This window comes from Nerophis lumbriciformis, linkage group LG25 (genome assembly GCF_033978685.3).
Source record: "Nerophis lumbriciformis linkage group LG25, RoL_Nlum_v2.1, whole genome shotgun sequence".
Lineage (NCBI taxonomy): Eukaryota > Metazoa > Chordata > Actinopteri > Syngnathiformes > Syngnathidae > Nerophis > Nerophis lumbriciformis.
The window spans coordinates 37,256,359-37,400,537 of record NC_084572.2 but is presented as its reverse complement, the minus strand read 5'-3'; the positions used below and the strand labels follow the sequence as shown (position 1 = coordinate 37,400,537).

The following is a 144,179-nucleotide window of genomic DNA, read 5'->3' as shown; positions in this document are numbered from 1 at the left end:
GGATATAAATGTTTAATAAACAATGTATTATATCGCCTTTAAAAAACAACTCAAAAGTATTTACAAAGCAGGAAAAAAAAGAGGAATCCTGATACATTTTGAACCTTATTAAAATGTTATACTCTTATTTGTCTCATTATGTGAATTATTGAACTATTTATGAAAACTATTGTATTTGTAAGTCATTGATTTAAAATGTGTTGCAAATTAAAAACAGGAAGTGAACAAACAGGCTATGATGTGGGATTCAAAAAAAGCTCTGCTTTTTCCTACTCCTTTTCAACCGTGGAGTAAGAAAGAGGAAGCATGTTCAACAAACCTCCATGAGGGTCTCTCGCAGGTTGGGCCTCTTCTCCACCAGCTGGCCGTGTTCTTTGAGGAAGGTGCACAGGAACAGGCTGAGGTTCTGGATGAAGTTCTGCTCGTCGTCCTTCCCGTTGGCGTAGGCCACTCTGACGTTTGTGTTCAGCGGCAACATCTGAGTGTTGGCGTTAGGATGAGTGCGGGTGCTGTCGTGTGTTGCCACTGTGGACTCACCTGTTTGAGCTGGCACATGGTCAGAGTGAAGAGGTTGCCGAACTGCTCCTCGTACTGGTTCACGCTCACGCCGGCGATTTCCGTCAAACACTTCAGCGTCACGTTGCGGAACATGGGCACATTCAGGAACTGCAACAACATGCCATCGTTGAACAGCGAGCAAACATCTGCTTTGTTGGCGCACCTCGACAAGTTAGCACTTTACCACGCCAACCATTGTCAGGCTGAAGTGGCGCTGTTGATATGTATCACATGGTACCAGACACTTCTCTAACCTGTCACACTCCATGCCCTGGGGACTAACCTGGCCTGCCACTTTCTTTTAATGCGGTCTGCCAGGTCCTACATCATTTTAATGCAGCTCAACCACCTTGACTGGTGTTACACCATTCACACCATCATTTTAATATGGCCCGCCAGTTCTTACATCATTTTAATGTTGCCCGACACGTCATTTTAATGCGGTCTGCCAGGTCTTACATCATTTTAACTCATTCCGCCCAGTGTTACACCATTTTATTGTTGCCCGCTAGGTCTTACACCATTTTAATGTGGCCTGCCACATCATTTTAATGTGGTCTGCCAGGTCTTACATCATTTTAACTCAGCCCGCCCGGTGTTACACCATTTTAATGTGGCCCGCCAGGTCTAACACTAATTTTAATGTGGCCCGCCAAATCATTTTAAAATGGCCCGCCACGTCTTATATCAGTTTAAGGTGGCCTGCCAAGTCGTTTTAGTGTAACCTGCCAGGTCTAACACCATTTTAATTTGGCCTGCCAAGTCGTTCTAATGTAACCTGCCAGTCTTACATCACTTTAATGTGGCCCGCCCCGTGTCACACCATTTAATCGTGGTCCGCCAGGTCTTACATCATTTTAATGTGGCCTGCCACTTCATTTTAACGCGGTCTGCCAGGTCTTACATCATTTTAACTCAGCCCCCCCCCCGGTGTTACACCATTTTATTGTGGCCCGCCAGGTCTAAAACCATTTTAATGTGGCCCGCCACGTCATTTTAAATTGGCCCGCCAGGTCTTATAATCAGTTTAATGTGGCCTGCCAAGTCATTTTAATGTAACCCGCCAGGTCTTACATCATTTTAACGTGACCCGCCACATAATTTTAAAATAGCCCGCCAGGTCTTTTATCAGTTTAAGGTGGCCTGCCAAGTCATTTTAATGTAACCTGCCAGGTCTTACATCATTTTAATGTGGTCCACCACATCATTTTAAATTGGCCCGCCAGGTCTTACATCATTTTAACTCAGCCCGCCCGGTGTTACACCATTTTAATGTGGCCCGCCAGCTCTAACACTAATTTTAACGTGGCCCGCCAAATCATTTTAAAATGGCCCGCCAGGTCTTATATCAGTGGCCCGCCAAATCATTTTAAAATGGCCCACCAGGTCTTATACCATTTTAATGTGGCCTGCCAAGTCGTTTTAGTGCAACCTGCAAGGTCTAACACCATTTTAATTTGGCCTGCCAAGTCGTTTTAATGTAACCTGCCAGTCTTACATCACTTTAATGTGGCCCGCCCCGTGTTGCACCATTTTATCGTGGTCCGCCAGGTCTTACACCAATTTAAATGGCCTGCCACATCATTTTAACGCGGTCTGCCAGGTCTTACATCATTTTTAACTCAGCCCCCCCCCCCCCCCCCCCGGTGTTACACCATTTTATTGTGGCCCGCCAGGTCTAAAACCATTTTAATGTGGCCCGCCACGTCATTTTAAATTGGCCCGCCAGGTCTTATAATCAGTTTAATGTGGCCTGCCAAGTCATTTTAATGTAACCCGCCAGGTCTTACATCATTTTAACGTGACCCGCCACATAATTTTAAAATAGCCCGCCAGGTCTTTTATCAGTTTAAGGTGGCCTGCCAAGTCATTTTAATGTAACCTGCCAGGTCTTACATCATTTTAATGTGGTCCACCACGTCATTTTAATGCGGTCTGCCAGGTCTTACATCATTTTAACTCAGCCCACCCGGTGTTACACCATTTTAATGTGGCCCGCCAAGTCTAACACTAATTTTAACGTGGCCCGCCAAATCATTTTAAAATGGCCCGCCAGGTCTTATATCAGTGGCCCGCCAAATCATTTTAAAATGACCCGCCAGGTCTTATACCATTTTAATGTGACCCGCCAAGTCGTTTTAGTGTAACCTGCCAGGTCTAACACCATTTTAATTTGGCCTGCCAAGTCGTTTTAGTGTAACCTGCCAGGTCTAAAACCTTTTAATGTGGCCCGCCAGGTCTAACACTAATTTTAACGTGGCCCGCCAAATCATTTTAAAATGGCCCACCACGTCTTATATCAGTTTAAGGTGGCCTGCCAAGTCGTTTTAGTGTAACCTGCCAGGTCTAACACCATTTTAATTTGGCCTGCCAAGTCGTTCTAATGTAACCTGCCAGTCTTACATCACTTTAATGTAGCCCGCCCCGTGTCACACCATTTAATCGTGGTCCGCCAGGTCTTACATCATTTTAATGTGGCCTGCCACATCATTTTAACGCGGTCTGCCAGGTCTTACATCATTTTAACTCAGCCCCCCCCCCCGGTGTTACACCATTTTATTGTGGCCCGCCAGGTCTAAAACCATTTTAATGTGGCCCGCCACGTCATTTTAAATTGGCCCGCCAGGTCTTATAATCAGTTTAATGTGGCCTGCCAAGTCATTTTAATGTAACCCGCCAGGTCTTACATCATTTTAACGTGACCCGCCACATACCGTATTTTCCGCACTATAAGGCGCACCTAAAAACCACAATTTTTCTCAAAAGCTGACAGTGCGCCTAATAACCCGGTGCGCTTTATTACGATTCATTTTCATAAAGTTTCGGTCTCGCAACTTCGGTAAACAGCCGCCATCTTTTTTCCCGGTAGAACAGGAAGCGCTTCTTCTTCTACGCAAGCAACCGCCAAGGAAAGCACCCGCCCCCATAGAACAGGAAGCGCTTCACCCGCCCCCGGAAGAAGAAGAAAAAACGCGCGGATATCACCGTACGTTTCATTTCCTGTTTACATCTGTAAAGACCACAAAATGGCTCCTACTAAACGATCCGGCTCATAAAAAGACGCAATCTCTCCATCCGCACACGGATTACTACCGTATTTCACAGCAACTGAACCGCACTGTGGAACGGGAGCACGTACGGTGAATATTCGCTCCACAGGGAATGAGAAGTCATCCTTCACTGTGGTTCTAGCTTGCCATGCTAACTTCCACTCATGGTGATATTCAAAAGGAAGACCTTGCCAAAAGAGACCTTTCCAGCCGGCGTCATCATAAAAGCTAACTCGAAGGGATGGATGGATGAAGAAAAGATGAGCGAGTGGTTAAGGGAAGTTTACGCGAAGAGGCCGGGTGGCTTTTTTCACACAGCTCCGAAGGCGAACACACCTTCACTAAGACGGACAGACAGCCTCGGACGACATACGCCAACATCTGCCAGTGGATCGTAAATGCTTGGGCAGATATTTCGGTCACAACTGTGGTCCGAGCTTTCCGGAAGGCAGGATTCACAGAACTGCTGGACAACAGTGACACTGACTCCGGTGACTTCGACGAGACGGAACCGGCCATTTTGGATCCCGTATTCGCCCAACTTTTCAATTCGGACACCGAAGACGAAGAATTCGAAGGATTTACGAATGAAGAATAACTTCAGAAGGTGAGCGCTATGTTTATTTTGTGTGTTGTGACATTAACGTTCGAGCAACATTATGTTGCTATTGTTCTACACCATTTTGAATTTTACTATGTTTGTGATTGCACATTTGCGTACATTTTGGGACAGAGTTGTTAGAACGCTGGTTTTCAATATATTATTAAAGTTTGACTGAACTATCTGACTGTTTTTTTGACATTCACTTTAGCGCAGCGTTTTTTTGACATTCACTTTAGCGCAGCGTAGGCGCGGCTTTTAGTCCGGGGCGGCTTATTGGTGGACAAAATTATGAAATATGTAATTCATAGAAGGTGCGGCTAATAATCCGGTGCGCCTTATAGTGCGGAAAATACGGTAATTTTAAAATAGCCCGCCAGGTCTTTTATCAGTTTAAGGTGGCCTGCCAAGTCATTTTAATGTAACCTGCCAGGTCTTACATCATTTTAATGTGGTCCACCACATCATTTTAAATTGGCCCGCCAGGTCTTACATCATTTTAACTCAGCCCGCCCGGTGTTACACCATTTTAATGTGGCCCGCCAGCTCTAACACTAATTTTAACGTGGCCCGCCAAATCATTTTAAAATGGCCCGCCAGGTCTTATATCAGTGGCCCGCCAAATCATTTTAAAATGGCCCACCAGGTCTTATACCATTTTAATGTGGCCTGCCAAGTCGTTTTAGTGCAACCTGCAAGGTCTAACACCATTTTAATTTGGCCTGCCAAGTCGTTTTAATGTAACCTGCCAGTCTTACATCACTTTAATGTGGCCCGCCCCGTGTTGCACCATTTTATCGTGGTCCGCCAGGTCTTACACCAATTTAAATGGCCTGCCACATCATTTTAACGCGGTCTGCCAGGTCTTACATCATTTTTAACTCAGCCCCCCCCCCCCCCCCCCCCCCGTGTTACACCATTTTATTGTGGCCCGCCAGGTCTAAAACCATTTTAATGTGGCCCGCCACGTCATTTTAAATTGGCCCGCCAGGTCTTATAATCAGTTTAATGTGGCCTGCCAAGTCATTTTAATGTAACCCGCCAGGTCTTACATCATTTTAACGTGACCCGCCACATAATTTTAAAATAGCCCGCCAGGTCTTTTATCAGTTTAAGGTGGCCTGCCAAGTCATTTTAATGTAACCTGCCAGGTCTTACATCATTTTAATGTGGTCCACCACGTCATTTTAATGCGGTCTGCCAGGTCTTACATCATTTTAACTCAGCCCACCCGGTGTTACACCATTTTAATGTGGCCCGCCAAGTCTAACACTAATTTTAACGTGGCCCGCCAAATCATTTTAAAATGGCCCGCCAGGTCTTATATCAGTGGCCCGCCAAATCATTTTAAAATGACCCGCCAGGTCTTATACCATTTTAATGTGACCCGCCAAGTCGTTTTAGTGTAACCTGCCAGGTCTAACACCATTTTAATTTGGCCTGCCAAGTCGTTTTAGTGTAACCTGCCAGGTCTAAAACCATTTTAATGTGGCCCGCCACATCATTTTAAATTGGCCCGCCAGGTCTTATATCAGTTTAATGTGGCCTGCCAAGTCATTTTAATGTAACCCGCCAGGTCTTACATCCTTTTAATGTGGCCCGCTACTTCATTTAACGTGGGCCCGCCACATAATTTTAAAATAGCCCACCACATCTTTTATCAGTTTAAAGTGGCCTGCCAAGTCGTTTTAGTGTAACCTGCCAGGTCTAACACCATTTTAATTTGGCCTGCCAAGTCGTTCTAATGTAACCTGTCAGTCTTACATCACTTTAACGTGGCCCGCCCCGTGTTACACCATTTTATCGTGGTCCGCCAGGTCTTACACCATATTTAAATGGCCTGCCACATCATTTTAACGCGGTCTGCCAGGTCTTACATCATTTTAACTCAGCACCCCCACCCCCGGTGTTACACCATTTTATCGTGGCCCGCCAGGTCTAAAAACATTTTACTGTGGCCCGCCACGGCATTTTAAATTGAACCGCCAGGTCTTATATCAGTTTAAGGTGGCCTGCCAAGTCATTTTAATGTAACCCGCCAGGTCTTACATCATTTTAATGTGGCCCGCTACTTCATTTAACGTGGGCCCGCCACATAATTTTAAAATAGCCCGCCACATCTTTTATCAGTTTAAGGTGGCCTGCCAAGTCGTTTTAGTGTAACCTGCCAGGTCTAACACCATTTTAATTTGGCCTGCCAAGTCGTTCTAATGTAACCTGTCAGTCTTACATCACTTTAACGTGGCCCGCCCCGTGTTACACCATTTTATCGTGGTCCGCCAGGTCTTACACCATATTTAAATGGCCTGCCACATCATTTTAATGCGGTCTGCCAGGTCTTACATCATTTTAACTCATCCCGCCCGGTGTTACACCATTTTATTGTTGCCCGCTAGGTCTTACACCATTTAATGTGGCCTGTGGCATCATTTTAATGTGGTCTGCCAGGTCTTACATCATTTTAACTCAGCCCGCACGGTGTTACACCATTTAATGTGGCCCGCCAGGTCTAACACTAATTTTAAAGTGGCCCGCCAAATCATTTTAAAATGGCCCGCCAGGTCTTATATCAGTTTAATGTGGCCTGCCAAGTCGTTTTAGTGTAACCTGCCAGGTCTAACACCATTTTAATTTGGCCTGCCAAGTCGTTCTAATGTAACCTGTCAGTCTTACATCACTTTAACGTGGCCCGCCCCGTGTTACACCATTTTATCGTGGTCTGCCAGGTCTTACACCATATTTAAATGGCCTGCCACGTCATTTTAATGCGGTCTGCCAGGTCTTACATCATTTTAACTCATTCCGCCCGGTGTTACACCATTTTATTGTTGCCCGCTAGGTCTTACACCATTTTAATGTGGCCTGTGGCATCATTTTAATGTGGTCTGCCAGGTCTTACATCATTTTAACTCAGCCCGCACGGTGTTACACCATTTTAATGTGGCCCGCCAGCTCTAACACTAATTTTAAAGTGGCCCGCCAAATCATTTTAAAATGGCCCGCCAGGTCTTATATCAGTTTAATGTGGCCTGCCAAGTCGTTTTAGTGTAACCTGCCAGGTCTAACACCATTTTAATTTGGCCTGCCAAGTCGTTCTAATGTAACCTGCCAGTCTTACATCACTTTAACGTGGCCCGCCCCGTGTTACACCATTTTATCGTGGTCCGCCAGGTCTTACACCAATTTAAATGGCCTGCCACTTCATTTTAAAGCGGTCTGCCAGGTCTTACATCATTTTAACTCTGCACCCCCGGTGTTACACCATTTTATTGTGGCCCGCCAGGTCTAAAAACATTTTAATGTGGCCCGCCACATCATTTTAAATTGGCCCGCCAGGTTTTATATCAGTTTAACGTGGCCAGCCGAGTCATTTTAATGTAACCTGCCAGGTCTTACATCATTTTAACGTGGCCCGCTACTTCATTCAACGTGGGCCCGCCACATAATTTTAAAATAGCCCGCCAGGACTTTTATCAGTTTAATGTGGCCTGCCAAGTCATTTTAATGTAACCCGCCAGGTCTTACATCATTTTAATGTGGTCCACTACATAATTTTAACGAGGTCTGCCAAGTCTTAAATAATATTAACACAGTCCCACCACCTCGTTTCAACTTGGCCCGAAAACATTGTTTAGCCAATGAAAAAAGCCAGTTATGAAAATGATATTGTGACATTGTTCACTGGGCCTAAAAGTATGACAGCCAAGAACAGCAAGGCTGACCTTGTAGACCAACGTGCTGATGAGTTTGGTCTCAAAGATGTAGCCCAGGGGAATCCAGTTGAGGAAGCGCAGGAGAGTCTCCAGGGTGGCGTGCACCAGCGGTGCATTCTGGGAGTTTTCCTGGAGAGAAGCAGGAAGGTCAGGGGCCAGCGAGGACATCGACAGACAAAACGCGGCGAGGAGCTCTTACCATCACAAACTGGCACAGCTGGAAGATTTGTGAAAACTCGTTGCACATGCTGCAAGACCAAGGAGGAGGAGAGTTGAGTGTCAAGTTAGGACAACAATGACGGCCAGCGCTTTCAGAATCAGATGCAGGGGTGTCCACACGCGGGCCAATAAGCAATTTAGCTGGGGGTGTTTTTATAATTATATACAAATATTTATATGACCCAATCCACACAACCTTCCCTAGTCATGGTGCAGACAAAAAAATATCACCCAGCACCCAAATTCAACAAACATACATGTCCTCACAGAAGCCAATGCAGAAGGTCTTGGTCTACATACATTATATATATATATATATATATATATATATACACACATTATATATATATATATATATATATATATGTATGTGTGGGGAAAAAATCACAAGACTATTTCATCTCTACAGGCCTGTTTCATGAGGGGGGTACCCTCAATCATCAGGAGATTTTAATGGGAGCATTCGCATACCATGGTTTATATAGGGCACAGAGTGGGTGGGTACAGGCTGGCCTAGGGGCGTGGTGATTGGCTCATGTGTTACCTAGGAGGTGTTTCCGTCTATGGCGGCATGTTGTTGCAATTTCGCTGCGCTTGTTGAGGGATGACAGGTCTGGACGGTAAATAATAAACAGTTTCTCTTTCAAGCATAGGTTGCATCTTTTATTACCACTATTGTAAGGTGTGCTGGATGCAAGAATTTGCCATGTTATTGAATATTCAACATTATTGTCTTTGAGGTCCCAAATGTGTTTGCTGAGTTCTGTGGTATTTCGCAGGTTTTTGTTCCTGAAAGAGGCCTTGTGATTGTTCCATCTGGTTTTGAATTCTCCCTCGGTTAATCCTACATATGTGTCGGATGTGTTAATGTCCTTGCGTATTACCTTAGATTGGTAGACAACTGATGTTTGTAAGCACCCCCCGTTGAGAGGGCAATCAGGTTTCTTTCGACAGTTACATCCTTTGTTGGTTTTGGAGTCGCTCTGTCTGGGGGTCGACGGCTCATTTGCAATTGTTTTGTTGTGGTTTGAGATGATTTGTCGTATATTGTTCATGCAGCTGTAGCTCAATTTAATGTTGTTCTTGTTGAATACTTTTCTTAGGGTGTTGTCTTTGGGAAAGTGTTTGTCAATCAGATTGAGGAATTTGTGTCCAATGTTCGTTGAGACGTTCTTGCTGTATGGGGGGTTGTACCAGATGATGTCGTTTCGTTTTCTGTTCTTTTTTGGCTGGTTTCCTGGCGTGGGTTCATAGGTGAGGGTGAAATTGTATATATATATATATATATATATATATCCTCACAGAAGCCAATGCAGAAAGTCTTGGTCTACATATACAGGACTGTCTCAGAAAATTAGAATATTGTGATAAAGTTCTTTATTTTCTGTAATGCAATTAAAAAAACAAAAATGTCATACATTCTGGATTCATAACACATCAACTGAAATATTGCAAGCCTTTTATTTTAATATTGCTGATTATGGCATACAGCTTAAGAAAACTCAAAAATCCCCTCTCAAAAAATTAGAATATTTCCTCAGACCAAGTAAAAAAAAAGATTTATAACAGCAAAACAAAATCAAACATTTGAAAATGTCAATTAATGCCATACTTGCCAACCTTGAGACCTCCAATTTCGGGAGGGGGGGGGGGGGGGGGGGGGGGGGGGTGCGGGGGGCGTGGTTGGGGCGGGGGCGTGGTTAAGAGGGGAGAAGTATATTTACAGCTAGAATTCACCAAGTCAAGTATTTCATATATATATATATATATATATATCCCCGCTACCCCGAAGGGAATAAGCGGTAGATAAATGGATGGATATATATATATATATATATATATATATATATATATCCCCGCTACCCCGAAGGGAATAAGCGGTAGATTATTGGATATATATATATATAAGAAATAGTTGACTTTCAGTGAATTCTAGCTATATATATATACATATATATATATATATATATATATACATATATATATATATATATATATATATATATATATATACATATACCGTATATAAAATAAATACTTACACTCATCTACTCATTGTTGAGTTAAGGGTTGAATTGTCCATCCTTGTTCTATTCTGTCACTATCTTTCTAACCATGCTGAACACCCTCTCTGATGATGCATTGCTGTGTGGCACGCACAAAAGTGCTTTCATCAAATGCACTAGATGGCAGTATTGTCCTGTTTAAGAGTGTCACAACATTGCTGTTTACGGCAGACGGACTGCTTTACTGTAGACGTTCTTTATATTGTGGGAAAGCGGACTCAGGTCCGCATGGAGCTGGAGGGGGCGTGGCCTCCAGCTCCGCCTGAATTTCGGGAGTTTTTCGGGAGAGGCGCTGAATTTCGGGAGTCTCCCGGAAAATCCGGGAGGGTTGGCAAGTATGATTAATGCACTCAGTACTTGGTTGGGAATCCTTTTGCACGGATTACTGCATCAATGCGGCGTGGCATAGAGGCAATCAGCCTGTGGCATTGCTGAGGTGTTATGGATGCCCAGGATGCTTCAATAGCGGCCTTTAGCTCATTTGCATTATTGGGTCTGGTGTCTTTCAGCTTCTTCTTCACAATACCCCACAAATTCTCCATGGGGTTCAGGTCAGGGGAGTTGGCAGGCCAATCGAGGACAGTAATGCCATGGTCAGTACACCAGTTACTGGTGGTTTTGGCACTGTGGGCAGGTGCCAGATCATGCTGGAAAATGAAATCATAATCTCCATAGAGCTTTTCAACAGATGGAAGCATGTAGTGGTCTAAAATCTCTAGAAGCGTCTGACTTGGGCTATAGAAAAGAAGCACTGGACAGTTGCAGAGTGGTCCAGAGTCCTGTTTTCAGACGAAAGCAAGTTTTGTATTTCATTTGGAAGTCAAGGTGCTAGAGTCTGGAGGAAGGCTGGAGAGGAGCAAAATCCAAGTTGCTTGAAATCCAGTGTGAAGTTCCCACAGTCAGCAATGGTTTGAGGAGCCATGTCAGCTGGTCCACTGTGTTTCATCAAGTCCAGAGTCAATGCAGCTGTGTACCAAGAGATTTTAGAGCACTACATACTTCAATCTGTTGAAAAGCTCTATGGAGATTATGATTTCATTTTCCAGGATGATCTGGCACCTGCCCACAGTGCCAAAACCACCAGTAACTGGTGTACTGACCATGGCATTACTGTCCTCGATTGGCCTGCCAACTCCCCTGACCTGAACCCCATAGAGAATTTGTGGGGTATTGTGAAGAAGAAGCTGAAAGACACCAGACCCAATAATGCAAATGAGCAAAAGGCCGCTATTGAAGCATCCTGGGCATCCATAACACCTCAGCAATGCCACAGGCTGATTGCCTCCATGCCACGCCGCATTGATGCAGTAATCCGTGCAAAAGGATTCCCAACCAAGTACTGAGTGCATTAATTGACATTTTCAAATGATTGATTTTGTTTTGCTGTTATAAATCTTTTTTTTTTTTTACTTGGTCTGAGGAAATATTCTAATTTTTTGAGATACGATTTTTGAGTTTTCTTAAGCTGTATGCCATAATCAGCAATATTAAAATAATAAAAGGCTTGCAATATTTCAGTTGATGTGTAATGAATCCAGAATGTATGACATTTTCGTTTTTAAAAAAAAAATTGCATTACAGAAAATAAAGAACTTTATCACAATATTCTAATTTTCTGAGACAGTCCTGTATATATGTCCTCAGAAGCCAGTGCAGAAGGTCTTGGTCTACACGTACATGTCCTCACAGAAGCCAATGCAGAAGGTCTTGGTCTACACATACCGTATTTTCCGCACTATAAGCCGCACCTAAAAACCACAAATTTTCACAAAAGCTGACAGTGCGGCTTATAACCCGGTGCGCCTTATATATGGATTAATATAAATATTTATTTTCATAAAGTTTCGGTCTCGCAACTACGGTAAACAGCCGCCATCTTTTTTCCCCGTAGAAGAGGAAGCGCTTCTTCTTCTATGGTAAGCAACTGCAAAGGTAAGCACCCGCCCCCGTAGAAGAGGAAGCGCTTCTTCTTCTACGGTAAGCAACCACCCGCCCCCATAGAAGAAGAAGAAGCGCGCGGGTATTACGTTTCATTTCCTTTGTGTGTTCCATGTTGATATACGACTCCATGCGCGCCCACATCACAGATGGTGTCAAAAAACAAGTGAAGCACACAAATACAACACTCGCCGTCATTCCGGGTGGATTAACCAAAGAACTCCAACCGCTCGATATTGGTGTCAACAGGGCATTTAAAGCACGACTGCGAACGGCGTGGGAACAATGGATGACCGAAGGCAAACACACCTTCACTAAGACAGGGGGACAGCGCCGGACGACATACGCCAACATCTGCCAGTGGATCGTAAATGCCTGGGCGGATATTTCGGTCACAACTGTGGTCCGAGCTTTCCGGAAGGCAGGATTCACAGAACTGCTGGACAACAACAGCGACACTGACTCCGATGACTTCGACGAGACGGAGCCGGCCATTTTGGATCCCGTATTCGCCCAACTTTTTATTTCGAACACCGAAGGAGAAGAATTCGAGGGATTTATGAATGAAGAATAACTTCAGAAAGTGAGCGTTATGTTTATTTTGTGTGTTGTGACATTAACGTTCGAGCAACATTAAGTTATTGATGTTATTGCTCTGCACTATTTTGAATTTTACTATGTTTGTGATTGCACATTTGCACATTACCGTACATTTTGGGAGTGAACAGAGTTGTTAGAACGCTGGTTTTTATTATATTATTAAAGTTTGACTGACCTATCTGACTGTTTTTTTGACATTCCCTTTAGCGCAGTTAGATGCGGCTTATAACACGGGGCGGCTTATAGGTGGACAAAGTTTTGAAATATGCCGTTCATTGAAGGCGCGGCTTATAACCCAGGGCGGCTTATGGTGCGGAAAATACGGTACATGTCCTCACAGAAGCCAATGCAGAAGGTCTTGGTCTACACATACATGTCCTCACAGAAGCCAATGCAGAAGGTCTTGGTCTACACATACATGTCCTCACAGAAGCCAATGCAGAAGGTCTTGGTCTACACATACATGTCCTCACAGAAGCCAATTCAGAAGGTCTTGGTCTACACATACATGTCCTCACAGAAGCCAATGCAGAAGGTCTTGGTCTACACATACATGTCCTCACAGAATCCAATGTATGACGCCATGGTGTCGGCGAGTTGGTCGTCATTTTTTGATGCAACTTCAAAGTTCAATTAAAGCAGGCCTGAAACTGCTGCTTTGATTCCTTTGACTATTTATTCGGTCTATGTTACCGGCTTAGCCTTTTTTTAAGTGTTGCCTGTAGGTCGGGATGAGGGGAATCAAACAGTTATCAGAGTCTTAAAGCTGCACGGGGAACAGAGCGCTATTCATTCATACAGCCATTTCCTACCGCTTGTCTATCCCAGCTGCACCTGGGCGGCTGGGATAGGCTGAGTCGCCACCTCAGAATAGTCCTTTATTACTTTGTAGCAGTGGTCCAGTGTGTGAAAGGCATAAGATACTGTCTGCATTTAGGGAGTCGGTGGGTTATATTTGCTGTTAAATGTTGTGACATTGGGCACGTTGCGAGTCACCAAACTAAACCAGCTGTGCCCAGAGGCGTCTATAGAGAGTATAGACAACTCAGTTTCAGAGTTGGTCCCAAACATGGCTCCCTGGAGCTTTTGACCATTCATTTAAAAAGGTTATCTGGCTACACTCTCTCGGTTTGGTCAAAAGTCCCTCCCGTGACTATTAGGGATGTCCCGATCCAGGTTTTTGCACTTCCGATCCGATACCGATATTGTTTTTGCATTTCCGATCCGATACCGATACTGGCCTATCCGAGCATGTATTAAAGTTTAAAGTTATTTAGCCTACTTAGTTGTCAGAATCATGTTGAAAAGGGTTTTAGTACTCTTGATAACAACTAGCCAGCTGAATTAGGTGAGTTTGAATAATACACAATGGTTGGTAACAAGAAACTGACCTGTTTATTCAAGGATAAACACAAAATAGACAAAATTATACATGACAAACAGAAATGGCATCATTGAAACAAGGGCTGGGCGATATGGCCTTTTTTTAATATAGCGATATTTTAAGGCCATATTGCGATACACGATATATATCTCGATATTTTGCCTTAGCCTTGAATGAACACTTGATGCATATAATCACAGCAGTATGATGATTCTATGTGTTTTGATTGATTGATTGAGACTTTTATTAGTAGGTTGCACAGTGAAGTACATATTCCGTACAATTGACCACTAAATGGTAACACCCCAATAAGTTTTTCAACTTGTTTAAGTCGGGGTCCACTTAAATTGATTCATGATACAGATATATACTATCAGATATATACTATCATCATAATACAGTCATCACACAAGATCATCACATTGAATTATTTACATTATTTATAATCCAGGGTGTGGAGGGGGGCGCCGGATGTAAGTGTCAAAAAGACAGCCAAAAGAGTTTGATATGAGAATAAATCGAAAGTTAAAATATAGGGTAGAAATGCACCCATTTGCAGGAAATGTAGTCTTGATTTTCAACATTTTCTTTCAAGGCTTGCATGTCTACATTAAAACATTCTTCTTCATACTGCATTAATATATGCTACTTTTAAACTTTCATGCAGAGAAGGAAATCACAACTAAAAAAAAATCAGTAATTTTTTCATACGGTGTTGATCTGGAAATTTTTGCCTCAGCATTTTGATGGTGTGGACGTGTGGCCCCGAATGGAGATAAGCGTCTTGACAGACGTCACAATATTTGACCAATGCTGACGAAAACTGTTTTCTCTGTCGTGTCCGTGTGTCGAAAATTGTTATGCGCTTATTTTTTTATTTGATTTTGTGCGTGGCATAGATTTGCTATGCGCAGAGGACGCTTAAACAGTGCGCAATTGCACAGGCGAGCACCTTAGAGGGAGCGTTGCTCGCACGGCTGCACTAGCATCACAGCTAACGTTAGCCATGCTGCTACCTCTCTGCTCGGGGAGGACGTATATGTATGTGACGTATGACGTGACAGTATGTGACGTGTGTAAGAAGGTGCGCTTGCTGTCTGTGAGAGGGAGACACAGGAAAGAGTGAGAAGAGCCTGTCGTGTAATGCCAGCAGCTAAAAGCAACTGCGTGAGAATTCACAGGCCTGTGGATGTGTTGAAGGTGTGCTGGAAAATGCGGAACGGAAATTACGGAGCAGCAGAAAAGTGGAATGTATTATTTAAATCGGTGCGTTGGAAAACACGGACCGGAGTTTTTTTTTTAAAACTGGATCTGGATCGGCATTTTCCCATGCCTTGCCGATACGCAAATTTTGGCAAATATCGGCAGCCGATCCGATCCAAATATCGGATCGGGACATCCCTAGTGACTATAGGCTGCCATGTTTGGGACCAACTCTGAAACCAACTTGCCCATACTCTCTGTACACGGCTCTGGCTGGGCCTGAAATAAGGGTGCCACCTATTGGCTGCTGTCAAGTAGCGGCATCTATTGCCCTTGCTGCGATTATCATTTTGCTGCTGTGCAACAATTTTTTGGGAGAATTTTAGAGATGAATGGGAGGTGCGACACCAGCCAGTAGTTAAGCGGGGGGTCAGAATCGAAGTTAGGTCTTTTAAGCAGAGGGTGAATAAATGAAAACATTTAAACATGGTGAAACCTGAGAAGAACTATTTCCTGCATGTTTTGTGGCAGGAAGTTACGGCTGTGCTATAAAGGGTGAGCGCAGCTATGGTGGTGTGGTATTAGTGGTCTTGGTGGGGATGAGCGCCTTGCATCATTTACAGACCACACTGGTCTGACTACGGTCCCCTTTTCCTCTTATCCCCATTTTGACTTTCTCTTCTCGCTCCATGCAAAGAATCAACCGCCACACAACCAAACTGTAGGGTGTTGGAGCCTATCCCAGCTGCACTCGGGCGGAAAACGGGATACACCGTCGCCACCTCGTAATAGTCCTTTATAACTGTGTAGCAGTGGTCCAGTGTGTGGAAGGCATACGATACCGTTTGCATTAAATCTTGTGACATTGGGCACGATGCGAGTCACCAAACTAAACCAGCTGTGCCCAGAGGTGTCTATAGAGAGAATGGACAACTGCGTTTCAGATTTGGTCCCAAATATGGCACCCAGGAGTCACACGAGGGGCTTTTGACCAAACATTTAAGACACAAGTGTCAAACTCAAGGCCTGAAAGGGTGGAAATAATGTGAGTTAATAAAGTAACTTATCTTTTCTCAATAAATGTATTACAAAAATAAATGCACTGTGTGCCATTACATATATTTACACTTTAATCATCTCTAATAATACAACAAAGCATATCATCATTTCCACACAATGTTTTTGTTCAATTAAAGATAAATACTTAAATATCTGCTTGACTTATGATTTCAATCCAACAAATTGTTCAAGCAAAAATGTTACAGTAACATTTTTACAGTAAAATCCACTTTTAATACAGAGTAATAATACACTATAAAAACAAGAACCGTGGATTTTACAGTATAAAAAACTAGCATGAATATTTCCATAAAAAAAGTTGTACTCTTTTTCCATTCCATTTAATTTAATTCCATTTACTTTTATATGCTGTAAAAAAAAACAACTGCAAATATTACGGTAAAATTGTGGCGACTGAGCTGCCAGTTTTTTTTCAAATACTAGGGGTGTAACGGTACACAAAAATTTCAGTTCAGTACGTACCTCGGTTTAGAGGTCACGGTTCGGTTCATTTTCGGTACAGTAAGAAAACAACAAAATATACATTTTTGGGATATTTATTTACCAAATTTGCAAAATCTTCCACCAAAAATATTTTTTTTGTGGAATATTTGATGTGAAGTAATGGGAACCTTGGATAGGTCAATAATTCATAATAACATTGATTTTGATTCAATATTATGTTTAGAGCAATGACAGTTTGAAAGAAAAAAAAAAACCCAGCTTTGTTTTATTAGTCAACATTGCAACTTTTTCTAAATTACATTAAACCTTTAAACTTTTTTATTTCACTTTTGTTATGTTTTTGTTTATTTTAATAGTATTTTTAGAATGTGCCGTGGGCCTTTAAAACATTAGCTGTGGGCCACAAATGGCCTCCGGGGCACACTTTTGACACCCCTGCTATAGATAATAAAAAATTAAATGTGATAAATCTATGGATTAAAAAGCAGAGCCTGGCGACGCATGCGCGTTTATCATAACTCTCTCTCTCTCTCTCTCTGTCTCTGCCCCTCCCTCACCAATGCTGCTGCGCGCATAATTTGTTTTGTTTTTAACCCCTTCTTAACCCTGAACGTACATTGAAAATACACGCAACCCTAACTCAAAATGCCGGACATTTGAGGCATTTAAGAAACAGCCCGTTAGCTGCTAGCATGCCGTGTGTTGTGCCTCGGTGTGCATTGTTTACACAACCCGCGTTACGCTACTTAATATGTCCGTGTGGAAACTCGTTCGGTACACCTCCGAACCGAACCGAACCGGAACCCCCGTACCGAAACGGTTCAATACAAATAAACGTACCGTTACACCCCTAGTGTTAATAAAGTACCTTATATTTTCTTAATAAATGTATTACAAAAATAAATGCACTGTGTGCCATTACATATATTTACACTTTAATCATCTCTAATAATACAACAAAATATATTACACAATGTTTTTGTTCAATTAAAGATAAATACTTAAATATCTGCTTGACTTATGATTTCAATCCAACAAATTGTTCAAGCAAAAATGTTACAGTAACATTTTTAAAGTAAAATCCACTTTTACAGAGTAATAATACACTATAAAAACAAGAACCGTGGATTTTACAGAATAAAAAACTAGCATGAATATTTCCATAAAAAAAGTTGTACTCTTTTTTTCCATTTCATTTAATTTAATTCCATTTACTTTTATATGCTGTAAAAAAACCCTGCAAATATTACGGTAAAATTGTGGCGACTGAGCTGCCAGTTTTTAACAGTACAATCTAACGATTCTGTCTTGTACAGCGTACGTAAAAAAAAAAGACAAAATAATCAAATACTAGGGGTGTAACGGTACACAAAAATTTCGGTTCACTACGTACCTCGGTTTAGAGGTCACGGTTCGGTTCATTTTCGGTACAGTAAGAAAACAACAAAATATACATTTTTGGGATATTTATTTACCAAATTTGCAAAATCTTCCACCAAAAATATTTTTTTTGTGGAATATTTGATGTGAAGTAATGGGAACCTTGGATAGGTCAATAATTCATAATAACATTGATTTTGATTCAATATTATGTTTAGAGCAATGACAGTTTGAAAGAAAAAAAAAAAACCAGCTTTGTTTTATTAGTCAACATTGCAACTTTTTCTAAATGACATTTAACCTTTAAACTTTTTTATTTCACTTTTGTTATGTTTTTGTTTATTTTAATAGTATTTTTAGAATGTGCCGTGGGCCTTTAAAACATTAGCTGTGGGCCGCAAATGGCCTCCGGGGCACACTTTTGACACCCCTGCTATAGATAATAAAAAATTAAATGTGATAAATCTATGGATAAAAGGCAGAGCCTGGCGACGCATGCGCGTTTATCATAACTCTCTCTCTCTCTCTCTGTCTCTGCCCCTTCCTCACCAATGCTGCTGTTTGTTTTGTTTTTAACCCCTTCTTAACCCTGAACGTACATTGAAAATACACGCAACCCTAACTCAAAATGCCGGACATTTGAGGCATTTAAGAAACTCCGCCCTGACAGCTCCGCAAAAGAGGACATGTCCGGTGAAAAGAGGACGTATGGTCAGTCTATCCTAGCCCGTTAGCTGCTAGCATGCCGTGTGTTGTGCCTCGGTGTGCATTGTTTACACAACGTGCGTTACGCTACTTAATATGTCCGTGTGGAAACTCGTTCGGTACACCTCCGAACCGAACCGAACCGGAACCCCCGTACCGAAACGGTTCAATACAAATAAACGTACCGTTACACCCCTAGTGTTAATAAAGTACCTTATATTTTCTTAATAAATGTATTACAAAATAAATGTACTGTGTGCCATTACATATATTTACACTTTAATCATCTCTAATAATACAACAAAATATATTACACAATGTTTTTGTTCAAATAAAGATAAATACTTAAATATCTGCTTGACTTATGATTTCAATCCAACAAATTGTTCAAGCAAAAATGTTACAGTAACATTTTTAAAGTAAAATCCACTTTTACAGAGTAATAATACACTATAAAAACAAGAACCGTGGATTGTACAGAATAAAAAACTAGCATGAATATTTCCATAAAAAAAGTTGTACTCTTTTTTTCCATTTCATTTAATTTAATTCCATTTACTTTTATATGCTGTAAAAAAAACCTGCAAATATTACGGTAAAATTGTGGCGACTGAGCTGCCAGTTTTTAACAGTACAATCTAACGATTCTGTCTTGTACAGCGTACGTAAAAAAAAAAAAGACAAAATAATCAAATACTAGGGGTGTAACGGTACACAAAAATTTCGGTTCACTACGTACCTCGGTTTAGAGGTCACGGTTCGGTTCATTTTCGGTACAGTAAGAAAACAACAAAATATACATTTTTGGGATATTTATTTACCAAATTTGCAAAATCTTCCACCAAAAATATTTTTTTTGTGGAATATTTGATGTGAAGTAATGGGAACCTTGGATAGGTCAATAATTCATAATAACATTGATTTTGATTCAATATTATGTTTAGAGCAATGACAGTTTGAAAGAAAAAAAAAACCCAGCTTTGTTTTATTAGTCAACATTGCAACTTTTTCTAAATGACATTTAACCTTTAAACTTTTTTATTTCACTTTTGTTATGTTTTTGTTTATTTTAATAGTATTTTTAGAATGTGCCGTGGGCCTTTAAAACATTAGCTGTGGGCCGCAAATGGCCTCCGGGGCACACTTTTGACACCCCTGCTATAGATAATAAAAAATTAAATGTGATAAATCTATGGATAAAAAGCAGAGCCTGGCGACGCATGCGCGTTTATCATAACTCTCTCTCTCTCTCTCTGTCTCTGCCCCTTCCTCACCAATGCTGCTGTTTGTTTTGTTTTTAACCCCTTCTTAACCCTGAACGTACATTGAAAATACACGCAACCCTAACTCAAAATGCCGGACATTTGAGGCATTTAAGAAACTCCGCCCTGACAGCTCCGCAAAAGAGGACATGTCCGGTGAAAAGAGGACGTATGGTCAGTCTATCCTAGCCCGTTAGCTGCTAGCATGCCGTGTGTTGTGCCTCGGTGTGCATTGTTTACACAACGTGCGTTACGCTACTTAATATGTCCGTGTGGAAACTCGTTCGGTACACCTCCGAACCGAACCGAACCGGAACCCCCGTACCGAAACGGTTCAATACAAATAAACGTACCGTTACACCCCTAGTGTTAATAAAGTACCTTATATTTTCTTAATAAATGTATTACAAAAATAAATGTACTGTGTGCCATTACATATATTTACACTTTAATCATCTCTAATAATACAACAAAATATATTACACAATGTTTTTGTTCAATTAAAGATAAATACTTAAATATCTGCTTGACTTATGATTTCAATCCAACAAATTGTTCAAGCAAAAATGTTACAGTAACATTTTTAAAGTAAAATCCACTTTTACAGAGTAATAATACACTATAAAAACAAGAACCGTGGATTTTACAGAATAAAAAACTAGCATGAATATTTCCATAAAAAAAGTTGTACTCTTTTTTTCCATTTCATTTAATTTAATTCCATTTACTTTTATATACTGTAAAAAAACCTGCAAATATTACGGTAAAATTGTGGCGACTGAGCTGCCAGTTTTTAACAGTTCAATCTAACGATTCTGTCTTGTACAGCGTACGTAAAAAAAAAAAAGACAAAATAATCAAATACTAGGGGTGTAACGGTACACAAAAATTTCGGTTCACTACGTACCTCGGTTTAGAGGTCACGGTTCGGTTCATTTTCGGTACAGTAAGAAAACAACAAAATATACATTTTTGGGATATTTATTTACCAAATTTGCAAAATCTTCCACCAAAAATATTTTTTTTGTGGAATATTTGATGTGAAGTAATGGGAACCTTGGATAGGTCAATAATTCATAATAACATTGATTTTGATTCAATATTATGTTTAGAGCAATGACAGTTTGAAAGAAAAAAAAAAAACCAGCTTTGTTTTATTAGTCAACATTGCAACTTTTTCTAAATGACATTTAACCTTTAAACTTTTTTATTTCACTTTTGTTATGTTTTTGTTTATTTTAATAGTATTTTTAGAATGTGCCGTGGGCCTTTAAAACATTAGCTGTGGGCCGCAAATGGCCTCCGGGGCACACTTTTGACACCCCTGCTATAGATAATAAAAAATTAAATGTGATAAATCTATGGATAAAAGGCAGAGCCTGGCGACGCATGCGCGTTTATCATAACTCTCTCTCTCTCTCTCTGTCTCTGCCCCTTCCTCACCAATGCTGCTGTTTGTTTTGTTTTTAACCCCTTCTTAACCCTGAACGTACATTGAAAATACACGCAACCCTAACTCAAAATGCCGGACATTTGAGGCATTTAAGAAACTCCGCCCTGACAGCTCCGCAAAAGAGGACATGTCCGGTGAAAAGAGGACGTATGGTCAGTCTATCCTAGCCCGTTAGCTGCTAGCATGCCGTGTGTTGTGCCTCGGTGTGCATTGTTTACACAACGTGCGTTACGCTACTTAATATGTCCGTGTGGAAACTCGTTCGGTACACCTCCGAACCGAACCGAACCGGAACCCCCGTACCGAAACGGTTCAATACAAATAAACGTACCGTTACACCCCTAGTGTTAATAAAGTACCTTATATTTTCTTAATAAATGTATTACAAAAATAAATGTACTGTGTGCCATTACATATATTTACACTTTAATCATCTCTAATAATACAACAAAATATATTACACAATGTTTTTGTTCAATTAAAGATAAATACTTAAATATCTGCTTGACTTATGATTTCAATCCAACAAATTGTTCAAGCAAAAATGTTACAGTAACATTTTTAAAGTAAAATCCACTTTTACAGAGTAATAATACACTATAAAAACAAGAACCGTGGATTTTACAGAATAAAAAACTAGCATGAATATTTCCATAAAAAAAGTTGTACTCTTTTTTTCCATTTCATTTAATTTAATTCCATTTACTTTTATATACTGTAAAAAAACCTGCAAATATTACGGTAAAATTGTGGCGACTGAGCTGCCAGTTTTTAACAGTTCAATCTAACGATTCTGTCTTGTACAGCGTACGTAAAAAAAAAAAAGACAAAATAATCAAATACTAGGGGTGTAACGGTACACAAAAATTTCGGTTCACTACGTACCTCGGTTTAGAGGTCACGGTTCGGTTCATTTTCGGTACAGTAAGAAAACAACAAAATATACATTTTTGGGATATTTATTTACCAAATTTGCAAAATCTTCCACCAAAAATATTTTTTTTGTGGAATATTTGATGTGAAGTAATGGGAACCTTGGATAGGTCAATAATTCATAATAACATTGATTTTGATTCAATATTATGTTTAGAGCAATGACAGTTTGAAAGAAAAAAAAAACCCAGCTTTGTTTTATTAGTCAACATTGCAACTTTTTCTAAATGACATTTAACCTTTAAACTTTTTTATTTCACTTTTGTTATGTTTTTGTTTATTTTAATAGTATTTTTAGAATGTGCCGTGGGCCTTTAAAACATTAGCTGTGGGCCGCAAATGGCCTCCGGGGCACACTTTTGACACCCCTGCTATAGATAATAAAAAATTAAATGTGATAAATCTATGGATAAAAAGCAGAGCCTGGCGACGCATGCGCGTTTATCATAACTCTCTCTCTCTCTCTCTGTCTCTGCCCCTTCCTCACCAATGCTGCTGTTTGTTTTGTTTTTAACCCCTTCTTAACCCTGAACGTACATTGAAAATACACGCAACCCTAACTCAAAATGCCGGACATTTGAGGCATTTAAGAAACTCCGCCCTGACAGCTCCGCAAAAGAGGACATGTCCGGTGAAAAGAGGACGTATGGTCAGTCTATCCTAGCCCGTTAGCTGCTAGCATGCCGTGTGTTGTGCCTCGGTGTGCATTGTTTACACAACGTGCGTTACGCTACTTAATATGTCCGTGTGGAAACTCGTTCGGTACACCTCCGAACCGAACCGAACCGGAACCCCCGTACCGAAACGGTTCAATACAAATAAACGTACCGTTACACCCCTAGTGTTAATAAAGTACCTTATATTTTCTTAATAAATGTATTACAAAAATAAATGTACTGTGTGCCATTACATATATTTACACTTTAATCATCTCTAATAATACAACAAAATATATTACACAATGTTTTTGTTCAATTAAAGATAAATACTTAAATATCTGCTTGACTTATGATTTCAATCCAACAAATTGTTCAAGCAAAAATGTTACAGTAACATTTTTAAAGTAAAATCCACTTTTACAGAGTAATAATACACTATAAAAACAAGAACCGTGGATTTTACAGAATAAAAAACTAGCATGAATATTTCCATTAAAAAAGTTGTACTCTTTTTTTCCATTTCATTTAATTTAATTCCATTTACTTTTATATGCTGTAAAAAAACCTGCAAATATTACGGTAAAATTGTGGCGACTGAGCTGCCAGTTTTTAACAGTACAATCTAACGATTCTGTCTTGTACAGCGTACGTAAAAAAAAAAAGACAAAATAATCAAATACTAGGGGTGTAACGGTACACAAAAATTTCGGTTCACTACGTACCTCGGTTTAGAGGTCACGGTTCGGTTCATTTTCGGTACAGTAAGAAAACAACAAAATATACATTTTTGGGTTATTTATTTACCAAATTTGCAAAACCTTCCGCCAAAAATATTTTTCTTAGTGGAATATTTGATGTGAAGTAATGGGAACCTTGGATAGGTCAATAATTCATAATAACATTGATTTTGATTCAATATTATGTTTTGAGCAATGACAGTTTGAAAGAAAAAAAAACCCAGCTTTGTTTTATTAGTCAACATTGCAACTTTTTCTAAATTACATTAAACCTTTAAACTTTTTTATTTCACTTTTGTTATGTTTTTGTTTATTTTAATAGTATTTTTAGAATGTGCCGTGGGCCTTTAAAACATTAGCTGTGGGCCACAAATGGCCTCCGGGGCACACTTTTGACACCCCTGCTATAGATAATAAAAAATTAAATGTGATAAATCTATGGATAAAAAGCAGAGCCTGGCGACGCATGCGCGTTTATCATAACTCTCTCTCTCTCTCTCTCTCTGTCTCTGCCCCTCCCTCACCAATGCTGCTGCGCGCATAATTTGTTTTGTTTTTAACCCCTTCTTAACCCTGAACGTACATTGAAAATACACGCAACCCTAACTCAAAATGCCGGACATTTGAGGCATTTAAGAAACAGCCCGTTAGCTGCTAGCATGCCGTGTGTTGTGCCTCGGTGTGCATTGTTTACACAACGAGCGTTACGCTACTTAATTTGTCCGTGTGGAAACTCGTACGGTACACCTCCGAACCGAACCGGAACCCCCGTACCGAAACGGTTCAATACAAATAAACGTACCGTTACACCCCTAGTGTTAATAAAGTACCTTATATTTTCTTAATAAATGTATTACAAAAATAAATGTACTGTGTGCCATTACATATATTTACACTTTAATCATCTCTAATAATACAACAAAATATATTACACAATGTTTTTGTTCAATTAAAGATAAATACTTAAATATCTGCTTGACTTATGATTTCAATCCAACAAATTGTTCAAGCAAAAATGTTACAGTAAAATCCACTTTCAATACAGAGTAATAATACACTATAAAAACACAACAACCGTGGATTTTACAGTATAAAAAACTAGCATGAATATTTCCGTTAAAAAAAAATAGTTGTACTGTTTTTCCATTCCATTTAATTCCATTTACATTTATATGCTGGAAAAAAAAAAAAAACTGCAAAAATTGTGGCGACTTAGCTGCCAGTTTTTAACAGTACAATCTAAAGAGTCTGTCTTGTACAGCGTACGTAAAAAAAGACAAAATAAATACATAAGACAATTCCATAAGACAATGTTTTATATATATACACATTTATATTCATACTGTATATTATTCACTTTTAAAAACGGCCCTCTGAAGGCAACCATAACTGCGATGTGGCCCTAAATCAGGGATCGGCAACCCGCGGCTCCGGAGCCGCATGCGGCTCTTTGATCACTCTGATGCGGCTCAGCTGCATACTTGCCGACCCCCCCGATTTTCCCGGGAGACTTCCGGATTTCAGTGCCTCTGGCAGAAAACTCCCGGGATTAATATTCTCCGATTTTCACCCTTACAGTAATAATAAGGGTGTGCCATGATGGTACAGCATTTAGCGCCCTCTACAATCTGTAAAAATAGCGTGCCAGCTCAGCCTCTTGATATATGCATCTTCTGCTTGCACACATAAGTGACAGCAAAGCATACTTGGTCAACAGCCACACAGGTTACACTGACGGTGGCCATATAAAACAACTTTAACACTCTTACTAATAATGCGCCACACTTTGAACCAAAACCAAACAAGAATGACAAACACATTTCGGGAGAACATCTGCACCTTAACACAACATAAACACAACAGAACAAATACCCAGAATCCCATGCAGCCCTGACCCTTCCGGGCTACATTATATGTAGCCGAGCTAAATTTTATTCTATTTTATTTTAATTTTGGTCATTTATTCACATAATTTTTTGTGGTGAACTTCCCCAAAAGTGTTTCTCATTGTAAATAGGTTCCACTCTATTATTTTCCATTACATACCTTTTTGTTTCCCTGGGGGGTGATTTGGCGTTGCACCTTTGTGACCAGCTTCAGTGAGCACTGACGCTCTGAGCTGGTAAGTCACGTTTATGTCTCTCTCCCTTTTTTTTTTTTTTATAAACTTTTTGGTTGTCGTTCTTAAAAGTGTTTTGTGGGAATGCGCACTGTCTTGTGACTTGTTGGTGGGCATGCGTGTTGAATTCCTGAATGTTGGTTGTTGAATTAGTGACAAAAAAATGACTTTTGTATGCTAAATGATGTGTGGATTAGCTTATTGCTAGCGGCAGTTGTTGCGGGGTTTCCTGGTCTCGTAAGTTTACGCACGGGTCAGGGGTTCTGCTGTGTGTCTGTGTGGACATCTTGTGTGCCGCTCTAGCATTAATATGAGTGTGTATTATTTTCTTCTTTATTTTTTAGTGGAGAGAGATCCTTTTTGCCGTGGACTGTGTGTGACGCCCCGTTGTTTTTGTTTCTATTCAAAAAAGGTATGTATGTTATGAGGTATTTTTGACATAGTCTATTGTATAAAAAATATAAAAAGAGTCGATGTGGGTGGGAAAGATGAGGTGTATTACTGCACATTTTAAGGATCATTTTTCTTAATATATATTGTTATTTGCTGAAGTATATATTTTATATACTGTGTTTTATTTAATTAATTTAATTGAGACTATTTTATGCTTTATTTACCTTTTCATTATTATTATTATTATTACTATTTTAGTTATTATTATTTTTATCATTTCCACATTAAGAATACATAATTGAATTGAGTGAGCACTGACGCTCGGAGCTGTGGAGAGAGATCCTTTTTGTCGTGGACTGTGTGTGACGCCCTGTTGTTTTTGTTTCTATTCAAAAAAGAAGATACACAACGCAGATCAGCGACTGTTACATATACACCCCTGCTACCACCAAACTCCGCCCCCACTCCAACCCGGCTCCCTCACACATCAACAACCCCCCCACCCCCCTCTGTGCGTCGGTTGAGGTGGGCGGGGTTTGGTAGCGGGGGTGTATAATGTAGCCCGGAAGAGTTAGGGCTGCATGGGATTCTGGGTATTTGTTTTGTTGTGTTTATGTTGTGTTACGGTGCAGATGTTCTCCCGAAATGTGTTTGTCATTCTTGTTTAGTGTGGGTTCACAGTGTGGCGCATTATTAGTAAGAGTGTTAAAGTTTTTTATACCACCACCGTCAGTGTAACCTGTGTGGTTGTTGAGCAAGTATGCTTTGCTGTCACTTCCGTGAGCAAGCAGAAGCCCCATACAATGTGTGGCTGGGTCGGCACGCTGGATGTAGTGGGCGCTAAATGCTTTACCATCACGGCACGTTCGAGAGAACAGTTGCCTTGAAATTCATAGTCTGCCGGAAAAATCGGGAGGGTTGACAAGTATGATGCTGTCAAGCGCCATTCATATAAAACCTGCGGGCCGCACTAACATTCAATTATCATATTAAGGTGTGGGCCGCGTGTCTGAGACCCTTGCTTTATACATAGCGCAAAGCAAGAAAAAAAACTTTGTATGCAGTGTTATTACATTTTAAATTTCAAAAGATTTTGTGGCTCCCATTGTTTTCTTTAATTTGTGAAACTGGTCAAAATGGCTCTTTGACTGGTAAAGGTTGCCGACCCGTGCCCTAAATGAAAACCAGATTGCCACGCCTGATTTAAGAGGTTCTCTGGCCGCACTCATACCTGCCAACTTTTGAAATCAGAAAAACCTAGTAGCCAGGATCCAGGGGGCGCAGGCCCCGGTAGGTCCAGGGCAAAGTCCTGGTGGGGGGTTCAGGCCCCCGGACGCAAAATGATTGATTGCATTCAGACAGGTTAAAATGTTGCTAAAACCATCACTTTTCTATCAGTCACAGTGACTTTTCAAAACAAAAATATTACAGCAAAAATCATATGGGTTGATTGACATGTTTATTCTGTAAGCTAACTTCAATAGTTTGAAATTATTTTGACAGTTAATGCCAGTTATCCTGTCAGCCTTTCACAAGACTTCAATTTGTTAATTGAAAGTATAAACAGTATAAACACTTTTTACAGTAAACAAATGGTAAAACAGTACTAAACAATTCCATTAAAAAAAAAATTGGTGTCATTATTAACTTTCTGTCCAAGCTTGTATAATCTACTGCCTTGTTCAATTGTAAAAAATATTCTGTGCCTAAAATTCACATTTCTATCACAATTATCATACTGTAAACATGGTAAGCTAACTTCATTAAAATTAATAGTCCTGTTAATAGCATGGAATTACAATTCAAATGTAGTTTTTTTGTAAGCCTTTCAAAAGAATTCAAAATATGAAAAATGAATGAAAATGAATTTAAGCCATCAGACACTTGAAAAGTGGCACATCACATCTCTAATGTAATCATTTTAACTTTTTAGCACTGCAAAAATATTAAGGACATACTTCTGTATTTTGGTAGTTATGCTGTCAACATTTAACAAGATTTATTCAACTTGGACTTGAAAGCATAAATAGTATAAACACTTTTAACAGTACTAAACAATTCCAATAGATAACATTGGTGTCATTACCTTTTTGTGGCTAAAATCCAAATTTAGCAACGGCATTAGACTTGTGTTTTTTTGTCCCAACGTGGTCTTTTACATCGCTAATTCCTCCGTGTCCGACCGAAAAATCTTGTCTGCACAAGGTGCAATTCGCGTAGTTTTCACCCTTTTTGGAACGGATAATTATCCCCGGATAGGCTTTTGAATATTCTTCACGGAATGACTGCAGTTTTCTTTTCGGTTTAAGACTCGTTTGCGATTTTTCTCCGGCTGATTCCATGATCGTTCGCTCGTTTGGAAACAATGGCCTCGTGCTTGGCAGCGGTGCTATAAATAGCCTCGCGCATGGCATTCGGAATGGCTCGATAGGAAGTTACGGGAAGCAGTGTCGATTGTCATTGTTGTTACGCGATTTCGTGAATAAAACTTTAAAAAAAAAAAAAAAAATTTAATTAATGAAAAACCGTATTTTTTATCACTGCAACCGTAACCCGGAATAGGTTGATGAAAACCGTACTAATTACGGGAAAACCGGAGTAGTTGGCAGGTATGCGCACTCTCTCTGATTGGTCAAAAATCCCTCCCGTGACTATAGGCTGCCATGTTTGGGACCAACTCTGAAACCGAGTTGCTCATACTCTCTATACACGACTCTGGCTGGGACTGAAATAAGGGCGCCCCCTGTTGGCTGCTGTCAAGTAGCGGCATCTATTATCCTTGCTGTTCAGACTCACCTGTCCTTGAGGTGCTTGGCCTTCACCTGAGTCATCTGTCCACTGGAGAAGTCAAAGACTTCCTCGCTGAGCAGCTTGAGGATGATCATGTTGTTCTGACACAAGCTCTCGCTGGTGCGACTGGCGCCCACGATGTCGCTGATGAAGGTGGGCCAGTGTTTGGGCCACTCCTGCTTCAGGATCTAGAAGAAAAAGCGCTTTAGAGGAGATCACCGGCGTGTTGGACGGTCAGCGTGTACCTGCACCAGGATCATGTTGAGCTTGGAGATGTACACGCCCTCTTTCTACAGAGACACACACACACACACACAGACACAGTCAAGATTTGAACAACGCATGCGCTGCACATGTCACATGACCTCCATGTTTGCTGGGTCCGAGGACGTCTTGATGATGAGTCCCACCACGTACTTCTTGATGCCTGGAAAACATGCAGGGTGCCTTTAAAAGCTGACACCAGCCTTTTCCTCACTTGTACTTTTTTTTTTTATTGACTACTTTATTGAAAAGTGTTTGAAAGTGTCGAGTATTTAAGATCTGTGAGCAACAGAATGTTGTAGAAAAGTTCTACAATCACGTATAGCAAAACAACACTCTGCTTTTAACTGTAATCATAAATAACAGCAGTCAACAATTGTATTCAATAATGTTTTTTAGTATTATTTCAATATGGTGGTAGTGTGACGTGTAATTTGTAATGAAATGTAAATATTTTTATTTGAAATGTAACTTCATCTGATTATAATCCCTTAGCAATTTTAGAGATAAAAGGGTAGGTGCTAGAGATGCGTTTGCGGATACAACCGCGGATAAACCGCGGGTCGGGCGGGTAAAAATGGATTTTAAATAGATGCGGGCGGGTTGCGGTTGAACCAATTCGGAAATATATATACATAGTTAAATGTTGTTACCCACATACGAAAAACGAGCAGCACTCTTTGAAACAGTCAATTTTTCATCAGGCACCGCGTCCCAGCAACAAGTGGCGCAAGTGAGCGCTCCTTCAGCGCAGCAGGGCGCATTTTAGAGGCCAGGCGCTCTCGCATGAATCCTGGCTGTAGATGCCATTTTATTCCTGCATAGTGCTAACAAAAAAAAAAAGTAAGTAGACATACGGTTGGATATGTTAAACGAATTAGTCTACGTTACCTATAGGCTATACCAAATAAGACCATGTCTAACCTATATTGAGTTCGGTCAGCTAAATAATTTTGATGGTTACGTGTTGTTTGGGTGCAAAGGAATTAAGGAAATTGCGTTGTTTATTGTGTTTTTTTTCTATTCGAGATATACCGTATTTTCCGCACTATAAGGCGCACCTAAAAACCACAAATTTTCTCAAAAGCTGACAGTGCGCCTTATAACCCGGTGCGCTTTATATATGGATAAATATTAAGATTCATTTTCATAAAGTTTAGGTCTCGCAACTACGGTAAACAGCCGCCATCTTTTTTCCCCGTAGAAGAAGCGCGCGGTGCATGCTGGGATATGTGACGTTTCATTTCCATTTGTGTGTTTATGTAAAGACCCCAAAATGGCTCCTATTAAGTGTGTTGTCTGTCTAATTATAAATAATGCAGACGAGGCGTGTTAACTGAGTTCTCAACGTTTACTCACAGCGTGCTAACTGCCAGCATACAACGCTTCTCAGGGCTACCGCGCATGCTCGTAACTATCGTTGCATGCTGGGTAGTGTAGTTGTTATATTTGCTAGCTCATAACAGCACATTGAGAGACACGCTTACGCGCTTAATTCAATACTCGCCGTCATTCCGGGTGGATTGACAAAAGACCTCCAGCCGCTAGATATTGGTGTCAACAGGGCATTCGAAGCTAGACTGCTAACTGCGTGGGAACAATGGATGACAGAAGGCGAACACACCTTCACTAAGATGAGGAGGCAGCGCCAGACGACGCCAACATCTGCCAGTGGATCGTAAATTTGCCCAACTTTTCACTTCGGACACCGAAGACAAAGGATTTACGAATGAAGAATAACTTCAGAAAGTGAGCGCTATGTTTATTTTGTGTGTTGTGACATTAACGTTCGAGCAACATTATGTTGCTATTGCTCTGCACTATTTTGAATTTTACTATGTTTGTGATTGCACATTTGCGTACATTTTGGGAGTGAACAGAGTTGTTAGAACGCTGGTTTTTAATATATTATTAAAGTTTGACTGACCTATCTGACTGTTTTTTTGACATTCCCTTTAGCGCAGCGTAGGCGCGGCTTATAGTCCGGGGCGGCTTATTGGTGGACAAAGTTATGAAATATGCCATTCATTGAAGGTGCGGCTAATAATCCGGTGCGCCTTATAGTGCGGAAAATACGGTACTATGTGTGAATAATTATTTGGCCTCGCTTTCAAGTGAAGCGCATCTCCGATTGGCGACAATGTAAGGCTATTTAGCCTGCTTTGTTTGTCGCGACCGTCTATTTTCATTATAATTCAAGTTTGATGATAAAGTGCAGTCTGATGGGTTTGATTTCCCCCCCTTCAGCTATTTGCCTTGGCCAATAAGTTGCAGGTAATTTATTATTATTATTTATTTAATTTATTTTTGTTTATATAGAGATGACATACATATGTTATTGTATAATTTAAGTTTGTGCGCGTGATTGACAGCCTAAGGCTTATGAGGCACATTTTTTATTAATTTTTTTATTTCAACTTAAAAACGTATGAGCCTATGCCTAGAACATAGGCTATGTGTTTATCTTTATTTTCCTGCCTGTCGTTGACAATGGAGATTGTCTGATATTTTGTCATGGCTGCAGATCAATCAATAAAGGTTCATCTTTGTCGCGAAATTGTTCACTGCTTCACTGTGCACCCCGCCCTCGTCCCTATTTGAGCATTATAACGTTAACAAGTTAATATTCATTGAAATAAATTCAGAAAATGTTTTTTACCTAACGAAAATATAGGCCTAGTCTTTCTAAAACATTTTTTTAACTTCTTAAAAGCCTCGTTCGGCTTGCTGCAACTGCGCACACAAAGTGTGAGGAACGCACTCCTGATTTGAGGGCATTGGCAACAATAGTCAACACTTTCTTAATGGAAATGACAATATTATTATAATAATGATAAATAATATTATCACGCATTAATATCTCATAGCCACTAATGCGTGGCACGCATTGAATGTCTCTGCTGCATTGGATCAGTCTCCTTTCTTTAACAGGCAAAAGCTTTATAACCTCACTAATGCCTTGCATCGTCTATATTAGATATATAACAACGGGCGGGTGTGGTTTTGATAAAATGTTGGTTCGGGTGGATGGCGGATGGTTGACGACTTTTGTGATGCGGTTGCGGATGAAATAATTGCCTATCCGCGCATCTCTAGTAGGTGCGACACCAGCCAGTGTGAAAATGAAAGCCGACTGAAAGGGTTTACAGAGTGTCAGACGTCAAGTATTCGTTTTGCTGCTGTGCAACAATTTCTTTGATAATTTGAGAGATAAAGGACACTAGCCGGTAGTACAGCGGGAGGTAAATATAGGTAACTTCCTCTGATTATAATCCTTCATCTATCAAGGCAGAAATGTGATGTCAACACAAGCATGGAAAACTCAAATAAAGACGCTAATTTGGGTTTTTATTGCAAAAGCTTTTTCGGACACTGATATTAGTTGTTTAAATTTTTACACACTGAATTCTAAAACTGTATTTTAACAAAATCAATTTTTAAAAACATACATTTTGCTCACAAATTTTATTCAGTGAAATTGTCAGCATAATTTGATGTAAACACATTTCAGTCCAAAAAAAGCTTTTGTATTAAAGTCCCAAATTAACTGCTATAGATGTGAGTCGAGTTTTCAAGCAACAAACGTTTTCTTTTTACACTGATTTTGGAAAACACAAACTTTGCTCACAAATTCTATTCGATGATATTTTGTCCGCATAATTTGTTGTAAAAAAAAAATTCAGTTCACAAAATTCAAACCAAAAAAATCACTTACATGAATTCAGAATTCAGGAAAAAGCTTTCATAATAAAAAGACAAATTAACCTCCATACTCAATGTAAACAAAATAGTAAAATTACACTGAACAGTTAACAATAACCTCTTGGAAATAAGGAATGCTTAATAAAGTGTAAGAAAATAGTGCAAAGTGTGAAAATTAAAGCCAACTGAAAGGGTTTACAGCAGGGGTGTCAAACTCAAATACAGAGTGGGCCAAAATGTAAAACTGAACAAAGCCACGGGCCAAGGTTGAACAAATTAACCTTTTAATAGGGACCCAAACAAGTTTTGCATTGAATATTGAACAAGCAAGGCTTATATAACTTTATAGTGACATGCAAAATCAAGTTTCAAATAATAATAATAATAATAATAAAAAAAATATCAATGGCATATCAAATAAAATTTAAATAAAAATTGAATGCCTCTTTTCTATTTGCAGCCTTCTGAGGTAAATATCAAAATAAACGTTTTCCACAGGCTAATACATTCTAAAATAAAATAACAATGAATAAATCAGCCATCAGGCCTTTTTACTGCCCAGTTTGCAACACACTGATCTAATCTGAGGTGCCCAAGCCAGATACCTGACATCTTTTCTTGGATGCTAGTTCATTAATGTAGGGGCTCAAGTGGGCAGGGTTGGGGGGGGCGGCAGGGTTTGGTGGTAGCGGGGGTGTATATTGTAGCGTCTCGAAAGAGTTAGTGCTGCAAGGGATTCTGGGTATTTGTTCTGTTGTGTTTATGTTGTGTTACGGATGTTCTCCCGAAATGTGTATGTCATTCTTGTTTGCTGTGGATTCACAGTGTGGCGCGTATTTGTAACAGTGTTAAAGTTGTTTATGCGGCCACCCTCAGTGTGACCTGTATGACTGTTGATCAAGTATGCTTGGCATTCACTTATGTGTGTGTAGAAGCCGCAGATATCATGTGACTGGGCCGGCACGCTGTTTGTATGGAGGTAAAGCGGACGTGACGACAGGTTGTAGAGGACGCTAAAGGCAGTGCCTTTAAGGCACGCCCCCAATATTGTTGTCCGGATGGAAATCGGGAGAAAGGTTGCCCCGGGAGATTTTTGAAAGGGGCACTGAAATTCGTGAGTCTCCCTGGAAAATCGTGAGGGTTGGCATGTATGAGTATCAGAGGTGAATGCGGTGTTACAGCGGCACCGCCGTTGTATAATACCGGCGGGCCAGATCTAATGTTAATTTGATATTGCCTCAAGGGCCAAATGAAATTACACGGCGGGCCAAATTTGGCCCGCGGACCAGAGTTTGACACCCATGGTTTACAGAGTTGGACGTCAAATATTCATTTTGCTGCTGTGCTGTGCAACAATTTCTTTGAGGATTTTAGAGATAAAGGGGAGGTGTGACACCAGCCGGTAGTTAAGTGGGAGGTAAATAGAGGTCTTTTAAGCAGAGGGTGAATAAATGAGAACATGTAAACATAGTGAAACCTGAGAAGAACTAGAATGGAAAACACTCAATGTAAACAAAATGGTAAAATCACATTGAACCCTTATTAATAAGCTCTTAAAATGAAGGTGCAAAAATAAGAAATATGTAAGAAATGCTTAATAAAGTGTAAGAAAAGTGTGAAAATTAAACCCGACTGAAAGAGTTTACAACGATTGTTACATGTTAAGTATTCATTTAGCTGCTGTGCAACTATTTTTTTTGGAGGATTTTAGAGATAAAGGGGAGGTGCGACACCGGCCGGTAGTTCTACAATCGAGGTTAGGTCTTTTAAGCACAGGGTGAATAAATGAATAAAGGTAAACAGAGAAACCTGATAACTATTTCCTGCATGTTTAGTGGCAGCTGTGCTCTAAATGGGTGAGCGCGGCTAAGGTGGTGTGGTATTAGCGTTCTTGATGGGGACGAGCGCCTTGCATCATTTACACACCACACTGGTCTGACTACGGTCCTCTTTTAACCACAATTTCTTCATTTTGACTTTCTCTTCTCGCTCCATGCAAAGAATCAACCGCCAGACAACCAAACTGTTACGTGAGTGGCTGTTAGCGTGTCACTCCCACTCACTTCCTGCGTTGCTCTGTTACCAGAGAGCGAGTGCCTTTGTTTGTGCAACCAACCTTGCTTCCATACCTCCGCTTTCTTATAATTGTAAACGATCGAACGTTCTATCAAACGCAGTTTTTAATTGCTATGGATTACGTGTCTTTAGCGATACATGACATCGACTTATCTAAGGCTGAAACGACGCGTCGACATAGTCGACGTCATCGGTTACGTAAATACTAGTGATGGGTCCGGCAACACCGATGCATCGGCGCATGCGTCGAGCTCATAGAGCGAAACCCTGTGTCGGTGCGCGTACCGCTTTTAGAAAGTCACGTGACCGATCATGAGCTGTTTTGGTCACGTGACCGATACGCGAACTGTGTCACACTGACGCCTCCTCTGTGCCCTGTGAGCGTGTCTTTTCTACAGCCGGAGAAATAACTAAGAAGAGAAATCGTCTAAAATGTAATACGTCGGAAAAACTTTTTTTTTTTTTATAAAAATGTGTAAAAAAATAATATTAAAAAAATTCCCAGTCCACAATCATCCACAACACGTTCTCTTAGATTTCCACATTTTTCACATTATTTATTGACTGTATCTAAAAAAGATACAAATATATTTTTATTTAAATGAAGATATTAAATAATCCTAAATGAAATACAATGACTTGGTTTATATTATTGTATATACTAGGGCAGGGGTCACCAACGCGGTGCCCGCGGTCACCAGGTAGCCCGTAAGGACCAGATCAGTCGCCCGCTGGCCTGTTCTAAAAATAGCTCAAAGAGCAGCACTTACCAGTGAGCTGCCTCTATTTTTTAAATTGTATTTATTTACTAGCAAGCTGGTCTCGCTTTGCTCGACATTTTTAATTCTAAAAGAGACACAATTCAAATAGAATTTGAAAATCCAAGAAAATATTTTAAAGACTTGGTCTTCACTTGGAATAAGCGGTAGAAAATGGATGGATGGATGGGTCTTCACTTGTTTAAATAAATTCATTTATTTTTTAATTTGCTTCTTATTACTTTTAGAAATACAATTTAAGAGAAAAAATACAACCTTAAAAATGATTTTAGGATTTTTAAACAAATATACCTTTTTACCTTTTAAATGTCTTCCTCTTCTTTCCTGACAATTTAAATCAATGTTCAAGTAAATTTATTTATTTTTTATTGTAATGAATAATAAATATTTTAGCTTCTGTTTTTTCGACGAAGAATATTTGTGAAATATTTCTTCAAACTTACTATGATTAAAATTCAAAAAAATTATTCTGGCAAATCTAGAAAATCTGTAGAATCAAATTTAAATCTTATTTCAAAGTATTTTGAATTTCTTTTAAAATTTTTGTTCTGGAAAATCTAGAAGAAATACTGATTTGTCTTTGTTAGAAATATAGCTTGGTCCAATTTGTTAAATATTCTAACAAAGTGCAGATTGGATTTTAACCAATTTAAAAACATGTCATCAAAATTCTAAAATGTATCTTAATCAGGAAAAATTACTAATCATGTTCCATAAATTCTTTTTTTTATTTTTTCAAAAAGATTCAAATAAGCTAGTTTTTCTCTTCTTTTTGTCGGTTGAATTTTGAATTATAAAGAGTCGAAATTGAAGATAAACTATGTTTCAAAATTTTATTTAAATTTTTTTCTTGTTTTCTCCTCTTTTAAACCGTTCAATTACCGTATTTTCCGCACTATTAGCCGCACCTAAAAACCACAAATTTACTCAAAAGCTGACAGTGCGGCTTTTAACCCGGTGCGCTTTATATATGGATAAATATTAAGATTCATTTTCATAAAGTTTCGATCTCGCAACTTAGGTAAACAGCCGCCATCTTTTTTCCCGGTAGAACAGGAAGCGCTTCTTCTTCTACGCAAGCAACCGCCAAGGTAAGCACCCGCCCCCATAGAACAGGAAGCGCTTCTTCTTCTACTGTAAGCAACCACCCGCCCCCGGAAGAAGAAGAAAAAACGCGCGGATATCACCGTACGTTTCATTTCCTGTTTACATCTGTAAAGACCACAAAATGGCTCCTACTAAGCGACAAGGATCTGGTTCATGAAAAGACGCAATCTCTCCATCCGCACACGGATTACTATTTCACAGCAACTGATATTCCTGTGAACCGCACTGTGGATACAACGGGAGCACGTACGGTGAATATTCGCACCACAGGGAATGAGAAGTCATCCTTCACTGTGGTTCTAGCTTGCCATGCTAATGGCCAGAAACTTCCACCCATGGTGATATTCAAAAGGAAGACCTTGCCAAAAGAGACCTTTCCAGCCGGCGTCATCATAAAAGCTAACTCGAAGGGATGGATGAAGAAAAGATGAGCGAGTGGTTAAGGTAAGTTTAAGTTTACGCGAAGAGGCCGGGTGGCTTTTTTCACGCAGCTCTGTCCATGTTGATATACGTATGTTTGTGATTGCACATTTGCGTACATTTTGGGAGTGAACAGAGTTGTTAGAACGCTGGTTTTTAATATATTATTAAAGTTTGACTGACCTATCTGACTGTTTTTTTGACATTCCTTTAGCGCAGTTAGATGCGGCTTACAACACGGGGCGGCTTATTGGTGGACAAAGTTTTGAAATATGCCGTTCATTGAAGGCGCGGCTTTTAACCCAGGGCGCCTTATGGTGCGGAAAATACGGTAAGTGTTTTTTTCATCATTAATTCTCTACAAAAAACCTTCCGTAAAAGGAAAAAAAAAAATGTACGACGGAATGACAGACAGAAATACCCATTTTTTTATATATATACATTTATTTATTTAGCTATTCTTGTTTAAATCACACTTACGTGTAACTTACAAATGACAATATATTTATTTATTTAAGTGTGTATTAAACTGGTAGCCCTTCACATTAATCAGTACCCAAGAAGTAGTTTTTGGTTTCAAAAAGGTTGGTGACCCCTGTACTAGGGCATCAAATCAGTGTCAGTTGAGTCGGTCCATAGGTTGCCTGTAGGGATTTTTAATGTCCAGCAGATGTCAGTATTTAGTGACACAGTATCGACACAGTATCAATACAGTTTTGCAATGTGTCGAATCATTGGCTGCTGGTGAGGGCATAGAAAAAGGGGCATTTTTCTACCAGTAGACAGCGTTTAAGAGTGAGTGTTTCACTGCTAATTTAATAATATATTTATATTGAATATGGATTTTAAATATGTATCTAAATAGGTGGTTAATTGGTTAGGTATTTATGTATTTGCATATTGGGTTTTCTGCTGCATTTATCTATTGTGTTTCTGGGTTTAAATGTATTTTATATGTATCTTGGTGCATTTATGTTGAGACAATTTATTTAAAATCTGTTTTAACTTAAAGGGAAAAGATGTGTCCATTTTCTTGCACTTGTTTAATGGTTAAGAGTTTGATAGCCTAATTAATAATTGTAAATTATGGGATTGATAATTGATTGATTTTTTACAGCATGTTAATCTTGTGGTGTTTTGTCCTTAAAGGTTTTTCACCTACTAAAGAAGCTAAAGGCTACTAAAGAAGCTAAAGGCTACTAAAGGCTACTAAAGACAGCTAAAGAAACTAAAGTCTACTAACACTGCTAAAAAGACTAAAGAAGAAAAAAGAAGCTGTTTCTTCGTTGGAAAAACTGTTGCAAACTAAAGGAAAATAAAAGGAAAAAGTAACTACGGTCTGGTCTTTTGAGTGAAATCCAGAAGCCACATTCAGCATTGGTACATCCCTTCAAGTGTGGGATAAGCACAAAACACTTGACAGTTGTTGTATGCACACTGTGTCGAGCGGAAATGGCCTATCATAGCAGCACAACGGCTATGAAGGAACATTTGAAAAGAAAACACCCGACAGCGTTCTTGCCATCACCATCAACTAGTCAATCGTCTGCGTGAGTATACGTTGTCATCATTACACAAAAACACGAATGTGTCATTTGTATCTGCGTTGTAAATTCATAAACTAAAACACCGTTTCGGTCTGAGAGGCGCGTTTGGCGTGCCTGTTCAGTGTTTACAAAGACGCTAACGTTAATTAGTTGTGCAAATACCTTTCACAACATTAACAGTTACATATACTATGTACAAACGAACAATTAACTTTCACTTTAATCATACTATCATTGTTGTGTTATTAAGCAAAATAAGCAATACTTTTACTTTTGTTGAAATGTTTACACTGTTACAGAATATTTCGTTTTGCAGTTTTTTGTATTGGATGTTTATCTTTATTTTTGCACATTTTAAAGCAAAATAAGCAATACTTTTACTTTTGAAATGCTTATACTATTGCAGAATATTAAGATTTGCACTGGATGTTTGCTTTTATATTTGCACATTAAAAAGCAAATAAGCTACTTTTAATTTTGTTAAATGTTAAAAGTTTTAAATGTTTACATTGTTACAGAATATTTTGTCATGTTGTTGTCAATGTTGACTGAGTGGCCATACTTTCTTTTTTTTGTAAATAAGTCATGCCTTTTGAAAAAACTGGCCTAAATTTATTTTTTCATCTTCATTTTAAATTAAAAAAAATAAAACGGTAAAAGGAAAAATAATCTATAGATTAATCGAAAAAATAATCTATAGATTAACCGATTAATCGAAAAAAATAATCTATAGATTAATCGATAGAAAAATAATCGTTAGCTGCAGCCTGAGACTTATCGCCTTGCCCTAGTATCAAGTGTGGATACTGTGTGTAGTGTTTTACTTCTTGTCTTGCGCTCTTATTTTGGTGGGTTTTTCTCTTTTTTTTGGTATTTTCCTGTAGCAGTTTCATGTCTTCCTTTGAGTGATATTTCCGGCATCTACTTTTGTTTTAGCAATCAAGAATATTTCAGTTGTTTTTAATCCTCCTTTGTGGGGACATTGTCAATTGTCATGTCATGCCTTTGCTCCGCAGTAAGTCTTTGCTGTCGTCCAGCATTCTGTTTTTGTTTACTTTGTAGCCAGTTAATTTTTAGTTTTGCTTTGCATAGCCTTCCCTAAGCTTCAATGCCTTTTCTTAGGGGCACTCACCTTTTGTTTATTTTTGGTTTAAGCATTAGACACCTTCTTTTTTTTTTTTTTTTTTTACCTGCACACTGCCTCCCGCTGTTTCCGACATCTACAAAGCAATTAGCTACCGGCTGCCACCTACTGATATGGAAGAGTATTACACGGTTACTCTGCCGAGCTCTAGACAGCACCGACACTCAACAACAACACATCATTTGCAGACTATAATTACTGGTTTGCAAAAGATATTTTAACCCAAATAGGTGAAATTAGATCATCTCCCACGGCACACCAGACTGAAAAACACTGGACTAACTAACACGTTACAAACCGTCACAGCGCCGCTCTGTGGACAAACGCGTCCACTACAACGGGACAAGTTTGGGCCGGAGTCGTCACGTTTGACAGCAATTATAACAAGTTCTACCGATCGTTTCCAACGCAGGTCACTCCGGATTAGTCGTGCGAACGCTTAGCCGGCGTCGTGTTAGCTTGTGCACTCCGACGCTAACGTGTAGCTTAAACCAGTGTTTGTCAACCTTTTTTGAGCCAAGGCACATTTTTTTTATTGCAAAAACCCGGAGGCACACCACCAGCAGAATGGATGTTTATCTTTATTTTTGCACATTTTAAAGCAAAATAAGCAATACTTTTACTTTTGAAATGCTTATACTATTGCAGAATATTAAGATTTGCACTGGATGTTTGCTTTTATATTTGCACATTAAAAAGCAAATAAGCTACTTTTAATTTTGTTAAATGTTAAAAGTTTTAAATGTTTACATTGTTACAGAATATTTTGTCATGTTGTTGTCAAGGTTTTTCACCTACTAAAGAAGCTAAAGGCTACTAAAGAAGCTAAAGGCTACTAAAGGCTACTAAAGACAGCTAATGACAGCTAAAGAAACTAAAGTCTACTAACACTGCTAAAAAGACTAAAGAAGAAAAAAGAAGCTGTTTCTTCGTTGGAAAAACTGTTGCAAACTAAAGGAAAATAAAAGGAAAAAGTAACTACGGTCTGGTCTTTTGAGTGAAATCCAGAAGCCACATTCAGCATTGGTACATCCCTTCAAGTGTGGGATAAGCACAAAACACTTGACAGTTGTTGTATGCACACTGTGTCGAGCGGAAATGGCCTATCATAGCAGCACAACGGCTATGAAGGAACATTTGAAAAGAAAACACCCGACAGCGTTCTTGCCATCACCATCAACTAGTCAATCGTCCGCGTGAGTATACGTTGTCATCATTACACAAAAACACGAATGTGTCATTTGTATCTGCGTTGTAAATTCATAAACTAAAACACCGTTTCGCTCTGAGAGGCGCGTTTGGCGTCCCTGTTCAGTGTTTACAAAGACGCTAACGTTAATTAGTTGTGCAAATACCTTTTACAACATTAACAGTTACATATACTATGTACAAACGAACAATTAACTTTCACTTTAATCATACTATCATTGTTGTGTTATTAAGCAAAATAAGCAATACTTTTACTTTTGTTGAAATGTTTACACTGTTACAGAATATTTCGTTTTGCACTTTTTTGTATTGGATGTTTATCTTTATTTTTGCACATTTTAAAGCAAAATAAGCAATACTTTTACTTTTGAAATGCTTATACTATTGCAGAATATTAAGATTTGCACTGGATGTTTGCTTTTATATTTGCACATTAAAAAGCAAATAAGCTACTTTTAATTTTGTTAAATGTTAAAATTTTAAATGTTTACATTGTTACAGAATATTTTGTCATGTTGTTGTCAATGTTGACTGAGTGGCCATACTTTCTTTTTTTTGTAAATAAGTCATGCCTTTTGAAAAAACTGGCCTAAATTTATTTTTTCATCTTCATTTTAAATTAAAAAAAATAAAACGGTAAAAGGAAAAATAATCTATAGATTAATCGAAAAAAATAATCTATAGATTAACCGAAAAAATAATCTATAGATTAATCGATAGAAAAATAATCGTTAGCTGCAGCCTTAGACTTATCGCCCCGCCCTAGTATCAAGTGTGGATACTTCTGACAAGCCGAGCTCACACACTGGATGAGACAAAGCGAGAAACCAACCTTCACACTGGTTTCTGGGAAGAATCTTCCAGCGGGTTTTGATGACAGTCTCCAGAATCTGCAGCGCATAATACTGAAGAGCAGAAGAAGAATAAGCACAGGTGTTTCACGACTTCGGCTTCTGAAGCAACGCTACCTTGGTTTTCATGTTCTGGGAGAACTCCAGGATGGTGTCCACTCTGGTCCACGCGTCCGGGTGGTCCTTCAGGTTGGTGAGCACTTCCTGGGCCACCCGTTGCTGCATGGGTGTTGTTGACACGGGCGGCGTATTAACGGACTGTGCGACACCCGCCTACAGACGGCGTCCAGCTCACCTGAGAACCGATGTCGTGGTACATGGAGTTGACCACGTTGTCCAGCAGGTTGATGTCCAGCTTCTGGCTGAAGTCCAGCAGCTGTCTGGCTGGGTGGTCGGCCAACATGGTCATTTCTGCTGGCATAGAGAGTCTGAAAGGAAGGTCAAATGTCAACTTGGGGCTTCATGACCTGAATTATTCTCCAACGATCAAAGTAATACTAAGAGTCGCAGCTAAGAAGAAAACGTAATCATGTCAGAGGTATTTATTAACAAGTGAGACAGTAAATCAATATATAAACAAGCTGCATGCTTCTAACAGTGTTTTCAACCAAATATAGTCTGGTGTGCCGTAGGAGATTATGTCATTTCACCTATTTGGGTTAAAAATATATTTTGCAAACCAGTAATTACAGTCTGCAAATGATGTGTTGTTGTTGAGTGTCGGTGCTGTCTAGAGCTCGGCAGAGTAACCATGTAATACTCTTCCATATCAGTAGGTGACAGCAGGTAGCTAACTGCTTTGTCGATGTTTGTCGTGATCACAATATGCAGACGACGGCGGGAGGCAGCGTGTAGGTAAAAAGGTATCTAACACTTAAACCAAAAAACAAACAAAAGGTGACCGCTAAGAAAAGCCATTGAAGCTTAGGGATGGCTAAGCAAAATTTAACTAAAACTGAACTGGCTGCAAAGCAAACAAAAACAGAATGCTGGACGACAGCAAAGACTTACTGTGGAGTAGAGATGCGCGGTTTGCGGACACAACCGCGGAGTCCGCGGATTATCCGCGGTTCGGGCGGTTGAAATAAAAAAAAAATTAGATTTTATCCGCGGGTCGGGTCGGGCGGTTGAAATAAAAAAAATTAGATTTTAAATAGATTCAGGCGGGTAGCAGTTAAACCACATAATCACGTATAGCAAAACAACGCTCTGCTTTTAAATGTAATCATAAATAACAGCAGTCAACAATTGTATTCAATAATGTTTTTTAGTATTATTTCAATATGGTGGTAGTGTGACGTGTAATTTGTAATGAAATGTAAATATTTTTATTTGAAATGTAACTTCATCTGATTATAATCCTTTAGCAATTTTAGAGATAAAAGGGTAGGTGCTAGAGATGCGTTTGCGGACACAACCGCGGATAAACCGCGGGTCGGGCGGGTAAAAATAGATTTTAAATAGATGCGGGCGGGTTGCGGTTGAACCAATTCGGAAATATATATACATAGTTAAATGTTGTTACCCACATACGAAAAACGAGCAGGCACCTGCAGCATATGCCACAACAGAAGAAAAAAAAAAAAAAGAGATGGACACTTTTACGGAGCGGAGAAGGGACGCCTCGCCGGGGTCCGGGACCGAGGCCCCTTCCCCCGAGAGGGCCCCACCGGGAGCCGTAGCTGAGGTGATCCGCGAGAATGGCCCGACGCACGTCCAGGGTCACCACCGCGCGACACCCCGCCTCGTCCGCCTTCGCCGCGGCCGGCGTCACGCGCAGCAGGTAAGCAGCTTACCTGCCCGCCACCCCCGTGGCCGGGGGCTCGTAACAGGGGTCACTCCGCGCGCTCCGCCCGCGCAGCTTACCTGCCCGCCACCCCCGTTGCCGGGGGCGCGTAACAGGGGTCACTCCGCGCGCAGTGCGCTCACGAAAGGGGTGGGGCAAGCAGAACTGGCGCTGCGGGATGAACCGAACGCCGGGTTAAGGCGCCCGATGCTGACGCTCATCAGACCCCAGAAAAGGTGTTGGTTGATATAGAGAGCAGGACGGTGGCCATGGAAGTCGGAACCCGCTAAGGAGTGTGTAACAACCCACCTGCCAAATCAACTAGCCCTGAAAATGGATGGCGCTGGAGCGTCGGGCCCATACCCGGCCGTCGCCGGCAGCGAGAGCTAGGCCGCGACGAGTAGGATGGCCGCCGCGGTGCGCGCTGAAGCCTCGGGCGCGAGCCCGGGTGGAGCCGCCGCGGGTGAGAGGGACATCGCACCTCCACGCGCTTGGAGGTGCGCTCAGCGCGGCTCCCATATGATTGCTGCATTGGATCAGTCTCCTTTCTTTAACAGGCAAAAGCTTTATAACCTCACTAATGCCTTGCATCGTCTATATTAGATATATAACAACGGGCGGGTGCGGTGTTGATTAAATGTTAATTCGGGTGGATGGCGGATGGTTGACGACTTTTGTCATGCGGTTGCGGATGAAATAATTGCCTATCCGCGCATCTCTACCGTGGAGCAAAGACGGCGTCCACAAAGTACATCCGCACACGACATGACAATCAACAATGTCCCCATAAAGAAGGATAGCGTCCGCACAACTTAAATAGTCTTGACAGCAAAAACAAAGCAGGTGCGGGGAATAGCGTTCAAGGAAGACATGAAACTGCCACCAAAATGGGAGCGCAAGACAAGAACTAAAACACTACAAAATAAGTCAGGGTGTGATGTGACAGGTGGTGACAGTACACCTACTTTGAGACAAGAGCTACAGTATAGTGATGCACGCTTGGTTATGGTTTGAATTCATATCCAATAATTGCGAGAACAATTTTTTATTGTCAATATCGGCTGCAGAGTTTACTTTTTTTTATGTTTTCTGCTGGTGGTGTGCCTCGGGATTTTTTCAATGAAAACATCACACCCTGACTTATTTGGACTTTTTTGCTGTTTTCCTGTGCGTAGTGTTTTAGTTCCTGTCTTGCGCTCCTATTTTAATGGCTTTTTCTCTTTTTTTTGGTATTTTCCTGTAGCAGTTTCATGTCTTCCTTTGAGCGAGATTTCCTGCATCTACTTTTGTTTTAGCAATCAAGAATATATCAGTTGTTTTTAATCCTCCTTTGTGGGGACATTGTCGATTGTCATGTCATATTTGGCTGTAGTCCGCAGTAAGTCTTTGCTGTCGTCCAGCATTCTGTTTTTGTTTACTTTGTAGCCAGTTAATTTTTAGTTTTGCTTTGCATAGCCTTCCCTAAGCTTCAATGCCTTTTCTTAGGGGCTCTCACCTTTTGTTTATTTTTGGTTTAAGCCTTAGACACCTTTTTTTTTTTTACCTGCACACTGCCTCCCGCTGTTTCCGACATCTACAAAGCAATTAGCTACCTGCTGCCACCTACTAGAGTTTTTAGCTGTTAACTAGTAGACTTTTTAGCTGTTTTCCTGTGTGTAGTGTTTTAGTTCTTGTCTTGCGCTCCTATTTTGGTGGCTTTTTCTCTTTTTTTGGTATTTTCCTGTAGCAGTTTCATGTCTTCCTATGAACGATATTTCCCGCATCTACCGTATTTTTCAGACTATAAGCCGCAGATTTTTTCATAGTTTGCGACTTATACTCAGGAGCGACGTATGTGTGAAATTATTAACACATTAGCGTAAAACATCAAATAATATTAATGATGTCATTCACGTAAGAGACTAGACGTATAAGATTTCATGGGATTTAGCGATTAGGAGTGTCAGATTGTTTGGTAAACGTATAGCATGTTCTATATGTTATAGTTATTTGAATGACTCTTACCATAATATGTTACGTTAACATACCAGTTGGTTATTTATGCCTCATATAACGTACACTTATTCAGCCTGTTGTTCACTATTCTTGATTTATTTTAAATTGCCTTTCAAATGTCTATTCTTGGTGTTGGCTTTTATCAGATATATTTCCCCAAAAAATGCCACTTATACTCCAGTGCGACTTATGAATGTTTTTTCCTTCTTTATTATGCATTTTCGGCCGGTGCGACTTATACTCCGAAGTATACGGTACTTTGTTTTAGCAGTCAAGAATATGTCAGTTGTTTTTATCCTCCTTTGTGGGGACATTGTCTATTGTCATGTCATGTTCGGATGTACGTCGTCTTTGCTCGGCAGTAAGTCTTTGCTGTCGTCCAGCATTCTGTTTTTGTTTACTTTGTAGCCAGTTCATTTTTAGTTTTGCTCTGCATAGCCTTCCTAAGCTTCAATGCCTTTTCTTAGGGGCACTCACCTTTTGTTTATTTTTGGTTTAAGCATTAGACACCTTTTTTTTTTACCTGCACACTGCCTCCCGCTGTTTCCGACATCTACAAAGCAATTAGCTACCAGCTGCCACCTACTGATATGGAAGATTATTACACGGTTACTCTGCCGAGCTCTAGACAGGAAAAGGAAACTCAGCAGTCGATATTGACAGTAAAAAGTCGTTTTCGCAATTGTTGGATATGACTTTAAAACATAACCAAGCATGCATCACTATAGCTCTTGTCTCAAAGTAGCTGTACTGTCACCACCTGTCACATCACACCCTGACTTATTTTAAGTATTTTGCTGTTTTCCTGTGTGTATTGTTTTACTTCCTGTCTTGCGCTCTTATTTTGGTGGCTTTTTCCTCTTTTTTTTGGTATTTTCCTGTAGCAGTTTCATGTCTTCCTTTGAGCGATATTTCCCGCATCTACTTTTGTTTTAGCAATCAGTTGCTTTTAATCCTCATTTGTGGGGACATTGTCGATTGTCACGTCATGTTCGGCTGTACGTCGTCTTTGCTCCGCAGTAAGTCTTTGCTGTCGTCCAGCATTCTGTTTTTGTTTACTTTGCAACCAGTTCCTTTTTAGCCCTCCCTAAGCTTCAATGCCTTTTCTTAGGGGCACTCACCTTTTGTTTATTTTTGGTTTAAGCATTAGACACCATTTTACCTGCACACTGCCTCCCGCTGTTTCCGACATCTACAAAGCAATTAGCTACCTGCTGCCACCTACTGATATGGAAGAGTATTACACGGTTACTCTGCCGAGCTCTAGACAGGAAAAGGAAACTCAGCAGTCGATATTGACAGTAAAAAGTCGTTTTCGCAATTGTTGGATATGACTTTAAAACATAACCAAGCATGCATCACTATAGCTCTTGTCTCAAAGTAGCTGTACTGTCACCACCTGTCACATCACACCCTGACTTATTTTAAGTATTTTGCTGTTTTCCTGTGTGTATTGTTTTACTTCCTGTCTTGCGCTCTTATTTTGGTGGCTTTTTCTCTTTTTTTGGTATTTTCCTGTAGCAGTTTCATGTCTTCCTTTGAGCGATATTTCCCGCATCTACTTTTGTTTTAGCAATCAGTTGCTTTTAATCCTCATTTGTGGGGACATTGTCGATTGTCATGTCATGTTCGGCTGTACGTCGTCTTTGCTCCGCAGTAAGTCTTTGCTGTCGTCCAGCATTCTGTTTTTGTTTACTTTGCAACCAGTTCCTTTTTAGCCCTCCCTAAGCTTCAATGCCTTTTCTTAGGGGCACTCACCTTTTGTTTATTTTTGGTTTAAGCATTAGACACCTTTTTTTTTTACCTGCACACTGCCTCCCGCTGTTTCCGACATCTACAAAGCAATTAGCTACCAGCTGCCACCTACTGATATGGAAGAGTATTACACGGTTACTCTGCCGAGCTCTAGACAGGAAAAGGAAACTCAGCAGTCGATATTGACAGCAAAAAGTCGTTTTCGCAATTGTTGGATATGACTTTAAAACATAACCAAGCATGCATCACTATAGCTCTTGTCTCAAAGTAGCTGTACTGTCACCACCTGTCACATCACACCCTGACTTATTTGAAGTATTTTGCTGTTTTCCTGTGTGTATTGTTTTACTTCCTGTCTTGCGCTCTTATTTTGGTGGCTTTTTCCTCTTTTTTTGGTATTTTCCTGTAGCAGTTTCATGTCTTCCTTTGAGCGATATTTCCCGCATCTACTTTTGTTTTAGCAATCAGTTGCTTTTAATCCTCATTTGTGGGGACATTGTCGATTGTCACGTCATGTTCGGCTGTACGTCGTCTTTGCTCCGCAGTAAGTCTTTGCTGTCGTCCAGCATTCTGTTTTTGTTTACTTTGCAACCAGTTCCTTTTTAGCCCTCCCTAAGCTTCAATGCCTTTTCTTAGGGGCACTCACCTTTTGTTTATTTTTGGTTTAAGCATTAGACACCATTTTACCTGCACACTGCCTCCCGCTGTTTCCGACATCTACAAAGCAATTAGCTACCGGCTGCCACCTACTGATATGGAAGAGTATTACACGGTTACTCTGCCGAGCTCTAGACAGGAAAAGGAAACTCAGCAGTCGATATTGACAGTAAAAAGTCGTTTTCGCAATTGTTGGATATGACTTTAAAACATAACCAAGCATGCATCACTATAGCTCTTGTCTCAAAGTAGCTGTACTGTCACCACCTGTCACATCACACCCTGACTTATTTTAAGTATTTTGCTGTTTTCCTGTGTGTATTGTTTTACTTCCTGTCTTGCGCTCTTATTTTGGTGGCTTTTTCTCTTTTTTTTGGTATTTTCCTGTAGCAGTTTCATGTCTTCCTTTGAGCGATATTTCCCGCATCTACTTTTGTTTTAGCAATCAGTTGCTTTTAATCCTCATTTGTGGGGACATTGTCGATTGTCATGTCATGTTCGGCTGTACGTCGTCTTTGCTCCGCAGTAAGTCTTTGCTGTCGTCCAGCATTCTGTTTTTGTTTACTTTGCAACCAGTTCCTTTTTAGCCCTCCCTAAGCTTCAATGCCTTTTCTTAGGGGCACTCACCTTTTGTTTATTTTTGGTTTAAGCATTAGACACCATTTTACCTGCACACTGCCTCCCGCTGTTTCCGACATCTACAAAGCAATTAGCTACCTGCTGCCACCTACTGATATGGAAGAGTATTACACGGTTACTCTGCCGAGCTCTAGACAGGAAAAGGAAACTCAGCAGTCGATATTGACAGTAAAAAGTCGTTTTCGCAATTGTTGGATATGACTTTAAAACATAACCAAGCATGCATCACTATAGCTCTTGTCTCAAAGTAGCTGTACTGTCACCACCTGTCACATCACACCCTGACTTATTTTAAGTATTTTGCTGTTTTCCTGTGTGTATTGTTTTACTTCCTGTCTTGCGCTCTTATTTTGGTGGCTTTTTCTCTCTTTTTGGTATTTTCCTGTAGCAGTTTCATGTCTTCCTTTGAGCGATATTTCCCGCATCTACTTTTGTTTTAGCAATCAGTTGCTTTTAATCCTCATTTGTGGGGACATTGTCGATTGTCACGTCATGTTCGGCTGTACGTCGTCTTTGCTCCGCAGTAAGTCTTTGCTGTCGTCCAGCATTCTGTTTTTGTTTACTTTGCAACCAGTTCCTTTTTAGCCCTCCCTAAGCTTCAATGCCTTTTCTTAGGGGCACTCACCTTTTGTTTATTTTTGGTTTAAGCATTAGACACCATTTTACCTGCACACTGCCTCCCGCTGTTTCCGACATCTACAAAGCAATTAGCTACCAGCTGCCACCTACTGATATGGAAGAGTATTACACGGTTACTCTGCCGAGCTCTAGACAGGAAAAGGAAACTCAGCAGTCGATATTGACAGCAAAAAGTCGTTTTCGCAATTGTTGGATATGACTTTAAAACATAACCAAGCATGCATCACTATAGCTCTTGTCTCAAAGTAGCTGTACTGTCACCACCTGTCACATCACACCCTGACTTATTTTAAGTATTTTGCTGTTTTCCTGTGTGTATTGTTTTACTTCCTGTCTTGCGCTCTTATTTTGGTGGCTTTTTCCTCTTTTTTTGGTATTTTCCTGTAGCAGTTTCATGTCTTCCTTTGAGCGATATTTCCCGCATCTACTTTTGTTTTAGCAATCAGTTGCTTTTAATCCTCATTTGTGGGGACATTGTCGATTGTCATGTCATGTTCGGCTGTACGTCGTCTTTGCTCCGCAGTAAGTCTTTGCTGTCGTCCAGCATTCTGTTTTTGTTTACTTTGCAACCAGTTCCTTTTTAGCCCTCCCTAAGCTTCAATGCCTTTTCTTAGGGGCACTCACCTTTTGTTTATTTTTGGTTTAAGCATTAGACACCATTTTACCTGCACACTGCCTCCCGCTGTTTCCGACATCTACAAAGCAATTAGCTACCAGCTGCCACCTACTGATATGGAAGAGTATTACACGGTTACTCTGCCGAGCTCTAGACAGGAAAAGGAAACTCAGCAGTCGATATTGACAGTAAAAAGTCGTTTTCGCAATTGTTGGATATGACTTTAAAACATAACCAAGCATGCATCACTATAGCTCTTGTCTCAAAGTAGCTGTACTGTCACCACCTGTCACATCACACCCTGACTTATTTTAAGTATTTTGCTGTTTTCCTGTGTGTATTGTTTTACTTCCTGTCTTGCGCTCTTATTTTGGTGGCTTTTTCCTCTTTTTTTGGTATTTTCCTGTAGCAGTTTCATGTCTTCCTTTGAGCGATATTTCCCGCATCTACTTTTGTTTTAGCAATCAGTTGCTTTTAATCCTCATTTGTGGGGACATTGTCGATTGTCACGTCATGTTCGGCTGTACGTCGTCTTTGCTCCGCGGTAAGTCTTTGCTGTCGTCCAGCATTCTGTTTTTGTTTACTTTGCAACCAGTTCCTTTTTAGCCCTCCCTAAGCTTCAATGCCTTTTCTTAGGGGCACTCACCTTTTGTTTATTTTTGGTTTAAGCATTAGACACCATTTTACCTGCACACTGCCTCCCGCTGTTTCCGACATCTACAAAGCAATTAGCTACCTGCTGCCACCTACTGATATGGAAGAGTATTACACGGTTACTCTGCCGAGCTCTAGACAGGAAAAGGAAACTCAGCAGTCGATATTGACAGTAAAAAGTCGTTTTCGCAATTGTTGGATATGACTTTAAAACATAACCAAGCATGCATCACTATAGCTCTTGTCTCAAAGTAGCTGTACTGTCACCACCTGTCACATCACACCCTGACTTATTTTAAGTATTTTGCTGTTTTCCTGTGTGTATTGTTTTACTTCCTGTCTTGCGCTCTTATTTTGGTGGCTTTTTCTCTTTTTTTTGGTATTTTCCTGTAGCAGTTTCATGTCTTCCTTTGAGCGATATTTCCCGCATCTACTTTTGTTTTAGCAATCAGTTGCTTTTAATCCTCATTTGTGGGGACATTGTCGATTGTCATGTCATGTTCGGCTGTACGTCGTCTTTGCTCCGCGGTAAGTCTTTGCTGTCGTCCAGCATTCTGTTTTTGTTTACTTTGCAACCAGTTCCTTTTTAGCCCTCCCTAAGCTTCAATGCCTTTTCTTAGGGGCACTCACCTTTTGTTTATTTTTGGTTTAAGCATTAGACACCATTTTACCTGCACACTGCCTCCCGCTGTTTCCGACATCTACAAAGCAATTAGCTACCTGCTGCCACCTACTGATATGGAAGAGTATTACACGGTTACTCTGCCGAGCTCTAGACAGGAAAAGGAAACTCAGCAGTCGATATTGACAGTAAAAAGTCGTTTTCGCAATTGTTGGATATGACTTTAAAACATAACCAAGCGTGCATCACTATAGCTCTTGTCTCAAAGTAGCTGTACTGTCACCACCTGTCACATCACACCCTGACTTATTTTAAGTATTTTGCTGTTTTCCTGTGTGTATTGTTTTACTTCCTGTCTTGCGCTCTTATTTTGGTGGCTTTTTCTCTTTTTTTGGTATTTTCCTGTAGCAGTTTCATGTCTTCCTTTGAGCGATATTTCCCGCATCTACTTTTGTTTTAGCAATCAGTTGCTTTTAATCCTCATTTGTGGGGACATTGTCGATTGTCATGTCATGTTCGGCTGTACGTCGTCTTTGCTCCGCAGTAAGTCTTTGCTGTCGTCCAGCATTCTGTTTTTGTTTACTTTGCAACCAGTTCCTTTTTAGCCCTCCCTAAGCTTCAATGCCTTTTCTTAGGGGCACTCACCTTTTGTTTATTTTTGGTTTAAGCATTAGACACCATTTTACCTGCACACTGCCTCCCGCTGTTTCCGACATCTACAAAGCAATTAGCTACCTGCTGCCACCTACTGATATGGAAGAGTATTACACGGTTACTCTGCCGAGCTCTAGACAGGAAAAGGAAACTCAGCAGTCGATATTGACAGCAAAAAGTCGTTTTCGCAATTGTTGGATATGACTTTAAAACATAACCAAGCATGCATCACTATAGCTCTTGTCTCAAAGTAGCTGTACTGTCACCACCTGTCACATCACACCCTGACTTATTTTAAGTATTTTGCGGTTTTCCTGTGTGTATTGTTTTACTTCCTGTCTTGCGCTCTTATTTTGGTGGCTTTTTCCTCTTTTTTTGGTATTTTCCTGTAGCAGTTTCATGTCTTCCTTTGAGCGATATTTCCCGCATCTACTTTTGTTTTAGCAATCAGTTGCTTTTAATCCTCATTTGTGGGGACATTGTCGATTGTCATGTCATGTTCGGCTGTACGTCGTCTTTGCTCCGCAGTAAGTCTTTGCTGTCGTCCAGCATTCTGTTTTTGTTTACTTTGCAACCAGTTCCTTTTTAGCCCTCCCTAAGCTTCAATGCCTTTTCTTAGGGGCACTCGCCTTTTGTTTATTTTTGGTTTAAGCATTAGACACCATTTTACCTGCACACTGCCTCCCGCTGTTTCCGACATCTACAAAGCAATTAGCTACCTGCTGCCACCTACTGATATGGAAGAGTATTACACGGTTACTCTGCCGAGCTCTAGACAGGAAAAGGAAACTCAGCAGTCGATATTGACAGTAAAAAGTCGTTTTCGCAATTGTTGGATATGACTTTAAAACATAACCAAGCATGCATCACTATAGCTCTTGTCTCAAAGTAGCTGTACTGTCACCACCTGTCACATCACACCCTGACTTATTTTAAGTATTTTGCTGTTTTCCTGTGTGTATTGTTTTACTTCCTGTCTTGCGCTCTTATTTTGGTGGCTTTTTCCTCTTTTTTTGGTATTTTCCTGTAGCAGTTTCATGTCTTCCTTTGAGCGATATTTCCCGCATCTACTTTTGTTTTAGCAATCAGTTGCTTTTAATCCTCATTTGTGGGGACACTGTCGATTGTCATGTCATGTCCGGCTGTACGTCGTCTTTGCTCCGCAGTAAGTCTTTGCTGTCGTCCAGCATTCTGTTTTTGTTTACTTTGCAACCAGTTCCTTTTTAGCCCTCCCTAAGCTTCAATGCCTTTTCTTAGGGGCACTCACCTTTTGTTTATTTTTGGTTTAAGCATTAGACACCATTTTACCTGCACACTGCCTCCCGCTGTTTCCGACATCTACAAAGCAATTAGCTACCGGCTGCCACCTACTGATATGGAAGAGTATTACACGGTTACTCTGCCGCGCTCTAGACAGGAAAAGGAAACTCAGCAGTCGATATTGACAGTAAAAAGTCGTTTTCGCAATTGTTGGATATGACTTTAAAACATAACCAAGCATGCATCACTATAGCTCTTGTCTCAAAGTAGCTGTACTGTCACCACCTGTCACATCACACCCTGACTTATTTGAAGTATTTTGCTGTTTTCCTGTGTGTATTGTTTTACTTCCTGTCTTGCGCTCTTATTTTGGTGGCTTTTTCCTCTTTTTTTGGTATTTTCCTGTAGCAGTTTCATGTCTTCCTTTGAGCGATATTTCCAGCATCTACTTTTGTTTTAACAATCAGTTGCTTTTAATCCTCATTTGTGGGGACATTGTCGATTGTCATGTCATGTTCGGCTGTACGTCGTCTTTGCTCCGCAGTAAGTCTTTGCTGTCGTCCAGCATTCTGTTTTTGTTTACTTTGCAACCAGTTCCTTTTTAGCCCTCCCTAAGCTTCAATGCCTTTTCTTAGGGGCACTCACCTTTTGTTTATTTTTGGTTTAAGCATTAGACACCATTTTACCTGCACACTGCCTCCCGCTGTTTCCGACATCTACAAAGCAATTAGCTACCTGCTGCCACCTACTGATATGGAAGAGTATTACACGGTTACTCTGCCGAGCTCTAGACAGGAAAAGGAAACTCAGCAGTCGATATTGACAGCAAAAAGTCGTTTTCGCAATTGTTGGATATGACTTTAAAACATAACCAAGCATGCATCACTATAGCTCTTGTCTCAAAGTAGCTGTACTGTCACCACCTGTCACATCACACCCTGACTTATTTGAAGTATTTTGCTGTTTTCCTGTGTGTATTGTTTTACTTCCTGTCTTGCGCTCTTATTTTGGTGGCTTTTTCCTCTTTTTTTGGTATTTTCCTGTAGCAGTTTCATGTCTTCCTTTGAGCGATATTTCCCGCATCTACTTTTGTTTTAGCAATCAGTTGCTTTTAATCCTCATTTGTGGGGACATTGTCGATTGTCATGTCATGTTCGGCTGTACGTCGTCTTTGCTCCGCAGTAAGTCTTTGCTGTCGTCCAGCATTCTGTTTTTGTTTACTTTGCAACCAGTTCCTTTTTAGCCCTCCCTAAGCTTCAATGCCTTTTCTTAGGGGCACTCACCTTTTGTTTATTTTTGGTTTAAGCATTAGACACCATTTTACCTGCACACTGCCTCCCGCTGTTTCCGACATCTACAAAGCAATTAGCTACCAGCTGCCACCTACTGATATGGAAGAGTATTACACGGTTACTCTGCCGAGCTCTAGACAGCACCGACACTCAACAACAACAACACATCATCTGCAGACTAGAATTATTGCTTTGCAAAATATATTTTTAACCCAAATAGGTGAAATGAGATCATCTCGTGTTAGCTTCGACGCTAACGTGTATCTTAGATGCTAACGTCTACGCCCACGTTGGGCAAAGTCGCCCCCCGGGTCCAGCTTTCAACTCACCTGGTTTTGTCCTCCGTCCTCTCGGGTCGAAAGCAGGAGTTTAGACGGACTCGGCGAAAGTGCGCTGGCAACAAAATGCACGTTTAGCCACGGATAGCCAGGAGCTAACGCTAGCTCGACAGTTAGCAATATCTTATATAGGTAAAAAAAAAAACCAAAAAAAAAAACGACCTTACGTCAGGTATGGGTCGATTGTCGCCGTGGTATTAAACGTACATCCACGTCAGAAATGTATGTTTCTTTGATTAGCGGTAATGGCAGCCATGCTAACGACTAGCATGCTAATGGGGGGGGAAAAAAGTCAGTGGTATTCGGCGTTAGTTGCTAATTTGTCACTATGCCGGGTCATAGTAACCAAAGTTGCCTTTTATTTCAGCGCGGCGCACACTTAGAAGCGAGGAGATGTAAAAAAAAAAAAAAAGCGTCCTCTAAGCCTCATGCTTCCATCCACGGACCGGCTCAAACCGGTTAAGACCGGGATATTCATTCTCCGTGCCTCGGCCCGCCGAGCGCCGCGTAAAATTTGGACTGTGCGCCCGCCCTTGCGCGCCCTGATTGGCTAGAAGAACGCCGACGTCATAGGATGTCATAGGAGGGGTGTGGCTGTCCGTGTGACCACGCCCCCTTTGCCCCGGCACGACAACTAGAATCACTTTAAATTGTTTTATTGATCCACAAACATGAATACTATATGAATTATGGCTTTAAATTTCATTTATCAACTAATTATTTCTATTGATCAACACTGACACAAGCATTTCTAATATACAAGTTATAACTTTAAATCATTTTTAACGGTCACAAACATTAGTAATATACAAGTTATAAGTTACAATTATTTTTTTTAACTGTCACAAAAATTACACGTTGTTAACTTTAAATTATTTCCCCAACTGACACAAACATTACTAATATCATACTTGCCAACCTTGAGACCTCCGATTTCGGGAGGTGGGGGGGGGGGCGTGGTCGGGGTGGGACGGGGGCGTGGTTGGGGGCGTGGCTAAAAGGGGAGGAGTATATTTACAGCTAGAATTCACCAAGTCAAGTATTTCATATATATATATATATAAGAAATACTTGACGTTCAGTGAATTCTAGCTAATAATACAATCCATGGTATGTGAATGCTCCCATTAAAATCTCCTGATGATTGAGGGAACCCCTCATGAAACAGGCCTGTAGAGATGAAGTAGTCTTGTGAATTTTTTCCCACACATACATATATATATATATATATATATATATATATATATATATATATATATATATATATATATATATATATATATATATATATATATATAATAAAATATATATATATAATAAAATATATATATATATATATATATATATATATATATGTGTGTATATATATATATATATTTTATTATATATATATATATATATATATGTATATATATATATATTTTATTATATATATATATATATATATATATATATATATATATATATATATATATATATATATATATATATATATATATATATATATGTGAATGCTCCCATTAAAATCTCCTGATGATTGAGGGAACCCCTCATGAAACAGGCCTGTAGAGATGAAGTAGTCTTGTGATTTTTTTCCCACACATACATATATATATATATATATATATATATATATATATAATAAAATATATATATATATATATATATATATAATAAAATATATATATATAATAATATATATATATATATATATATATATATATATATATATATATATATATATGTATATATATGTGTATATATATATATATATATATATTTATATTTTGTTATATATATATATATATATATATATATATATGTATGTGTGGGAAAAAAATCACAAGACTACTTCATCTCTACAGGCCTGTTTCATGAGGGGTTCCCTCAATCTATATATATATATATATATATATATATATATATATATATATATATATATATATAACAAAATATAAATATATATATATATATATATACACATATATATATATATATATATATATTATTATATATATATATATTTTATTATATATATATATATATATATATATTTTATTATATATATATATTTTATTATATATATATATATATATATATATATATATATATATATATATATATATATATATATATATATATATATATATATATATATATATATATATATATATATATATATATATATATATATATGTGTGGGAAAAAAATCACAAGACTACTTCATCTCTACAGGCCTGTTTCATGAGGGGTTCCCTCAATCATCAGGAGATTTTAATGGGAGCATTCACATACCATGGATTATATAGGGCACAGAGTGGGTGGGTACAGGCTGGCGTAGGGGCGTGGTGATTGGCTCATGTGTTACCTAGGAGGTGTTTCCGTCTGTGGCGGCATGCTGATACAATTTCGCTGCGCTTGTTGAGGGATGACAGGTCTGGACGGTAAATAATAAACAGTTTCTCTTTCAAGCATAGGTTGCATCTTTTATTACCACTATTGTAAGGTGTGCTGGATGCAAGAATTTGCCATGTTATTGAATATTCAACATTATTGTCTTTGAGGTCCCAAATGTGTTTGCTGAGTTCTGTGGTATTCCGCAGGTTTTGGTTCCTGAAAGAAGCCTTGTGATTGTTCCATCTGGTTTTAAACTCTCCCTCGGTTAATCCTACAAATGTGTCGGATGTGTTAATGTCCTTGCGTGTTACCTTAGATTGGTAAACAACTGATGTTTGTAAGCACCCCCCGTTGAGAGGGCAATCAGGTTTCTTGCGGCAGTTGCAGCCTTTGTTGGTTTTGGGGTCGCTCTGTCCGGGGGTCGACGGCTCATTTGCAATTGTTTTGTTGTGGTTTGAGATAATTTGTCGTATATTGTTCATGCAGCTGTAGCTCAATTTAATGTTGTTCTTGTTGAATACTTTTCTTAGGGTGTTGCCTTTGGGAAAGTGTTTGTCAATCAGAGTGAGGAATTTGTGTCCAATGTTAGTTGAGACGTTTTTGCTGTATGGGGGGTTGTACCAGATGATGTTGTTTCGTTTTCTGTTCTTTTTTGGTTGGTTTCCTGGCGTGGGTTCATAGGTGAGGGTGAAATTGTATCCGCTTTCATCAAGGGCTTTTTGGTACGGGGGGGTTGCTTGGTCAAATTCAGCTTTGCTAGATGACAGCATCGATAGCCTTTTATTAATTCCGGTAGGTATTCTTTTCGTGGTGGTGGGTGGGTGGTTGCTGTCATGGTGCACGTATTGGAGTGTTGTGTTGGGTTTCGTGAATGGTTGGTAGCTGTTATTTCTCAGGTTGAAAGTGACGTCGAGGAAGTTGACGGTTTGCTTGTTGGCTTCAATCGTGATCCGTAGGCCGTTCTCTTTGAAAATTTGGCATATGCGCTTCTTGGTATTCTCGCTGCTCCTTGGCGAGGCGCGACACACTGCCAGTCCGTCATCACGGTAAATACCAAGGTTCAGATTGAGGCTAGCGAGCTGGGAGAGGAGGAAACTCCCAACGAGTTCACACGTTTCTGCTCCGTCAAAACTTCCCATAGTGACGTCAAATGTTGCATTGTTCTTTTTTTGCCATGGTGTACTGTTGTGGATGAGAATGGAGTTTTTTGCGTGGATGATGATGTTTCTTTCGTTGCCTGTGATTGAGTCGTAGTCTGAGGCGAAGTCTAGTGCTTGAGTCAGTAGGTCTTGCGTGATGGAAGGGTAAAATTCTTCGATATCGAAGGAGATAAAGTTGTGCTGTTGTTTGTCTTGGATGTTGTTGAACCATTTGATTACTGCTGCTGTATTTCTCCATTGGTTGAGTGGTGTTTTGTCCTTGATTTTTGTGTTGACTCTGTCCAGGATTATTTTGCTGATTTTTCCTATTTCAGATTTAGTTGGGTTTATTAGTCGGCATGTTGGGTTATTTGCAAAGTTGGGTTTGTGGTCCTTCAATGTGATGAAGGCTTCCTTGTTGGCTGTGGCGTCCACCCTGTCCTCAATGTCCAGTTCAGCCGCGATCCTTTTATTTTCCAGGTGGATGTTCTGTAAGGTGTTGGGTTGCGCTTTTTTGTATGATTTGGTGATGCTTCTGTCCAGTAAGGTGTGGTGTTCCGGTATGTCCATTCTGTAGAAGTTTGTGGTTTTATCGGCAGCTATGAAGAGGTTGTTTACTTTCTTGATGCGCTCCTTGTCATTTTTCAGCTTGGTGAGGAGTGGGTTGCGGACTGGCTTGAATTTGACTGATTGTATCATTTTGAGCATGTCGTTCTCAAAATCCTTTAGTTCCTCAACTGTGGGTGGGTTCTTGGTAGATTTGAATCCGTAAGTTTTCTTTTGCGTTCCTTTTGTTTCAGGGTGGAGGAAAAAATGTGCTTTCCACCGCATCCTCCTTAGGAAGTGTTCCGTCTTTTCTATGAGCCTTAGCTTGTAGTCATTCTGCGCGGGTATGGGGATGTTCTTCGTGGAGTAGTCGATGTTGAATTTTTTCCATTTCTGATCGTCGTACAGTTGAATATTCAATAACATGGCAAATTCTTGCATCCAGCACACCTTACAATAGTGGTAATAAAAGATGCAACCTATGCTTGAAAGAGAAACTGTTTATTATTTACCGTCCAGACCTGTCATCCCTCAACAAGCGCAGCGAAATTGTAACAACATGCCGCCATAGACGGAAACACCTCCTAGGTAACACATGAGCCAATCACCACGCCCCTACGCCAGCCTGTACCCACCCACTCTGTGCCCTATATAAACCATGGTATGCGAATGCTCCCATTAAAATCTCCTGATGATTGAGGGTACCCCCCCTCATGAAACAGGCCTGTAGAGATGAAATAGTCTTGTGATTTTTTCCCCACACATACATATATTGCGCTCTACTACGGTATCGAGCACTATTTTTTTGGATAACCTTATTAAGACATATATATATATATGTCTTAATAAGGTTATCCCAAAAATTGTCAGGAGATTCTGATGATTGAGGGAACCCCTCATGAAACAGGCCTGTAGAGATGAAATAGTCTTAAGATATATATATATATATATATATATATGTCTTAATAAGGTTATCCAAAAAATAGTGCTTGATACCGTATCATCAGAATCTCCTGATGATTGAGGGAACCCCTCATGAAACAGGCCTGTAGAGATGAAGTAGTCTTGTGATTTTTTTTCCCACACATACATATATATATATATATATATATATATATATATATATATATATATATATATAAAAGAAATACTTGACTTGGTCAAGTGTTTCATATATATATATATATATAAGAAATACTTGACGTTCAGTGAATTCTAGCTATATATATGTGTGTATATATATATATACATATATATATTTTATTATATATATATATATATATATATATATATATATATATATATATATATATATATATATATATATATATATATATATATATTTATATATATATATATATATATATATATATATCCATCCATCCATTTTCTACCGCTTATTCCCTTTGGGGTCGCGGGGGGCGCTGGAGCCTATCTCAGCTACAATCGGGCGGAAGGCGGGGTACACCCTGGACAAGTCGCATATATAAAATAAATACTTGAATTTCAGTGTTCATTTATTTACATATATACATTACACATATGCACTAGATGGCAGTATTGTCCTGTTTAAGAGTGTCACAACATTGCTGTTTACGGCAGACAAACTGCTTTACGGTATACAAAAAAGTGACTGCTGTTGTTGTGTGTTGTTGCCACGCTGGGAGGACGTTAATGAAACTGCCTAACAATAAACCCACATAAGAAACCAAGAACTCGCGCCTCCATCATTCTATAGTTACAACGTGATTGGGCAGGTATGCTTTTTTTATATTGTGGAGGACCTGAGTCCGCCTGAATTTCGGGAGAAAATTTGTCCCGGGAGGTTTTCGGGAGAGGCGCTGAATTTCGGGAGTCTCCCGGAAAATCCGGGAGGGTTGGCAAGTATGACTAATATACAAGTTATAACTTTAAATTATTTTTTATTAACTGTCACAAAAATTACTAATATAAAAGTTCCATCCATCCATCCATCTATTTTCTACCGCTTGTCCCTTTCAAGGTCGCGGGGTGTGCTGGAGCCTATCTCCAGCACACCCTGCGACCCTGGACAAGTCGCCACCTCATCACAGTAACATTAAGTTAAAAAGTACCAATGATTGTCACAACACACACTAGGTGTGGCAAAATTATTCTCTGCATTTGACCCCATCACCCTTGATCACCCCCTGGGAGGTGAGGGGAGTAGTGAGCAGCAGCGGTGGCCGCGCCCGGTAATCATTTTTGGTGATTTAACCCCCAATTCCAACCCTTTGATGCTGAGTGCCAAGCAAGGTGGTAATGGCTCCCATTTTTATAGTCTTTGGTATGACTTATAACTTATACAGGTAAAAGCCAGTAAATTAGAATATTTTGAAAAACTTGATTTATTTCAGTAATTGCATTCAAAAGGTGTAACTTGTACATTATATTTATTCATTGCACACAGACTGATGCATTCAAATGTTTATTTCATTTAATTTTGATGATTTGAAGTGGCAACAAATGAAAATCCAAAATTCCGTGTGTCACAAAATTAGAATATTACTTAAGGCTAATACAAAAAAGGGATTTTTAGAAATGTTGGCCAACTGAAAAGTATGAAAATGAAAAATATGAGCATGTACAATACTCAATACTTGCTTGGAGCTCCTTTTGCCTCAATTACTGCGTTAATGCGGCGTGGCATGGAGTCGATGAGTTTCTGGCACTGCTCAGGTGTTATGAGAGCCCAGGTTGCTCTGATAGTGGCCTTCAACTCTTCTGCGTTTTTGGGTCTGGCATTCTGCATCTTCCTTTTCACAATACCCCACAGATTTTCTATGGGGCTAAGGTCAGGGGAGTTGGCGGGCCAATTTAGAACAGAAATACCATGGTCCGTAAACCAGGCACGGGTAGATTTTGCGCTGTGTGCAGGCGCCAAGTCCTGTTGGAACTTGAAATCTCCATCTCCATAGAGCAGGTCAGCAGCAGAAAGCATGAAGTGCTCTAAAACTTGCTGGTAGATGGCTGCGTTGACCCTGGATCTCAGGAAACAGAGTGGACCGACACCAGCAGATGACATGGCACCCCAAACCATCACCCAACTATGCAAATTTTGCATTTCCTTTGGAAATCGAGGTCCCAGAGTCTGGAGGAAGACAGGAGAGGCACAGGATCCACGTTGCCTGAAGTCTAGTGTAAAGTTTCCACCATCAGTGATGGTTTGGGGTGCCATGTCATCTGCTGGTGTCGGTCCACTCTGTTTCCTGAGATCCAGGGTCAACGCAGCCGTCCACCAGCAAGTTTTAGAGCACTTCATGCTTCCTGCTGCTGACCTGCTCTATGGAGATGGAGATTTCAAGTTCCAACAGGACTTGGCGCCTGCACACAGCGCAAAATCTACCCGTGCCTGGTTTACGGACCATGGTATTTCTGTTCTAAATTGGCCCGCCAACTCCCCTGACCTTAGCCCCATAGAAAATCTGTGGGGTATTGTGAAAAGGAAGATGCAGAATGCCAGACCCAAAAACGCAGAAGAGTTGAAGGCCACTATCAGAGCAACCTGGGCTCTCATAACACCTGAGCAGTGCCAGAAACTCATCGACTCCATGCCACGCCGCATTAACGCAGTAATTGAGGCAAAAGGAGCTCCAACCAAGTATTGAGTATTGTACATGCTCATATTTTTCATTTTCATACTTTTTAGTTGGCCAACATTTCTAAAAATCCCTTTTTTGTATTAGCCTTAAGTAATATTCTAATTTTGTGACACACGGAATTTTGGATTTTCATTTGTTGCCACTTCAAATCATCAAAATTAAATGAAATAAACATTTGAATGCATCAGTCTGTGTGCAATGAATAAATATAATGTACAAGTTACACCTTTTGAATGCAATTACTGAAATAAATCAAGTTTTTAAAAATATTCTAATTTACTGGCTTTTACCTGTATACAAGTTAAAATTATTTTATTAACTGTCACAAACATTGCACGTTATAACTTTAAATTATTTCATTAACTGACACAAACATGACTTATATACAATATATTATAACTTTAAATTATTTTTATTGATCAACAACTGACACAAACATGAATAATATACAAGTTATTATAACTTATATATTAGTCATGTTTGTGACAATTAATACAATCATTTCAAGTTATTATAACTGAATTATTTTATTAACCGTCACAAACATAACTAATATATAAGTTATAACTTTAAATTACTTTATTAACTGACACAAACATGACTAAAATACAAGTCATAACTGAGTTATTTTCTTAACTGACAAAAACATTACTAATATACAAGTTATTATAACTTAAAATTATTTTATTTATCAAGTGACAAACACTCCATCCATCCATCCATCTTCTTCCGCTTATCCGAGGTCGGGTCGCGGGGGCAGCAGCCTAAGCAGGGAAGCCCAAGACTTCCCTCTCCCCAGCCACTTCGTCCAGCTCCTCCCGGGGGATCCCGAGGCGTTCCCAGGCCAGCCGGGAGACATAGTCTTCCCAACGTGTCCTGGGTCTTCCTCGTGGCCTCCTACCGGTCGGACATGCACCTTAGGGAGGCGCTCGGGTGGCATCCTGACCAGATGCCCGAACCACCTCATCTGGCTCCTCTCCATGTGGAGGAGCAGCGGCTTTACTTTGAGCTCCCCCCGGATGACAGAGCTTCTCACCCTATCTCTAAGGGAGAGCCCCGCCACCCGGCGGAGGAAACTCATTTCGGCCGCTTGTACCCGTGATCTTGTCCTTTCGGTCATAACCCAAAGCTCATGACCATAGGTGAGGATGGGAACGTAGATCGACCGGTAAATTGAGAGCTTTGCCTTCCGGCTCAGCTCCTTCTTCACCACAACGGATCGATACAGCGTCCGCATTACTGAAGACGCCGCACCGATCCGCCTGTCGATCTCACGATCCACTCTTCCCTCACTCGTGAACAAGACTCCGAGGTACTTGAACTCCTCCACTTGGGGCAAGATCTCCTCCCCAACCCGGAGATGGCACTCCACCCTTTTCCGGGCGAGAACCATGGACTCGGACTTGGAGGTGCTGATTCTCATCCCAGTCGCTTCACACTCGGCTGCGAACCGATCCAGTGAGAGCTGAAGATCCTGGCCAGATGAAGCCATCAGGACCAAATCATCTGTAAAAAGCAGAGACCTAATCCTGCAGCCACCAAACCAGATCCCCTCAACGCCTTGACTGCGCCTAGAAATTCTGTCCATAAAAGTTATGAACAGAATCGGTGACAAAGGGCAGCCTTGGCGGAGTCCAACCCTCACTGGAAACGTGTCCGACTTACTGCCGGCAATGCGGACCAAGCTCTGACACTGATCATACAGGGAGCGGACCGCCACAATCAGACAGTCCGAAACCCCGTACTCTCTGAGCACTCCCCACAGGACTTCCCGAGGGACACGGTCGAATGCCTTCTCCAAGTCAACAAAGCACATGTAGACTGGTTGGGCAAACTCCCATGCACCCTCAAGGACCCTGCCGAGAGTATAGAGCTGGTCCACAGTTCCACGACCAGGACGAAAACCACACTGTTCCTCCTGAATCCGAGGTTGGACTATCCGGCGTAGCCTCCTCTCCAGTACACCTGAATAGACCTTACCGGGAAGGCTGAGGAGTGTGATCCCACGATAGTTAGAACACACCCTCCGGTTCCCCTTTTTAAAGAGAGGAACCACCATCCCGGTCTGCCAATCCAGAGGTACCGCCCCCGATGTCCACGCGATGCTGTGACAAACACTACTATTATAAAAGTTATAACTTAAAATGATTTTATTGATTGTCATGTAAAGTCTGTCGCCTGTGCATCGGCTGGGAACATCTCTACGCTGCTGACCCGTCTCCGCTCGGGATGGTGTCCTGCTGGCCCCACTATGGACTGGACTCTTACTATTATGTTGGATCCACTATGGACTGGACTCTCACAATATTATGTCAGACCCACTCGACATCCATTGCTTTCGGTCTCCCCTAGAGGGGGGGGGGGGGGGGTTACCCACATATGCGGTCCTCTCCAAGGTTTCTCATAGTCATTCACATCGACGTCCCACTGGGGTGAGTTTTTCCTTGCCCGTATGTGGGCTTTGTACCGAGGATGTCGTTGTGGCTTGTGCAGCCCTTTGAGACACTTGTGATTTAGGGCTATATAAATAAAGATTGATTGATTGATTGAAAGTCAACATCACTAATAAGATCAACATGATTATCACTTTAGATACTATTGTATTTGTTTATAAATGATAGAAATGTATATATTTAACCCTAGTGGCACTGACGAGTCGTGGAACTGCCATCTTGAAAGGGGCAACATCTCCATCAGGCGTAATGCAGTGTCAGCACATTTAATCCATCATGGCTGATTTTCATATTAGTTTACAACACAATTTGGCAGGTGTGCACAAATACAGTACCATCATCTTCCATTCTCAAAAAACAACCCGTAGTAGAGTTCACTTTTGAGGTGTGAAAAGGTTTTCCACACATTTGAGCAAGAACATGCAGAACAATCCCTGTTGATGTTTCTGCTGCTGAAAGACCAGTAGATGCCCCTTTCAAGATGGCTGCCAAATGTCCTGCGCCCCAGCAGCCAATGTGGAGTCTATGTCATAATAATAATAATAATAATAATTAAAGCTGCAAGCAGCGTTGGCCGGGCCCGCGTATTTGGCAGGTGCTAGTCCTAAGTGTCCCAATACTTTTGTCTACTTTTAGTCTGAAGTGTCCCAAGACTTTTGTCTAGTGTACCTACCTTGTCTGCATTGTGTGGGCACGTTGGTGCTTCCTGCTTTTAAGCAGCCATCTTACAAAAACAGCAGTGCAGCAGCATCAGCGCAGTGGTTCTTTGAAGGCTCATAAAATCAAAACCGGAGCAGGTATCACAACTCTTTCGCCAACTTTTAATCAGAAGGGGTCAATCTCTCTCCTGTGTTAGTTTGAAGCCGAAACAACAAACGCGCTCAGAGGAGATAATTTTTGAAGAAAGGTGACCGGTTTTTACAAAAAAGTTGTGTTGAAGGGGGAATAGCAAACTTCGTGTTGATTTTTGCTGGGGGTAGTCAATTTATGAAATGTAGGTGTAAGTGAGACCTACGGAGAGGTTTTTGTTTCATGTCTCTCCGACCTTCCCAGTGGTAGTTACAGGCAGTTTTGTAATTTTTTTCTTCCGAGGAGCAGTTTTTTCTCCGTTTTATTAAAAAAATTCTGTAGAGCGCAATTTTTGAATTTGGGGTTAGTTTTTTTTATTAGATAACAGTTTTTGCCAGTCCTGATGTGTGCGTTCAGTTTGGTGAGTTTTGAAGCATGTTAAGGGGGTCAAATTACAGCTGAAAGAGGCAAAAGTGACTGATTTTACTAAAATTTAGTGTTGAAGGGGGAATAGTAAACTTCCTGTAGATTTTTGCCCGAGAAAATAAATTAATAAAATTTAAGTCTAAGTGAGACCTACATAGAGGTTTTTGTTTCATGTCTCTACGACATTCGTACGGGGAGTTAGAACAAGTTTACTTGGTAGGGGGCGCTAGAGCGCAATTTTGAGTTTTGGGGTTTGGTATTTTTACCAAAGAGTTTTGTTCGAGTTTTTTTATGTGTGCGTCAAATTTGGTGAGTTTTGAAGCATGTTAAGGGGGTGAAAGTAGTGCGCAAAGCTGCGGAACAATAAGAAAGAATAATAATAATTAAAGCTGCAAGCAGCGTTGTTCGGGCCCGCGTATTTGGCAGGTGCTAGTCCTAAGTGTCCCAATACTTTTGTCTACTTTTAGTCTGAAGTGTCCCAAGACTTTTGTCTAGTGTACCTACCTTGTCTGCATTGTGTGGGCACGCTGGTGCTTCCTGCTTTTGAGCAGCCATCTTACAAAAACAGCACCGCAGGAGCATCAGTGCAGCGGGTCTTTGAAGGGTCATAAAATCAAAACCGGAGCAGGTATCACAACTCTTTCACCAACTTTTAATCAGAAGGGTTCAATCTCTCTCCTGTGTTAGTTTGAAGCCGAAACGACAAACGCGCTCAGAGGGGATAGATTTTGAAGGAAGGTGACCGGTTTTTCCAAAAAAATTGTTTTGAAGGGGGAATAGCAAACTTCCTGTTGATTTTTGCTGGGGGTTGTCAATTTATGAAATGTAGGTTTAAGTGAGACCTACATAGAGGTTTTTGTTTCATGTCTCTCCGACCTTCCCAGGGAGAGTTACAGGCAGTTGTGTAAGATTTTTCATCCGAGGAGCAGTTTTTTGTGCGTTTTATAAAAAAATTGCTGTAGAGCACAATGTTTAGATTTGGGGTTAGTTTATTTCATTAGATCACAGTTTTAGCCAGTCCTGATGTGTGTGTTCAGTTTGGTGAGTTTTGAAGCATGTTAAAGGGGTCAAATTACAGCTCAAAGAGGCAAAAGTGACTGTTTTTAGTACTTTTTTGTATTGAAGGGGGAATTGCCAACTTCCTGTAAATTTTAGCCCGAGAATGTACCATTATGAAAGTTAGGTCTGAGTCAGACCTACATAGAGGTTTTTGTTTCATGTCTTTCCGACCTTCCTAGTGGGAGTTACAGGCAGTCTAGTTTTTGTTTTCCCTAGGGGGCGCTAGAGCGCAATTTTGTTTTTTGCGGTTCAGTTTTTTTACTAAAAGACAATTTTCGCAGGTCCTGATGGGTGGGTCAAATATGGTGAGTTTGAAGCATGTTAAGTGGGTCAAATTAGTGCTCAAAGAGGCGGCGGAAGAATAATAAAGAATTAAAGCTGCAAGCAGCGTTGGACGGGCCCGCGTATTTGGCAGGTGCTAGTCCTAAGTGTCCCAATACTTTTGTCTACTTTTAGTCTGAAGTGTCCCAAGACTTTTGTGTAGTGTACCTACCTTGTCTGCATTGTGTGGGCACGTTGGTGCTTCCTGCTTTTGAGCAGCCATCTTACAAAAACAGCAGTGCAGCAGCATCAGCGCAGCGGTTCTTTGAAGGCTCATAAAATCAAAACCGGAGCAGTTATAAAAAAACTGTTCTGTTAATTTATACACAAGGGTTTAATCTCTCTCCTGTGTTAGTTTGAAGCCGAAACGACAAACGCGCTCAGAGGAGATAGATTTTGAAGGAAGGTGACCGGTTTTTCCAAAAAAATTGTTTTGAAGGGGGAATAGCAAACTTCCTGTTGATTTTTGCTGGGGGTTGTCAATTTATGAAATGTAGGTTTAAGTGAGACCTACATAGAGGTTTTTGTTTCATGTCTCTCCGACCTTCCCAGGGAGAGTTACAGGCAGTTTTGTCCGTTTTTTCATCCGAGGAGCAGGTTTTTCTCCGTTTTATTCAAAAACTGCTGTAGAGCGCAATTTTTAAATTTGGGGTTAGGTTTCTTTATTAGATCGCAATTTTTGCCAGTCCTGATGTGTGCGTTCAGTTCGGTGAGTTTTGAAGCATGTTAAGGGGGTCAAATTACAGCGTAAAGAGGCAAAAGTTACTGTTTTTAGTACTTTTTTGTCTTGAAGGGGGAATTGCCAACTTCCTGTTGATTTTTGCCCGAGGATATACAGTTATGAAAACTAGGTCTAAGTCAAACCTACATACAGGTTTTTGTTTCATGTCTCTCCGATCTTCCTAGTGGGAGATATAGGCAGTCTAGTTTTTTTTTCTCCTAGGGGGCGCTAGAGCGCAATTTTGAGTTTTGGGGTTCGGTTTTTTTTTAAAAAGGTAATTTTCGCAGGTCCTGATGTGTGGGTCAAATATGGTGAGTTTTGAAGCATGTTAAGTGGGTCAAATTACAGTTTGTTGTGGCGGCGGAAGAATAAAGAATAATAAAACCTTACAAATTCAATAGGTCCTTATGTCCCATTGCATAAGGACTCCCTTTGGGAGTCCTTATACAATGGGCCATGCGGGCCCTAATAATTAAAGCTGCAAGCAGCGTTGGACGGGCCCGCGTATTTGGCAGGTGCTAGTCCTAAGTGTCCCAATACTTTTGTCTACTTTTAGTCTGAAGTGTCCCAAGACTTTTGTCTAGTGTACCTACCTTGTCTGCATTGTGTGGGCACGTTGGTGCTTCCTGCTTTTAAGCAGCCATCTTACAAAAAAAGCAGTGCAGCAGCATCAGCGCAGCGGTTCTTTGAAGGCTCATAAAATCAAAACCGGAGCAGTTATAAAAAAACTGTTCTGTTAATTTATACACAAGGGTTTAATCTCTCTCCTGTGTTAGTTTGAAGCCGAAACGACAAACGCGCTCAAAGGAGATAGAATTTGAAGGAAGGTGACCGGTTTTTCCAAAAAAATTGTTTTGAAGGGGGAATAGCAAACTTCCTGTTGATTTTTGCTGGGGGTTGTCAATTTATGAAATGTAGGTTTTTGTTTCATGTCTCTCCGACCTTCCCAGGGAGAGTTACAGGCAGTTGTGTAAGATTTTTCATCCGAGGAGCAGTTTTTTGTGCGTTTTATAAAAAAATTGCTGTAGAGCACAATTTTTAGATTTGGGGTTAGTTTATTTCATTAGATCACAGTTTTAGCCAGTCCTGATGTGTGTGTTCAGTTTGGTGAGTTTTGAAGCATGTTAAAGGGGTCAAATTACAGCTCAAAGAGGCAAAAGTGACTGTTTTTAGTACTTTTTTGTATTGAAGGGGGAATTGCCAACTTCCTGTAGATTTTAGCCCGAGAATGTACCATTATGAAAGTTAGGTCTGAGTCAGACCTACATAGAGGTTTTTGTTTCATGTCTTTCCGACCTTCCTAGTGGGAGTTACAGGCAGTCTAGTTTTTTTTTTTCCTAGGGGGCGCTAGAGCGCAGTTTTGTTTTTTGCGGTTCAGTTTTTTTACTAAAAGACAATTTTCGCAGGTCCTGATGTGTGGGTCAAATATGGTGAGTTTTGAAGCATGTTAAGTGGGTCAAATTAGTGCTCAAAGAGGCGGCGGAAGAATAATAAAGAATTAAAGCTGCAAGCAGCGTTGGACGGGCCCGCGTATTTGGCAGGTGCTAGTCCTAAGTGTCCCAATACTTTTGTCTACTTTTAGTCTGAAGTGTCCCAAGACTTTTGTCTAGTGTACCTACCTTGTCTGCATTGTGTGGGCACGTTGGTGCTTCCTGCTTTTAAGCAGCCATCTTGAGAAAACAGCAGCGCAGCAGGTCTTTGAAGGGTCATAAAATCAAAACCGGAGCAGGTATCACAAAACAGTTCTGTTAATTTATGCACAAGGGTTTAATCTCTGACCTGTGTTATTTTGAAGCCGAAACGACAAACGCGCTCAGAGGAGATAGTTTTTGAAGGAAGGTGACCGGTTTTTACAAAAAAATTGTTTTGAAGGGGGAATAGCAAACATCCTGTTGATTTTTGCTGGGGGTTGTCAATTAATGAAATGCAGGTCCAAGTGAGACCTACATAGAGGTTTTTGTTTCATGTCTCTCCGACCTTCCCAGTGGGAGTTACAAGCATTTTTGTCATATTTGTCATCCGAGGAGCAGTTTTTTGTGCGTTTTATTAAAAAATTGCTGTAGAGCACAATTTTTAGATTTGGGGTTAGGTTTTTTCATTATGAAGGGGGAATAGCCAACTTCCTGTTGATTTTAGCCCGAGAATGTACCATTATGAAAGTTAGGTCTGAGTCAGACCTACATAGAGGTTTTTGTTTCATGTCTTTCCGACCTTCCTAGTGGGAGTTACAGGCAGTCTAGTTTTTTTTCCCCCTAGGGGGCGCTAGAGCGCAATTTTGTTTTTTGCGGTTCAGTTTTTTTACTAAAAGACAATTTTCGCAGGTCCTGATGGGTGGGTCAAATATGGTGAGTTTTGAAGCATGTTAAGTGGGTCAAATTAGTGCTCAAAGAGGCGGCGGAAGAATAATAAAGAATTAAAGCTGCAAGCAGCGTTGTTCGGGCCCGCGTATTTGGCAGGTGCTAGTCCTAAGTGTCCCAATACTTTTGTGTACTTTTAGTCTGAAGTGTCCCAAGACTTTTGTGTAGTGTACCTACCTTGTCTGCATTGTGTGGGCACGTTGGTGCTTCCTGCTTTTGAGCAGCCATCTTACAAAAACAGCAGTGCAGCAGCATCAGCGCAGCGGTTCTTTGAAGGCTCATAAAATCAAAACCGGAGCAGTTATAAAAAAACTGTTCTGTTAATTTATACACAAGGGTTTAATCTCTCTCCTGTGTTAGTTTGAAGCCGAAACGACAAACGCGCTCAGAGGAGATAGATTTTGAAGGAAGGTGACCGGTTTTTCCAAAAAAATTGTTTTGAAGGGGGAATAGCAAACTTCCTGTTGATTTTTGCTGGGGGTTGTCAATTTATGAAATGTAGGTTTAAGTGAGACCTACATAGAGGTTTTTGTTTCATGTCTCTCCGACCTTCCCAGGGAGAGTTACAGGCAGTTGTGTAAGATTTTCCATCCGAGGAGCAGTTTTTTGTGCGTTTTATAAAAAAATTGCTGTAGAGCACAATTTTTAGATTTGGGGTTAGTTTATTTCATTAGATCACAGTTTTAGCCAGTCCTGATGTGTGTGTTCAGTTTGGTGAGTTTTGAAGCATGTTAAAGGGGTCAAATTACAGCTCAAAGAGGCAAAAGTGACTGTTTTTAGTACTTTTTTGTATTGAAGGGGGAATTGCCAACTTCCTGTAGATTTTAGCCCGAGAATGTACCATTATGAAAGTTAGGTCTGAGTCAGACCTACATAGAGGTTTTTGTTTCATGTCTTTCCGACCTTCCTAGTGGGAGTTACAGGCAGTCTAGTTTTTTTTTCCCTAGGGGGCGCTAGAGCGCAATTTTGTTTTTTGCGGTTCAGTTTTTTTACTAAAAGACAATTTTCGCAGGTCCTGATGGGTGGGTCAAATATGGTGAGTTTTGAAGCATGTTAAGTGGGTCAAATTAGTGCTCAAAGAGGCGGCGGAAGAATAATAAAGAATTAAAGCTGCAAGCAGCGTTGGACGGGCCCGCGTATTTGGCAGGTGCTAGTCCTAAGTGTCCCAATACTTTTGTCTACTTTTAGTCTGAAGTGTCCCAAGACTTTTGTCTAGTGTACCTACCTTGTCTGCATTGTGTGGGCACGTTGGTGCTTCCTGCTTTTAAGCAGCCATCTTGAGAAAACAGCAGCGCAGCAGCATCAGCGCAGCGGGTCTTTGAAGGGTCATAAAATCAAAACCGGAGCAGGTATCACAAAACAGTTCTGTTAATTTATGCACAAGGGTTTAATCGCTGACCTGTGTTATTTTGAAGCCGAAACGACAAACGCGCTCAGAGGAGATAGTTTTTGAAGGAAGGTGACCGGTTTTTACAAAAAAATTGTTTTGAAGGGGGAATAGCAAACATCCTGTTGATTTTTGCTGGGGGTTGTCAATTAATGAAATGCAGGTCCAAGTGAGACCTACATAGAGGTTTTTGTTTCATGTCTCTCCGACCTTCCCAGTGGGAGTTACAAGCATTTTTGTCATATTTGTCATCCGAGGAGCAGTTTTTTGTGCGTTTTATTAAAAAATTGCTGTAGAGCACAATTTTTAGATTTGGGGTTAGGTTTTTTCATTATGAAGGGGGAATAGCCAACTTCCTGTAGATTTTAGCCCGAGAATGTACCATTATGAAAGTTAGGTCTGAGTCAGACCTACATAGAGTTTTTTGTTTCATGTCTTTCCGACCTTCCTAGTGGGAGTTACAGGCAGTCTAGTTTTTTTTTTTTCCTAGGGGGCGCTAGAGCGCAATTTTGTTTTTTGCGGTTCAGTTTTTTTACTAAAAGACAATTTTCGCAGGTCCTGATGGGTGGGTCAAATATGGTGAGTTTTGAAGCATGTTAAGTGGGTCAAATTAGTGCTCAAAGAGGCGGCGCAAGAATAATAAAGAATTAAAGCTGCAAGCAGCATTGGTCGGGCCCGCGTATTTGGCAGGTGCTAGTCCTAAGTGTCCCAATACTTTTGTGTACTTTTAGTCTGAAGTGTCCCAATACTTTTGTGTAGTGTACCTACCTTGTCTGCATTGTGTGGGCATGTTGGTTATTCCTGCTTTTGAGCAGCCATCTTAAAAAAACAGCACCGCAGCAGCATCAGCGCAGCGGGTCTTTGAAGGGTCATAAAATCAAAACTGGAGCAGGTATTAAAAATCCCATCTATACTTTTAATCACAAGGGTTTTATCTCTCACCTGTGTTAGTTTGAAGGCAAAACGACAAACGCGCTCAGAGGAGATAGATTTTGAAGAAAGGTGACCGGTTTTTACAAAAATGTTGTTTTGAAGGGGGAATAGCAAACTTCCTGTTGATTTTTGCTGGGGGTTGTCAGTTTATGAAATGTAGGTCCAAGTGAGACCTACATAGAGGTTTTTGTTTCATGTCTCTCCGACCTTCCCATGGGGAGTTACAGGCAGTTTTGTATTTTTTTTCTTCCGAGGAGCAGTTTATCCGTTTTATTCAAAAATTGCTCTAGAGCGCAATTTTTGAATTTGGGGTTAGGTTTTTTCATTAGATCACAGTTTTTGCCAGTCCTGATGTGTGCGTTCAGTTTGGTGAGTTTTGAAGCATGTTAAGGGGGTCAAATTGCAGCTGAAAGAGGCAAAAGTGACTGTTTTTAGTACTTTTTTGTCTTGAAGGGGGAATTGCCAACTTTCTGTTGATTTTAGCCCGAGGATATACAATTGTGAAATGTAGATCTAAGTCAGACCTACATAAAGGTTTTTGTTTCATGTTTCTCCGACCTTCCTAGTGGGAGTTACAGGCAGCGTAGTTTTTTCTTCTTCCTAGGGGGCGCTAGAGCGCAATTTTGAGTTTTGGGGTTAGGTTTTTTTATTAAAAGGCAATTTTCGCAGGTCCTGATATGTGGGTCAAATATGGTGAGTTTTGAAGCATGTTAAGTGGGTCAAATTAGTGCTCAAAGAGGCGGCGGAAGAAGAAAGAAAGAATAATAAAACCTTAGAATAACAATAGGTCCTTATGTCCCATTGCATAAGGACTCCCTTCGGGAGTCCTTTTGCAATGGGCCATTGCGGGCCCTAATAAAGAATAAAACGAACGAATAACAATAGGTCCTTATGTCCCATTGCATAAGGACTCCCTGTGGGAGTCCTTTTGCAATGGGCCATTGCGGGCCCTAATAATGCAGAAGATGTTCATCATGCATCATGTTCTCCTGTCGTGCTGGCATGTTCCTCCCCGTCCTCACAGTAGTCGTCAGAGTAGTGACAACTTCCACGGGAACCATGCTCGTCTTCGTCCTCGCTGTCGTGACGTGAAGCTCCCTCCTCCTCCTCCTCCGCTCCCACAGCCTGGTCTTCATGGTCCAGGACCACCGTCTCCAAAGGGACGCCGTCCGACTGCGTCTGCTCGCTGGGCGACACGAGAGAAGAATGAGCGGACGTCCGCCGCGTCTTCATGGCCGTTGATGGCGGACCAACATTTACCCAGCGTCATCGTCGTCAACCTGGCGGCGACGCCATGACGCCGCCTTCCTGCCGAGGAAGTCCTCGCTCAGATGACATCCAAGCAGCGTGTTGGCGAAGCGCTTCTCTGCCGCCTGCTTGGCGTTCTTCTGTTGGTGGGACAAAGATGAGGAAGTACACCAGACCATCTACACCAAAACACTGGAAGTACATGAATTATATATATATATATATATATATATATATATATATTATACCTACTCAGTGGCATAGTGGTTAGAGTGTCCGCCCTGAGATGGGTAGGTTGTGAGTTCAAACCCCGGCCGAGTCATACCAAAGACTATAAAAATGGGAGCTATTACCTCCCTGATTGGCACTCGGCATCAAGGGTGGAAATTGGGGGTTAAATCACCAAAAATTATTCCAGGGCGCGGCACCGCTGTTGCTCACTGCTCACCTCACCAGTAGTATTAGTGTGTACGTCGTGTAGTATTGGTGTGTACGTCGTGTAGTATTAGGGTGTACGTCGTGTAGTATTAGGGTGTACGTCGTGTAGTATGGGTGTGTACGTCGGTAGTATGGGTTTGTACGTCGTGTAGTATGGGTGTGTACGTCGTGTAGTATGGGTGTGTACGTCGTGTAGTATGGGTGTGTACGTCGTGTAGTATGGGTGTGTACATTGTGTAGTATTAGTGTGTACGTCGTGTAGTATGGGTGTGTACGTCGGTAGTATGGGTTTGTACGTCGTGTAGTATGGGTGTGTACGTCGTGTAGTATGGGTGTGTACATTGGGTAGGATTAGTGTGTATGTCGTGTAGTATGGGTGTGTACGTCGTGTAGTATGGGTGTGTACATTGGGTAGGATTAGTGTGTATGTCGTGTAGTATGGGTGTGTACGTCGTGTAGTATGGGTGTGTACGTCGTGTAGTATGGGTGTGTACGTCGTGTAGTATGGGTTTGTACGTCGTGTAGTATGGGTTTGTACGTCGTGTAGTATGGGTTTGTACGTCGTGTAGTATGGGTGTGTACGTTGTGTAGTATTGGCGTGTACGTCACGTAGTATTAGCGTGTACGTCGTATAGAATTAGGGTGTACGTCGTGTAGTATTAGTGTGTATGTCGTGTAGTATTGGTGTGTACGTCGTGTAGTATTGGTGTGTACGTCGTGTAGTATTGGTGTGTACGTCGTGTCGTATAGTAATGGTGAGTACGTCGTGTAGTAATGGTGTGTACGTCGTGTAGTAATGGTGTGTACGTCGTGTAGTAATGGTGTGTACGTCGTGTAGTATGGGTGTGTACGTCGTGTAGTATGGGTGTGTACGTTGTGTAGTATGGGTTTGTACGTCGTGTAGTATGGGTTTGTACGTCGTGTAGTATGGGTGTGTACGTTGTGTAGTATTGGCATGTACGTCACGTAGTATTAGCGTGTACGTCGTATACTATTATGGTGTACGTCGTGTAGTATTAGTGTGTATGTCGTGTAGTATTGGTGTGTACGTCGTGTAGTATTGGTGTGTACGTCGTGTAGTATTGGTGTGTACGTCGTGTCGTATAGTAATGGTGAGTACGTCGTGTACTAATGGTGTGTACGTCGTGTAGTAATGGTGTGTACGTCGTGTAGTAATGGTGTGTACGTCGTGTAGTATTGGCGTGTACGTCACGTATTATTAGCGTGTACGTCGCGTAGTATTGGCATGTACGTCACGTAGTATTAGCGTGTACGTCGTATACTATTATGGTGTACGTCGTGTAGTATTAGAGTGTATGTCGTGTAGTATTGGTGTGTACGTCGTGTAGTATTGGTGTGTACGTCGTGTAGTATTGGTGTGTACGTCGTGTCGTATAGTAATGGTGAGTACGTCGTGTAGTAATGGTGTGTACGTCGTGTAGTAATGGTGTGTACGTCGTGTAGTAATGGTGTGTACGTCGTGTAGTATTGGCGTGTACGTCACGTATTATTAGCGTGTACGTCGCGTAGTATTGACATGTACGTCACGTAGTATTAGCGTGTACGTCGTATACTATTATGGTGTACGTCGTGTAGTATTAGTGTGTATGTCGTGTAGTATTGGTGTGTACGTCAAATAGTAATGGTGTGTACGTTGTGTAGTATGGGTGTGTACGTCGTGTCGTATGGGTGTGTGTGTGTACGTCGTATAGTAATGGTGTGTACGTCGTGTATGGGTATGTACGTTGTGTAGTATTGGCGTGTACGTCACGTAGTATTAGCGTGTACGTCGTCTAGTATTAGCGTGTACGTTGTGTAGCATTGGTGTGTACGTCGTGTAGTATTAGTGTGTAAATTGTGTAGTATTAGTGTGCACATAGTGTGTACATTGTGTGGTATTAGTGTGTACATTGTGTAGTATTAGTGTGCACATCATGTAGTATTAGTGTGTACATCGTGTAGTATTAGTGTGTACATTGTGTAGTATTAGTGTGTACATCGTGTAGTATTAGCGTGTACATCGTGTAGTATTAGTGTGTACATTGTGTAGTATTACTGTGTACATTGTGTAGTATTAGTGTGTACATTGTGTAGTATTAGTGTGTACATTGTGTAGTATTAGTGTGTACATTGTGTAGTATTAGTGTGTACATTGTGTAGTATTAGTGTGTACATAGTGTAGTATTAGTGTGTACATAGTGTAGTATTAGTGTGTAGATCGTGTAGTATTAGTGTGTAGATCGTGTAGTATTAGTGTGTAGATAGTGTAGTATTAGTGTGTACATAGTGTAGTATTAGTGTGTAGATTGTGTAGTATTAGTGTGTAATACTACACCTGAGCCACCTGCTCCAGGAGGAGGGGCCTCCCCTTGACTCGCTCCTTGATCTCCCTGATCTCCTGCCGGTACTCCTTCCTGCGCTGGCGGTCTTGCTTCCTGGACAGGGAGGGAGATTGTGGGCGTGGCCTGTGCAGCAGGTGCAGTCCTCCTCACCTGAATTCTGTAAGTTTGCCAGCGTGGGTCTGCGAGAGTGCCAGGTGGGGGTCGTGGGCGTGGGCGCGCGTCTGCACCAGCTTCTGGATCTTCTTCTGGCGCTCCTTCTGTGTCTCCTGGCGGCGCTCCTCCTCCTGCTCCGCCCTCCTCCTGCGCTCCAGCACCTGTCTGCTCACACAGGGACGGGTGAGGGGCGGGGACAGGTGTGGGGGTGGAGGGGCGGAGGGACACTGCGAGGGTGGGGGGGGGGGGCTCGGACTCAGACGCTGTGGAGGTGGCTAAGGTCTAGGCTGGCGGGGGGGAGGAGCCTGCTGAGGTACCTCACGGCTTCGTGGCGTTTCTTGGTGGCGTCGGTGATCCTGGCGGGAAGCAGCTCCATGCTGCCGGAGAGCGAAGAACACAGGCTGGAGTTCCTGGGGGAGTCCAAGTACGGCCATCGCAGCGAGCGCTCCTTCTCGCCGCCCGCCGTGACGCGTTGGCGGTGAGAGGACATCTGAGAGGTCCTCAAGGTGAAGGGCTCGCAGGTGGTGGTGGTCTTCACTTCTCTCCTCCTCTCCATGTTCTTCTGGAAGCGCTGGAAACTGGCCTCAAAGTCTGGAACCTCCTTGTTGATGTGGGGCTTGTGGGAGAAGGCCGCCAGGCCGCCATCTCGGCTCCTCCCTCCCGTCTGCTCGTGCGGCCGCTCCTCCTGCTGCCACTCGCCGGACGCGGCGGCGTACACCGACCGCGGCACCGGCTTGGCCTTGAAGGGCTTGAGGCGGTCCTGCTGGGCGGGCGGGGGCGGCTGGCGCTGCTCCTTCTTCAGCCGTTCCCTCTCCAGGAAGCTGAAGGGCTTGGAGAGCGTCCGCAGGTGGCGCTGCTCTCGCTCCCGCGCGCTCCTGCGGCGCTCCTCCTCGCGTTCCTTCAGCTCCTCGTAAAGCGGCAGGTGGACGTGGGCCGGCACCGGGCTGGCCCGGAACTTGTTCTGGCACTCGGTCAGCTCCTCCAGCTGCCGCCGCAGCTCCGCGTTCTCCAGTTCTACCTCGGAACGCGTCTTCATGCCGCGCCTGCGCCGCTCGGCCTCGCGCAGAGTCATGCGAAAAGGCTTGGGCACGGTGGGCACGGTGGGCCGGCGGCTCCGCCTCTTCTCTCTCTGCGGCCGCAGGTCCCTGTGGTCGCCCGGCAACGAGGAAGACAGGTGGCGGATGCGAGGCGAGAGCTGGAAGTCCTTCCACATGTTCTTAATGTAGTCTTTGGGCGAGAACAGCCGGCCTTTCTCCACGCCGTCCTCGTCAGAGTCCGAGGAGTCCGACGGCCCCGAACTTCTCCCCAGCTCCGCGGCCGAGTGCGACTTCCTCAGGCGGCGTGACGCCGGCACGCTACAAAGACATCACAGTTTGCTCACTCGGGACTCTTGATGGTCAATTCATTAGGTACACCATCGAATGCAAACATTCTTTTTTCACAGTTTTTACCAGATTCTACGGAGCCCCTAAAAGGGACAAAGGGGGAAATGTTTTTTTCATTATTTTTATTTATTTAATTATTTTTTTTAGACATGTCCAGCGCCCCCCCGCGACCCCGAAGGGAATAAGTGGTAGAAAATGGATGGATGGATGGATGTATCTCGTGCACACGAGAAACAATTAAAAAAAAAAAAAAATTCATAAAAAGTTTCTCGTGCGCACAAGAAACTTTTTATAAAATTATAAATAAATAAAAATATATATATAATTTTTATTTTTATTTATTTTTTAAACATGCCCCCCGCCACCCCGAAGGGAATAAGTGGTAGAAAATGGATGGATGGATGGATGTATCTCGTGCACACGAGAAACAATTTAAAAAAAAAAAACATTCATAAAAAGTTTATTTTTTTAATTTTTAGACATGTATCTCGTGCGCAGAAAAACTATCTCGTGCGCATGAGATACATGTCTAAAAATACATGTCTAAAAATGTTTTGTTTTTTTCGTGCGCACAAGAAACTTTTTATAAAGTTATAACAAAAAAACATTTAAAAAACATTTTTTAGACATGTATCTCATGCACACAAGAAACTATCTCGTGCGCAGTAGAAACTTTTTATAAAGTTATAACAAAAAACATTTTTAATTTTTTTTTTAGACATGTATCTCGTGCGCAGTAGAAACTTTTTATAAAGTTAAAACAAAAAAACATTAAAAACATTTTTTTTTAGACATGTACGCACAAGAAACTATCTCGTGCGCAGTAGAAACTTTTTATAAAGTTATAACAAAAAACATTTTTAATTTTTTTTTTTAGACATGTATCTCGTGCGCACAAGAAACTTTTTATAAAGTTATAACAAAAACATTTTTAATTTTTTTTTAGACATGTATCTCGTGCGCAGTAGAAACTTTTTATAAAGTTAAAACAAAAAAACATTAAAATACATTTTTTTTAGACATGTATCTCGTGCGCACAAGAAACTATCTCGTGCGCAGTAGAAACTTTTTATAAAGTTATAACAAAAACATTTTTAATTTTTTTTTAGACATGTATATCGTGCGCAGTAGAAACTTTTTGTAAAGTTATAACAAAAAAACATTAAAAACAATTTTTTTTAGACATGTATCTCGTGCGCACAAGAAACTATCTCGTGCGCAGTAGAAACTTTTTATAAAGTTAAAACAAAAAAACATTAAAATACATTTTTTTTAGACATGTATCTCGTGCGCACAAGAAACTATCTCGTGCGCAGTAGAAACTTTTTATAAAGTTATAACAAAAACATTTTAAATTTTTTTTAGACATGTATATCGTGCGCACAAGAAACTTTTTATAAAGTTATAACAAAAAAACATTAAAATAAATTTTTTTTAGACATGTATCTCGTGCGCACAAGAAACTATCTCGTGCGCAGTAGAAACTTTTTATAAAGTTATAACAAAAAACATTTTTAATTTTTTTTTTTAGACATGTATCTCGTGCGCACAAGAAACTTTTTATAAAGTTATAACAAAAACATTTTTAATTTTTTTTTAGACATGTATCTCGTGCGCAGTAGAAACTTTTTATAAAGTTAAAACAAAAAAACATTAAAATACATTTTTTTTAGACATGTATCTCGTGCGCACAAGAAACTATCTCGTGCGCAGTAGAAACTTTTTATAAAGTTATAACAAAAACATTTTTAATTTTTTTTTAGACATGTATATCGTGCGCAGTAGAAACTTTTTGTAAAGTTATAACAAAAAAACATTAAAAACAATTTTTTTTAGACATGTATCTCGTGCGCACAAGAAACTATCTCGTGCGCAGTAGAAACTTTTTATAAAGTTAAAACAAAAAAACATTAAAATACATTTTTTTTAGACATGTATCTCGTGCGCACAAGAAACTATCTCGTGCGCAGTAGAAACTTTTTATAAAGTTATAACAAAAACATTTTAAATTTTTTTTAGACATGTATATCGTGCGCACAAGAAACTTTTTATAAAGTTATAACAAAAAAACATTAAAATAAATTTTTTTTAGACATGTATCTCGTGCGCACAAGAAACTATCTCGTGCGCAGTAGAAACTTTTTATAAAGTTATAACAAAAACATATTTAATTTTTTTTAGACATGTATATCGTGCGCAGTAGAAACTTTTTATAAAGTTATAACAAAAAAACATTAAAAACTATTTTTTTTAGACATGTATCTCGTGCGCACAAGAAACTATCTCGTGCCCAGTAGAAACTTTTTATAAAGTTATAACAAAAACATTTTTAATTTTTTTTTAGACATGTATCTCGTGCGCAGTAGAAACTTTTTATAAAGTTAAAACAAAAAAACATTAAAATACATTTTTTTTAGACATGTATCTCGTGCGCACAAGAAACTATCTCGTGCGCAGTAGAAACTTTTTATAAAGTTATAACAAAAACATTTAAAATTTTTTTTTAGACATGTATCTCGTGCGCAGTAGAAACTTTTTATAAAGTTAAAACAAAAAAACATTAAAATAAATTTTTTTTAGACATGTATCTCGTGCGCAGTAGAAACTTTTTATAAAGTTATAACAAAAACATTTTAAATTTTTTTTTAGACATGTATCTCGTGCGCAGTAGAAACTTTTTATAAAGTTAAAACAAAAAAACATTAAAATAAATTTTTTTTAGACATGTATCTCGTGCGCACAAGAAACTATCTCGTGCGCAGTAGAAACTTTTTATAAAGTTATAACAAAAACATTTTTAATTTTTTTTTTAGACATGTATCTCGTGCGCAGTAGAAACTTTTTATAAAGTTAAAACAAAAAAACATTAAAATACAATTTTTTTAGACATGTATCTCGTGCGCACAAGAAATTATCTCGTGCGCAGTAGAAACTTTTTATAAAGTTATAACAAAAAACATTTTTAATTTTTTTTTTTAGACATGTATCTCGTGCGCACAAGAAACTTTTTATAAAGTTATAACAAAAAAACATTAAAATAAATTTTTTTTAGACATGTATCTCGTGCGCACAAGAAACTATCTCGTGCGCAGTAGAAACTTTTTATAAAGTTATAACAAAAACATTTTTAATTTTTTTTAGACATGTATATCGTGCGCAGTAGAAACTTTTTATAAAGTTATAACAAAAAAACATTAAAAACTATTTTTTTTAGACATGTATCTCGTGCGCACAAGAAACTATCTCGTGCGCAGTAGAAACTTTTTATAAAGTTATAACAAAAACATTTTTAATTTTTTTTTAGACATGTATCTCGTGCGCAGTAGAAACTTTTTATAAAGTTAAAACAAAAAAACATTAAAATAAATTTTTTTTAGACATGTATCTCGTGCGCACAAGAAACTATCTCGTGCGCAGTAGAAACTTTTTATAAAGTTATAACAAAAACATTTAAAAAATTTTTTTTAGACATGTATCTCGTGCGCAGTAGAAACTTTTTATAAAGTTAAAACAAAAAAACATTAAAATAAAAATTTTTTAGACATGTATCTCGTGCGCACAAGAAATTATCTCGTGCGCAGTAGAAACTTTTTATAAAGTTATAACAAAAAACATTTTTAATTTTTTTTTTTAGACATGTATCTCGTGCGCACAAGAAACTTTTTATAAAGTTATAACAAAAACATTTTTAATTTTTTTTTTAGACATGTATCTCGTGCGCAGTAGAAACTTTTTATAAAGTTAAAACAAAAAAACATTAAAATAATTTTTTTTTAGACATGTATCTCGTGCGCACAAGAAACTATCTCGTGCGCAGTAGAAAGTTTTTATAAAGTTATAACAAAAACATTTTTAATTTTTTTTAGACATGTATATCGTGCGCAGTAGAAACTTTTTATAAAGTTATAACAAAAAAACATTAAAAACTATTTTTTTTAGACATGTATCTCGTGCGCACAAGAAACTATCTCGTGCGCAGTAGAAACTTTTTATAAAGTTATAACAAAAAACATTTTTAATTTTTTTTTTAGACATGTATCTCGTGCGCACAAGAAACTTTTTATAAAGTTATAACAAAAAACAAAAACAATTTTTTTAATTTTTAGACATGTATCTCGTGCGCAGAAAAACTATCTCGTGCGCATGAGATACATGTCTAAAAATACATGTCTAAAAATGTTTTATTTTTTTTTCATGCGCACAAGAAACTTTTTATAAAGTTATAACAAAAAAACATTTAAAAAACATTTTTTAGACATGTATCTCGTGCGCACGAGAAATTATCTCGTGCGCAGTAGAAACTGTTTATAAAGTTATAACAAAAAACATTTTAAATTTTTTTTTAGACATGTATTTCGTGCGCGAAAGAAACTTTTTATAAAGTTATAACAAAAAAACAAAAACTATTTTTTTTATTTTTAGACATGCATCTCGTGCCCAGAAAAACTATCTCGTGCGCATGAGATACATGTCTAAAAATACATGTCTAAAAATGTTTTTTTTTTTTTCATGCGCACAAGAAACTTTTTATAAAGTTATAACAAAAAAACATTTAAAAAACATTTTTTAGACATGTATCTCGAGCGCAGTAGAAACTTTTTATAAAGTTATAACAAAAACATTTTTTATTTATTTTTTTAGACATGTATCTCGTGCGCACAAGAAACTTTTTATAAAGTTATAACAAAAACATTTTTAATTTTATTTTTAGACATGTATCTCGTGCGCAGTAGAAACTTTTTATAAAGTTAAAACAAAAAAACATTAAAATACATTTTTTTTAGACATGTATCTCGTGCGCACAAGAAACTATCTCGTGCGCAGTAGAAACTTTTTATAAAGTTATAACAAAAACATTTTAAATTTTTTTTTTAGACATGTATCTCGTGCGCAGTAGAAACTTTTTATAAAGTTAAAACAAAAAAACATTAAAATAAAAATTTTTTAGACATGTATCTCGTGCGCACAAGAAATTATCTCGTGCGCAGTAGAAACTTTTTATAAAGTTATAACAAAAAACATTTTTAATTTTTTTTTTAGACATGTATCTCGTGCGCACAAGAAACTTTTTATAAAGTTATAACAAAAACATTTTTAATTTTTTTTTTAGACATGTATCTCGTGCGCAGTAGAAACTTTTTATAAAGTTAAAACAAAAAAACATTAAAATAAATTTTTTTTAGACATGTATCTCGTGCGCACAAGAAACTATCTCGTGCGCAGTAGAAACTTTTTATAAAGTTATAACAAAAACATTTTTAATTTTTTTTAGACATGTATATCGTGCGCAGTAGAAACTTTTTATAAAGTTATAACAAAAAAACATTAAAAACTATTTTTTTTAGACATGTATCTCGTGCGCACAAGAAACTATCTCGTGCGCAGTAGAAACTTTTTATAAAGTTATAACAAAAAACATTTTTAATTTTTTTTTTAGACATGTATCTCGTGCGCACAAGAAACTTTTTATAAAGTTATAACAAAAAACAAAAACAATTTTTTTAATTTTTAGACATGTATCTCGTGCGCAGAAAAACTATCTCGTGCGCATGAGATACATGTCTAAAAATACATGTCTAAAAATGTTTTATTTTTTTTTCATGCGCACAAGAAACTTTTTATAAAGTTATAACAAAAAAACATTTAAAAAACATTTTTTAGACATGTATCTCGTGCGCACGAGAAATTATCTCGTGCGCAGTAGAAACTGTTTATAAAGTTATAACAAAAAACATTTTAAATTTTTTTTTAGACATGTATTTCGTGCGCGAAAGAAACTTTTTATAAAGTTATAACAAAAAAACAAAAACTATTTTTTTTATTTTTAGACATGCATCTCGTGCCCAGAAAAACTATCTCGTGCGCATGAGATACATGTCTAAAAATACATGTCTAAAAATGTTTTTGTTTTTTTCATGCGCACAAGAAACTTTTTATAAAGTTATAACAAAAAAACATTTAAAAAACATTTTTTAGACATGTATCTCGAGCGCAGTAGAAACTTTTTATAAAGTTATAACAAAAACATTTTTTATTTATTTTTTTAGACATGTATCTCGTGCGCACAAGAAACTTTTTATAAAGTTATAACAAAAACATTTTTAATTTTATTTTTAGACATGTATCTCGTGCGCAGTAGAAACTTTTTATAAAGTTAAAACAAAAAAACATTAAAATACATTTTTTTTAGACATGTATCTCGTGCGCACAAGAAACTATCTCGTGCGCAGTAGAAACTTTTTATAAAGTTATAACAAAAACATTTTAAATTTTTTTTTAGACATGTATATCGTGCGCAGTAGAAACTTTTTATAAAGTTAAAACAAAAAAACATTAAAATAAATTTTTTTTAGACATGTATCTCGTGCGCACAAGAAACTATCTCGTGCGCAGTAGAAACTTTTTATAAAGTTATAACAAAAAAACATTTTTAATTTTTTTTTTAGACATGTATCTCGTGCGCACAAGAAACTTTTTATAAAGTTATAACAAAAAAACAAAAACTATTTTTTTTTATTTTTAGACATGCATCTCGTGCCCAGAAAAACTATCTCGTGCGCATGAGATACACGTCTAAAAATACATGTCTAAAAATGTTTTTGTTTTTTTTCATGCGCACAAGAAACTTTTTATAAAGTTATAACAAAAAAACATTTAAAAAACATTTTTTAGACATGTATCTCGTGCGCAGTAGAAACTTTTTATAAAGTTATAACAAAAACATTTTTAATTTTTTTTTTAGACATGTATCTCGTGCGCACAAGAAACTTTTTATAAAGTTATAACAAAAACATTTTTAATTTTTTTTTTAGACATGTATCTCGTGCGCACAAGAAACTTTTTATAAAGTTATAACAAAAACATTTTTAATTTTTTTTTTAGACATGTATCTCGTGCGCACAGGAAACTTTTTATAAAGTTATAACAAAAACATTTTTTATTTTTTTTTTAGACATGTATCTCGTGCGCAGTAGAAACTTTTTATAAAGTTAAAACAAAAAAACATTAAAATAAATTTTTTTTAGACATGTATCTCGTGCGCACAAGAAACTATCTCGTGCGCAGTAGAAACTTTTTATAAAGTTATAACAAAAACATTTTTAATTTTTTTTTTAGACATCTCGTGCGCAGTAGAAACTTTTTATAAAGTTAAAACAAAAAAACATTAAAATAAATTTTTTTTAGACATGTATCTCGTGCGCACAAGAAACTATCTCGTGCGCAGTAGAAACTTTTTATAAAGTTATAACAAAAACATTTTTAATTTTTTTTTAGACATGTATCTCGTGCGCAGTAGAAACTTTTTATAAAGTTAAAACAAAAAAACATTAAAATAAAAATTTTTTAGACATGTATCTCGTGCGCACAAGAAACTATCTCGTGCGCAGTAGAAACTTTTTATAAAGTTATAACAAAAACATTTTTAATTTTTTTTTAGACATGTATATCGTGCGCAGTAGAAACTTTTTATAAAGTTATAACAAAAACATTTTTAATTTTTTTTTAGACATGTATCTCGTGCGCAGTAGAAACTTTTTATAAAGTTAAAACAAAAAAACATTAAAATACATTTTTTTTAACATGTATCTCGTGCGCACAAGAAACTATCTCGTGCGCAGTAGAAACTTTTTATAAAGTTATAACAAAAACATTTTTAATTTTTTTTTAGACATGTATATCGTGCGCAGTAGAAACTTTTTATAAAGTTATAACAAAAAACATTAAAAACAATTTTTTTTAGACATGTATCTCGTGCGCACAAGAAACTTTTTATAAAGTTATAACAAAAACATTTTTAATTTTTTTTTAGACATGTATCTCGTGCGCAGTAGAAACTTTTTATAAAGTTAAAACAAAAAAACATTAAAATAAATTTTTTTTAGACATGTATCTCGTGTGCACAAGAAACTATCTCGTGCGCAGTAGAAACTTTTTATAAAGTTATAACAAAAAAACATTTTTAATTTTTTTTTTAGACATGTATCTCGTGCGCACAAGAAACTTTTTATAAAGTTATAACAAAAAACAAAAACAATTTTTTAAATTTTTAGACATGTATCTCGTGCGCAGAAAAACTATCTCGTGCGCATGAGATACATGTCTAAAAATACATGTCTAAAAATGTTTTATTTTTTTTTCATGCGCACAAGAAACTTTTTATAAAGTTATAACAAAAAAACATTTAAAAAACATTTTTTAGACATGTATCTCGTGCGCACGAGAAATTATCTCGTGCGCAGTAGAAACTTTTTATAAAGTTAAAACAAAAAAACATTAAAATACATTTTTTTTAGACATGTATCTCGTGCGCACAAGAAACTATCTCGTGCGCAGTAGAAACTTTTTATAAAGTTATAACAAAAAACATTTAAAAATTTTTTTTTAGACATGTATTTCGTGCGCGAAAGAAACTTTTTATAAAGTTATAACAAAAAAACAAAAACTATTTATTTTTATTTTTAGACATGCATCTCGTGCCCAGAAAAACTATCTCGTGCGCATGAGATACATGTCTAAAAATACATGTCTAAAAATGTTTTTTTTTTTTTTTCATGCGCACAAGAAACTTTTTATAAAGTTATAACAAAAAAACATTTAAAAAACATTTTTTAGACATGTATCTCGTGCGCAGTAGAAACTGTTTATAAAGTTATAACAAAAAACATTTTAAATTTTTTTTTTTAGACATGTATTTCGTGCGCAAAAGAAACTTTTTATAAAGTTATAACAAAAAAACAAAAACTATTTTTTTTATTTTTAGACATGCATCTCGTGCCCAGAAAAACTATCTCGTGCGCATGAGATACATGTCTAAAAATACATGTCTAAAAATGTTTTATTTTTTTTTCATGCGCACAAGAAACTTTTTATAAAGTTATAACAAAAAAACATTTAAAAAATTTTTTTAGACATGTATCTCGTGCGCACGAGAAATTATCTCGTGCGCAGTAGAAACTGTTTATAAAGTTATAACAAAAAACATTTTTAATTTTTTTTTTTAGACATGTATCTCGTGCGCACAAGAAACTTTTTATAAAGTTATAACAAAAACATTTTTAATTTTTTTTTAGACATGTATCTCGTGCGCAGTAGAAACTTTTTATAAAGTTAAAACAAAAAAACATTAAAAACATTTTTTTTTAGACATGTACGCACAAGAAACTATCTCGTGCGCAGTAGAAACTTTTTATAAAGTTATAACAAAAAACATTTTTAATTTTTTTTTTTAGACATGTATCTCGTGCGCACAAGAAACTTTTTATAAAGTTATAACAAAAACATTTTTAATTTTTTTTTTAGACATGTATCTCGTGCGCAGTAGAAACTTTTTATAAAGTTAAAACAAAAAAACATTAAAATACTTTTTTTTTAGACATGTATCTCGTGCGCACAAGAAACTATCTCGTGCGCAGTAGAAACTTTTTATAAAGTTATAACAAAAAACATTTTTAATTTTTTTTTTTAGACATGTATCTCGTGCGCACAAGAAACTTTTTATAAAGTTATAACAAAAACATTTTTAATTTTTTTTTAGACATGTATATCGTGCGCAGTAGAAACTTTTTGTAAAGTTATAACAAAAAAACATTAAAAACAATTTTTTTTAGACATGTATCTCGTGCGCACAAGAAACTATCTCGTGCGCAGTAGAAACTTTTTATAAAGTTATAACAAAAAAACATTTTTAATTTTTTTTTAGACATGTATCTCGTGCGCACAAGAAACTTTTTATAAAGTTATAACAAAAAACAAAAACAATTTTTTTTATTTTTAGACATGTATCTCGTGCGCAGAAAAACTATCTCGTGCGCATGAGATACATGTCTAAAAATACATGTCTAAAAATGTTTTATTTTTTTTTCATGCGCACAAGAAACTTTTTATAAAGTTATAACAAAAAAACATTTAAAAAACATTTTTTAGACATGTATCTCATGCACACAAGAAACTATCTCGTGCGCAGTAGAAACTTTTTATAAAGTTATAACAAAAAACATTTTTAATTTTTTTTTTTAGACATGTATCTCGTGCGCACAAGAAACTTTTTATAAAGTTATAACAAAAACATTTTTAATTTTTTTTTTAGACATGTATCTCGTGCGCAGTAGAAACTTTTTATAAAGTTAAAACAAAAAAACATTAAAATAAATTTTTTTTAGACATGTATCTCGTGCGCACAAGAAACTATCTCGTGCGCAGTAGAAACTTTTTATAAAGTTATAACAAAAACATTTTTAATTTTTTTTTAGACATGTATATCGTGCGCAGTAGAAACTTTTTATAAAGTTATAACAAAAAAACATTAAAAACAATTTTTTTTAGACATGTATCTCGTGCGCACAAGAAACTATCTCGTGCGCAGTAGAAACTTTTTATAAAGTTATAACAAAAAACATTTTTAAATTTTTTTTTAGACATGTATCTCGTGCGCACAAGAAACTTTTTATAAAGTTATAACAAAAAAACAAAAACTATTTTTTTTATTTTTAGACATGCATCTCGTGCCCAGAAAAACTATCTCGTGCGCATGAGATACATGTCTAAAAATACATGTCTAAAAATGTTTTTTTTTTTTCATGCGCACAAGAAACTTTTTATAAAGTTATAACAAAAAAACATTTAAAAAACATTTTTTAGACATGTATCTCGTGCGCACGAGAAATTATCTCGTGCGCAGTAGAAACTGTTTATAAAGTTATAACAAAAAACATTTAAAATTTTTTTTTAGACATGTATTTCGTGCGCACAAGAAACTTTTTATAAAGTTATAACAAAAAACAAAAACAATTTTTTTTATTTTTAGACATGCATCTCGTGCCCAGAAAAACTATCTCGTGCGCATGAGATACATGTCTAAAAATACATGTCTAAAAATGTTTTTTTTTTTTTTTCATGCGCACAAGAAACTTTTTATAAAGTTATAACAAAAAAACATTTAAAAAACATTTTTTAGACATGTATCTCGTTAGAAACTGTTTATAAAGTTATAACAAAAAACATTTAACATTTTTTTTTTAGACATGTATTTCGTGCGCGAAAGAAACTTTTTATAAAGTTATAACAAAAAAACAAAAACTATTTTTTTTATTTTTAGACATGTATCTCGTGCGCAGAAAAACTATCTCGTGCGCATGAGATACATGTCTAAAAATACATGTCTAAAAATGTTTTTTTTTTTTTCATGCGCACAAGAAACTTTTTATAAAGTTATAACAAAAAAACATTTAAAAAACATTTTTTAGACATGTATCTCGTGCGCAGTAGAAACTGTTTATAAAGTTATAACAAAAAACATTTAAAATTTTTTTTTTAGACATGTATTTTGTGCGCGAAAGAAACTTTTTATAAAGTTATAACAAAAAACTAAAACTATTTTTTTTATTTTTAGACATGCATCTCGTGCCCAGAAAAACTATCTCGTGCGCATGAGATACATGTCTAAAAATGTTTTTTGTTTTTTTTCATGCGCACAAGAAACTTTTTATAAAGTTATAACAAAAAAACATTTAAAAAACATTTTTTAGACATGTATCTCGTGCGCAGTAGAAACTTTTTATAAAGTTATAACAAAAACATTTTTAATTTTTTTTTTAGACATCTCGTGCGCACGAGAAATTATCTCATGCGCAGTAGAAACTTTTTATAAAGTTATAACAAAAAAAAAAGTATTTTATGTTTTTTAGATACATGTCAAAAAATGTATTTATTTATTTATTTTTTTGTTATAACTTCATACAAAGTTTCTTGAGCGCACGAGATACATGTCTAAAAAATAAATAAATAAATAAATAAAAATTAAAAATTTTTTTTCCCCCATAGGGGCTCCGTATATTTCTGTACAACATTCACAAACAATTTCTATTGTGATTTATATTTCTTGTTTCTTGGATGTTTTGCTGTAAAGCAAAAGCTGTTGTTGGATGGTGTACCTAATGAAGTGTCCAGCCATGTTGTTTTTAGGAATAATCAAATGGTCCTGCTTTTAAAAGGCTTTGATGCTGTATAAAAGTATAAAATGGATCAAAAGAGCCATAGCGCCCCCTGTCAGGCCAAGCGCAGTAAGAATGGAGCACGGCGCTGACCTTTGAGCGGCGTCGCCGGCGTGCAGCTGCAACTTGTGGTGGTACATGTTCTCCAGCTCCGCCATGGTGCGCAGGTGGGCCTTTTTACTCTCCTCCAGCTTGCTGTAGTACTCCTCGTTGGAGAAGAAGATCTCACGCAGGTCCATGCGCTCCCTCTTCCACCGCGGGTAGTCTCCCTCGTACAAGGCGGGGCCCGGGTCCTCGGGCTCCACCTGGGGGAGGGGCAAATATATTATTCACTTGTGAATAATGCTGTATAATAGACTGTATTTACATTATTCACATGTGAATAATGCTGTATAATAGACTGTATTTATAGTATTCACATGTGAATAATGCTGTATAATAGACTGTATTTATGTTATTCACATGTGAATAATGCTGTATAATCAGGGGCGCCGCTAGGGATTTTGGGCCCCATGAAAAGAATCTTTACAGGGCCCCCAACACAGTGTCATTATTTTTTCTGTATTATAATTTCATCATCATTAGGGGCCTCTCTGGGCCCCCCTCCATCATGGGCCCGTAGAATCCGTCTCCTTTACCCCCCCTTTTCGGCGCCCCTGTGTATAATAGACTGTATTTATGTTATTCACATGTGAATAATGCTGTATAATAGACTATTTATATTATTCACATGTGAATAATGCTGTATAATACTGTATTTATATTATTCACGTGTGAATAACGCTGTATAATACTGTATTTATATTATTCACATGTGAATAATGCTGTATAATAGACTGTATTTATATTATTCACGTGTGAATAACGCTGTATAATACTGTATTTATATTATTCACATGTGAATAATGCTGTATAATAGACTGTATTTATATTATTCACATGTGAATAATGCTGTATAATAGACTGTATTTATGTTATTCACATGTGAATAATGCTGTATAATAGACTGTATTTATGTTATTCACATGTGAATAATGCTGTATAATAGACTGTATTTATATTATTCACATGTGAATAATGCTGTATAATAGACTGTATTTATGTTATTCACATGTGAATAATGCTGTATAATAGACTATTTATAGTATTCACATGTGTGTGAATAATGCTGTATAATAGACTGTATTTATGTTATTCACATGTGAATAATGCTGTATAATAGAGTGTATTTATATTATTCACATGTGAATAATGCTGTACAATAGACTGTATTTATGTTATTCACATGTGAATAATGCTGTATAATAGACTGTATTTATATTATTCACATGTGAATAATGCTGTATAATAGACTGTATTTATGTTATTCACATGTGAATAATGCTGTATAATAGATTATTTATAGTATTCACATGTGTGTGAATAATGCTGTATAATAGACTGTATTTATGTTATTCACATGTGAATAATGCTGTATAATAGAGTGTATTTATATTATTCACATGTGAATAATGCTATATAATAGACTGTATTTATGTTATTCACATGTGAATAATGCTGTATAATCAGGGGCGCCGCTAGGGATTTTGGGCCCCATGAAAAGAATCTTTACAGGGCCCCCAACACAGTGTCATTATTTTTTCTGTATTATAATTTCATCATCATTAGGGGCCTCTCTGGGCCCCCCTCCATCATGGGCCCCTAGAATCCGTCTCCTTTACCCCCCCCCTTTTCGGCGCCCCTGTGTATAATAGACTGTATTTATGTTATTCACATGTGAATAATGCTGTATAATAGACTATTTATATTATTCACATGTGAATAATGCTGTATAATACTGTATTTATATTATTCACGTGTGAATAACGCTGTATAATACTGTATTTATGTTATTCACATGTGAATAATGCTGTATAATAGACTGTATTTATGTTATTCACATGTGAATAATGCTGTATAATAGACTATTTATAGTATTCACATGTGTGTGAATAATGCTGTATAATAGACTGTATTTATGTTATTCACATGTGAATAATGCTGTATAATAGAGTGTATTTATATTATTCACATGTGAATAATGCTGTACAATAGACTGTATTTATGTTATTCACATGTGAATAATGCTGTATAATAGACTGTATTTATATTATTCACATGTGAATAATGCTGTATAATAGACTGTATTTATGTTATTCACATGTGAATAATGCTGTATAATAGACTATTTATAGTATTCACATGTGTGTGAATAATGCTGTATAATAGACTGTATTTATGTTATTCACATGTGAATAATGCTGTATAATAGAGTGTATTTATATTATTCACATGTGAATAATGCTATATAATAGACTGTATTTATGTTATTCACATGTGAATAATGCTGTATAATCAGGGGCGCCGCTAGGGATTTTGGGCCCCATGAAAAGAATCTTTACAGGGCCCCCAACACTGTCATTATTTTTTCTGTATTATAATTTCATCATCATTAGGGGCCTCTCTGGGCCCCCCTCCATCATGGGCCCCTAGAATTCGTCTCCTTTACCCCCCCTTTTCGGCGCCCCTGTGTATAATAGACTGTATTTATGTTATTCACATGTGAATAATGCTGTATAATAGACTATTTATATTATTCACATGTGAATAATGCTGTATAATACTGTATTTATATTATTCACGTGTGAATAACGCTGTATAATACTGTATTTATATTATTCACATGTGAATAATGCTGTATAATAGACTGTATTTATGTTATTCACATGTGAATAATGCTGTATAATAGACTATTTATAGTATTCACATGTGTGTGAATAATGCTGTATAATAGACTGTATTTATGTTATTCACATGTGAATAATGCTGTATAATAGAGTGTATTTATATTATTCACATGTGAATAATGCTGTATAATACTGTATTTATATTATTCACGTGTGAATAACGCTGTATAATACTGTATTTATATTATTCACATGTGAATAATGCTGTATAATAGACTGTATTTATGTTATTCACATGTGAATAATGCTGTATAATAGACTATTTATAGTATTCACATGTGTGTGAATAATGCTGTATAATAGACTGTATTTATGTTATTCACATGTGAATAATGCTGTATAATAGAGTGTATTTATATTATTCACATGTGAATAATGCTGTACAATAGACTGTATTTATGTTATTCACATGTGAATAATGCTGTATAATAGACTGTATTTATATTATTCACATGTGAATAATGCTGTATAATAGACTGTATTTATGTTATTCACATGTGAATAATGCTGTATAATAGACTATTTATAGTATTCACATGTGTGTGAATAATGCTGTATAATAGACTGTATTTATGTTATTCACATGTGAATAATGCTGTATAATAGAGTGTATTTATGTTATTCACATGTGAATAATGCTGTATAATCAGGGGCGCCGCTAGGGATTTTGGGCCCCATGAAAAGAATCTTTACAGGGCCCCCAACACAGTGTCATTATTTTTTCTGTATTATAATTTCATCATCATTAGGGGCCTCTCTGGGCCCCCCTCCATCATGGGCCCCTAGAATCCGTCTCCTTTACCCCCCCTTTTCGGCGCCCCTGTGTATAATAGACTGTATTTATGTTATTCACATGTGAATAATGCTGTATAATAGACTATTTATATTATTCACATGTGAATAATGCTGTATAATACTGTATTTATATTATTCACGTGTGAATAACGCTGTATAATACTGTATTTATATTATTCACATGTGAATAATGCTGTATAATAGACTGTATTTATGTTATTCACATGTGAATAATGCTGTATAATAGACTATTTATAGTATTCACATGTGTGTGAATAATGCTGTATAATAGACTGTATTTATGTTATTCACATGTGAATAATGCTGTATAATAGAGTGTATTTATATTATTCACATGTGAATAATGCTGTACAATAGACTGTATTTATGTTATTCACATGTGAATAATGCTGTATAATAGATTGTATTTATATTATTCACATGTGAATAATGCTGTATAATAGACTGTATTTATGTTATTCACATGTGAATAATGCTGTATAATAGACTATTTATAGTATTCACATGTGTGTGAATAATGCTGTATAATAGACTGTATTTATGTTATTCACATGTGAATAATGCTGTATAATAGAGTGTATTTATATTATTCACATGTGAATAATGCTATATAATAGACTGTATTTATGTTATTCACATGTGAATAATGCTGTATAATCAGGGGCGCCGCTAGGGATTTTGGGCCCCATGAAAAGAATCTTTACAGGGCCCCCAACACAGTGTCATTATTTTTTCTGTATTATAATTTCATCATCATTAGGGGCCTCTCTGGGCCCCCCTCCATCATGGGCCCCTAGAATCCGTCTCCTTTACCCCCCCTTTTCGGCGCCCCTGTGTATAATAGACTGTATTTATGTTATTCACATGTGAATAATGCTGTATAATAGACTATTTATATTATTCACATGTGAATAATGCTGTATAATACTGTATTTATATTATTCACGTGTGAATAACGCTGTATAATACTGTATTTATATTATTCACATGTGAATAATGCTGTATAATAGACTGTATTTATGTTATTCACATGTGAATAATGCTGTATAATAGACTATTTATAGTATTCACATGTGTGTGAATAATGCTGTATAATAGACTGTATTTATGTTATTCACATGTGAATAATGCTGTATAATAGAGTGTATTTATATTATTCACATGTGAATAATGCTGTACAATAGACTGTATTTATGTTATTCACATGTGAATAATGCTGTATAATAGACTGTATTTATATTATTCACATGTGAATAATGCTGTATAATAGACTGTATTTATGTTATTCACATGTGAATAATGCTGTATAATAGACTATTTATAGTATTCACATGTGTGTGAATAATGCTGTATAATAGACTGTATTTATGTTATTCACATGTGAATAATGCTGTATAACAGAGTGTATTTATATTATTCACATGTGAATAATGCTATATAATAGACTGTATTTATGTTATTCACATGTGAATAATGCTGTATAATCAGGGGCGCCGCTAGGGATTTTGGGCCCCATGAAAAGAATCTTTACAGGGCCCCCAACACAGTGTCATTATTTTTTCTGTATTATAATTTCATCATCATTAGGGGCCTCTCTGGGCCCCCCTCCATCATGGGCCCCTAGAATCCGTCTCCTTTACCCCCCCTTTTCGGCGCCCCTGTGTATAATAGACTGTATTTATGTTATTCACATGTGAATAATGCTGTATAATAGACTATTTATATTATTCACATGTGAATAATGCTGTATAATAGACTGTATTTATGTCATTCACATGTGAATAATGCTGTATAATAGACTATTTATATTATTCACATGTGAATAATGCTGTATAATACTGTATTTATATTATTCACGTGTGAATAACGCTGTATAATACTGTATTTATATTATTCACATGTGAATAATGCTGTATATTATTCACATGTGAATGATGCTGTATTATAGACTGTATTTATGTTATTCACATGTGAATAATGCTGTATATTATTCACATGTGAATGATGCTGTATAATAGACTGTATTTATGTTATTCACATGTGAATAATGCTGTATAATAGACTGTATTTATATTATTCACATGTGAATAATGCTGTATAATAGACTGTGTTTTTGTTATTCACACGTGAATAATGCTGGATAATAGACTGTATTCATATTATTCACATGTGAATAATGCTGTATAATAGACTGTATTTATGTTATTCACATGTCAATAATGCTGTATAATAGACTGTATTTATGTTATTCACATGTCAATAATGCTATATAACAGACTCTATTTGTTATTCACATGTGAATAATGCTGTATAATAGATTGTATTTATGTCATTCCCATGTGAATAATGAAGTGAAGTGTGAATTACATTTTTATAGCGCTTTTTCTCAAGTGACTAAAAGCGCTTTACATTGTGAAACCCAATATCTAAGTTACATTTAAAGCATTGTGGGTGGCACTGGGAGCACGTGGGTAAAGTGTCTTGCCCAAGGACACAACGGCAGTGACTAGGATGGCGGAAGCGGGGATCGAACCTGCAACCCCCATGTTGCTGGCACGGCCGCTCTACCAACCGAGCTATACATATAAATATATATATATATATATACATATATAATGCTGTATAATACTGTATTTATGTCATTCACATGTGAATAATGCTGTATAATAGACTGTATTTATATTATTCACATGTGAATAATGCTGTATAATAGACTGTCTTTATGTTATTCACATGTGAATAATGCTGTATAATAGACTGTATTTATGTTATTCACATGTGAATAATGCTGTATAATAGACTGTATTTATGTTATTCACATGTGAATAATGCTGTATAATAGACTGTATTTATGTTATTCACATGTGAATAATGCTGTATAATAGACTGTATTTATATTATTCACATGTGAATAATGCTGTATAATAGACTGTATTTATATTATTCACATGTGAATAATGTTGTATAATAGACTGTATTTATATTATTCACATGTGAATAATGTTTTATAATAGACTGTTTTTATATTATTCACATGTAAAAAAAATAAAAAAAAGTGTTTATTGTTTATTGTGAGCGAACTGTGGTGCTGAATTCCCCCCAGGGATCAATAAAGTACTTTCTATTCTATTCTAAAGGTCATGTTAGGGTGTTTGGCTACAAAGTGCCCACTCGAGCCTGCAGAGCTGGTCTCGGGTGTGAGCCTATTAGGGTATTTGGGGTGGAGGTGGAGCATATGGCCGACCCACCGGGGCGACTCAACATGGCGGCGTGAGATCAGCGCGACACAAAGGAGGAATGTGCGTGAACAAACAGGATAAAGGATTACACCCAGAATGTGGACTAACACAAACTAAAGGATGGGGGGGCCAGTTTGCTAGTTTTCACCTTCAAAACCAGGACAATATATAGATTTTTTTGTCAAAGAATTACAAAAGCAGTGAAGTTGTCACGTTGTGTAAATGGTAAATAAAAAGAGAATACAACAAATCCTTTTCAACTTATATTCAATTGAATAGACTGCAAAGACAAGATATAATATTATACAAACTATAATACTTCAAGGTATGAGCCTGAAAATGTGGTTTAAAATACTAGCATGCTAACATTAGCATCCATTCATCCATTTCCTACCGCTTGTCCCTTTCAGGGTCATTAAGTAGCAAAATAGGACTGAGAAGTATACCTACAAAATTAGCTAAAAAAAAAAAAGCTAGCATACTACATTAGCATGCTAACATGAATCATTTGTCGGGTAACAAAATATTGACACTGAAGTGAATAACTGCAAAATTAGCAAAAAAAAAGCTAGCATGCTAATATTTAATGCTAACAACTGTGAGCAGGTCATTAAAAAAGCTAGCATGCTAATATGCTAACAATTGTGTGTGGGTCATTAAAAAAGCTAGCATGCTAATATTAGAATGCTAACAACTGTGAGCAAGTTATTAAAAAAAGCTAGCATGCTATATTAGAATGCTAACAACTGTGAGCAGGTTATTAAAAATAGCTAGCATGCTAATATGCTAACAACTGTGAGCGGGTCATTAAAAAAAGCTAGCATGCTTATATTAGAATGCTAACAACTGTGAGCAGGTTATTAAAAAAAGCTAGCATGCTAATATGCTAATATTTGTGCGCGGGTCATTAAAAAAAAGCTAGCATGCTAATATTAGAATGCTAACAAATGTGAGCGGGTCATTAAAAAAAGCTAGCATGCTAATATGCTAACAATTGTGTGCGGGTCATTAAAAAAAGCTAGCATGCTAATATTAGAATGCTAACAACTGTGAGCAGGTTATTAAAAAAAGCTTGCATGCTAATATGCTAACAATTGTGTGCTGTTATTAAAAAATAGCTAGCATGCTAATATTACAATGCTAACAAATGTGAGCGGGTCATTAAAAAAAGCTAGCATGCTAATATGCTAACAATTGTGTGCGGGTCATTAAAAAAGCTAGCATGCTAAAATGCTAACAATTGTGTGCTGTTATTAAAAAATAGCTAGCATGCTAATATTAGAATGCTAACAACTGTGAGCAGGTTATTAAAAAAAGCTAGCATGCTAATATGCTAACATTTGTGCGCGGGTCATTAAAAAAAAGCTAGCATGCTAATATTAGAATGCTAACAAATGTGAGCGGGTCATTAAAAAAAGCTAGCATGCTAATATGCTAACAATTGTGTGCGGGTCATTAAAAAAAGCTAGCATGCTAATATTAGAATGCTAACAACTGTGAGCAGGTTATTAAAAAAAGCTTGCATGCTAATATGCTAACAATTGTGTGCTGTTATTAAAAAATAGCTATCATGCTAATATTACAATGCTAACAAATGTGAGCGGGTCATTAAAAAAAGCTAGCATGCTAATATGCTAACAATTGTGTGCGGGTCATTAAAAAAGCTAGCATGCTAAAATGCTAACAATTGTGTGCTGTTATTAAAAAATAGCTAGCATGCTAATATTAGAATGCTAACAACTGTGAGCAGGTTATTAAAAAAAAGCTAGCATGCTAATATGCTAACATTTGTGTGCGGGTCATTAAAAAAAGCTAGCATGCTAATATTACAATGCAAACAAATGTGAGCGGGTCATTAAAAAAAAGCTAGCATGCTAATATGCTAACAATTGTGTGCTGTTATTAAAAAATAGCTAGCATGCTAATATTAGAATGCTAACAACTGTGAGCAGGTTATTAAAAAAAGCTAGCATGCTAATATGCTAACAATTGTGTGCGGGTCATTAAAAAAGCTAGCATGCTAATATGCTAACAATTGTGTGCTGTTATTAAAAAATAGCTAGCATGCTAATATTAGAATGCTAACAACTGTGAGCAGGTTATTTAAAAAAAAGCTAGCATGCTAATATGCTAACATTTGTGTGCGGGTCATTAAAAAAAGCTAGCATGCTAATATTACAATGTTAACAAATGTGAGCGGGTCATTAAAAAAAGCTAGCATGCTAATATGCTAACAATTGTGTGCTGTTATTAAAAAATAGCTAGCATGCTAATATTAGAATGCTAACAACTGTGAGCAGGTTATTTAAAAAAAAGCTAGCATGCTAATATGCTAACATTTGTGTGCGGGTCATTAAAAAAAGCTAGCATGCTAATATTACAATGTTAACAAATGTGAGCGGGTCATTAAAAAAGCCAGCATGCTAATATGCTAACAATTGTGTGCTGTTATTAAAAAATAGCTAGCATGCTAATATTAGAATGCTAACAACTGTGAGCAGGTTATTTAAAAAAAAGCTAGCATGCTAATATGCTAACATTTGTGTGCGGGTCATTAAAAAAGCTAGCATGCTAATATGCTAACAATTGTGTGCTGTTATTAAAAAATAGCTAGCATGCTAATATTAGAATGCTAACAACTGTGAGCAGGTTATTTAAAAAAAAGCTAGCATGCTAATATGCTAACATTTGTGTGCGGGTCATTCAAAAAAGCTAGCATGCTAATATTACAATGTTAACAAATGTGAGCGGGTCATTAAAAAAGCTAGCATGCTAATATGCTAACAATTGTGTGCTGTTATTAAAAAATAGCTAGCATGCTAATATTAGAATGCTAACAACTGTGTGCGGGTTATTAAAAAAAGCTAGCATGCTAATATTACAATGCAAACAAATGTGAGCGGGTCATTAAAAAAAAGCTAGCATGCTAATATTAGAATGCTAACAACTGTGAGCGGGTCATTAAAAAAAGCTAGCATGCTAATATGCTAACAATTGTGTGCTGTTATTAAAAAATAGCTAGCATGCTAATATTAGAATGCTAACAACTATGAGCGGGTCATTAAAAAAAGCTAGCATGCTAATATACTAACAATTGTGTGTGGGTCATTAAAAAAAGCTAGCATGCTAATATGCTAACAATTGTGTGCTGTTATTAAAAAATAGCTAGCATGCTAATATTAGAATGCTAACAACTGTGAGCAGGTTATTAAAAAAAAAGCTAGCATGCTAATATGCTAACATTTGTGTGCGGGTCATTAAAAAAAGCTAGCATGCTAATATTACAATGCTAACAAATGTGAGCGGGTCATTAAAAAAGCTAGCATGCTAATATACTAACAACTGTGTGCTGTTATTAAAAAATAGCTAGCATGCTAATATTAGAATGCTAACAACTGTGAGCAGGTTATTAAAAAAAAGCTAGCATGCTAATATGCTAACATTTGTGTGCGGGTCATTAAAAAAAGCTAGCATGCTAATATTACAATGCTAACAAATGTGAGCGGGTCATTAAAAAAGCTAGCATGCTAATATGCTAACAATTGTGTGCTGTTATTAAAAAATAGCTAGCATGCTAATATTAGAATGCTAACAACTGTGAGCGGGTCATTAAAAAAAGCTAGCATGCTAATATGCTAACAATTGTGTGCTGTTATTAAAAAATAGCTAGCATGCTAATATTAGAATGCTAACAACTGTGAGCGGGTTATAAAAAAAAGCTAGCATGCTAATATGCTAACATTTGTGTGCGGGTCATTAAAAAAGCTAGCATGCTAATATGCTAACAATTGTGTGTTGTTATTAAAAAATAGCTAGCGTGCTAATATTAGAATGCTAACAACTGTGAGCAGGTTATTTTTAAAAAAGCTAGCATGCTAATATGCTAACATTTGTGTGCGGGTCATTAAAAAAAGCTAGCATGCTAATATTACAATGTTAACAAATGTGAGCGGGTCATTAAAAAAGCTAGCATGCTAATATGCTAACAATTGTGTGCTGTTATCAAAAAATAGTTAGCATGCTAATATTATAATGCTAACAACTGTGAGCAGGTTATTGAAAAAAAGCTAGCATGCTAATATACTAACATTTGTGTGCGGGTCATTAAAAAAAGCTAGCATGCTAATATTACAATGCTAACAAATGTGAGCGGGTCATTAAAAAAGCTAGCATGCTAATATGCTAACAATTGTGTGCTGTTATTAAAAAATAGCTAGCATGCTAATATTAGAATGCTAACAACTGTGAGCAGGTTATTAAAAAAAAGCTTGCATGCTAATATGCTAACAATTGTGTGCGCGTCATTAAAAAAAGCTAGCATGCTAATATGCTAACAACTGTGTGCTGTTATTAAAAAATAGCTAGCATGCTAATATTAGAATGCTAACAACTGTGAGCAGGTTATTAAAAAAAAGCTAGCATGCTAATATGCTAACATTTGTGTGCGGGTCATTAAAAAAAGCTAGCATGCTAATATTACAATGCTAACAAATGTGAGCGGGTCATTTAAAAAAAGCTAGCATGCTAATATGCTAACAATTGTGTGCTGTTATTAAAAAATAGCTAGCATGCTAATATTAGAATGCTAACAACTGTGAGCAGGTTATTAAAAAAAAGCTAGCATGCTAATATGCTAACAATGAAAAAATAGCAAGGGTCAGCACTTTTGACTTCAATGTTCTCATTAAACCCACCTGACCTCAAAGTGTCCATGTAACATTAGACGACGCAATGAAGCGTATTGACTTTAAACATGATATTTCTAACGATATTCTGACTTTTAACTCATTTGTTGAGCGATTTTGTGAAATATTTGCTGAGTCATTTGGCGGCCATCTTGTTACCTCCTCCTCGCAGTGGCGGCCGCCCACGTGACCTGTGGCCGAGTAGGACGCCGCCTCGTCCCGCTCATAGGACGCTAACGGCGCCTTGGTGTGAGGGTCCACGGGCCTCCTGAGACACGACGTGACCAGCACGTTGTTCCTGTGCGCGTTGGCCATCACGGAACACTTTTTTTTTTACTACCTTCGACACTTGAAAATGTCCGATTTTAAAAAGTTAGCGTAAGCGCGCTGAGCCGGCGCGTGCCAGCAGCCGGCTGTCTTTGAGCAGGAAGCCGGGGTTGCCTAGCAACGGAGTGGCGGCTTGTCGCTAAGGAAGTGACGTAGAAGGAAGGGCCCGTCTGTTTCTTTTATTAAAGATAATAACATCAATAAATAATTATAATATTGTTGACTGCATTTAGTTCGGCTACAATGTAAATAAAATGTCAAATAATATTTTTCGCCACTTCACCTAACGCCATAGTCTCCTCTCAACTTCTGGTTGATCGGTGTCAAAACAAAAGCACATATTTCAAAATAAACTCCCACTTTACGTCTGCAGTTAAGACATACATTTACATTTACTTGGACTGTAATTAGTCAAAATCAGACGTTTTAAGTGCAATTAATAGTGTAATGGCAATCTTCATTTCCAAGCCTTTGGCAGTATATTTTATGGCTCTTTTTTCCTTTTCAAAATATTGTACATTTTCCTTTTTCAGGATCCACATTTTTGCTACCTTGTGGCTGTACATCATCTTTGCCACCAGACATAAGGCATCCTTATTTTTGTGTTGGCATTACTTTCTTTTGTCACTAGGTGGCGGGCTTTTTGGTTGAGCAGTGCAGGGGGGAAGGCATAGGTGAGCCAAACGAGAAAGGACTCAGGTGTGCTCCTACATATGGCTTCCCCCCCTGCACTGCTCAACCAAAAAGCCCGCCACCTAGTGACAAAAGAAAGTAATGCCAACACAAAAATAAGGAGGCCTTAAATGGATCCTACAAATAGTGTTATTAGTAATCATAAGTGAAATTATTAGTATTATAATTAGTAATCATTTTAAGTGCAAGGCCTGGGTGTATCCCGCCTTCCGCCCGAATGCAGCTTGAGATAGGCTCCAGCACCCTCCCCCGCCACCCCAAAAGGGACAAGAGGTAGAAAAATGGATGGGATGGAATTGTATTACATAATTAGTATACAATTTGTTTACATTTTAAGTGCAATAGTATTATATAGTCAAAATTTTAATTGCTATTAATAGTATTATATAATTACGAATCAAACATTTTATTTACATTTTACATGCAATTAATAGTATTATAATTTGTAATCAGACATTTTAAGTGCAATTAATAGTATTATATAGTTAGTAATCAACCATTTAATTTAATTAATAGCGTTATAATTTGTAATCACAATACATTTTAAGTGCAATCATTTGCATGAAATAACTAGTAATCAGACATTTCCTTTAAATTTTAGTTGCAATTAATAGTAATCAACCTTTTTATCTACATGCAAGTATTAGTATTATCTAATTAGTAATCACAATTTATGTGCAATCAAAAGTAATGTAATTAGTGATAGACATTTTAAGTGCATTCACCTACTCAGTGGCCTTGTGGTTAGAGTGTCCGCCCTGAGATGGGTAGGTTGTGAGTTCAAACCCCCGCCCGAGTCATACCAAAGACTATAAAAATGGGAGCCATTACCTCCCTGCTTGGCACTGAGCATCAAGGGTGGGAATTGGGGGTTAAATCACCAAAAATGATTCCCGGGCGCGGCCACCGCTGCTGCCCACTGCTCCCCTCACCTCCCAGGGGGGTGAACAAGGGGATGGGTCAAATGCAGAGAATAATTTTGTGTGACAATCATTGGTACTTTATTATTATAATTAGTAATCATTTTAAGTGCAATGAATTGTATTACATCATTAGTATCCATTTTGTTTACATTTTAAGTGCAATAGTATTATATAATTAGTAAACATTTTAAGTGCTACTAATATTAAATACTAATCAAACATTTCATTTACATTGTAAGTGCAATTAATAGTATTATAATTAGTAGACATTTGAAGTGCATTTACCAAATAAGTAATCAGACACTTTATTTACATTTTAAGTGCAATTAATAGTGTTATTAGTAATCATAAGTGAAATTATTAGTATTATAATTAGTAATCATTGTAAGTGCATTGAGTTGTATTACATAATTAGTATCCATTTTGTTTACATTTTAAGTGCAACAGTATTATATAATTAGTACACATTTTAAGTTCTATTAATATTACTTACTAATCAAACATTTTATTTACATTGTAAGTCCAATTAATAGTACTATAATTAGTAATCAGACATTTGAAGTGAATTTACCAAGTAATCATTTAATTTACATTTTAAGTGCAATTAATAGTATTACATATTTAGTAATAAACCATTTAATTTACATTTTTCATGCAATTAATAGTATTATAATTTGTAATCACAATTTATCTACATTTTTTGTACGAAATAACTAGTAATCAGACATTTTATTAAAATTTTAGCCACAATTAATACCCGCATTGTCCTTTCAATCCTTTGTAACTGAGCTACCGTGTGGAACAATTTCCCTTGTGGATCATTAAAGTGAGTCTAAGTCTAATAGTAATTATCAACCATTTTGTATGCAATTATTACATAATTAGCAATTAAACGTTTTTTAAATTGTACATGCAATTAATAGTATTATATAATTCGTAATCACAATTTATGTGCAATTAAAAGTAATGTAGTTAGTGAGAGACAATTTAAGTGCATTTACTAGTCATTGTATTTAAGTGCAATCACTAGTACTGCATGTGTTGTAAAGCTCAAAGATGCACATATTTAGAGTTTATTAGGGCCCGCATGGCCCATTGCATAAGGACTCCCACAGGGAGTCCTTATGCAATGGGACATAAGGACCCATTGAATTTGTAAGGTTTTATTCTTTCTTTATTATTATTCTTCCGCCGCCTCTTTGAGCACTAATTTGACCCACTTAACATGCTTCAAAACTCACCATATTTGACCCACACATCAGGACCTGCGAAAATTGTCTTTTTATAAAAAAAAACGAACCCCAAAACTCAAAATTGCGCTCCAGCGCCCCCTAGGAAAAAAAAAACTAGACTGCCTGTAACTCCCACTAGGAAGGTCGGAGAGACATGAAACAAGAACCTCTATGTAGGTTTGACTTAGACCTAGTTTTCATAATTGTATATCCTCGGGCAAAAATCAACAGGAAGTTGGCAATTCCCCCTTCAAGACAAAAAAGTACTAAAAACAGTCACTTTTGCCTTTTTGAGCTGTAATTTGACCCCCTTAACATGCTTCAAAACTCACCAAACTGAACGCACACATCAGGACTGGCAAAAATTGTGATCTAATAAAAAAAACCTAACCCCAAATTTAAAAATTGCCCTCTAGAGCAATTTTTGAATAAAACGGAGAAAAAACTGCTCCTCGGAAGAAAAAATGACAAAACTGCCTGTAACTCCCACTGGGAAGGTCGGAGAGACATGAAACAAAATCCTCTCCGTAGGTCTCACTTAGACCTACATTTCATAAATTGACAACCCCCAGCAAAAATCTACAAGAAGCTTGCTATTCCCCCTTCAACACAACATTTTTTTAAAAACCGGTCACCTTTCTTCAAACATTATCTCCTCTGAGCGTGTTTGTTGTTTCGGCTTCAAACTAACACAGGAGAGAGATTGAACCCTTTTGATTAAAAGTTATCGAAAGAGTTTTAATACCGGCTCCGGTTTGGATTTTATGACCCTTCAAAGAGCCGCTGCGCTGATGCTGCTGTTTTTTCAAGAAGGCTGCTTAAAAGCAGGAAGCACCAGCGTGCCCACACAATGCAGACAAGGTAGGTACACTACACAAAAGTATTGGGACAATTCGGACTAAAAGTAGACAAAAGTATTTGGACACTTATGACGAAAACTGAACAAAAGTATTGGGACACTTAGGACTAGCACCCGCCAAATACGCGGGCCCGACCAATGCTGCTTGCAGCTTTAATTTCACATACGTTCATCATGTCAAAAGGTGAAAGTAAAAGTTAGTCAGCATGAAAAACATTCTAGACTCCAGAGAACAAACATGTGCTGCTCGGGGGTCAAAAAAAGGACTTTTATTAACTTATGTAAGTAACCTAACGACATCACCGATGTCGGGCGAGCGGTGGGCTGCCTCGCCAAGCGCCTAAAGGGGTGGACGTCCAACTCATCGTGTGTTGACCTGCGGACAAGAAGGCGTGGTGAAGACAACAGACGTGTCACCGACAAGGTGCAGGGAGGTCGTACCACGTCGTCAATCTTCAGGATGCTGCGCACCGTCTCCGTGGCCAAGGTGAGGGCGCTGATGGACACCAGCAATGGCTGCACCACCAGCTCCTCCAGGATGTTGGAGATGCCGCCCTGTCGCACACAAACACACCAAGGGTTACACAAACATTGTGTGGGTGTGTGTGTGAGGCAGCACACCCACCTTGCGCACGTTGATGCCGGCCATCTTGTCTCCCTGAGCGTGCCTGTTACGCAGCTCCGTCACGGTGCAGATGGGGTTCAGGCCGGCGTTCTCGGCCAGCGTGGAGGGGATGACCTCCAGGGCGTCGGCGTACGCCCTCACACAGTACGCCTCCATGCCGCCCAGCGTGCGAGAGTACTCGGCCAGGCGCACGGCCAGCTCGATCTCGGGGGCGCCGCCGCCGGCGATCAGAGCCCTTAAAGACACAAACTTGTTCATTCTCCTCATCGCAACAAACATGACAGTCATATTGAAGAGACTTGTGTGAGCGCCCCCCTCCCCCGCCAGGTTGCCATGACAACAAGGCGGGACGAAGAGGGAGCGTCCATCATTAATGTTCCTCCCCTTGTTACGCCCCAGCAGGACCACAAGTGCTGGAGCGCCTTTGAAGGAGGCATCTAGACCAGGGTGTCCAAACTTTAATCTGACGGCCATCTTGATATTTGACATTTTTAGAACCAATACAATAAAGACTTTTTTTCCCAACCTTTAGGGCTCCCCTCAAGTCTCCGTCATAACATTTTTAAAAATTAATTTGTTCACCACTTTTTAAATCAACTTTAGATACATCTACTGATATAAAGTTTGCATTTTTTTTTTCTTCTTTTACATGTTATACTTTTTTTTGTTAAAGACAACCAACCAATATTCAAAGTGTAATATTTGATGTGAATTAATTGGAGCCTTAAATAGGTCAATAATTAATAACATTGATTTTAAATAATTATTTATACATTTAATTTATTATTATTCTTTAAGCAATGACAGATCCACCTACTGATATAAAGTTTTTTTGTTTGTTTTATCCTTTTTTGCTCAAAAAACCCCTGTTTTATTAATGGTAAACACCAAAAATATACAATATGTTCCACCCAAAAAATGTTCAAAGTGTAATATTTGATGTGAAGTAATTGGAGCCTTAAATAGGTCAATTAATAACATTGATTTTAATTCATTATTTATACATTATTCAATTTTTAAAAAATGACATCCACCTATTGATATAAAGTTACATTTTTTTGTTTTTTTTATCCTTTTTTTGCTCTGTTTTATTAATGGTAAACACCAAAAATATACAATATGTTCCACCCAAAATATGTTCAAAGTGTAATATTTGATGTGAAGTAATTGGAGCCTTAAATAGGTCAATTAATAACATTGATTTTAATTCATTATTTATACATTATTCAATTTTTAAAAAATGACATCCACCTATTGATATAAAGTTACATTTTTTTGTTTTTTTTATCCTTTTTTTGCTCTGTTTTATTGATGGTAAACACCAAAAATATACAATATGTTCCACCCAAAAAATGTTCAAAGTGTAATATTTGATGTGAAGTAATTGGAGCCTTAAATAGGTCAATTAATAACATTGATTTTAATTCATTATTTATACATTATTCAGTTTAAAAAAAATGACATCCACCTATTGATATAAAGTTACATTTTTTTTTTTTTAATCCTTTTTTTGCTCTGTTTTATTAATGGTAAACACCAAAAATATACAATATGTTCCACCCAAAAAATGTTCAAAGTGTAATATTTGATGTGAAGTAATTGGAGCCTTAAATAGGTCAATTAATAACATTGATTTTAATTCATTATTTATACATTATTCAATTAAAAAAAATGACATCCACCTATTGATATAAAGTTACATTTTTTGGGGTTTTTTTTTTAAATCCTTTTTTTGCTCTGTTTTATTAATGGTAAACACCAAAAATATACAATATGTTCCACCCAAAAAATGTTCAAAGTGTAATATTTGATGTGAAGTAATTGGAGCCTTAAATAGGTCAATTAATAACATTGATTTGAATTCATTATTTATACATTATTCAATTTACAAAAAATGACATCCACCTATTGATATAAAGTTACATTTTTTTGTTTTTTTTTATCCTTTTTTTGCTCTGTTTTATTAATGGTAAACACCAAAAATATACAATATGTTCCACCCAAAAAATGTTCAAAGTGTAATATTTGATGTGAAGTAATTGGAGCCTTAAATAGGTCAATTAATAACATTGATTTTAATTCATTATTTATACATTATTCAATTTAAAAAAAATGACACATCCACCTATTGATATAAAGTTAAATTTTTTTGTTTTTTTTATCCTTTTTTTGCTCTGTTTTATTAATGGTAAACACCAAAAATATACAATATGTTCCACCCAAAAAATGTTCAAAGTGTAATATTTGATGTGAAGTCATTGGAGCCTTAAATAGGTCAATTAATAACATTGATTTTAATTCATTATTTATACATTATTCAATTTAAAAAAAATGACACATCCACCTATTGATATAAAGTTAAATTTTTTTGTTTTTTTTATCCTTTTTTTGCTCTGTTTTATTAATGGTAAACACCAAAAATATACAATATGTTCCACCCAAAAAATGTTCAAAGTGTAATATTTGATGTGAAGTCATTGGAGCCTTAAATAGGTCAATTAATAACATTGATTTGAATTCATTATTTATACATTATTCAATTTAAAAAAAATGACATCCACCTATTGATATAAAGTTACATTTTTTTGTTTTTTTTATCCTTTTTTTGCTCTGTTTTATTAATGGTAAACACCAAAAATATACAATATGTTCCACCCAAAAAATGTTCAGTGTAATATTTGATGTGAAGTAATTGGAGCCTTAAATAGGTCAATTAATAACATTGATTTTAATTCATTATTTATACATTATTCAATTTTAAAAAAATTACATCCACCTATTGATATAAAGTTAAATTTTTTTGTTTTTTTTATCCTTTTTTTGCTCTGTTTTATTAATGGTAAACACCAAAAATATACAATATGTTCCACCCAAAAAATGTTCAAAGTGTAATATTTGATGTGAAGTAATTGGAGCCTTAAATAGGTCAATTAATAACATTGATTTTAATTCATTATTTATACATTATTCAATTTAAAAAAAATGACATCCACCTATTGATATAAAGTTACATTTTTTTGTTTTTTTTATCCTTTTTTTGCTCTGTTTTATTAATGGTAAACACCAAAAATATACAGTATGTTCCACCCAAAAAATGTTCAAAGTGTAAAATTTGATGTGAAGTAATTGGAGCCTTAAATAGGTCAATTAATAACATTGATTTTAATTCATTATTTATACATTATTCAATTTAAAAAAAATGACATCCACCTATTGATATAAAGTTACATTTTTTGGGGGTTTTTTTTAATCCTTTTTTTGCTCTGTTTTATTAATGGTAAACACCAAAAATATACAATATGTTCCACCCAAAAAATGTTCAAAGTGTAATATTTGATGTGAAGTAATTGGAGCCTTAAATAGGTCAATTAATAACATTGATTTGAATTCATTATTTATACATTATTCAATTTAAAAAAAATGACATCCACCTATTGATATAAAGTTACATTTTTTTGTTTTTTTTATCCTTTTTTTGCTCTGTTTTATTAATGGTAAACACCAAAAATATACAGTATGTTCCACCCAAAAAATGTTCAAAGTGTAAAATTTGATGTGAAGTAATTGGAGCCTTAAATAGGTCAATTAATAACATTGATTTTAATTCATTATTTATACATTATTCAATTTAAAAAAAATGACATCCACCTATTGATATAAAGTTACATTTTTTGGGGGTTTTTTTTAATCCTTTTTTTGCTCTGTTTTATTAATGGTAAACACCAAAAATATACAATATGTTCCACCCAAAAAATGTTCAAAGTGTAATATTTGATGTGAAGTAATTGGAGCCTTAAATAGGTCAATTAATAACATTGATTTGAATTCATTATTTATACATTATTCAATTTAAAAAAAATGACATCCACCTATTGATATAAAGTTACATTTTTTGGGGGGGTTTTTAAATCCTTTTTTTGCTCTGTTTTATTAATGGTAAACACCAAAAATATACAATATGTTCCACCCAAAAAATGTTCAAAGTGTAATATTTGATGTGAAGTAATTGGAGCCTTAAATAGGTCAATTAATAACATTGATTTTAATTCATTATTTATACATTATTCAATTTAAAAAAAATGACATCCACCTATTGATATAAAGTTACATTTTTTGGAGGGTTTTTAAAAATCCTTTTTTTACTCTGTTTTATTAATGGTAAACACCAAAAATATACAATATGTTCCACCCAAAAAATGTTCAAAGTGTAATATTTGATGTGAAGTAATTGGAGCCTTAAATAGGTCAATTAATAACATTGATTTTAATTCATTATTCAATTTAAAAAAAATGACATCCACCTATTGATATAAAGTTACATTTTTTTGGTTTTTTTTTTTAAATCCTTTTTTTGCTCTGTTTTATTAATGGTAAACACCAAAAATATACAATATGTTCCACCCAAAAAATGTTCAAAGTGTAATATTTGATGTGAAGTAATTGGAGCCTTAAATAGGTCAATTAATAACATTGATTTTAATTCATTATTTATACATTATTCAATTTTTAAAAAATGACATCCACCTATTGATATAAAGTTACATTTTTTTGTTTTTTTTAATCCTTATTTTGCTCTGTTTTATTAATGGTAAACACCAAAAATATACAATATGTTCCACCCAAAAAATGTTCAAAGTGTAATATTTGATGTGAAGTAATTGGAGCCTTAAATAGGTCAATTAATAACATTGATTTTAATTCATTATTTATACATTATTACATTTTAAAAAAAATGACATCCACCTATTGATATAAAGTTACATTTTTTTTGGGTTTTTTTAAATCCTTTTTTTGCTCTGTTTTATTAATGGTAAACACCAAAAATATACAATATGTTCCACCCAAAAAATGTTCAAAGTGTAATATTTGTTGTGAAGTAATTGGAGCCTTAAATAGGTCAATTAATAACATTGATTTTAATTCATTATTTATACATTATTCAATTTTAAAAAAATGACATCCACCTATTGATATAAAGTTACATTTTTTGGGGTTTTTTTTTAAATCCTTTTTTTGCTCTGTTTTATTAATGGTAAACACCAAAAATATACAATATGTTCCACCCAAAAAATGTTCAAAGTGTAATATTTGATGTGAAGTAATTGGAGCCTTAAATAGGTCAATTAATAACATTGATTTTAATTCATTATTTATACATTATTCAATTAAAAAAAAATGACATCCACCTATTGATATAAAGTTACATTTTTTGGGGGTTTTTTTAAATCCTTTTTTTGCTCTGTTTTATTAATGGTAAACACCAAAAATATACAATATGTTCCACCCAAAAAATGTTCAAAGTGTAATATTTGATGTGAAGTAATTGGAGCCTTAAATAGGTCAATTAATAACATTGATTTGAATTCATTATTTATACATTATTCAATTTACAAAAAATGACATCCACCTATTGATATAAAGTTACATTTTTTGGGGTTTTTTTTAAATCCTTTTTTTGCTCTGTTTTATTAATGGTAAACACCAAAAATATACAATATGTTCCACCCAAAAAATGTTCAAAGTGTAATATTTGATGTGAAGTAATTGGAGCCTTAAATAGGTCAATTAATAACATTGATTTTAATTCATTATTTATACATTATTCAATTTTTAAAAAATGACATCCACCTATTGATATAAAGTTACATTTTTTTGTTTTTTTTATCCTTTTTTTGCTCTGTTTTATTAATGGTAAACACCAAAAATATACAATATGTTCCACCCAAAAAATGTTCAAAGTGTAATATTTGATGTGAAGTAATTGGAGCCTTAAATAGGTCAATTAATAACATTGATTTTAATTCATTATTTATACATTATTCAATTTAAAAAAAATGACATCCACCTATTGATATAAAGTTACATTTTTTGGGGTTTTTTTTTAAATCCTTTTTTTGCTCTGTTTTATTAATGGTAAACACCAAAAATATACAATATGTTCCACCCAAAAAATGTTCAAAGTGTAATATTTGATGTGAAGTAATTGGAGCCTTAAATAGGTCAATTAATAACATTGATTTTAATTCATTATTTATACATTATTCAATTTAAAAAAAAAATGACATCCACCTATTGATATAAAGTTACATTTTTTGGGGGTTTTTTTTAAATCCTTTTTTTGCTCTGTTTTATTAATGGTAAACACCAAAAATATACAATATGTTCCACCCAAAAAATGTTCAAAGTGTAATATTTGATGTGAAGTAATTGGAGCCTTAAATAGGTCAATTAATAACATTGATTTTAATTCATTATTTATACATTATTCAATTTACAAAAAATGACATCCACCTATTGATATAAAGTTACATTTTTTGGGTTTTTTTTTTAAATCCTTTTTTTGCTCTGTTTTATTAATGGTAAACACCAAAAATATACAATATGTTCCACCCAAAAAATGTTCAAAGTGTAATATTTGATGTGAAGTAATTGGAGCCTTAAATAGGTCAATTAATAACATTGATTTTAATTCATTATTTATACATTATTCAATTTAAAAAAAATGACATCCACCTATTGATATAAAGTTACATTTTTTTGGTTTTTTTTTAAATCCTTTTTTTGCTCTGTTTTATTAATGGTAAACACCAAAAATATACAATATGTTCCACCAAAAAAATGTTCAAAGTGTAATATTTGATGTGAAGTCATTGGAGCTTTAAATAGGTCAATAATTCACAACAATGATTTTGATGCATTATTTTTTTTTTTTAGAGCAATGACAGAAAAATCCCACTAAATTTCTCAGGGATCCAAACCCACTCATAATTGTACATCATAAGTTTGTATTTTTCATTCTATGCCCTTTTTGTCAAATAAAACATTGGTTTTTTATGGCTAACACACCAAATATGCAATATTTCTCCCCAAAAATGTCAAAGTGTAATATTTCATGTGACGTAATTGGAGCCTTAAATAGGTCAATAATTAATAACATTAATTTTAATTCATAATTTATTCATTATTCAATTTATTATGAATTTTTAAGCAATGACAGATCCACCTATTGATATTAAGTACTTTTTTTTAAATTTGATTTATCCTTTTTTTGCTCAAGAAAACCCTGTTTTACTAATGGTAAACACCAAAAATATACAATATGTTCCACACAAAAAATGTACAAAGTGTAATATTTTGATGTGAAGTCATTGGAGCCTTAAATAAGTCAATAATTCACAACATTGATTTTGATGCATTCTTTTTTTGAGCAATGACAGAAAAATCCCACTAAAATTCTCAGAGATCCAAACCCACTCATAATTGTACATCATAAGTTTGTATTTTTCATTCTATGCCCTTTTTGTCAAATAAAACATTGTTGTTTTTATGGCAAACACACCAAATATGCAATATTTCTCCCCAAAAATGTCAAAGTGTAATATTTGATGTGACGTAATTGGAGCCTTAAATAAGTCAATAATTAATAACTTTGATTATAATTCATTATTTATACATTATTCAATTTATTATTAATTTTTAAGCAATGACAGATCCACCTATTGATATTAAGTAATTTTTTTAAATTTGATTTATCCTTTTTTTGCTCAAGAAAACCCTGTTTTACTAATGGTAAACACCAAAAATATACAATATGTTCCACACAAAAAATGTTCAAAGTGTAATATTTTGATGTGAAGTCATTGGAGCCTTAAATAAGTCAATAATTCACAACATTGATTTTGATGCATTTTTCTTTTTTTGAGCAATGACAGAAAAATCCCATTAAAATTCTCAGGGATCCAAACCCACTCATAATTACACATCATAAGTTTGTATTTTTCATTCTATGCCCTTTTCGTCAAATAAAACATTGGTGGGTTTTTTTTATGGCAAACACCAAAAATATACAATATGTTCCCCCCCAAAAATGTTCAAAGTGTAATATTTGATGAGGGACGGCGTGGCGCAGTGGAAGAGTGGCCGTGCGCGACCCGAGGGTCCCTGGTTCAATCCCCACCTAGTACCAACCTCGTCATGTCCGTTGTGTCCTGAGCAAGACACTTCACCCTTGCTCCTGATGGGTGCTGGTTAGCGCCTTGCATGGCAGCTCCCTCCATTAGTGTGTGAATGTGTGTGTGAATGGGTAAATGTGGAAGTAGTGTCAAAGCGCTTTGAGTACCTTGAAGGTAGAAAAGCGCTATACAAGTACAACCCATTTATCATTTATCATTTATGTGAAGTCATTGGAGCCTTAAATAGGTCAATAATTAATAACATTGATTTTAATCAATTATTTATACCTTATTCAATGTATTATTAATTTTTAAACAATGACAGATCCACCTATTGATATAAAGTAAAAATTTGTATGTGTTTTATGCTTTTTTTGCTAAAGAAAACCCTGTTTTATTAATGGTAAACACCAAAAACAGTAACTGGAGCCTTAAATGGGTCAATAATTTGTTGATTTTGATTAATTATTATTTGTGAGCAATAACAGTTTTAAAGAATAAAACTTAACATTGCAACTTTTTCTCCTCACATTTCACCTCTTTGCTCTTTTTTCTAGTAGTATTTTTTAGAATAAACACTTTGGACACCTCCGATCTAGAAAGTCATTACTACATGTCACGGGCCCCGCCCCCGACCCACCTTTTCTTGACCAGACAGCGGATGACGCAGAGGGCGTCGTGGATGGATCGCTCCGCCTCCTCGATCACCAGCTTGTTGGAGCCCCTGACCACGATGCTCACCGTCTTCCCGGGATTGGCGCACCCAGTGATCTACGAGCGGCGAACAACAAACGTTTAGCGTCGGCGTCGCCGTTCCCCCTCGGCCGAGCGCACGCACCTTGACCAGCTTGCCAGAGCCGTCCAGGCTGACCTCCTCGGCCATCTCGGCCAGACCGAGCATCTCGGGAGTGAAGTGGTCGATGTGGGCGATGGGCTTGGTGCCGATGGTCTGAGACACAAAGTTAGGTTACAGTACAAAACAAGTCCTGATACAGTTTCCATGACATGCAGGGGAACACAGGTCATGTGACTCACTAGCAACTCTTTTTTTCAGTCATTTTCTTTCACTGGCCTGTTGAATATTCAAAGTAGGGATGGACAAATCCATATAGCAAGACATAATATATACATTTGATCAGATATTAGAGATCAACCCATTTTTAGTGCTGATATTTGGCATTTTAACCTACAGTATATCAATATTGGCCTTTCTTTTAACAATAAATACACATAATTAGTGAATTAAAGAGTTCTAACCACTTTTGTCCTGCATGTGAAAAGTGTCATTTCATCATGCACTCATGTTTGATGACAAAGTGTTCTATTATAAAACATACTCAACAATTATTTAACAATGCCACTTTAACATTTGACAACCCAACAATAATACTCTTATTGAATAATACCACCTTAATATTTGACAACAAAACAATTATACACCTATTTAATAATACCACCTAAACATTAAACAACAAAACAATTATACACTTATTTAATAATACCACCTTAATATTTGACAACAAAACAATTATACACCTATTTAATAATACCACCTAAACATTGAAAAACAAAACAATTATACACTTATTTAATAATACCACCTTAATATTTGACAACCAAACAATTATACACCTATTTAATAATACCACCTTAACATTTAACAAATCAATTATACACTTATTTAATAATACCACCTTAACATTTGCCAACCAAACAATTATACACTTATTTAATAATACCACCTTAACATTTGCCAACCAAACAATTATACACATATTTAATAATACCAACTTAACATTTGACAACCTAACAATAATACATTTATTTAATAATACCAACTTAACATTTAACAACAAAACAATTATACACTTATTCAATAATACCACCTTAATATTTGACAACAAAACAATTATACACCTATTTAATAATACCACCTAAACATTGAACAACAAAACAATTATACACTTATTTAATAATACCACCTTAATATTTGACAACAAAACAATTATACACCTATTTAATAATACCACCTTAACATTTAACAAATCAATTATACACTTATTTAATAATACCACCTTAACATTTGCCAACCAAACAATTACCGTATTTTCCGCACTATTAGCCGCACCTAAAAACCACAAATTTACTCAAAAGCTGACAGTGCGGCTTTTAACCCGGTGCGCTTTATATATGGATTAATATTACGATTCATTTTCATAAAGTTTCGATCTCGCAACTTCGGTAAACAGCCGCCATCTTTTTTCCCGGTAGAACAGGAAGCGCTTCTTCTTCTACGCAAGCAACCGCCAAGGTAAGCACCCGCCCCCATAGAACAGGAAGCGCTTCTTCTACTGTAAGCAACCACCCGCCCGCGTAGAAGAAGAAAAAGCGCGCGGATATCACCGTACGTTTCATTTCCTTTGTGTGTTTACATCTGTAAAGACCACAAAATGGCTCCTACTAAGCGTCAGGGATCCGGTTCATGAAAAGACGCAATCTCTCCATCCGCACACGGATTACCGGTACTATTTCACAGCAACTGATATTCCTGTGAACCGCACTGGATACAACGGGAGCACGTACGGTGAATATTCGCACCACAGGGAATGAGAAGTCATCCTTCACTGTGGTTCTAGCTTGACATGCTAATGGCCAGAAAATCCCATGGTGATATTCAAAAGGAAGACCTTGCCAAAAGAGACCTTTCCAGCCGGCGTCATCATAAAAGCTAACTCGAAGGGATGGATGAAGAAAAGATGAGCGAGTGGTTAAGGTAAGTTTAAGTTTACGCGAAGAGGCCGGGTGGCTTTTTTCACGCAGCTCTGTCCATGTTGATATACGTATGTTTGTGATTGCACATTTGCGTACATTTTGGGAGTGAACAGAGTTGTTAGAACGCTGGTTTTTAATATATTATTAAAGTTTGATCTGACTGTTTTTTTGACATTCCTTTAGCGCAGTTAGATGCGGCTTACAACACCGGGCGGCTTATAGGTGGACAAAGTTTTGAAATATGCCGTTCATTGAAGGCGCGGCTTTTAACCCAGGGCGCCTTATGGTGCGGAAAATACGGTATACACTTATTTAATAATACCAACTTAACATTTAACAAAACAATTATACACTTATTTAATAAAACCACCTTAATATTTGACAACAAAACAATTATACACCTATTTAATAATACCACCTTAACATTTAACAACAAAATTATACACCTATTTAATAATACCACCTTAACATTTGCCAACCAAACAATTATACAATTATTTAATAATAGCACCTTAACATTTACCGAAACAATTCTACACTTATTTAATAATACCACCTTAACATTTGACAACCAAACAATTAAACAAAGCGATTATTAGTGCTGATATTTGGCATTTTGAGGTATATCAATATTGGCCTCTCTTTTAACAATAAATACACATAATTATTGAATTAAAGAGTTCTAACCATTGCTCAAGTACCAGACCTTTTGTCCTGCGTGTGAAAAGTGTCATTTCATCATGCACTCATGTTTGATTATAAAAACATACTCTCATTGTCAATAATTCACCCCAAATATGTTTTACTATCTGACAGGGCATTTATTTGAGTTCAAGTGAGGATTCTTCTCAGGTCTGCTTTCACTGCGGTGCTCTTAGGCCACACCCCTCTCTTGCTGTGCTGCTCTAACCTTAACCGCATCGTCATGTTCCAACTTCTGGCAATATTGTATATATTTGATGTGGTATGGGAATGAATGATAGTAAAAACATTGCATTCAAGCTTGGTGCCTCCTCAAGTCATACCAGCACACATGAGAAGGACTTACATTTAGCCCTGCTCTTATCTCGCAGATTTGAGTTATTCCTCATCTTCCACTGATAATAATACTTTAAGGGAGCGAAGAATAGTACTACTCACCTTGCAGATGAACTCGATGTCTTCTCTCTCGATGTCCTTCACCACCATGATCTTCATCTTGTTGAGGAAGTGCAGGGCCAGGTCGCTCATGGCGTCCCTGCGGCGGCACGATGACGTCATTAGACGGCGGGGCGGTGAGTTTGCGTGCGACGGTCTCTTACCTGAGGATGGACTTCTGGATGAGCAGCACGTTGCAGCCGGCCTTCTTGATCTGTTTGACCATGTTGAGGATGTAAGCGCGCTCCTCGCGCAGCACGCGGTCCATCTGGGCGTAGTCCGACACCACGATCTGGTTGTCCATCTGTTGGGGCAATGTGGCGTTGATGCAAACAGGAAGGAGTTCCGTGACAGGCTCAAAGTCGACGCCGTGTGACTCACATCAGTTTTGGGAGGAGACAAGCAGAACTGGATGAGGCCGATCTTGGCCTTCTCTACTCGGCTCACTCCAGCGCTCGCCACCTTCTGGGTCAGCACCAGCCCGTCCACCAGCTGACAGTCGTCGATGGTGCCCCTGCAACACCGCCGCACAATGAGCGCGCTCGCACTCGGACGGCGTCACCCCGAGCGCGTGGCCACTTACCCGAGCTTCTTGATGACTTTGATGTCCTGCAGGTCCACGCCGGTGGCGGTGGCGGGGTCGATGACCCGCATGACGGCGTCCACGCTCATGGGCGCCAGCAGGCTGGAGTACTGCGACACCACCTTGGAGCACAGCGACGTGGTGGCGCTGTTGAGCAGAGTTTCGCGGTCGCTCAGCTCCACGGGCCGGCTCATGGCCGTCAGAACCTCCACGCCTTTGTCCACCGCCTTCTGGAAGGACTCCGAGATGATGGTGGGGTGGATGCCTGAGGGGAGGAGTCAACCGCTGTCACCTGGTTTTAAACATTACACATGCAACAATAATAGGCGGCACACATACCTTTCTGGAGCAGTTTGGAGCAGGCATCAAGGAGGGCGCCCGCGATCACCACCACAGAGGTGGTGCCATCGCCCGCCTCGATGTCTTGAGCTTTGGACAGCTCCACCAGCTGAAACACACACACACACCACCATTACATGTTATGTAGACCAGGTAGGTCTGGTGACCGGTACCGGTCCGTGACGCATTTACTACCGGGCCGCACAGAAACATTTTCGCCTATCCTACTAAACACACCAATAACTTATTAGATGTATATTACATCTCCTGATAGGAAGTTGCCCATCCATCTTCTTCCGCTTATCCGAGGTCGGGTCGCGGGGGCAGCAGCCTAAGCAGGGAAGCCCAGACTTTCCTCTCCCCAGCCACTTCGTCCAGCTCTTCCTGTGGGACCCCGAGGCGTTCCCAGGCCAGCCGGGAGACATAGTCTTCCCAACGTGTCCTGGGTCTTCCCCGCGGCCTCCTACCGGTCGGACGTGCCCTAAACACCTCCCTTGGGAGGCGTTCGGGTGGCATCCTGACCAGATGCCCGAACCACCTTATCTGGCTCCTCTCGATGTGGAGGAGCAGCGGCTTTACTTTGAGCTCCTCCCGGATGGCAGAACTTCTCACCCTATCTCTAAGGGAGAGCCCCGCCACCCGGCGGAGGAAACTCATTTCGGCCGCTTGTACCCGTGATCTTGTCCTTTCGGTCATAACCCAAAGCTCATGACCATAGGTGAGGATGGGAACGTAGATCGACCGGTAAATTGAGAGCTTTGCCTTCCGGCTCAGCTCCTTTTTCACCACAACGGATCGATACAGCGTCCGCATTACTGAAGACGCCGCACCGATCCGCCTGTCGATCTCACGATCCACTCTTCCCTCACTCGTGAACAAGACTCTGAGGTACTTGAACTCCTCCACTTGGGGCAAGATCTCCTCCCCAACCCGGAGATGGCACTCCACCCTTTTCCGGGCGAGAACCATGGACTCGGACTTGGAGGTGCTGATTCTCATCCCAGTCGCTTCACACTCAGCTGTGAACCGATCCAGTGAGAGCTGAAGATCCTGGCCAGATGAAGCCATCAGGACCACATCATCTGCAAAAAGCAGAGACCTAATCCTGCAGCCACCAAACCAGATCCCCTCAACGCCCTGACTGCGCCTAGAAATTCTGTCCATAAAAGTTATGAACAGAATCGGTGACAAAGGGCAGCCTTGGCGGAGTCCAACCCTCACTGGAAACGTGTCCGACTTACTACCGGCAATGCGGACCAAGCTCTGGCACTGATCATACAGGGAGCGGACTGCCACAATCAGACAGTCCGATACCCCGTACTCTCTGAGCACTCCCCACAGGACTTCCCGAGGGACACGGTCGAATGCCTTCTCCAAGTCCACAAAACACATGTAGACTGGTTGGGCAAACTCCCATGCACCCTCAAGGACCCTGCCGAGAGTATAGAGCTGGTCCACAGTTCCACGACCAGGACGAAAACCACACTGTTCCTCCTGAATCCGAGGTTCGACTGTCCGGCGTAGCCTCCTCTCCAGTACACCTGAATAGACCTTACCGGGAAGGCTGAGGAGTGTGATCCCACGATAGTTAGAACACACCCTCCGGTTCCCCTTCTTAAAGAGAGGAACCACCACCCCGGTCTGCCAATCCAGAGGCACCGCCCCCGATGTCCACGCGATGCTGCAGAGTCTTGTCAACCAAGACAGCCCCACAGCTTTCAGAGCCTTAAGGAACTCCGGGCGGATCTCATCTACCCCCGGGGCCTTGCCACCGAGGAGCTTTTTAACTACCGGTACCTCAGCAACCTCAGCCCCAGAAATAGGAGAGCCCACCACAGATTCCCCAGGAAGTTGCCATTTGTTATAATACATTAATGAACATATAAAATATGTTAATATGCCAGATTGTAGCTAAAGGCTCATTTCCATCTGCAGGGTCCTTGTACATAGCAGGGGTTCTTAATCTGTTTGACCTCAGGACCCAACGTTTCCACTACAGAAGGACCTGAATTAGTAATATTACTCTTGATTTTGATCATATTCAATCAAATTTAATATCTACCCCACTTACAGTTTAATACCTTGTAAATCAAATCAACTTTATTTATAGAGCACATTTAAAATTTACCACAGGGGTAGCCAAAGTGCTGTACAATGAACAGGTTAAAAGATAAAACGAGTACCGAGCAAACACAACACAACACAAACAGAACACGATAAAAAAATAAATAAATAAAATAGAAATAATAAAAACATAAAAACATAAAAACAGGATCACAGCAGGTGTATTATGGGGCGCCATTGCAGGATGGATATCACTCAGTGTTAAAAGCCATGGAATAAAAGTATGTTTTTAAGAGAGATTTAAAAACAGGAAGAGAGGAGGCTTGTCTAACACTCAGGGGTAGGTCGTTCCAGAGCTTGGGAGCAGCAACGGCGAAAGCTCTGTCACCTCTAAGCTTCAGCCTTGTGTCAGGGACCGTCAACAGCAGCTGATCGGCTGATCTTAAGGATCGGGTGGGGCAGTAAGGCTGAAGGAGGTCGGAGAGATAGGTTGGCGCGAGGTTGTTTAGACATTTAAAAACAAATAAAAGGAGTTTAAAATGTATTCGGTAACGCACAGGGAGCCAGTGAAGGGACGCTAAAATAGGGGTGATGTGCTCACGTCTGCGGGTCTGTGTTAGCAGACGAGCAGCAGAGTTCTGCACGAGCTGCAGGCGGGCGAGGGAGGCCTGGCTAATGCCAACATACAAGGCATTGCAGTAGTCAAGACGAGTCGTAAAATGATATACCAGCATGTGTTAACCACAAAGATTATATTATTAATTTAACAAATAAACCTTTAGGCTTAGGTCAGGCTGATTAGAAAATATAAATGTACACACATTATGTATTATGTTGTGCTAAAATAAATAAATAAAATTAGTAGGGGTGTAACGGTACGTGTATTTGTATTGAACCGTTTCAGTTCGGAGGTGTACCAAACGAGTACACATGCTAGCAGCGACCAGGCTAGGACAACATGTAAAAGCCAGAGCTGGAAGACCCTCCTGCCTCGTTAAGATCTCCCGTTTGGGAACACTTTGGCTGCGCGATACAACGATGGAGGACGGAGGTTTGCCGACATTGTTCAGCAGCTGCTTCTGACAACACATCAAACATGTGTTGCACCTTTCCTGCTTCCAGGCCGTAGTCGAGGAGCGCAGGGGAGACACTCCTCCAGGGCCGATGTATTCTCGGGGGCAACACCCTTCATTCTACCCGGCAGTGGGTCTCCACAGCTCCGGACTCTCGGGTAAATGACGAGTCCGGCGATTAGTTGCAAATCGTGGCTTTATTGGAGGTCTTGCACACAGCCAATCCAACAAAACAATAACCACTCCCCTCACTCCCTCGTCCACACACTCACCTCACATGCTGTCACATATTAAAGGGCCACACACACACACACGCTACTCTCATAACACATGCTAACCCATTTGAAGCGTCACCACCGCATTCAAGCAGCCTCTCCTCGGCAAGTCAGGCAGGGCTAAAGCAATAACAAATGTTTTATAGCAGCAGATTTAAGTCCATATTGCATTAAAAACTAGATTTTGACCCACTTCTATGGTGGACGAACAATGAGCCCATATATCCTCTTACTGCCAAGTTAGCCAGGCTGGGGGGGGGAAGAAAAGTTAATCTGAGGCTGAGTTGACTTGAATCTGTTTAATGTTGCACTTTTTATATGTAGAAGAAAAGTTTTGTCATTTTATTTGATCTGAGCAACAACTTCAGGCAGTTTAATGTTGATTAACGTGGACTTAAACAAGTTGAAAAACTTATTGGGGTGTTACCATTTAGTGGTCAATTGTACGGAATATGTACTTCACTGTGCAATCTACTAATAAAAGTCTCAATCAATCAAACAAAGCATTTTATATGTAGAAAGGTTTTGTTAAGAAACCATTCTGAGCCTTATCTTATTTAGTTTTTATTTAATATATGTTGACCACATTAACCCTGGCAATAGATCCTGTGTGTACGGATATGTATGTTATGCCATTGTTTACAAATTTGGTAAATAAATAACCAAAAAATGTATATTTTGTTGTTTTCTTACTATACCGAAAATGAACCAAACCGTGACCTCTCAACCGAATTACGTACCGAACCGAAATTTTTGTGTACCGTTACACCCCTAAAAATTAGTAATAAATATGTTTAACTAAACTGTCGATAAAATTAAAGTGCAAATGAAAATACAGCTGCACCACTTTAGTCATAACTTTTGCGCTGAAGACATTTCTCTATGACATTAGCGCCAGACTTCTTCTGTTTGTTTTATATTGTCGTTACTGCCACAAGTGGTGGAAAAGTGTATTACAACTAAGTACCGCTGTGGCCTATACAAACCACAGCTGAAAAACACACATATTACATTCTCGGGGGCGCTCGCGGCCCATCAATGGGCCCCGGCTCTATGGTTAAGAAACACTGGTATATAGTGTATGCCAGGGGTCACCAACCTTTTTGAAACCAAGAGCTACTTCTTGGGTACTGATTAATGCGAAGGGCTACCAGTTTGATACACACTTAAATAAATTGCCAGAAATAGCCAATTTGCTCAATTTACCTTTAACTCTATGTTATTATTAATAATTGAACGGTTTAAAAGAGGAGAAAACACGAAAAAAATGAAAATTTAATTTTGAAACAGTTTATGTTCAATTTCGACTTTTTAAAATTCACAATTCAACCGAAAAAAAGAAGAGAAAAACTAGCTAATTTGAATCTTTTTGGAAAAAAAAATGGAAAAAAATGATGGATCATCATTAGTAATTTTTCCTGATTAAGATTAATTTTAGAATGTTGATGACATGTTTTAAATAGGTTAAAATCCAATCTGCACTTTGTTAGAATATATAACAAATTGGACCAAGCTATATTTCTAACAAAGACAAATCATTATTTCTTCTAAATTTTCCTGAACAATTTTTTTTTAAAGAAATTCAAAAGACTTTGAAATAAGATTTAAATTTGATTGTACAGATTTTCGAGATTTGCCAGAATAATTTTTTTTGAATTTTAATCATAATAAGTTTGAAGAAATATTTCACAAATATTCTTCGTCGAAAAAACAGAAGCTAAAATGAAGAATTAAATTAAAATGTATTTATTATTCTTTACAATAAAAAAAAAATACATTTACTTGAACATTGATTTAAATTGTCAGGAAAAAAGAGGAAGGAATTTAAAAGGTAAAAAAGTATATGTGTTTAAAAATCCTAAAATCATTTTTAAGGTTGTATTTTTTCTCTAAAATTGTCTTTCTGAAAGTTATAGGAAGCAAAGTAAAAAAAATAAATGAATTTATTTTAACAAGTGAAGACCAAGTCTTTAAAATATTTTCTTGGATTTTCAAATTCTGTTTGAGTTTTGTCTCTCTTAGAATTAAAAATGTCGAGCAAAGCGAGACCAACTTGCTAGTAAATAAATAAAATTTTAAAAAAATAGAGGCAGCTCACTGGTAAGTGCTGCTATTTGAGCAATTTTTAGAACAGGCCAGTGGGCGACTTATCTGGTCCTTACGGGCTACCTGGTGCCCGCGGGCACCGCGTTGGTGACCCCTGGTGTATGCCATCAATGTGCCGGGGGCCATGTCTTTGCAATGAAACACGCCCAGGGCTCCCACTACTTCAGCGTTATGGTGAGTTAATTTTTCGAGCTCATTTTTTTGCTGTTTTTTCTGGCACACGTAAAAAAGCCGGTCCGTGAAAATAATGCATGCATTAAACCGGTCCATGGTGGAAAAAAGGTTGGGGAACCCCTGATGTAGACCACAAGGAAGTGTTTGACATTTAGAAAACAAATAAGGAGCTCAAAGTAAAGCCGCTGCTCCTCCACATTGAGAGGAGCCAGATGAGGTGATTCGGGCATCTGGTCAGGATGCCACCCGAACGCCTCCCTAGGGAGGTGTTTAGGGCATGGTAGGAGGCCATGGGGAAGACTATCTCTCCCGGTTGGCCTGGGAATGCCTCGGGATCGCCCGGGAGGAACTGGACGAAGTGGCTGGGGAGAGGAAAGTCTGGGCTTCCCTGCTTAGGCTGCTGCCCCCGCGACCCGACCTCGGATAAGCGGATGGATAATAATTTGACCCTTTTAATGTGCCTTATAATCCGGTGCGCCTTTTGTATGAAAATAGACCTGAATAGACCCGCTCATCGACAGTGCGTCTTTTAAGCCAGTGCGCCCTATGATTTGGAAAATATGGTATATGTGGAAACACTGGACTTTTTAGGACAACGGTCTTTGGTTCTGACTCAGTGCGCACATGCGGAGACTTGCATACCTGCCAACTTTTGAAATCAGAAAAACCTAGTAGCCAGGGTCCAGGGGCCCAGGACAAAGTCCTGGTGGGGGGGTTCAGGCTTCGCCCCCCGACGCAAAATGATTATTAGCATTCAGACAGGTTAAAATGTTGCTAAAACCATCACTTTTCTATCAGTCACAGTGACTTTTCAAAACAAAAATATTACAGCAAAAATCATATGGGTTGATTGACATGTTTATTCTGCAAGCTAACTTCAATAGTTTGAAATTATTTTGACAGTTAATGCCAGTTATCCTGTCAACCTTTCACAAGACTTCAATTTGTTAATTGAAAGTATAAACAGTATAAACACTTTTTACAGTAAACAAATGGTAAAACAGTACTAAACAATTCCATTAAAAAAAAAATTTGGTGTCATTATTAACTTTCTGTCCAAGCTTGTATAATCTACTGCCTTGTTCAATTGTAAAAAAAATTCTGTGCCTAAAATTCACATTTCTATCACAATTATCATACTGTAAACATGGTAAGCTAACTTCATTAAAATTAATAGTCCTGTCAATAGCATGGAATTACAATTCAAATGTAGTTTTTTTTGTAAGCCTTTCAAAAGAATTCAAAATATGAAAAATGAATGAAAATTAATTTAAGCCATCAGACACTTGAAAAGTGGCACATCACATCTCTAATGTAATCATTTTAACTTTTTAGCACTGCAAAAATATTAAGGACATACTTCTGTATTTTGGTAGTTATGCTGTCAACATTTAACAAGATTTCTTCAACTTGGACTTGAAAGCATAAATAGTATAAACACTTTTAACAGTATAACAGTACTAAACAATTCCAATAGATAACATTGGTGTCATTACCTTTTTGTGGCTACAATCCAAATTTATTCTATCAGATTTATCATATTGCAAAAATGATATGGTAACTTTATGATAAGTTTACTTGAAGTGGCATAAAACACTGAAAGTGATTGTTCCTATAACCCCTTTGTTTCAAATGTTTGTTCCACTTGTGGCAGTCGGGCACCAGCATACCGTCTTTGACAACTTGAAGTGGCATAAAACACTGAAAGTGATTGTTCCAATAACCCCTTTGTTTTAAATGTTTTATGCCACTTCAAGTTGTCAAAGACGTGCTGTGAAATACAGCCGACAGGATTGCGCACCAAACACGAAGCAAGGCCAAAGCGCATGCATGGTGCAGGAGAACAAAGGACTTCTTTCATTAAGGTTTGTGATAAACCATCAAACTCATTCGTTAAAAGGACTCTATAGTAATATAAAGTGAGTTTTTCTGGACATTATCATGCAAGAAAAGTTTATTTTTGGGACCGCGATCACCGCGTAATGATTTTTAAAGGTTGCATTACAAACATTTAACTGTCCCATGTGATCAGCCAGTGCGATTGGAAGTCCATGCTCAATTATTGCCTCCGTAAATAAAACTTCGGCATTTATCACATCCAAAGAATCTGTTTGGGCAACGTTGAAAGTTTTCCACTTGTATCGCTAGCAACGGCATTAGACTTGTGTTTTTTTGTCCCAACGTGGTCTCGTGTCCGATCGAAAAATCTTGTCTGCACAAGGTGCAATTCGCGTAGTTTTCACCCTTTTTTTTTTTTAAATTAATGAAAAACCGTATTTTTTATCACTGCAACCGTAACCCGGAATAGGTTGATGAAAACCGTACTACCGTATTTTCCGCACTATAAGGCGCACCGGATTATTAGCCGCACCTTCTATGAATTACATATTTCATAATTTTGTCCACCAATAAGCCGCCCCGGACTATAAGCCGCGCCTACGCTGCGCTAAAGTGAATGTCAAAAAAACGCTGCGCTAAAGTGAATGTCAAAAAAACAGTCAGATAGTTCAGTCAAACTTTAATAATATATTGAAAACCAGCGTTCTAACAACTCTGTCCCAAAATGTACGCAAATGTGCAATCACAAACATAGTAAAATTCAAAATGGTGTAGAGCAATAGTAACATAATGTTGCTCGAACGTTAATGTCACAACACACAAAATAAACATAGCGCTCACCTTCTGAAGTTATTCTTCATTCGTAAATCCTTCGAATTCTTCGTCTTCGGTGTCCGAATTGAAAAGTTGCGCAAGCGTGGTATCCAAAATGGCCGGTTCCGTCTCGTCGAAGTCATCGGGAGTCAGTGTCGCTGTTGTTCTGTGAATCCTGCCTTCCGGAAAGCTCGGACCACAGTTGTGACCGAAATATCTGCCCAGGCATTTACGATCCACTGGCAAATGTTGGTGTATGTCGTCCGGCGCTGTCTGCCCGTCTTAGTGAAGGTGTGTTCGCCTTCGGAGCTGTGTGAAAAAAGCCACCCGGCCTCTTCGCGTAAACTTCCCTTAACCACTCGCTCATCTTTTCTTCATCCATCCATCCCTTCGAGTTAGCTTTTATGATGACGCCGGCTGGAAAGGTCTCTTTTGGCAAGGTCTTCCTTTTGAATATCACCATGGGTGGAAGTTAGCATGGCAAGCTAGAACCACAGTGAAGGATGACTTCTCATTCCCTGTGGTGCGAATATTCACCGTACGTGCTCCCGTTCCACAGTGCGGTTCACAGGAATATCAGTTGCTGTGAAATACGGTAGTAATCCGTGTGCGGATGGAGAGATTGCGTCTTTTTATGAACCGGATCGCTTAGTAGGAGCCATTTTGTGGTCTTTACAGATGTAAACAGGAAATGAAACGTACGGTGATATCCGCGCGTTTTTTCTTCTTCTTCCGGGGGCGGGCGGTAGCTTACAGTAGAAGAAGAAGCGCTTCCTGTTCTATGGGGGCGGGTGCTTACCTTGGCGGTTGCTTGCGTAGAAGAAGAAGCGCTTCCTGTTCTACCGGGAAAAAAGATGGCGGCTGTTTACCGAAGTTGCGAGATCGAAACTTTATGAAAATGAATCGTAATAAAGCGCACCGGGTTATAAGGCGCACTGTTAGCTTTTGAGAAAATTTGTGGTTTTTAGGTGCGCCTTATAGTGCGGAAAATACGGTAATTACGGGAAAACCGGAGTAGTTGGCAGGTATGGAAAATAGACCTGAATAGACCCGCTCATCGACAGTGCGTCTTATAATCCAGTGCGCCCTATGATTTGGAAAATATGGTATATGTGGAAACACTGGACTTTTTAGGACAACGGTCTTTGGTTCTGACTCAGTGCGCACACGCGGAGACTTGACGCTGCTCGTGGAAGGAAAAATGACAGTATTCATTCCCGACGACACTGAAAAAAAGCAGGAATCTATGTGTTCTTTGTGTGTTGGCGTCGGCATGGTATCGACGTTACGGATGCTTTCACCAACCGAGGAGAACCTACCATCTTGGCGGCGGGGTGGAGCACCTGCATCTGCTTCAAGATGGTGGCCCCGTCGTTGGTGATGGTCACGTCACCTTTCTCATCCTGGATCTGAAAGAAGAAGAAGCAGCAGCTTTTGAAGAGGAAGACGCAGCCCGACTGGTGTTAGCAGTGGTGCGTTCACTGACCATCTTGTCCATTCCTTTGGGGCCCAGACTGGTTCTGATGGCGTCAGCAACAGCTGTCAATCACACATCAGACGGCCATTATTACATCCACAAAAGCACATTAACGCCCAGATATATATATTGAAACATGACGTAACGGTTATTGTCCAGCCCAACCCAAGATGTCCTGTAGTTCCTTCTAGTACTACTTTTATTTACCTTTGGCAGCAGAAATGTTACTGAATCTTATCTGGGCCGGCTTGTCGCGGTCCACATACGCCCCTCCTTTGTATTTGCCGACGTTTGAAGACTTCGGTACAGCCATCGCTGCGGGCATCGCGACTTTATAACCGGCGGAAGATGTCGGACGGTCACTTCAGAACGGCACTGATGTGTCCTGAAGATGAATCCGGACGCCTTGATTTAGGATGGAAGTGGATTTTGTGAAGTCCACCTTGTCCGCCTTCAGAAGCTTCCAGAAGCCGCGGGGGGAGGAACTGAGAAGAGGGCGCACAGAGATGACGTCGACAGACAGTACTAGTTGAGCACCGGAAGTATAGACCTTGTTTTGAAAAAAATAACTATAAAACACGTATTTTATGTTTAAATGTCATTAAAAGTGCATATTAATTACAAATTGAATACTGTAACTTATTTTTTTTTGTGGTGGAGCGTTTGTTTTCAAAAACGCCGCTCCACCACTTCCGCTTTAGCGCCTTCAAAATAAGAGCTCAAGGCATATACTGTATAACAGCTTATCACAAAGAGGCAGAGGTGTGGACTCGAGTCACATGACTTGGACTCGAGTCAGACTCGAGTCATGAATTTGATGACTTTAGACTCGACTTGACAAAATGTAAAAAGACTTGCAACTCGACTTAGACTTTAACATCAATGACTTGTGACTTCACTTGGACTTGAGCCTTTTGAATTGACATGACTTGACATGACTTGCTACTTTCCCCAAAACCCAAAGATGAAAAAGTTATTCGGGAGCGCTCCGTATTTTTCATCGTGTACTTGTCTATCAGCGTTGCGTGTGTCAGCTGGTGTGGTCTCAGTACAACAGCCAATCAAATTAGATCTACTTTGTTTTCATCACACAGCATTCATCCAATCAAATTGCAGGACAACCAACGAAGAAGACATGTCCAAACCACACGCCAGTGAACAAAAAATGATGCCTAAAATAATTTCGTTTGGGTATAAAAATTACGAGGTGGTCAACACAAAACAGTTTGCAGTATGCAACACATGCGGTTCGAAAATTACTGATGGAGAGGCAACAATTTCCAACTTCGTCCGGCATTTGAAGTTGCACAAAGAAGGGTTTTGAATGTAAGATAACGTTTATTGGCTAAGTAACGTGACTTTTATTTGCTGTGTAGTTAAATCAGTGAGGCTGTAAACTCACTGCTAACGTTATAACGTTATTGCAAACACGGGAATCTGTTGCAGTTCACTACCTTATTCATACTTTTTGTTCAGTGATTTTTTTTAAGCAGGGTTACGTTAGTCAATATATCACACGTAACGTTAGATGGCGGTCAGCAGCACCGCGTATTTTAGCCACCTGAAAAAAAGACAAAAATAGTAAAATAAAGGTTAGTTAAAATGTATACTATATTATGAATATGTGTACCGTTTTAGCTAGCTTTCTGACATACTGTTGGTTGTTTACCTCAGTGGTCTCCAACCACCGGGCCGCGGCCCGGTACTGGTCCGTGGATCGATTGGTATCGGGCCGCACAAGAAATATTTTATTTTATTTATTTATTTTTTTAAATTAAATCAACATAAAAACACAAGATACACTTACAAGTAGTGCACCAACCCAAAAAAACTCTCTCCCCCTTTTGTTCTGGGCATTGAACATGAAGACTCTTCCTTCACTGTTCCGAGTGGCCATGAGAGTCTTGGCAGTGCCTGCCTCCAGTGCTCCAGTGGAGCGAGTTTTCAGCCATGGTGGCATCATACTACGCCCCCATCGTGCACAAATGACTGACAGACTCTTGGCTAATTTGGTCTTTTGCAAATGCAATGCAGCATAGGGCCCTGACATATAAAAAGTACAACTTTTTTGTTATGTTCACGTATATGTCATGTTTTTTCAATGTTAACACTTTTGTACAAATAAGTACATTTGCACTTTATTTTTCAATGTGTTTGTTCTGTAAAGGAATGAGTTAATGTTTAAAATGACTGGTTAATAGTGCTATTATAAAGTGCAATGTCAGCACAATTTTCTTTCCTTCAATTTAAAATGCACTTGTTTTAATAAATAAATACAGCGTTTGAAAAGCATACACAATCTGTGTTAATATATTAGTCTGTGGTTAAAAGGACTTGAAAGGACTCGAAACTCAAAATGCAGGACTTAGGACTTGACTTGAGACTTTCCAGTCTTGACTTTGGACTTGACTCGGGGCTTGCCTGTCTTGACTCGGGACTTGACTCGGACTTGAGGGCAAAGACTTGAGACTTACTTGTGACTTGCAAAACAATGACTTGGTCCCACCTCTGCAAAGAGGCAAGTCCATAAAAATAGGTTACATATTCGGAGGCGTGGGTTCGAATCCCACCGCTGCCACCAATGTAACCGAGGGTTTATATATGTCGCCTATACAAACACGGAGGCTCCAGTTTTTACACGAGGACCGCTTTATTTCGTTAGTTTAAAAAAAACAACACTTCCGCTCTTAGCGCCTTCAAAATAAGAGCTCAAGGCATATACTGTATAACAGCTTATAACAGGAACTTAACATCACAAAGAGGAAAGTCCATAAAAATAGGCTACATATTCGGAGGCGTGGGTTCGAATCCCACCGCTGCCACCAAAGGTTTATATATGTCGCCTATACTGTATAAAACTACAAATTAACAAAGTCGGAGGCTCCAGTTTTACACGAGGACCGCTTTATTTCGTTAGTTTTTAAAAAAACACTTCCTCTCTTAACGCCTTCAAAATAAGAGCTCAAGGTATATACTGTATAACAGCTTATAACAGGAACTTAACATCACAAAGAGGAAAGTCCATAAAAATAGGTCACATATTCGGAGGCGTGGGTTCGAATCCCACCGCTGGCACCAAGGGTTTATATATGTCGCCTATACTGTATAAAACTACAAATTAACAAAGTCGGAGGCTCCAGTTTTACACGAGGACCGCTTTATTTTGTTAGTTTTTAAAAAAACACTTCCGCTCTTAACGCCTTCAAAATAAGAGCTCAAGGTATATACTGTATAACAGCGTATAACAGGAACTTAACATAACAAAGAGGAAAGTCCATAAAAATAGGCTACATATTCGGAGGCGTGGGTTCGAATCCCACCGCTGCCACCAAGGGTTTATATATGTCGCCTATACTGTATAAAACTACAAATTAACAAAGTCGGAGGCTCCAGTTTTACACGAGGACCGCTTTATTTAGTTAGTTTTTAAAAAAAACACTTCCGCTCTTAACGCCTTCAAAATAAGAGCTCAAGGTATATACTGTATAACAGCTTATAACAGGAACTTAACATCACAAAGAGGAAAGTCCATAAAAATAGGTTACATATTCGGAGGCGTGGGTTCGAATCCCACCGCTGCCATCAAGGGTTTATATATGTCGCCTATACTGTATAAAACTACAAAATAACAAAGACGGAGGCTCCAGTTTTACACGAGGACCGCTTTATTTCGTTAGTTTTTAAAAAAACACTTCCGCTCTTAGCGCCTTCAAAATAAGAGCTCAAGGCATATACTGTATAACAGCTTATAATTAACATCACAAAGAGGAAAGTCCATAAAAATAGGCTACATATTCGGAGGCGTGGGTTCGAATCCCACCGCTGCCACCAAGGGTTTATATATGTCGCCTATACTGTATAAAACTACAAATTAACAAAGTCGGAGGCTCCAGTTTTACACGAGGACCGCTTTATTTCGTTAGTTTTTAAAAAAACACTTCCTCTCTTAACGCCTTCAAAATAAGAGCTCAAGGTATATACTGTATAACAGCTTATAACAGGAACTTAACATCACAAAGAGGAAAGTCCATAAAAATAGGTCACATATTCGGAGGCGTGGGTTCGAATCCCACCGCTGGCACCAAGGGTTTATATATGTCGCCTATACTGTATAAAACTACAAATTAACAAAGTCGGAGGCTCCAGTTTTACACGAGGACCGCTTTATTTCGTTAGTTTAAAAAAAACCCACTTCCGCTCTTAACGCCTTCAAAATAAGAGCTCAAGGTATATACTGTATAACAGCTTATAACAGGAACTTAACATCACAAAGAGGAAAGTCCATAAAAATAGGCTACATATTCGGAGGCGTGGGTTCGAATCCCACCGCTGCCACCAAGGGTTTATATATGTCGCCTATACTGTATAAAACTACAAAATAACAAAGGCGGAGGCTCCAGTTTTACACGAGGACCGCTTTATTTCGTTAGTTTAAAAAAAACCCACTTCCGCTCTTAACGCCTTCAAAATAAGAGCTCAAGGTATATACTGTATAACAGCTTATAACAGGAACTTAACATCACAAAGAGGAAAGTCCATAAAAATAGGTTACATATTCGGAGGCGTGGGTTCGAATCCCACCGCTGCCATCAAGGGTTTATATATGTCGCCTATACTGTATAAAACTACAAAATAACAAAGACGGAGGCTCCAGTTTTACACGAGGACCGCTTTATTTCGTTAGTTTTTAAAAAAACACTTCCGCTCTTAGCGCCTTCAAAATAAGAGCTCAAGGCATATACTGTATAACAGCTTATAATTAACATCACAAAGAGGAAAGTCCATAAAAATAGGCTACATATTCGGAGGCGTGGGTTCGAATCCCACCGCTGCCACCAAGGGTTTATATATGTCGCCTATACTGTATAAAACTACAAATTAACAAAGTCGGAGGCTCCAGTTTTACACGAGGACCGCTTTATTTCGTTAGTTTAAAAAAAACCCACTTCCGCTCTTAACGCCTTCAAAATAAGAGCTCAAGGTATATACTGTATAACAGCTTATAACAGGAACTTAACATCACAAAGAGGAAAGTCCATAAAAATAGGTCACATATTCGGAGGCGTGGGTTCGAATCCCACCGCTGCCACCAAGGGTTTATATATGTCGCCTATACTGTATAAAACTACAAATTAACAAAGTCGGAGGCTCCAGTTTTACACGAGGACCGCTTTATTTCGTTAGTTTTTAAAAAACACTTCCGCTCTTAGCGCCTTCAAAATAAGAGCTAAGGCATATACTGTATAACAGCTTATAACAGGAACTTAACATCATAAAGAGGAAAGTCCATAAAAATAGGTTACATATTCGGAGGCGTGGGTTCGAATCCCACCGCTGCCACCAAGGGTTTATATATGTCGCCTATACTGTATAAAACTACAAAATAACAAAGACGGAGGCTCCAGTTTTACACGAGGACCGCTTTATTTTGTTAGTTTTTAAAAAACACTTCCGCTCTTAGCGCCTTCAAAATAAGAGCTCAAGGCACACACTAACAGCTTATAACAGGAACTTAACATCTCAAAGAGGAAAGTCCATAAAAATAGGTTACATATTCGGAGGCGTGGGTTCGAATCCCACCGCTGCCACCAAGGGTTTATATATGTCGCCTATACTGTATAAAACTACAAAATAACAAAGACGGAGGCTCTAGTTTTACACGAGGACCGCTTTATTTAGTTAGTTTAAAAAAAAAACCTTCCGCTCTTAACGCCTTCAAAATAAGAGCTCAAGGTATATACTGTATAACAGCTTATAACAGGAACTTAACATCACAAAGAGGAAAGTCCATAAAAATAGACTACATATTCGGAGGCGTGGGCTCGAATCCCACCGCTGCCACCAAGGGTTTATATATGTCGCCTATACTGTATAAAACTACAAAATAACAAAGTCGGAGGCTCCAGTTTTACACGAGGACCGCTTTATTTAGTTAGTTTTTTAAAAAACACTTCCGCTCTTAACGCCTTCAAAATAAGAGCTCAAGGTATATACTGTATAACAGCTTATAACAGGAACTTAACACCACAAAGAGGAAAGTCCATAAAAATAGACTACATATTCGGAGGCGTGGGTTCGAATCCCACCGCTGCCACCAAGGGTTTATATATGTCGCCTGTACTGTATAAAACTACAAAATAACAAAGACGGAGGCTCCAGTTTTACACGAGGACCGCTTTATTTCGTTAGTTTTTAAAAAAAACACTTCCGCTCTTAACGCCTTCAAAATAAGAGCTCAAGGTATATACTGTATAACAGCTTATAACAGGAACTTAACATCACAAAGAGGAAAGTCCATAAAAATAGGTTACATATTCGGAGGCGTGGGTTCGAATCCCACCGCTGCCACCAAGGGTTTATATATGTCGCCTATACTGTATAAAACTACAAAATAACAAAGACGGAGGCTCCAGTTTTACACGAGGACCGCTTTATTTTGTTAGTTTTTAAAAAACACTTCCGCTCTTAGCGCCTTCAAAATAAGAGCTCAAGGCATATACTGTATAACAGCTTATAACAGGAACTTAACATAACAAAGAGGAAAGTCCATAAAAATAGGCTACATATTCGGAGGCGTGGGTTCGAATCCCACCGCTGCCACCAAGGGTTTATATATGTCGCCTATACTGTATAAAACTACAAAATAACAAAGGCGGAGGCTCCAGTTTTACACGAGGACCGTTTTATTTCGTTAATTAAAAAAAAACACTTCCGCTCTTAGCGCCTTCAAAATAAGAGCTCAAGGCATATACTGTATAACAGCTTATAACAGGAACTTAACATCACAAAGAGGAAAATCCATAAAAATAGGTTACACTACATTTTACTTTTATTTTAATTTTAATTTTTTGTGACGGTTTATCGCTGAATTTAAAGGGACGATGCTTCCGGTTCGATTAGCTACGCCTGGTCGATGTCAAACAGGAACGACGCAGGTTTGGATCGAAATGATTAAAATGCTGTTAAAAAAAGTAGTTTGTGTAAAAATATATTCGCGGATAAGTTTGTGATTCGGTCCCTTTTTGCTTGTCCGTCACCGTCATATTCGGCAACCTTTGCTGGAGGCTCGTCGACGCAAGCGGTAAGTATTAGCTAAGCTAGCTTAGCTGCAGCCACGATGAAGCTAATTAAACACAAACATAAATAACTGCTCATAAACATAAACCAAAGCAAATAACGTATGAGTCCTAATTAAACTTGTTGTTTCTCTTCTCTATACGCACTTTTTGGCTACATTAAAGTACATTTTTTTAAAGGATTTTTCCATTTAATTCAGGTGGCTACTATAATGTAGTTTAAATCAACATGCAATTGTGCAATAACCATTCAGTCTGAGCAGTGTTGGGTTAGTTACTGAAAACCAGTAACTAGTTACAGTTACTAGTTACTTTATTGCAAAAGTAACTCAATTACTAACTCAGTTACTTACACCAAAAAGTAATGCGTTACTGTGAAAAGTAACTATTTAGTTACTCTTTTTTTTTCAAGGCTCCCAATAATTGCCCTTTTAGCCTTCATTTCAGTACTGTTATTGCACTGGACAATAATACAATATGTTGATCAACTTGACATGTATTTGCATCACTGAAAGTGATCTACATACAACACACAAAGACAAAGATATGTTTCAAAGGGCCAATTTATTTCAGGCCAGAACAAATTGACAAAACTATTTAAAATAGCTGCAACATAACATACATAAGTAACAAACAGCATAATAACAACATAGCTGTAAACCTGGCTTCACCCAAGGAAGGCACACATGACATACACAAAGCCTAACCAGGCATTTTTTCTCTCTCAAGGAATTATGAAATAAAATCATGTCTTCATGAGATCAACACTGTTCTGAAGCCCAGAACACTCTACGCGTTTCTTCAGTTTTAGTTTAGAGATAAGGAAAGATTGGCCACTGGGATCCCTCTTTATGTTTGTGAACATTATAGTCTATACATTTAGAGTGATGCTACAATCAAACACTTTAGAATGAAAGAGCAACAGTATATAAGATAATTGGCAGAGAGTGTGTACCTTCAGTGCTGAATGATGAGCAGAGGCAGGGTTTGGAGTAGTGATGGGTTGATGAGGCGTCATGAAGCGTTTCGACACATTGCAAAACTGTATTGATACTGTGTCACTAAATACTGACATCTGCTGGACATTAAAAATCCCTACAGGCAACCTATGGACCGACTCAACTGACACTGATTTTATGACCTAGTACAGTGGTTCTCAAATGGGGGTACGCGTACGCCTGGGGGTACTTGAAGGTATGCCAAGGGGTATGTGAGATTTTAAAAAAATATTCTAAAAATAGCAACAATTCAAAAATCCTTTATAAATATATTTATTGAATAATACTTCAACAAAATATGAATGTAAGTTCATAAACTCAGTGAAGCACAAGCTCAGGTTTGTCACTAAAATGTCTGTCAAAAAGAAGTGTGAAAAGAAATGCAACAATGCAATATTCAGTGTTGACAGCTAGATTTTTTTGTGGACATGTTCCATAAATATTGATGTTAAAGATTTATTTTTTTTGTGAAGAAATGTTTAGAATTAAGGTCATGAATCCAGATGGATCTCTATTACAATCCCCAAAGAGAGCACTTTAAGTTGATGATTACTTCTATGTGTAGAAATATTTATTTATAATTGAATCACTTGTTTATTTTTCAACAAGTTTTTAGTTATTTTTATATCTTTTTTTCCAAATAGTTCAAGAAAGACCACTACAAATGAGCAATATTTTGCACTGTTATACAATTTAATAAATCAGAAACTGATGACATAGTGCTGTATTTTACTTCTTTATCTTTTTTTTTTTCAACCAAAAATGCTTTGCTCTGATTAGGGGGTACTTGAATTAAAAAAAAAAAAATTCACAGGGGGTACATTGCTGAAAAAAGGTTGAGAACCACTGACCTAGTATATACAATAATATAAACCAAGTCATTGTATTTCATTTAGGATTATTTCATAACTTCATTTACATAAAAATATATTTTTTGTCTTTTTTAGATACAGTCAATAAATAATGTGAACATGTATCATAACATGGAAATCTAAGAGAACGTGTTGTGAATGAGGATGCTTGTGGACCTGGAAATTATTATAATTTTTTTTTTTACACATTTTTCTTAAAAAAAAACAAAACAGTTTTTCCAACGTATTCAATTTTAGACGCTTTCTCTTCTTAGTTATTATTTCTCCGGCTGTAGAAAAGACACGCTCACAGGGCACAGAGGAGGCGTCAGTGCGACACAGTTCGCATATCGGTCACGTGACCAAAACAGCTCATGATCGGTCACGTGACTTTCTAAAAGCGGTACGCGCACCGACACAGGGTTTTGCTCTATGAGCTCGACGCATGCGCCGATGCGTCGGTGTTGCCGGACCCATCACTAGTTTGGAGTTTTTTCTTTAGCTCGCTTTCCATTTTTATGTACTCACTGTCCAGGTACGTGGAGCATGTTTTCCGTGCCATTTGCTGTTTGACGCCAGTATCATGCTAATTAGCTGCCTGAAAGCGGGTGACTCCACTGTAGAAATAGCCTGCATGTCTTCTAGCACACACGCTGCAATGGCTCTATCAATGTTGTCCTGGCTAGCAGTCCCTCCGTTAAAATCCAGCCGCTGTGTGTCTCTCTTTACTAGATTCGTCGAAGCATGTTGCTTTTGTAGCTGTTTCAGCAGATTTGAATTGCAGTTTTGGGCAGTAGATGGGATCTTTGATCAACTTACATTTAACTAAAATGTTCTTTTCTTTGTGCTCGACAAAAGAAAAGTACCGTATTTTCCGCACTATAAGGCGCACCTAAAAACCACAATTTTTCTCAAAAGCTGACAGTGCGCCTAATAACCCGGTGCGCTTTATTACGATTCATTTTCATAAAGTTTCGGTCTCGCAACTTCGGTAAACAGCCGCCATCTTTTTTCCCGGTAGAACAGGAAGCGCTTCTTCTTCTACGCAAGCAACCGCCAATGAAAGCACTCGCCCCCATAGAACAGGAAGCGCTTCACCCGCCCCCATAGAACAGGAAGCGCTTCACCCGCCCCCGGAAGAAGAAGAAAAAACGCGCGGATATCACCGTACGTTTCATTTCCTGTTTACATCTGTAAAGACCACAAAATGGCTCCTACAAAACGATCCGGTTCATAAAAAGACGCAATCTCTCCATCCGCACACGGATTACTACCGTATTTCACAGCAACTGAACCGCACTGTGGAACGGGAGCACGTACGGTGAATATTCGCTCCACAGGGAATGAGAAGTCATCCTTCACTGTGGTTCTAGCTTGCCATGCTAACTTCCACCCATCCAAAAGAGACCTTTCCAGCCGGCGTCATCATAAAAGCTAACTCGAAGGGATGGATGGATGAAGAAAAGATGAGCGAGTGGTTAAGGGAAGTTTACGCGAAGAGGCCGGGTGGCTTTTTTCACACAGCTCCGAAGGCGAACACACCTTCACTAAGACGGGCAGATAGCGCCGGTCGACATACGCCAACATCTGCCAGTGGATCGTAAATGCCTGGGCAGATAGTTTCGGTCACAACTGTGGTCCGACCTTTCCGGAAGGCAGGATTCACAGAACTGCTGCACAACAACAGCGACACTGACTCCGGTGACTTCGACGAGACGGAACCGGCCATTTTGGATCCCGTATTCGCCCAACTTTTCAATTCGGACACCGAAGACGAAGAATTCGAAGGATTTACGAATGAAGAATAACTTCAGAAGGTGAGCGCTATGTTTATTTTGTGTGTTGTGACATTAACGTTCGAGCAACATTATGTTGCTATTGTTCTACACCATTTTGAATTTTACTATGTTTGTGATTGCACATTTGCGTACATTTTGGGACAGAGTTGTTAGAACGCTGGTTTTCAATATATTATTAAAGTTTGACTGAACTATCTGACTGTTTTTTTGACATTCACTTTAGCGCAGCGTTTTTTTGACATTCACTTTAGCGCAGCGTAGGCGCGGCTTTTAGTCCGGGGCGGCTTATTGGTGGACAAAATTATGAAATATGTAATTCATAGAAGGTGCGGCTAATAATCCGGTGCGCCTTATAGTGCGGAAAATACGGTAGTGAGAATATCTCCATGTTAAGAAACTCGACTTCGGCTCCGCCATGATGTCTTGTTAGTAAACACAGACACGCCTCCTCCACCACACACACACACACACCGCCTCTTCTCTTCTCCCGCTTTTGACACAGGAAGAATCAGAAGGACGACACTGCAACTCTCCAATAAAACACACTCAGATCTTCTGTTTCTAGCCGATACTACATAAAAAATAAGGTAAAAAAACGCAGTAACGCATCATGTAGTAACGGTAACTGAGTTACTAAATATAGAAAATAACGCGTTAGACTACTAGTTACCGCCGAAAATAACGGCGTTACAAAGTAACACGTTAGTCCCAACACTGGTGATGAATAATGGAGATGTAAATGTTAAAAAAAACCTGTTTCCACAGCTGCAAGGTGAAGTGATGCTGCCTTTGAAGGAAAAAGACAAGATCATCATCAAGAAGATGCTGGCGGCGGGATGCTGCGCTCGCTGCGTGCTCAGATTCTGCTGCATCAGCGTCCCGGCCGCCTACAGGCAGCGCCGCCAGGTGAGCGGGCTCACACTGACACCTGAGCAGAAGACGCGTCCGTGGTCCTGACCCGTTGTGCTCCGTTGCAGGACACACTCGGGCAGCTTCGCGCTTTTGTCGAGGCGGCCGACGACGACAGCCGCGAATCGTCGGCGCCGGAGGAGAACGACGATTCAGGAGAGCCGGCGGTGAAGAGAGCGAAAGTGGAAGTTGCGGAGGAGGAGGCGAGCGTGTGCGTGCTGTGCCTGGGCGTCCTGCAGCACCTGAGCGACGTCCCTCAGGCTGTCAAGGTGCGCAAAACTGAAAGCGTTGAGGGAAAAACCACAAACACGGACGCCTGCTTGTCGCGTCCCCGCAGATCGCTGATGCGGTGACCAAGGAAAACTACGAGGTGGACTCTTTGGTTCTGTCCATCTCTCTGCCTGCTCAGCTGTGTGTGCGCGAGGTCAGTGTGCGTATGCATGTGTGTGTGTTTTATTGTGACGCCTCTTCCTGTGTTTAAATGTGCAGCACTCCTGCTGGCTTCACGTGAAAGAGCAAGTAAGGTAAGGACTCAAGATCGACCGGTACGTTTTTTTCAGGGCCGATATTCATACCGATTATTAGCAGTCAAGGAGGTAGATAACCAATATTTGCAGTAAAAGTGATTTAAACATGAGAAGTATTTTCAGTTAACAGCTGGAAAAGGCTTCAAAGGTTTGCTTCATTCATATATATATATATATATATATATATATGTGTGGGAAAAAAATCACAAGACTACTTCATCTCTACAGGCTTGTTTCATGAGGGGTTCCCTCAATCATCAGGAGATTTTAATGGAAGCATTCACATACCATGGTTTATATAGGGCACAGAGTGGGTAGGTACAGGCTGGCGTAGGGGCGTGGTGATTGGCTCATGTACCTAAGAGGTGTTTCCGTCTGTGGCGGCATGCTGATACAATTTCGCTGCGCTTGTTGAGGGATGACAGGTCTGGACGGTATATAATAAACAGTTTCTCTTTCAAGCATAGGTTGCATCTGCCACAGACGGAAACACCTCCTAGGTAACACATGAGCCAATCACCACGCCCCTACGCCAGCCTGTACCTACCCACTCTGTGCCCTATATAAACCATGGTATGTGAATGCTTCCATTAAAATCTCCTGATGATTGAGGGAACCCCTCATGAAACAGGCCTGTAGAGATGAAGTAGTCTTGTGATTTTTTTCCCACACATACATATATTGCGCTCTACTACGGTATCGAGCACTATTTTTTGGATAACCTTATTAAGACATATATATGTATGTATGTATATAAATATATATATATATGTATGTATGTATGTATGTATGTATGTATGTATGTATGTATGTATGTGTGTGTGTATATATATATATATATATATATATATGTCTTAATAAGGTTATCCAAAAAAAATAGTGCTCGATACCGTAGTAGAGCGCAATATATGTATGTGTGGGAAAAAAAATCACAAGACTATTTCATCTCTACAGGCCTGTTTCATGAGGGGGGGTACCCTCAATCGTCAGGAGATTTTAATGGGAGCATTCGCATACCATGGTTTATATAGGGCACAGAGTGGGTGGGTACAGGCTGGCCTAGGGGCGTGGTGATTGGCTCATGTGTTGCCTAGGAGGTGTTTCCGTCTATGGCGGCATGTTGTTACAATTTCGCTGCGCTTGTTGAGGGATGACAGGTCTGGACGGTAAATAATAAACAGTTTCTCTTTCAAGCATAGGTTGCATCTTTTATTACCACTATTGTAAGGTGTGCTGGATGCAAGAATTTGCCATGTTATTGAATATTCAACATTATTGTCTTTGAGGTCCCAAATGTGTTTGCTGAAAGACAATAATGTTGAATATTCAATAACATGGCAAATTCTTGCATCCAGCACACCTTACAATAGTGGTAATAAAAGATGCAACCTATGCTTGAAAGAGAAACTGTTTATTATTTACCGTCCAGACCTGTCATCCCTCAACAAGCGCAGCGAAATTGTAACAACATGCCGCCATAGACGGAAACACCTCCTAGGCAACACATGAGCCAATCACCACGCCCCTAGGCCAGCCTGTACCCACCCACTCTGTGCCCTATATAAACCAGGGTATGCGAATGCTCCCATTAAAATCTCCTGACGATTGAGGGTACCCCCCCTCATGAAACAGGCCTGTAGAGATGAAATAGTCTTGTGATTTTTTTCCCCACACATACATATATATATATATATATGTATATATGTATGTGTATATATATATATATATATATATATATATATATATATGTGTATGTATATATATATATGTATGTATGTGTATATAGCCATAAAGACATTTCCTTCTTACTTAATTTAAGTGTATTTTTTCTATTGTTTATATTTTTATAACCATACATACACTTAAATTAAGTACAAATGAAATGTATTTTTTTAATGTTTATATTCTTATAACCATGTAGACATTTCATTCTTAATTTAAGTGTATTTGAATGTGGTCGCCGATAACGTGTAGTGAGGAGGTGCACGTCCTCAAAGTGTGGTGTGACCCATCAGAGCTAAGTGTGGCTTACTGGGCAAAGACGATGTGGTCCAGGTGAAGGAGGCCTTCAAGTGGGTCATGCAGGACCTGCTGGCCAAAGAGCTGGGGGGCGTTGCCGTGGTAACTAAGGTGAGTGACGTCTGACAGGTGTGTTGTTTTTTTTTTTTTTAAAGTCCGTTCCAGCGTAACTTGGCTGATTTTTCTGCTCAGAGCGGCTTAGAGGTCAGCGTGG

The 144,179-nt window shown here is 38.3% G+C and overlaps 4 protein-coding genes across 8 annotated transcripts in view; 1 reads left to right on the top strand and 3 right to left on the bottom strand.

The window, feature by feature from the left end:
* Window positions 1-55,816, bottom strand: part of xpo1a (exportin 1 (CRM1 homolog, yeast) a) — a 95,206-nt gene extending 39,390 nt beyond the window's left edge. Inside the window, exons 1-12 of one of the 2 annotated variants that reach the window (XM_061984357.1) lie at window positions 55,461-55,816; window positions 55,285-55,348; window positions 42,682-42,814; window positions 42,504-42,605; window positions 42,368-42,440; window positions 29,653-29,714; window positions 29,533-29,577; window positions 29,294-29,475; window positions 8,122-8,170; window positions 7,932-8,051; window positions 538-666; window positions 320-478 (exon numbers count right to left, since the gene is read on the bottom strand). In XM_061984357.1, the coding sequence (XP_061840341.1) occupies window positions 320-478; window positions 538-666; window positions 7,932-8,051; window positions 8,122-8,170; window positions 29,294-29,475; window positions 29,533-29,577; window positions 29,653-29,714; window positions 42,368-42,440; window positions 42,504-42,605; window positions 42,682-42,807 (1,047 nt within the window). In that variant the 5' untranslated portion in view covers window positions 42,808-42,814; window positions 55,285-55,348; window positions 55,461-55,816. Of the gene's footprint in view, window positions 1-319; window positions 479-537; window positions 667-7,931; window positions 8,052-8,121; window positions 8,171-29,293; window positions 29,476-29,532; window positions 29,578-29,652; window positions 29,715-42,367; window positions 42,441-42,503; window positions 42,606-42,681; window positions 42,815-55,284 lie in introns of both variants that reach the window. The other variant, XM_061984356.1, reaches the window with a different exon arrangement.
* An 18,217-nt stretch (window positions 55,817-74,033) lies between these two features.
* fam161a (FAM161 centrosomal protein A) lies at window positions 74,034-102,931 on the bottom strand. 2 transcript variants are annotated; one of them, XM_061984600.2, is made up of 7 exons: window positions 102,683-102,931; window positions 91,091-91,302; window positions 77,940-78,977; window positions 77,620-77,787; window positions 77,463-77,562; window positions 74,702-74,829; window positions 74,034-74,627 (listed from the first exon to the last, which is right to left on the bottom strand). In XM_061984600.2, the coding sequence occupies exons 1-7, from the start codon at window positions 102,836-102,838 to the stop codon at window positions 74,414-74,416; spliced, it is 2,016 nt and encodes a 671-aa protein (XP_061840584.1). In that variant the 5' UTR covers window positions 102,839-102,931; the 3' UTR covers window positions 74,034-74,413. The 2 variants fall into 2 exon arrangements, with proteins under 2 accessions (XP_061840584.1, XP_061840585.1); XM_061984601.2 differs by lacking the exon at window positions 102,683-102,931 and adding an exon at window positions 102,533-102,678.
* Window positions 102,932-106,807: 3,876 nt separating this feature from the next.
* On the bottom strand, window positions 106,808-130,293 carry cct4 (chaperonin containing TCP1, subunit 4 (delta)). Its single transcript, XM_061984358.1, has 13 exons — window positions 129,994-130,293; window positions 129,796-129,848; window positions 129,629-129,718; window positions 119,966-120,074; window positions 119,627-119,891; window positions 119,425-119,557; window positions 119,208-119,347; window positions 119,047-119,143; window positions 115,973-116,083; window positions 115,775-115,905; window positions 107,183-107,417; window positions 106,999-107,112; window positions 106,808-106,933 (listed from the first exon to the last, which is right to left on the bottom strand). Exons 1-13 carry the CDS (start codon window positions 130,109-130,111, stop codon window positions 106,919-106,921), a joined length of 1,611 nt encoding a protein of 536 aa, XP_061840342.1. The 5' UTR covers window positions 130,112-130,293; the 3' UTR covers window positions 106,808-106,918.
* A 6,256-nt stretch (window positions 130,294-136,549) lies between these two features.
* The window catches only part of pus10 (pseudouridine synthase 10), a 22,864-nt gene continuing 15,234 nt past the window's right edge, over window positions 136,550-144,179 (top strand). For 2 of the 3 annotated variants that reach the window (XM_061984352.1, XM_061984351.1), the window contains exons 1-7: window positions 136,553-136,867; window positions 141,276-141,416; window positions 141,488-141,688; window positions 141,757-141,843; window positions 141,909-141,943; window positions 143,962-144,076; window positions 144,158-144,179. The exon at window positions 144,158-144,179 is cut by the window's right edge and continues 40 nt beyond it. In XM_061984352.1, the coding sequence (XP_061840336.1) occupies window positions 141,291-141,416; window positions 141,488-141,688; window positions 141,757-141,843; window positions 141,909-141,943; window positions 143,962-144,076; window positions 144,158-144,179 (586 nt within the window). In that variant the 5' untranslated portion in view covers window positions 136,553-136,867; window positions 141,276-141,290. Of the gene's footprint in view, window positions 136,868-141,275; window positions 141,417-141,487; window positions 141,689-141,756; window positions 141,844-141,908; window positions 141,944-143,961; window positions 144,077-144,157 lie in introns of all 3 variants that reach the window. The other variant, XM_061984350.1, reaches the window with a different exon arrangement.

Coding starts and splice junctions, on each gene's coding strand:
- cct4 (XM_061984358.1), bottom strand. CDS start 130,111: ATGCCCGCAGCGATGGCTGTACCGAAGTCTTCAAACGTCGGCAAATAC. Junction 129,849..129,993: donor TAACATTTCTGCTGCCAAAG/GTAAATAAAAGT, acceptor TGTGATTGACAG/CTGTTGCTGACGCCATCAGA. Junction 116,084..119,046: donor ACATCGAGTTCATCTGCAAG/GTGAGTAGTACT, acceptor TTTGTGTCTCAG/ACCATCGGCACCAAGCCCAT.
- fam161a (XM_061984600.2), bottom strand. CDS start 102,838: ATGGCCAACGCGCACAGGAACAACGTGCTGGTCACGTCGTGTCTCAGG. Junction 74,830..77,462: donor TCCTGGAGCAGGTGGCTCAG/GTGTAGTATTAC, acceptor TCCCACCAACAG/AAGAACGCCAAGCAGGCGGC. Junction 74,628..74,701: donor GTTGACGACGATGACGCTGG/GTAAATGTTGGT, acceptor CGTGTCGCCCAG/CGAGCAGACGCAGTCGGACG.